This window comes from Helianthus annuus, chromosome 14 (genome assembly GCF_002127325.2).
Source record: "Helianthus annuus cultivar XRQ/B chromosome 14, HanXRQr2.0-SUNRISE, whole genome shotgun sequence".
NCBI lineage: Eukaryota > Viridiplantae > Streptophyta > Magnoliopsida > Asterales > Asteraceae > Helianthus > Helianthus annuus.
The window spans coordinates 114,477,897-114,609,625 of NC_035446.2; the positions used below are offsets into that span (position 1 = coordinate 114,477,897).

The window sequence follows — 131,729 nt, forward strand, 5'->3', positions numbered from 1 at the left end:
CCGTGCGGCAAATATTGGTGGCGGCGGTGTTTACCGAGCAGCAAAGGGGCTTGCCGCACCCTTTGCCGCGACCACCCCGTACACCCTAAATTGTGCACCTTAAGTTTGTGATAGGTGTCTTCTTTTTTTAATTTAATATTATTCCTATGTTGTTTGAAAGAGTTGATGTATTTTAATTTAATATAATTCCTATGTTGTCTGAAATAGTTGATGTACCTAAATAAATATTTATAAGTTTCACAACCGATAAGTGGCATGGTATGAACTTATTGAGATATGTCTTACTTTTCAACAAACATTTGAATATGACCCGTTTAAGATATGTAATGTTTCTTTATGTTAATTTTATAGAATTTTATTTAGATCAATTGCCATTCAGATTAAGTTGTATGTAATATTTGAGCCCGTTGCCTAAACATTGGCCTTGACAAAAAACAATGGAATATTAGTTTGCCATGCCTGTGAGCACATACATCACAGTCTGCATAAAAAATTAACATTTGAGGTCCAAATTTCTGTTATTCATCTGAGTTTAATTTCATTGAGGTTAGGTTATATTTCTTCAAGTTTTTAGTGGCAGGAAATTAAGCTCAAGAAAGATATAAGTTATAACTATGGTGTCTAGAATCATTACGATGCATTTACCTCGCGAGCCGGCTTAAGTTCGATTAACGAAGCTCGAAGTCAGGCTCGTTTACTAAACAAGCTTGTTTTTAGGCCTGAGCTCGTTTAAGTTTGGCTCGTTTTGAGTTTTTTTTAGCCGAGCTCAAGTGGCTTGGCTCCTTTGCCCCCTAATTTCATTAATGAGATTTCGGACTATTAATGTTTTTGAAAATTGGACTGCTAATCAGGTTTATCTTTTTTTTTCTTAATTTTTTTTAATCCTTTCACTTGTGGGACTTGAACCTGCAACTTCCATATAAACTTGAATCAACTCTACTCTTATAAATTGTTGAAAATTGTTTTGGAGTAGATTTTTTTTATGCTAAACTTCTTTTTTATTTTGCTTCAATCTCTTAGGAAGTTCCACCTTTGATTTTCAAGAACTTCTGGCATGTCCGGTTTATGCAGTCTGGTTTATTCTCAGATCAACTTGGTGTCCATAGAGGTAACTTATATTGTGTATATATGAATTGCATTAATATTTGTTACATGCAATCAATGTGATCATCCACCAGTGGTAAGCTATCCTAATGGAACAGATGGTATTCTAGTAGTTTCACTTTTTAAAGCTTTTCTGTTTCTGGTCTTCTTAAGCGGATGCGTAAAAGAACCACACTAATGAAGTTTATGAAGGAGATAGCTTATGATGGAGTTGAAATACTTGACAATGATAATGTAAGTTTAGGCATATTTTAGTCTGTATATTAGAGAAATATGTACTTATATATCCAGACAAATTCTTAAATTCATATATTAGGATTAAATTCTGACTTTTATGATTTATTTTATTTAATTGTTGTCTCATGTTGGGAAAGAAGTAGAGGAATACTCGGCTGCGGATATGGATGGCATTCGCGAAGATTGGTCGACTTATGCGGTTACCTCTATTTTTAAGTGACATTTTAGGTGTTGATAATGTATTGACAAACAATTCTTTTTTTGTTAACGTTAAAATATTTGTAGTATACTTGACAAATGATTATGTAATGGATTGTTTTGGTATATATATGTGTTTTTTGGTTTATGAAAAAGATTTATTGTTTTTGTTATTATACATGTATGCAGAGCAAATTAGTAATTTTATAAAAAAAAATATACAATTAAAAGCATGACACGCGTAAATGAATGTCATACGTATATGTCATAAATGCTTGTCATGAACGTGTGTCATTAAAAAGTGTCATAAAATAAGTGTCATGAATGTGTGTCATTAAAATGTGTCATGAGTGTCATAAAATAAGTGTCATGAATGTGTGTCATGAATGCGTGTCATTAAATGTGTGTCATAAAAACATGACACACAAATGCATGTCTTGTTAATTTTATGACTCCTCAATCAACGACTCGCATTTGCGTGTCATAAAGACCCTTTTATGACACGCAATGCATGTCAAGAAAGGTGTTTTTTCTAGTAGTGCCTAAGTGTGCAGAGTTCAAAAAAATTATGTTTTTTAATTCTATATATTCTTTTGTTAATTATTTAGGAGTTTATCATAAGAGTGAATGGTTTAAAGGTGGATCTCATGGACACACTAGATGCTCAATATGCTTTTCTAGCTGAAGTATTATCAAAACTTGTTGTAGAGGTCGCATTACCTAAGGTATAACTTTAAACCAATGTTATGTATGAGACCTATCAAATCAAAATGTCTATAGGTGGAGACTGAAAAATAACATGAGAATTAGATGACAGTTATTCTAGTTTACATAAATTGAATAGAACCGACTAAAAGTAATTCTTAGCTTATTATCAATAGAAATGGTTCAATTAGACGCTTTTGTAGCTAAAACTATATCAATTTTGTAGCTTGATGAATCGAAATTGTTCAATCTGGTTTAATTTGTTTAAATAGAGCTGGTCATTTTAATCGAATAGAGCTACTACAAGGTCATTTGTATGCTTAAAAAATATAGATCTTTCAAGAAATTGGTTTTAATTAATCATTAGAAAATCATGGTCAGGTGGCTACAATGCACATGAATTTAAAAGGTGAAAATTGCTCCGAAAGCTTAAAGGCCTAATTATATGTTTTATAAGTTCCATTTAAATTTGCTATCATAGAAAGAAATTAAGTTTTTATTGTGATTTATGGTTTTGTTTACATGCTCTAAGGGTGGTCCTAACTAAGCAATTTGTATTTTAAAGCGACCCCGAAATTTTATCTTTGCTTTGGACCACAATTTGTCGAGCCGCTTATGGAGTCATGTGGGTCCTTGAAAAAGCAAGTTGTAAAGGTCTATATGACCTTCCCACTACTTGCTCCAAAGAGATAATAACCTTGGCTTTCGACCTATAAGCATCGATCAAATATGGTACCTTTCCTAACCTTGAAAATCGAATTTTGGTATGTGAAACTGATAGAATGTTCTATTGCTAATTGTTTATACACATTAACTTATAATAATACTGTAGAGTCTGACATAGGCCTGATGTTTAAGGTTGGTGTATTACATATATGATTAAAATGTAACATTGGATTGTTTGCTAATAAATATCTAATGAAGAATTTATATTTCAATCTGTTTGATTAAAAATGGCGTGGATGCTTCATTTATATAAGATGCTTAATTCACTTTAAAGGCTACATGCTACGGTAAAGAGTATAGCTTAAAAATACTATTTTATGCTTAGAATATATGTCATGTAACCTCATCTATCTTGTAAAATCTATGAAATGTTTGCTACAATTTTAATTACGATGATTATTGATGCATATAACCTCATGTATATTGTAAATTTGTAATATTGATCTTTTATCTTGGATATATGTTATGCAAGTTCTCATCCAAGTTTTAAAAACTAGCAGCAGGACCACAACTCAATGTTCATGGATAATTTTCCACTAACATAACACTACATTATATCATGTAGACTTTTAGGCGAGTGCTATGATTTCCATTTTAATTATTAATCTTTATATGTGTGTTATGGTTACATATTTTTTTATGCTTATATGAGAATCATATAAGTAAAAGTATGAAATTCAATTATTGATGTAGATAAAACAAGTAGACCCTATTTGTCAACTCTTTAAGCCGTTGTATTCTTTTATTCTTGGGAAAATCAAGGAATGATATGGAAGATGACAAAATGTTTTTCTTTGTGATCGTGTTAGTTGGCATAAGATCTCTAAATAGTCTTTCTTTTTGCATATTATTATGATACTAATTTTTTTATATTGCTGCTCTAGATCTCTAAATGTTCCTCATGCAAGTGTCTACCTTTAAGAGAATGCACAACCTTTCTTTGTGAGTGTAAGGGTTAAATTCATCTGGATTAACGCTAGGGTAAGCACTTAATCCCTTATTTAAATTGTGGTTGTAATGATATTGTAAATATTGAAACCCTTTAGTTTAAACTTAAATCGCAATGGTTTCACATTTCTTGATATTTTTAATTGTGTAGTGTCCACGTCAGCCAGGAGGTACTGAATGCGGCTACTATGTGATGAAGTTCATGAAGGAGATAGTTAACGAAGGAGTTGAAATACTTGACAATGATAATGTAAGTTTAGACATATTTTAGTCTGTATATTAGAGAAATATGTACTTATATAACCAAACAAATGCTTAAATTCATATATTAGGATTAAATTCTTATTTTTAAGATTTATTTTATTTAATTGTTGTCTCAGGTTGGGAAAAGAGTAGAGGAATACTCGGACGCGAATATGGATGGCATTAACGAAGATTGGTCGACTTATGCGGTTACCTCTATTTTTAAGTGACAAATCATATTTTAGGGGTTGACGATGTATTGACAAACAACTCTTTTTTTTGTTAACGTTAAAATATTTGTAGTATACTTGACAAATGCTTATGTAATGGATTGTTTTGGTATATGTATACATGTGTGTATTTATTTTATGAAAAAGTTTTATTGTTTTTGTTATTATACATTTATTCAGGACAAATTAGTAATTCTATAAAAAAGTTTAAACAATGAAAACTATGACACGCGTAAATGAATGTCATAGGTATGTGTCATAAATGTTTGTTATGAACGTGTGTCATTAAAAAGTGTCATAAAATGAGTGTCATGAATGTGTGTCATAAAATGAGTGTCATGAATGTGTGTCATAAAAACATGACACACAAATGAATGTCATGTTAATTTTATGACTCCTCAATCAACGACACACTTTTGCGTGTCATAATTATCGTTTTATGACGCACAATGTGCGTCAAGAAATGTGTATTTTCTAGTATCTTTACAAAACTTGCTCAACTTGAATCTAACTCATCTCAAACCTATGTCCTTATGCTTATAACCACTTCTGTAGTTAGTTAGGCTTAAAAACAAGGTTGAGACATTCAAAATCAGAGGTTCAACCTCATATACATTCTTATTTGTTTAGGGTTTTTAACCCACAAATAATGTTTAAGTCCAAGACTGGATGTAGGTGTGATTAAGGACTAACTTAGGTTGTCCTACATAAAATCCCCACATTGCTTGATGATTTCTTAAAGATTAATTGTTTATATTCTTGTATTACTTGTATGTTTTTACATCAACTGTAGTGGTGAACACTTAGAGGTACCTAAATGGAAGACTTCTCTTCCTACCTCCTACATGATTTCCATGAAACTTAGAGGTACCTAAATGAATAGGTAATCTTCTACCTCATGCTTGACTATTGGACTTATTAATATATATATTACATAACCTATATAATACATAAACATATTATCCGAATAATCGAATCTTTGATGATGAACTAGTGTTCATATGTCAAGGTACTAGATTATATCATACTAGACTTTGGTAACTTGTCACAACTCTAATGGGACCTTGTTCCATGAAAACATTTAAACTCCTTAGAGTTTCCTAGTGTCAAGAACAAGTATCATATGTACTAGGTGATTATTTTCATATGTTATTTTCATGTTGTTTTAAATTTCGAATCTCGACCCAAAACATACTTGAACTTTAACCCTTATACATTCGATCTCCTAATCTCATTGCTCGTCAACAATTGGATAATCGGAAAGCATATGCAAATTTTGTGAGTATACTTGACCCATTTTACCATTTTCACACTTTGGGTGTAACATGTTTTTATATACAAAACACACTTAGTATACATATTCTTATGCAAATACATAAACAAACAATCCAATACATGCTTACTATTTGTTATGCTTGATTCGTGTTTTCTGGGTGATTCTTATGTGATGAACTTATCATTAGCTTCGTACAAGCCTCCACTTAACATGTATAGCGCTATAGAAGTAATGCACCACCCGTGAACGAGAGGTCATGTTAGGTTATTCATTCATACTTGCCTAAACAGAGGGTTGACTTGTTAATCGCATGCCAGTTTATACATTAATCTTGATAACTAGGTTTGCCATGTGGATTGTTCCTTATTATTTTTATACTTATATACTACACACCAAACTTGTATGCTCGCCAATACTTTTGTATTGAACTACACTTTTTAAAACATATTGCAGGTTTAACGATGATGTTGGTGATGCATGGAATCTAGTAGGATGCTTAGATACACACTTTAAATTTGTATTCTTTGTATTGTATTTCGTTATTCATGTTGTATATGTTTCAAATCCTTGTAATTGACTATTTGGAAATGGAATGAAAATTTATTATTTAAATACTCGTCACAAATAGTGTTATGAAGTCTCTTGCAATCTATTTTGTCTTACTCCGATGTTTCCGCCATCGGTTGGAGTCCAAGACTTTGGATATTCTACACCTTAACTTATTAAACCATGGTTTGGTTGATATCATAGTTGGGTTTTTGGAGTATGTATTTATAGGGGTGTGTGTGTATATATTATTAGTTATATTGTCAAGTATATCAAGCATTAGAGGTAGGATAAATCCTTTAACCTCAAGAATTCACCAATGCACAAATCACAAACATGGTTGATGATTTGGATGGTCATGAATATAAGAAATGAAATATACAACTAATCTATCTATTTATCACGTAACCAAGTGAGGTTTAACTAGACGAGTGCTTCCAACATTGTATTGTTGGAGACTTGGTGTAGTGTTGCTCACTTTGTGACTTGAAGATTACTTAGAGACTTGCAAGAACTTAAAAGAAGGCGTATGAACCTTAACGTTTTTGGAACAAAACCTTAACTCAAGCCATTCAACATGGAAGTTAGTTGGTGGCTTGGTTTAGCTTGCAAAAGTTTCAAGAAACATAGTAAAGATGAACATGTTTGAAAGTTTTAAATAAAGTCAAAAAAATCCTAACTTTGGACCTCAAAATGGTGGAGTACCATATTTGTTTACCTTGGTAAACATGTGGTAATACTCTTAAATGCTATCCGTGGAAGGAGAAGGAAGAAAAAAAGCATGAACAAGCTCAAAACTCACTATTTTGAACTTAAAACAATCAACCCAAACTTGGAATTCTTGATCATTTGCGAGTGTTAGAGAGAGTGTTTAGAGTGTGGAAAGTGTTTAGGAGGTGGTAAGGGGTTGTATTTATAGTTGGGATTAGGGTTTGGGTGTTAAATGAGATGCTTGGGGGGTTGAAATGAGGGAAATGGAGCCAAAATTTGCGAGATTGAAACATTTTGCTGCCAGTGACGCTCCATACGGACCGCAAGGGGTCCATACGGTCCACAAGGACCGTCAAAAATTCAAAATTTTCAATTTTGGCCCTTGAGTTGTTCGGTTGGTTATTAGGAGCTATAAACATATAGTTAAGCATGTTTTGGACATTTTAAGGTGTATATAAGCATGTGTAATGTATAAACACGTATGAATATCATTCTGAGAAAATATAATCTCGATGTATGGCTCGGTTTGTAATTAAAAACGCGTATTTGTGAATGTTTATGTATTATGCAAGTATGATTACATAAAATATGATATAAAATATAGTTTCCATTATGATCAAGTCTCGAACTAAAAGGAGTGAAATTGAAATACGAATTATAAATAAATGAAAAAGAAATGGAAAATACGGAACGCTACAAGACTCACCAATTTCATCATCTGCACACCATGGATTCGCCACCATCGGTGTCGCTGGTCACCTCTCCATATCTGCTTTATTTACTTACAACCATCATCGTCACTCTTGTTTTTCTAGTCTCCTTCTCGAGCACCATATCTGGCGACCATAACAACACATCTGAGCAAAAAGGACGAGGTTGACCATAGATCACAGTGGGGAGGTGTGTTTATAAGAGAGAAGAGTTGTGGTGCTATAAAGTGAGGGGATTTTGGTTCCATTTGAGAGAGACGGTCATTGGTTCGTTATGGCGGTGACTGGTTTGTTTTGGCCGGAGATCATGATCGTGGCAGTGGTCGAGGATGGTTGTGGTAGCGGTGGTCTGGGATGGTAATGGTGACAGTGGTCGGGTATGGTGATAGCGACGGTCGCTGGGTTTGGTAATTGCGACAGGTGATAATGATGGTGGCCGAAGATGGGGATGGTGATAATGGATAGATATGGGGGATGGTGACGATGTGTATGTAGATAACCGGAGATATGGTAATGGTGGTTGTGTGTATAGAGTGGGAGATGGTAAATTGGTAATGGTGGTTGTGTGTTGGCAGATAGAGATTGGCGGGGGGGGGGGGGGGGGGGGGGGGAAGGACAGAGAGAGAAGGTGGGGTTTATTTTTGTATTTCTTTTATATTTTTAAACAATAACTATTTTATATATAAAATTATATATAAATTGAATAAAATACTTTTGACTTAACGCGATTTTTTGGATAGAGTTAGTGGGTTGGATGAAAATGACAAAAAACAACAAACCTCAGGGACCCAGAGAAAAAAAAACTATTTGAAATAAAGTGGCATTTCAGACCAAACCTCAGGGACTAAAATGACAATTTACTCTTTATTTTTAAAAAGTTTTTAAAGAGGTTGTTCAATGACTATTATACCTACACATGAGTGTCACATGGGTTGATTTAACATAAAAACTAACTGGGTTTAGTCTAAAGGATACCGCCTGATAGAAAACAGTAACATAAAGGATGTCCAACGTAGTTTCGGTAGTTAAAGAACACCGCCTGCAATTTGGCTCAAACTTAAAGGACGTAAAATAGAAAAGTCTCAAAATTTATTTTGAAAAATTATTTTTTTACAAGTTAAATTAATTTTTATAATCCATTTAACATATTAATTAATGCTTGGTTCTCCGGTTCTCACTTTTTTAAGATTCTCCACTTAACTCACCTCATTTTAAATATTTCTATTATATACCTAGTATGCATGCATATACATGTGTGCTTTTTATATTCTTAAATCGTCTTATTTCTATGTCATGTTCCTATTAAGATTCTCCATTAAATCCACCTCATTTTAAATATTTATATTATATATACCTAGTACGCTTGCATATATATGTGTGTGTGCTTTTTATATTCTTAAATCTGTCATATTTCTATGTCATGTTCCTATAAAGTATAAGAGTTGCTCACTTACTTCAATCTATAATCTATAAATTATAATAAATCAAATCATATTAGGATATGGCTTTATCTTAAACCATTAATATTTAAATGTTATTATACTCCTTATTGTTTTGCTTTAAGAGCGAAAATACAAGACTTTTATTGTTTTTCTCTTCTCATAAATTTTAAAGTAATTAAACTTTTCTTTTTGTGCAGATTGTTTTCTTTTGAATGTGATTGCAAATCACAAATCTTAATAAATACGCTTAATAAATACAATGACATTTTAAAATACAATATATAATTGTAACCAATATAAACAGATTTGTAAAAATTGTAATATACATTTTACGCAATCAATATAGTTTAAAATGTCTTTTTAGTTTAAATAAATTAGTATAATAATTATTACCTTTTGTGTATTGTTATTATTATTTTTTAATGAAATCTTGAATTATAACTAAACATCATTTCCATATTAAAATTTTTGCATATCTTATAAATAAACAACACTTTGATGTTTAGCAAATGATTATTAATAAATGTCAAACATAATCACTATCAAAGAGGTTGGATTGTACTTAGAAGAATCGGTTTTTGCTCACGACAGTTGTATGTGACACTATCAAGAATAAAAAGAGGACACCAAGTCAAGTTACTAGTATTAGACAAAGATGAAAAATGTTACAAATAAGAAGACAATGTGGTGTACAACGAAATATTAGAGATTTATAGATTGCTTATATGTTTGTTACGTACCAATGTGGTTGGTGACCCATTAACAAAGGCAAAAGCCTTTAGGTATACTTAGATTTGAAGGTCTTAGATTCAAGACTTCAAGTGCCACATACAACAGAAATAATAAAGAATAAAAAAAATTATTTTGTAATTTAACTTTTTCCCATATTTAATGTATCATTTCGTGTTATTATAAAATGAATTATATTATATATTATATAAAGTAAACTATATTATATAAAGTGATTAAGGATCCTGTAAAAAGGGTTAATAGGTGTAGGACAACGCATGCGATCGCCAGAAAAGCTACGCAGATAAGCGTAGGAAGCCATTGGAATTTCAGGTCGGGGACCGGGTTTTACTCAAAGTTTCACCCTGGAAGGGTGTGGTTAGTTTTGGTAAAAGAGGCAAACTCAATCCACGGTATGTTGGACCGTTCGAAATCACTGAAGGAATAGGCCAAGTAGCCTACAGACTAAACCTACCAGCTGAACTCGGTGCAATTCACAACGTATTCCACGTGTCGAATCTGAAGAAGTGCCTGTCAGATGAGACCCTCATAATTCCTTTTAAGGAACTTACTATCGACGAGCGGTTGCAGTTCGTCGAGGAACCAGTTGAAATCACGGACCGGGATGTTAAGGTCCTCGAGCACAAGAGAATCCCTCTTGTCCGAGTTCGTTGGAACTCCAAACGTGGCCCAGAGTACACCTGGGAACGCGAAGACCAGATGACAGAAAAGTACCCCCAGTTATTCGAAACCAATGCAACTACTACTGAGGCTGAAGCTACTACTGCGGAATTTCGGGACGAAATTCCAAATCAACGGGGGGATGATGTAACACCCCAGGGAAATTAGTAAACGATACAACTCACCTAGCTTCCTCAGTAACTGCATGCTAAATTTTGGGACGAAATTTCTTTCAAGTTGGGGATAATGTGACAACTCGAATTTCCAAGATTTCATTTACGCATTTATTGCACGCTCATTGTTTGTTTAGTGGTTTACTTGCACAAATAATTTGCTATGGAAACTGTAACGTTTTGATATAATGAAGTGTATTGTGTGATTGTGCATGGTTATGTGCTAATTGTGAAAGACTTGTCAAATATTTGAACTTGGTGATGAAACTGTGAAATTGTTGTGAGATGGTGTACTTGTGTAAAAGTTAATACTTGAGGATGTAGAGAGTAATTAGTGAAATCCTAGAGATACTTAACCCTAATCCCTTTCACTAATCATTGACACACAAAACAAATCACGTACTTTCATTCTTTGATTCTCTGGCAATCATCATCTCCATCACAAGCACAAGTCTCCTGCATCAATCTTAATCTTGCAATCTAGTTAGAATCAATCCAAGGTAATTGTTAATGATTGTTTGTTGTTTTGATTCTTAATTGTGTGATTCTGGTAAACCCTAGTTCTTCACATGTTAGTTCTGTAATTGTGATTTGATCCTGATTGATTATTGTGATAATGTTATTGCTTAGTGTAGAATCGATGGCCTGATGATTTAGATTCGTGGTATATTAGAAATATTGATGGTTGTTTTTGATCAGTGCAATGCAAAGTATGAATTAGGGTTTCTGGTCGTGTGAATGCTAGAACGTAACTGTTACGATCGTGTAATGGAAATTGATCATCTATCTAATGAGTTATGTTTGTCAGAGTTTTGATAGCATGTTAGTCCGAATTTTATGAACATTATATCTTGTCCGAGTTTTATGCTTATAACCTAGTCAGACTTTGTGTCACATATGATGTCCGATGTTTACATAACATGTTTTCCGAGCTGGTTACAAGGACCCTAAGGTCCGACTTTTGTGAACAACAATCTGTCCGACCTTCATGTTAAGGGGCAATGCAGTCCGAGGTTCTTAAGGGAGTGTTATGTCCGAGTTTCAACCCTCACACTCCCATGTCCGATCTTTAACCAAAATAAAGGAGGAGTCCGAGTTTTAGTGTGGTCCGACTTTTAAATGGTGTGTGTTATGTCCGAGTTTTGGCAAGAGATCAAGGGTTGTCCGAGTTTTTAAACTCACACACATTGTCCGACTTTCACAAGGTGGAAAGGGGTCTGAATTCCTTGTTATGTTGTGGTCCGAGTTTCGGATCCTCATGTGGTCTGAGTTTCTTGAGCTCCACCCTAGTCCGACCTTGTGAAAGAGATTCCCTAGGTCCGAGTTTTTGCAATGGTGGAGGTCCAAAGTTCACATGTTGTCCTAGTTAGAATTCATTTAATACAAGTCACAAGTCCGAACTCTAGTATGAAATATGTCCGACTTTGAAACAGGGGAAGCCCCCCACACACTTGTCTGAGTTTTTGCAAAGGGCAAGGCCCTGTCTGATGTTGTGTAATGATCAATTTGAAACAACGAGCTGCATGTTAAATAATGTTAATTCTGTTAAGCTGTGTTTGACACTTGGCTAGGTCCCTGACTTCCTTAAACATGTGAAGTAATTAACACTGCTAACAGTGGCCACTAGATTAATATCCACGTAAGATTAAACCGTGAAATCAGGGACGCTACGCATGAACTATGTGAATAAGATTGACTGCTTACATGATGTATGATTCTATGTAAATGATTGTATGATACTGAATGCAACTGTATGATTCCACATGTGTGAACATTCTATGTGATATCATCATGAACACAATAAACACACAAGACACAGCTGCTTGAATGTCAATGATTGCAAACCCTAATTTGATGCAAACACTTACATCGTATCATGTGCAACATATCCTAGGTCGTGTGTAACGGACTTAGACATTTGATAAACCCTAGAAGCCATAACATACCGAGCAAACCAAGGTGAGTTCACACAGCCAAGGCATGGGGTTCCCAGGGTGGGAATGGGATTTGATTATTTACTGGTACTTATCTATACTGGAACGTAGTGATGTGATTTGATGAACTATTGTACATACCCCGCTGATTGAACTACGATTAGACTAGTAACACTTATTGAACTGATCTTCGCACACCTGCCAAGGGTTGGCCGCGATATTATGACTGACTTCGCACACCTGCCTTTGGAAGGCCGCGAACTGAAATCTGCTAATCTTCGCACACCTGCCTGGTAGGCCGCGATACAAACAAACCTAGTCTAGAATACTCGGGATGAACATCCCCTAATATCTTCGCATACCTGCCTGGGAGGCCGCGATGGAAAACTAATACGATGCGTGACATAACGAACGAACATACTACTACTCACACTATAGTGTTACTGAACTGTTAACTGTGAACTCGCTCAACTAGTTGTTGATCCTCTGTTACATGCCTTGCAGGTCGTTAGATACATGGAGCTTGCACAGGGAGGAGCAGGTCGTTGTGGAGCATGGATCGTGGATGCCATGTTAAAACATTTAAACATTTGAACTTATGTTACAAATTGGGTTTTCATACTTATGCTTCCGCTATACTTTGAAACTATGATTATGTTTTGAACACCTATCGTATTGAATGATTGGTTTACATTTATTATATTTGATATTAATTACATGTTCGATATGATTGGTGGCTTGATCCTGGTCATGTCACGCTCCCAAGCGGTGGTACTCCGCGTGTGGATTTTGGGGGTGTGACAGATTGGTATCAGAGCCATTGGTTATAGAGAACTTGGTTTTAATATGGGAAAATGTTTTTTTTATTAAAACCAGACTATAACCAGAACAGTGCTCTCAACGATCCACAACGACGCTTCGCTCCACGTGCAAGACTCGACATACCAGGTAATAAGGTTTATGTTTATTACCTGCTCGCTAGAACTGCATAGAACTTTGCTCGTAGTATGCTTACATTACTTTACTCACTACTTGTTATTGCTTGAGAACACCTATATGCCTACACTTTTTTGTCATCGCACTACTCGCGAACCATTCATACTTATGCTACCTTTACTGTTCGATCATGTCTGGACGTGTTGATATGACTCAAGCCCAGTTGACGGCTCTCATTAACGAACAAGTTGCTACGGCGCTTGCAACCGCACAAGCAGGAGGTATAACCTGCTACTCCAGACATATCCTAGGATGTTAGATCCTACTTTCGTGACCCAACTCTCGCGCTTAACCTTGACCTATCTTTCTCGCGCAACGGGTCAGAACGCACAGCAACCTAACTGCACATTCAAGAACTTCATGGACTGTCGTCCAAGCATATTCAGTGGCACAGAAGGAGCAGTGGGACTACTCCATTGGTTTGGGGAAGCTCGAGTCGGTATTCGAGATGTGTGAATGCCCTGAGGCTCGCAGGGTCAAGTACGCCACCGGTACTTTGGGAGGAATCACGCTAACCTGGTGGAACGCGCAAGTACAGATACTAGGGTTGGCAGCTGCTAACGCCACCCCCTGGAACGAATTCAAAGAACGCATTAAAAGGGAATACTGCACGCGTGATGACATCCACAAGTTGGAAGTGGAGCTTTACCATTAGAGAATGACGGGGTCAGAAATTGAAGCTTATACGAAACGGTCGAACGAACTGGCCATCTTGTGTCCAACCATGGTGGACCTTCCAAGCAAGCATATCGAATTGTACCTCAAGGGTCTAGCCTCAGAGATTCAGAGCCATGCTACATCGGCTAACCTCGACAATACCCAAGACATTCAGTGTCTTGCTCATCGCCTCACGGATCCGGCAGTGGAACAGAACAGGCTGCCTAGTTGTATTAGCGCTATTTCTACCGCTATCACTTCTGCTACTCCCGCTACTCCTAGTGACAACAAGCGGAAATGGGATGGGTATTCCAGCAAAGGTTCAGCTACCGTTCAGTCTCAAGCAGCAGCAGCAGCGCAAGAATAGTGATCACCAGAGCCGAGTCAGCCAACTTCTGGTGGTCAAGGGCAGGGTAGATATCGGGGAATTCACCCAATGTGTACTAATGCAACAGACACCACGGTGGTTAGTGCAACGAGGGACGTTGCCAGAGGTGTCTCAAGATGGGCCATGATGCTAAGGATTCAGGAGCCCACGGCCTGCAAATCGGAATCGCCAGCAGCAACAGCAAGCAGAAAATCCTATGCAAAGGAAAGGTTGTTCGCATTCCTCGTTCTGGTTAAGAACCTCTCGAAGTTCAAGGCGACAAGAGTGGTGCTGTGGTTGGCATCACCTCTTTCTTGAAGACTCAGAAATGTTTGCGGAAGGGCCACACCGCAATTTTGGCTCTCGCTACTGATGCATTAACGAAAGAAAAGAAGTTGGAAGACCATTCAGTTGTACGCGACTTTCCTCAGGTGTTTCCTAAAGATTTACCTGGTCTACCGCCTCATCGTCAGGCCGAATTTCAAATCGAGCTCGCTCCAGGAGCAGCACCCATAGCTCGAGCACCGTATCGCTTAGCCCCATCAGAATCGGAAGAACTATCGACGCAGCTACAAGAGATCTTGGATAAGGGATTTATCCGACCTATCTCTTCGCCTTGGGGAGCTACAAGAACTCTTGGATACCAAATATCTGTGAAAAAGAAGGATGGCACCTTCAGGATGTAAGATTGATTACCGTGAACTGAACAAGGTCACAGTGAAGAACCGTTATCCTCTTCCACGCATTGACGACTTATTCGACCAGTTGCAAGGGTCGAGTTACTACTCCAAGGTTGATCTAAGGTCTGGTTATCATCAGCTGAGAGTCCGGGACGAGGTGGTCTCCAAGACAGCATTCAGAACTCGCTACGGCCATTACGAGTTTCTTGTCGTGCCATTCGGGCTTACGAACGCGCCTGCAGTTTTCATGGATCTTATGAACAGGGTGTGCAAACCCTACCTTGACAAGTTCGTCATTGTCTTCATCGACGACATTCTGATCTACTCCAAGAGTCAGGAGGAGCACGAGCAGCACTTACGTCTTATCTTGGAACTTCTTCGAAAGGAGCAACTGTACGCCAAATTTTCAAAATGTGACTTCTGGCTTCGTGAAGTCCACTTCTTAGGCCATGTGGTGAACAGGGATGGGATTCATGTCGATCCATCCAAGGTAGAGTCGATCAGAAACTGGCCTGCACCGCGTACGCCGACGGAAATACGCCAATTCTTGGGTTTGGCGGGGTATTACAGACGATTCATCAAAGACTTTTTGAAGATCGCGCAGCCGCTTACTATGCTGACACAGAAAGGTGTCACCTACCGTTGGGGAGATTCCCAAGAGACCGCTTTTCAATATCTAAAGGATAGGCTTTGCAGTGCACCTATTCTCTCATTGCCGGAGGGCACAGATGACTTCGTGGTTTATTGTGACGCATCGATACAGGGTCTTGGGTGTGTATTGATGCAACGGGATAAAGTTATTGCCTACGCTTCGCGGCAACTCAAGATTCATGAACGGAACTACACGAAGCACGATTTAGAGCTGGGAGCTGTTGTTTTCGCGCTTAAGATATGGCGACACTACCTGTACGGTACCAGGTGCACGATTTACACCGATCATAGGAGTCTCGAGCATATCCTTAAGCAAAAGGATTTGAACATGCGTCAACGAAGATGGGTCGAACTTCTGAACGATTACGAATGCGCCATCAAGTACCATCCAGGCAAAGCCAATGTTGTGGCTGATGCTCCCAGTCGAAAAGACACTCTACCTAGGCGGGTACGAGCTTTGTAGCTCACTATTCAGTCTGATCTCCCTGCACAAATACGAGATGCTCAGGTGGAAGCATTGAAACCGGAAAACGTAAAGGATGAAGCTTTGCGTGGCTCAAGGCAACGATTAGAACAAAGGGAAGACGACGCCTACTATGTAACAGGACGTATTTGGGTCCCACTACACGGCGGTTTACGAGAACTTGTGATGGATGAAGCACACAAGTCTCGCTACTCGGTACATCCAGGGTCGGATAAAATGTACCACGACATTAGAACTACATATTGGTGGCCTAGCATGAAGGCCCACGTTGCAACTTTTGTCGGCAAATGTTTGACTTGTGTGAGAGTCAAGACAGAGTACCAGAAACCCTCAGGCCTACTTCAGCAACCCAGGATACCACAGTGAAAATGGGAAGAAATTTCCATGGATTTCGTTACAGGCCTACCTAGATCCCAGCGTGGGAATGATACTATATGGGTGATCGTGGACCGACTCACCAAGTCTGCACACTTCCTGGCCATAAAGGAAACGGATAAGTTCTCCACTCTCGCAGACATCTATCTTCAAGAAGTTGTTTCGAGGCACGTGGGTGCCCACCTCCATCGTTTCGGATCGGGATGCACGATTCACGTCAGAACTATGGCAAGCGATGCACAAATCTTTCGGCTCACGATTAGACATGAGCACAGCGTATCATCCTCAGACGGATGGGCAGTCTGAGCGCACGATTCAAACTCTAGAAGACATGCTTCGGGCGTGTGTTATCGATTTCGGCAACAACTGGGAAAAGCACCTCCCTTTAGTGGAGTTCTCGTACAATAACAGTTACCACACGAGCATTCAAGCCGCTCCATTCGAGGCATTGTACGGACGTAAATGCCGGTCACCTCTCGGTTGGGCAGAGGTGGGGGATAGTTAGATTACAGGCCAGAAATGGTAGTTGACGCTACTGATCGAATTGCACAGATACGACAACGCATGGCGGCAGCTCGCGATCGCCAGAAAAGCTACGCAGATAAGCGTAGGAAGCCATTGGAATTTCAGGTCGGGGACCGGGTTTTACTCAAAGTTTCACCCTGGAAGGGTGTGGTTAGTTTTGGTAAAAGAGGCAAACTCAATCCACGGTATGTTGGACCGTTCGAAATCACTGAAGGAATAGGCCAAGTAGCCTACAGACTAAACCTACCAGCTGAACTCGGTGCAATTCACAACGTATTCCACGTGTCGAATCTGAAGAAGTGCCTGTCAGATGAGACCCTCATAATTCCTTTTAAGGAACTTACTATCGACGAGCGGTTGCAGTTCGTCGAGGAACCAGTTGAAATCACGGACCGGGATGTTAAGGTCCTCGAGCACAAGAGAATCCCTCTTGTCCGAGTTCGTTGGAACTCCAAACGTGGCCCAGAGTACACCTGGGAACGCGAAGACCAGATGACAGAAAAGTACCCCCAGTTATTCGAAACCAATGCAACTACTACTGAGGCTGAAGCTACTACTGCGGAATTTCGGGACGAAATTCCAAATCAACGGGGGGATGATGTAACACCCCAGGGAAATTAGTAAACGATACAACTCACCTAGCTTCCTCAGTAACTGCATGCTAAATTTTGGGACGAAATTTCTTTCAAGTTGGGGATAATGTGACAACTCGAATTTCCAAGATTTCATTTACGCATTTATTGCACGCTCATTGTTTGTTTAGTGGTTTACTTGCACAAATAATTTGCTATGGAAACTATAACGTTTTGATATAATGAAGTGTATTGTGTAATTGTGCATGGTTATGTGCTAATTGTGAAAGACTTGTCAAATATTTGAACTTGGTGATGAAACTGTGAAATTGTTGTGAGATGGTGTACTTCTGTTAAGCTGTGTTTGACACTTGGCTAGGTCCCTGACTTCCTTAAACATATGAAGTAATTAACACTGCTAACAGTGGCCACTAGATTAATATCCACGTAAGATTAAACCGTGAAATCAGGGACGCTACGCATGAACTATGTGAATAAGATTGACTGCTTACATGATGTATGATTCTATGTAAATGATTGTATGATACTGAATGCAACTGTATGATTCCACATGTGTGAACATTCTATGTGATATCATCATGAACACAATAAACACACAAGACACAGCTGCTTGAATGTCAATGATTGCAAACCCCAATTTGATGCAAACACTTACATCGTATCATGTGCAACATATCCTAGGTCGTGTGTAACGGACTTAGACATTTGATAAACCCTAAAAGCCATAACATACCGAGCAAACCAAGGTGAGTTCACACAGCCAAGGCATGGGGTTCCCAGGGTGGGAATGGGATTTGATTATTTACTGGTACTTATCTATATTGGAACGTAGTGATGTGATTTGATGAACTATTGTACATACCCCGCTGATTGAACTACGACTAGACTAGTAACACTTATTGAACTGATCTTCGCACACCTGCCAAGGGTTGGCCGCGATATTATGACTGACTTCGCACACTTGCCTTTGGAAGGCCGCGAACTGAAATCTGCTAATCTTCGCACACCTGCCTGGTAGGCTGCGATACAAACAAACCTAGTCTAGAATACTCGGGATGAACATCCCCTAATATCTTCGCATACCTGCCTGGGAGGCCGCGATGGAAAACTAATACGATGCGTGACATAACGAACGAACATACTACTACTCACACTATACTGTTACTGAACTGTTAACTGTGAACTCGCTCAACTAGTTGTTGATCCTCTGTTACATGCCTTGCAGGTCGTTAGATACATGGAGCTTGCACAGGGAGGAGCAGGTCGTTGTGGAGCATGGATCGTGGATGCCATGTTAAAACATTTAAACATTTGAACTTATGTTACAAATTGGGTTTTCATACTTATGCTTTCGCTATACTTTGAAACTATGATTATGTTTTGAACACCTATCGTATTGAATGATTGGTTTACATTTATTATATTTGATATTAATTACATGTTCGATATGATTGGTGGCTTGATCCTGGTCATGTCACGCTCCCAAGCGGTGGTACTCCGCGTGTGGATTTTGGGGGTGTGACATTTACAACTAATGTCATCCAAAAACTCAGTTAAGTTACCTCACATGCTTTGCATGTGAGAGTACTATGGTCTTTTATAATATAAAGGTTGATTTGTGCAAAATTTTATTATATATATATATATATATATATATATATATATATATAGTAAATATTTTTTTTGCAAAAACATTACTATTTGTTAATATTTACATACATATATATATAGGGTGAGGTTCGGCTACAAAGTCCATTTTTCCTACAAAGTGTACAAAGTCATAAAACACCACAATTTCAGTCATAAAACACACTCAAAACCCACAAATAACATAGTGAAGATCATTAAAACACAATATCCAAACTCCTAACAGTGATTAAAAACTTCAAACACACCATCGTATAACTATGAATATAAAACACAACATGATAATCAATATAAAACACATTAATGTTAGTCATTCGATAATCAAAGCTTTATCATCCAAAACACAACACAAAATCCACAAATATAGTGTTTTAGTCATCTTCACTATGTTATTTGTGGGTTTCGAGTGTGTTTTATGGTTAACATTATAATGTTTTATGACTATTTACACTTTGTAGAAAAAATGGACTTTGTAGCCAACTCCCACTATATATATATATATATATATATATATATATATATATATATATATATATATATATATATATATATATATATATATATATATATATATATAGGGTAGGGTTCATGAGTGAACAATGATTTATTTGTGAACAAAATGAACTTATCCTGACCATTGATTTTGTAGATCTAGATTTTTTCTTTAATGGCAAGATTGTAATTATCTTTTGTAACTTACAAGTATTTTAATAGACATAAGGGTATAACTGTATATTTCTATCTTCATTTAATTAATTAATTTTTTCTCTCTCCTGATTTCTCTTTCCAATTAAAAGAATATTTAATTATATATATATATTTTTTTCTCTCACATATTACCTAACTTAATATTTCATAATTTAAAAAAAAATACAAACATTATCAAATATTGTTTCAGCTAGAACACAATTAAAAATATTTAATTACATTCTCTATACATATATGTATTAGATCAATGTTTAATGAAAAGATTTATAGTGGAAACAATATGTAGTAATACACAAGTGTATAAGTTTGATATATATTGACATGTATACACTATGTACTTGAATAATACACAGGTGTATATGTCTGGTGTATACGCCTGGTATATACCGACCCGTATACACATATGTACTTGAATAATACACAAGAGTATAAATTTGGTTTATACTAACCCGTGAAAACAAGATGTAATAATACACAAGTGTGTAAGTTTTGTATATACTGACCAGTATACACATATGTTAAAAATCATAATTTAATTAAGTTTAATATTTAATTTTAAAAGGAACATAACAATTTATTAAAAAAAACATTAGCCCTTCAATCTCTTATAATTAAAATAATAGAGAAATAATAAAAAATAAGAGAGAGAGAGAGAGAGAGAGAAAGAGTTAAGAGAGGAGAAAATTAAGGGATTTTAATTAAAAGTACTTGGCTAATGTCAATCTTACCCTTTTAATCTAAAAAATGATCAAGGGCCAAGATTAGTTCACTAAGTTCACTCTCAAGAAGTTGTTCACTCATGATCCTAATCCTATATATATATATATATATATATATATATATATATATATAAACATACATAAAAAATTAGTTTTAAATTTATTTTATAAAAATTCTGATTTTAATATTTTTATAAAGTAAATAATAATGCCAAGATAAATTACTTTTTATTTAAAGTATAACTAAAACACAAATTCTTTTAAAATAAAGTTATTGTAATATCTGAAATATTTTTATAATTATATATATATATATATATATATATATATTAAAACGGACGTTTTAAACTACTCAAACTAAAAGGTATTATGTATATGTAAGTATGTGTTTATAAAATCAAAATATTAGACAAATTTATATCGATAAAAGAAACTAATAAATTAATTTGACGTCTAAAAAAATCTTTAATAAACTTCAGTAAACAAATTTTAAATATATAATATGTAAATAATAGAATGTCTTAACCTACATATATATATATTTAATATTGTATTTGTATTATTTACATATTATATATTCATAATTCGTTTATTGGAGTTTATTAACGATTTTTTCTAAACGTCAAATTAATTTAGTAGTTTCCATTATTGATATAAATTTGTCTAGTATTTTGTTTTTATAAACACATACTTACATATACATAAAAAATACCTTTTAGTTTGAGTAGTTTTAAAATATCCGTTATAATTATAAAAATATTCCGGATATTATAATAACTTTATTTTAAAAGAATTTGTGTTTTATTTATACTTTATATAAAAAGTAATTTATCTTTTCATAGTAAAAATATTAAAATCAAAATTACAAAATATATTTAAAACTTATATATATATATATATATATATATATATATATATATATATATATATATAGGGTCAGGATCATTTCAGAACCATAAATATTTACAGAACTTGCAGAACTCCTAATAAACAATCTTTTTATTTATATATTTTTATGTTTAGGATAATTTTATCATTTATTATGTTTATTTTTACGATTACATACATGTTAAGAGTAATTTTATCATTTTTATATGTAATTTTATAATTACACATATGTAAACTAGTTTTTTTACATATATGTAATTAGTTATGACACATATATATAATTTTGGCAATTAAACATATGTAAACTACTTTTAACATGTATGTAATCAAAGAAATACATATAATAGATGATAAAAAGATCCTAAATACAAAAACTTATATATAAAATGATTGTTTATTAGGAGTTCTGAAAGTTCTGCAGTTATTTAGAGTTCTGAAATGAACTCAACTATATATATATATATATATATATATATATATAGGGCTGCTAGAATGAGAACCACCCCGAGTTGTAAGAACCGCGAGAACTACACCCCACGGAGCGCCGTTCGCCGCGATTTTTTTTACAAGTAGATGTGTGCATTATAAACACGGCCGTAAAAAATCACGGCGAACGGCGCTCCGTGGGGTGTACTTTTTTACACCTCAAGTTTGGTGTTTTTTAATTTTTTTTTCTTTTTTCTTTTTTTTTCACCAAACTTGAGGTGTAAAAAAGTACACCCCACAGAGCGCCGTTCGCCGTGATTTTTTACGGCCGTGTTTATAATGCACACATCTACTTGTAAAAAAAAATCGCGGCGAACGGCGCTCCGTGGGGTGTAGTTCTCGCGGTTCTTACAACTCGAGGTGGTTCTCATTCTAGCGGCTCCCTATATATATATATATATATATATATATATATATATGGTAGGGATATGGTAAAAAGTGTCTAAAATGTAAGAAGGGTAAGAAGTGTTTTAAACCATTGGATATTTGATCTAATGGTTGAGATCAATAGGGTATAAAAATGTAAATTGTGTTTTAATTAGAGGGACCTTATGTAAAATTGAAGGGAAATAGTGTCTTTTTCAATGTTTCAAATATGGTAACCGTATCCTACACAACCAAAAACACCTACATTCACTCCTTTTTCCTTAAAAATCGGAATTAATAATCAATATCTAAATCGGAAGCCTCTGTGTTTTATATAAGATTCAAGGCGTGGTGTTTTACGTTTAGAAGAACTGTAATCAGATTCATGGCGTGGTGTTTTAAAACATCTGGATAAATTGACTATGATTCAAGTCATGGTGTTTTATCTGGAATCCAGAAAACACCATGACTTGAATCATAGTGTTTTATCTGGAGACATTGTTCAATACAAAACATGACTATGATTCAATACAAAACATTCCCAGATTTTAAAACACCATGACTATGATTCAAATCATGGTGTTTTATCTGGACAATCAATACTAAACATTCCCAGATTTTAAAACACCATGACTATGATTCAAGTCATGGTGTTTTATCTGGAGACATTGTTCATGGCGTGGTGTTTTAAACATCTGGAGACATTAACTATGATTCAAGTCATGGTGTTTTATCTGGAATTCAAGTCAGATAAAACACCATGACTTGAATTATAGTCAATGTCTCCAGATGTTTAAAACACCACGCCATGAACAATGTCTCCAGATAAAACACCATTACTTGAATCATAGTCAATGTCTCCAGATTTTTAAAACACCACGCCATGAACAATGTATCCAGATGTTTAAAACACCACGCCATGAACAATGTATGATTAAAAGATGTTGCAATTAAAAGATGATGAAGAATATAAAACAATCAGATGTATAATGTTTCCTACAATTTCTCTTAATTCAAAATTCGATTCAAACCCTAAAAAAACTAATCGCCAGTTTTTTTTGGCAGTTATTCTTGGAAATCAAGTAAATGATAATAATGTCAAATTACTAATATACCCTTTTGAATTAATTAGGATAAATGACACTTGTCATTCCCAAATTATTTCTCACACTTCTTATAAAAGTCCCACTTTTTACAAGATCCTCTACCTATATATATATATATATATATATATATATATAATTATTAACAAATAATAATGTTTTTTGCGAAAAAAATATTTTACTATATATGTAATAATGTTTTTTTTTGCAAAAATCAACCTTTATGTTATAAATAATCTTTTTGCACAAATCAACCTTTTTTGTAATCAAAGACCATAGTACCCTCACATGCAAAGCATGTGAAGTAACTTAACTGAGTTTTTGGACGACGTTAGTTGTAAAGGTTATAAAACGTTATAAAACATGAACATAAAGGTTGGGTTTTGCCGTTTTCATAGTAAAAGGTATGAAGTGCAGTTTAGGTATAACATAAAGGTTGATTTATGCAATTTAGTCTAACCCTACCCTATATAAAGTAAAATATATTATATAAAACGACCTGTAATTTTTTCGTATTTATTTGTTAATGAGAAGCAACTTCGTGTTAAAAAGTAGGGAGTGTTAAAATTATATGTTAATAATCGTAACACTACTGAACCAATTGTGAGTATAGTAGCATCTACGTTTATATGTAATTTAATAAATTAATAGATTTATAAGAAATATTTTCTTTATACAACCCGTATAACACTCAGAATCTTAAACTAGTAGTATAAAAAATCTACAATATGATAAGGTTTAGTGTCTGGTATTAGAAAACGTTTTCAGTTTTCTCTCTTACATTGTTTTGTAACAATAACATGATGATAGTATACATAATTGAAATGATGAAAAAAGTCGTGTAATGTTAATTATTTTATGTTACAAATCTCAAAAAATTACTAGGTATCATAGTTTCAGTTTTTTTTTTTTTATATTTCAATCTTAGTTCTGATTAATTAAAGAAAAAAGGTGTTTGATTTTATATTAAAACTAGGGGGTTATCAATTACGTTTTGCAGCGGGTTTGAAATGTAGATAAAAAATAAGTAAATTGCAAACTTGACGATAAAAAACCACGTCGCGTCGGTTTATGCAAAAGTCGAAAAAAAAGTCAAGTTGTTGCATTCGAAAGCCAAGTTATTTGAACAAAATTTACACCAAAACGTATATAAAGATAAACACAAGAGCCGCACATTACAGGGGATCAATTTAAACGTAGATGAAAACACGTCGAACAATGGTGTATTTAGAGATGAGTGCTAGGCAGTTCAAAAACAGTACTGCTAAAAAAGTTTAAAAGCAACGTTAGGAAAACTCACATCGAAATATAGATAAAAATAAAATGTGTGAAGTGTTGATGTAAAAAACGAATCCCATAATAAAATCATGTAACTAGAAGATAATTTTTTATGGGTTTCGTTTTTTTTATCTCAAAGAAACGTGGATAAAATAGCTCCTCGCTTTGCAATGTGGCCATTAACTTAAAAGAGTTGTGAATCTACGTGACGGGATTTTACTCGGTATCGGTTCAGTTCGTTACGGTGCTGACACTCTCTATAACAACCAAAAGAAAAGAAAAAAAATTAAAGTCATGACCAAAAGGATATCGATACGTGTTTTATATTGATCGAAAACAAAATAACGAATACCAATACCAGTACCAACATTGTCCGATCAAAGTCAATCCAATTTGTTTCGTTACCTTTACAATACCGCAATCGGTATGATTAATGAAGGCAAATTAAAAGATTGCAGCTAAAAAAACTCACAGAAAGAAACACCAAAAATAAAAAAAAAAATATTGCTATATATATATATATATATATATATATATATATGATTTACAGTCATGAAATGACCAAAAGGATATAGAGACGTGTTTTATATCGATCAAAAACAATATAACGAATATCAATACCAGTACTGACATTGTTCGATCGATATATGGCCGGTTTGTTTCGTTACATGTACCATACTGGAATGGGTATGATTAAACGAATGCAAATTAAGCGGCTAAAACTAAGAAAAGCCAACAAAAAACCAAAGAGCAAAAAAAATTATATATATAATAGCAGGTATTTATAAATGCTAAAAAATGAAAAGAAAATTGTATATGTTAATAGGTGCTTGTAGATTATAGATATCCCAGTGATTTTCGTCTTACTAAACTATTTTAGTTAGTTGAATTTCTTTAAAAGAAAATTTTAACAAACATTGTTCATTGATATAAGTTAGGATGTGTGTAGTGCACGTTTGCTCAAGACTATTTTGATTTTCAGCACTAACGAACCCAGGGTTCTAGGAGGCAAAGCCTGTGGCCAAGGGTTCTAAGGAGGCATTATCTCCTTGGCAGGGTTGAAGCATAAGAGCCCATTGTAAGGGTCTCGCTAGTGACGACTAAGGCAAGCGAAAATGCCTTCCAAAATTGCTTTTGACCTTGTTTTGTTGTTTGGTTCATTAGTAGAGTAACTGATTGCCGATAGTAACTACTAACTAATCATTAGTAGGAATCATTAGTAATTGATCATTAGTAGAAACTCGTGTAAGTGGTTGTTTGTTTTGGCTGCGGCTTCCTGTTTCATCTTGTAACAGGTCGTCACTGGCGGGCTTGTTTGGTTAATAAAATTGATCTTTCAAAAAAAAGTAGAAACTCGTGTGTCAGTAGAAACATTAGAAACACTATGATCAGCAATTGTTATCAGAGATAACTAGGCGGTCAACACAAATTTTGCATGAGCAACAATTTGTCCGATCAACAATAACCGATACGCCATGCTAAGGTGGTTTGTGGTCACGTGTGTCACACCCAAAGCTAACATAACACAGTCAGTGATTTTTGTTAGCATTGGTGGTGGCCGGAGAGGATGGGGTGTCTGGACATCTACAGAAAATGGCTAGGTGCGATGGTGGTAAGGTAAGGGCCGGTTTAACGTTTTTGGAGGCCCTAAGCGAAGTACGGGACCCTTGTAAGACTTGAACCTAAAAAAATATCAAACGGCTATAGCAAATCGCAATATCAAGTCGTAAAAATCTCGAATATCAAATCGCAAAATTGTTTTTTATAGTTATTGATCAATCGCATATCGCACCATTGGCAGCAATTGATTACCCATGGTTTCTCCTCCATCGGTAGAGGATGCATAATTACGTTCAAGAAAAAAGGGACCTGATAACTTATTGATTCAAGAAAAAAAAGGAATTTGGCCAATAATCCTTCAAGTTTTGGGTGTAGACTATTTATTTGTTTGGGTCATTATGTGTCTATTTATTTGGGCAAAATACACATATACATGCAATATATGAAAAGGATAAAAAAAAATTGGAGGCTAGGGATGAGCAAATCCCGATCCCGTCTCAATACCGTCCCGATCCCGAAATTCCCGATTCTGAATTTAGCCAAAATTGGGTACCGATACCGATACCGAAATATGTCGGTACGGTACGGTATCGAAATGGTATCGGTACGATAGCGATATTTGAAGGTAAAATTTGGTATTTTACCGGTACCGTACCGAACCGGTACCGATCCTGAAAATACCGATACCAAAAATGCCAAAAATGGATACCGTTTCCAGTAGCGAAAAAATTCGGTATGGTATTTTTAGGATCGGGATCGGGATGGTATCGGGACGGGATCGGTATTTGATACCAAATGCTCATCCCTATTGGAGGCCCTTATTTTTGATGGCCCTAGGCCTTTGCCTAGAATGCTAAGCCTATCGGTTCGGCCCTGGGTAAGGTGATATGAACGGGGTGGATGCGTTATTGTTTTTCTTCTATTTTCTTTCTAATTTTAGTAAATTGCATAAGTAGTCTACTAAGTTTATGAGAAGTATTTATTTTATGTTGGAGTAGCCAGATTACTTATTGAGTCTCTGTGTTTTAATAGTTTTAATCATTTGAATCTAAAATTAAGAACTATAACGTTTTGAGTCTCTAACCGCTCATTTTATAACGTTTTGAGTCCAACTTTTAACACTTGTACTTTTTATTTTGGACTAAGTGGTTAGGGGGGTTAGGAGCGTCCATCATTCACCACTCACTCATCACTCACAACATCCAATCAATTTTCGCCATGTTATCGAGCTTTATTCCATCACTAGTGATGGTTTTTAGTGGAAATGCTCATAACTCACCACACACTATCAAAATCATTAAAAAAAAAAAACTAAACTAAATTGCATGTTCTTCACGCGTGAAAATCTCAATGCATTATAAAGTTGACGAGTGATAAAAAGGGGTGGCGGCGGTGGTCCTTACTCCCTTGCATTCCACGAGTGATGGAGGTGCCATGATGGGGCGCCCCGTCCCCCCTTAAAACAACTAAAACACATGGACTCAAAACGTTATACAATGAGCGGTTAGGGACTCTGAACATTAAACGTTTTAATTTTTGACTTAAGTGGTTAAAGCACTAAAACACAATAACTCAAAAATAATTTACTCTTTATATAAACATAACAAAATATTTAACAGATATATATAATCCCAACATCACATTTTAAACTTAACAAATGTCAACTATTCACAAGTGTATATATCTCTCTACTACACAAGAGATCAAGAGCTTAACCACACGGGCTGTTCCATTCAACTTATTTCGATCATGGCCGAATCAACTCGCTCACCACCAACCCCGTCTGCCACTCCAATCCAAACAACCCGACCATGGCGTTTAGGGCTGTTCCTCTCCGCCGTAGCCACCGTACTGGTAGCTTTACTTTTTGTCCAGCTCGATTCTTTCGATGCGGCTCCCTATCCACCAGATGAGTTGGCTAAGAAACCCAATTTCGTAGTACCTCGGGTCAACCCACCACTACTAGAAAACTTCATTTTTTCCTACAAAAGTTTCCTACAAATTTTCCACAACTGAATTTTTTTTACAATTTTCCTACAATTTTTTGACCAAAAAGAAAAACTAAAAAAAACCCAAAACGTTTCCACAAATGTTCTACAAAATTGCCACACAATAAGCATTTGTAGCAATTTCGTCACAAAATTTCTAACCTTTTCGACAAATTTCCGACAAAAATCAAAAAATTTAATATTACTTGTAACAACAACAAAATAAAAAATTTAAAAAATATAAAATATTAAATTTGTTGGAAATTTGTAGCAAATTTACACCAGTTGCTACATATTTCCTACAAAAAAAAGTTATTTTATTTGTTACTTATCAATTTTAGAAAAATACATAACTTTAGAAAATAAAATAACAAGTTTGTCGGAAATTTGTAGCAAATTGACAGCAGTTGCTACAAAGTTCCTACAAAACCTCTATTATTCAACAAATTAAGAAGAAAACATAATTTAAAAAAAATAAAATATTAGATTTGTGGGAAATTTGTAGCAAATTTAAAGTAGTTGCTACATATTTCCTACAAAAAAAAGTTATTTTATTTGTTACTTATCAATTTTAGAAAATAGATAATTTTAGAAAATAAAATGATAAGTCTGTAGGAAATTTGTAGCAAATTGACAACAATTGCTACAAATTTCCTACAAGACGGCTATTATACAACATATTAAGAAGAAAACATAATTTAAAAAAAAAATAAAATATTGGAATTGTCGGAAATTTGTAGCAAATTTACACCTTGCTACATATTTCCTACAAAAAAAAGTTTTGTTACTTATCAATTTTAGAAAAATAGATAATTTTTAAAAATAAAATGATAAGTTTGTAGGAAATTTGTAGCAAATTGAAAACAGTTGCTACAAATTTCTTACAAGATGGCTATCATATTAAGAAGAAAACATAATTTAAAAAAAAATAAAATATTGGAGTTGTCGGAAATTTGTAGCAAATTTACACCGACATATTTCCTATAAAAAAAGTTTTGTTACTTATCAATTTTAGAAAAATAGATAATTTTAGAAAATAAAATGATAAGTTTGTAGAAAATTTGTAGCAAATTGACAGTAGTTGCTACAAATTTCCTACAAGACGGCTATTATTCAACATATTAAGAAGAAAACATAATTTAAAAAAAATAAAATATTAGAGTTGTAGGAAATTTGTAGCAAATTTACACCTGTTGCTACATATTTCCTACAAAAAAAAGTTATGTTATTTGTTATTGATCAATTTTAGAAAAATAGATAATTTTAAAAAATAAAATAATAAATTAGGCGGAAATTTGTAGCAAATTGACAAAAGTTGCTACAAATTTCCTACAAAACAATTGTTTAAAGAAAAAAAAAACATAGTTTGTTAACTTTGTCGAAAATTTGTAGGAAATGAATATCAGTTGCTACTGATTTCCTACAAAAAGGTAATTTTAATTTATCAATTTAGAAAAAAACATATAATTTTAAATTATAAAATGTCAAATTTGTCGGAAATTTATGGCAACTGACCCTACGATTTTGTACTATACTATATCATACCTCATACCATACTATACCATATATTAACCATATATTATACGATACCATATTGTGTTGTACCATACGATACAATCTTATACACTACACAACACGACACGACACGACACGACACAACATGACACGACACTATACTATACGATATAGTGTACATATAGTGTACGATGATATCATATACTATACAATACTACACTGTAGTGTACGATGCTATCATATACTATACAATACTACTCTATAATATATTATATCATATAGTATACGATACTATACTATATTGTAAGATACGATATGATCATATACTATGCTACACTACACTATACTATATTGTAATATACTATACTATAATATACTATATTGTTCGATACGATACGATCCTGTACTATGCAAAACTACACTACAGTATAATGTATTGTACTGCACTATATTGTACAAACATATCATGATTTTAAACCGAGGGCAGGTCCTATAACGATTCCGAAGGTTACCACCCCGAATCCCTTGTGTAACGAATCGAACCGATACGAACGATTTCTTACCGCATAGCACGAGCAAGATGCATTTAATTTTATATAATTGTTATGATAAATAGCCTATGAAAAGAAAATATCAAACCCGCCAGAGACGTATCACGATTTTCTAAGACTATGTGTAGTCATAAAGCCCATTTGGGGACGTTATACGACACGTGGCAAAATACGTAAGAGAAGGGCTTTATGGGGCGTTATATCAAAATAGGGTGTAGTGCTAAGGGGGTTATATAACCCATTCAATTATACATACATATGTATGTATATATATGTGTGTGAGTGGGAGGAAACATGCCGGAGAATATTACGCCGCGAAGGTGATCACGCCGGAGAAGAAAAACCACCCCATAGCGCCCGCCGTAGTGGTGTTGGCGGCACTATGGGGGCGCTATGTTTGATTTGGGCTAAGAACATGAGTAGTGGCGAGACATGTTAAATGTTATTTTACGTTATTTGGCATTCACGTCATCAAAACCATTTGAGTAGGTAAAATGTTGTAGTAGTGAGACATGTGAAATTAATGAGTTATAAATGGAAAACAATATTAGGACTGGGTAACATTCACTAGCCAACGACTAGTTTTTATTTTTTATTTTTATTACAATCTTCATCTCGTGGCCTAAACCATCTGATTGCGGTTTTGACATTTGGATGCTTGGTTACGTTTTTCATGTTCATCTATTAAAATCTCTTACATTTCATCGAGCTCCTTAGATAACGACTTTAGCCATGCCCTAAGCATATTCATCAAGTAGAAAGGTTAAATTGGTCGTGGTTGTGAATTGGTGGGTAAATTTCCCCAAATATTGCATGAACCGAAAAACCATGTTACATACATGAACCCGAATACAATATGCTTATTCAAAGGTTGGCAATGATAGAGTCTGTATAAACCGAAATCTAAGTTGGTTTTCCCACATATAAGTACTTAAAATTTAAAAACATGCAACGATAAATATAAAAAAAGGTATAAGAATACTTATTTTAAACTTTAAAATGACCTTATGCTTATGCTTGATTCTTTCTAATCATCAATAAGCTTGTATAAAAAAACACAACCATTAGATTTATTCTTTTTTACATGTACAAAGTGTAATATTATGAGCTATATATTATTTGCATCCTCCTTAGTTATGCTAAACACTACTTTCACTTTAATATTATAGATAGTAAAAGGTGCAATATTTTAAATTATTGGTACGAATTTTTACAACTAGTGAGTTATAATACTTTGGATTATTAAAACTCTATTCACTATGTTTTAAACCGAGAGTTAAATTGGATAAAACTAGTATTAAATCTTAGTTATTTGGTTTTATTTATTTTTTTTTCATAAAATAGTGGAGTCTCACGTGCTTTATCTTTTATTTGTATCATGTCTCACATGTTGTATCCTCTATTCCTTTTTGATTAATATATGGTATCTACACAAAGTCAATGTTGTCTCACATGCCTCTATTATAATTTGATGGAAAATCACAAACTTACACCTTTGGATCGCCAACTGTGGCCCACTCTTTCAAGCCCTAATTGAAAATAAAAATAAACATTCCCGCTTCTATCTTGGCTCGCTGTCTCCCCTTTCCCGCTTCTCATTCCAGCCCTAATCTTCCCACCAAAGAAATCGACCAGCTGATGAGTAGGCGACGACCAGCTGACCCGCTGACCCATATGCTGAACCGGATGACCCGTAAACGAACCCGAATCATCCAACAAACATGACATAAAAACCTTATGAACCGTCGACGCCCAGGTTGCCAGATTTGATATGCGGTTACTGTAGATAAGAATCGATGTTCTTTCTTATTATAGAGTAATATACTTATATGGTTTTTTTCAATATTGTAGGTTTACAGACAAAACTGTAAAAAAACGTGTGAAGGATATATTTGACCAATGTTATAATGGAGATTGGGTCACATTTAAAAAGATCCCACAAAACGTTAGAATGCGTTTGTTTGATCGCTTTCGGGTATTTATTAGTTAATTATATGTCTATGTTCATGGTTTAAAAAACGTTCGAGGCGTACGTACTGAGGCGCGCCTCAGTTCGAAACGGAAGGGAAACGCATATGAGGCGGCGCCTCAGGTTCAGATATTAAACAGACGCCTCAGTTGACCGAGGCGGAAAAAAACGGCCGAGGCGGTACGGATATGGTGAGGCGTACGTATTTGTTTCAGGCGGTATAAATGATGGATTAGGGTTTATTTTAGGCGCCAAAACCATATTGGCGGCAAAAAATTATTAGCGCCATTATTTTTTTTATTTCTTTAAATAGCCTTAGGGTTTTTTTTCTTTAAATAGCACTTGTGAATGAATGATTATACATTAATACTTGCTGAAATTTGATGAGAAAAGTCTTTTTTTGATGTTAAATATTTATTATGTTATGATATATATAATTTTAATGTTTATTTATTAATACCGCCTCAGCCTTACGCCTCGTTCCGCCTCAATACTTACGCCTCGTGAGGCGAAGGGAAAACGCCTCGATACTCGTTTCCGTTTTTTAAAACCTTGTCTATGTTTTGATTAATTGTTTTAGTTATGACATTTTTACCTTGACTTTACAGACCAAGTATAAATGGAATCCCCGAGCTGAGCAGGCCATATATGACACATTTATCGACCTGATCAAAGACCGCTTTAGAGATAACATGAAAACTTTGAGAGAATTATCTAAACAGATGGCTAAGGAGGCACATCGTGAACTACCAGATGAAGGATACGATATTGGTATCCTACGTGAATTTCCACCTAAAGGGATTCCCCTTGAGAAATGGCACAGAATGTGTGCGGTATGGAATTGAATAATTTTTTTTTAAATTTAATTGTCTATCTATCTATCTTATATATATATATATATATATATATATATATATATATATATATATATATATATATATATATATATATATATATATATTCTGAATTAGCAAATAAAATGTGTCAAAGTGACACGTCTTATTGGTACGTTTTACATTTTATATTATGAATGCGTGAAACTTCACATGGCCTTAACATTTCCCCTTATTTATGGATGAAAACTAGGGGTGAGCAGAAAACCGCAATAACCGAAATAACCGAAAAAACCGAACCGAAATAACCGAACCGAAACAAAAACCGACGGTTCAGTTTTCGGATTTTTAATAATTGAAAATTCCGGTTCGGTTTTCGAATAACCATTTTCAATAACCGAAAAAAACCGAACCGAACCGAACTAAGATTTTACTATAGAAATTATTTATATTTAAGTTCTAGTTCTACCTCATATCCTTATTTTTCTCCTGTTTGTTTTATCCATTTCTAGTCTCATCTTCTTAGTATCATATTCCTGGTTTAATGTCTTATTATCATGGCTGTAGTTGAGGTTAGTTACAAGGTAGATTTGATAGCTCTAGTTGCCTTAGTGTTTTGCACATTATTCTAAAACCAAAATATACGTTATACATTGGTTAAAAACTTATGCTAGATGAGTATAGATAAACCTCTATCCTGTAGCATCATCTTCAGCAAGTTTTTGCAACCTCCATTAAGAATGGTATACCCTCTCCATACAGCCAATGTAATATGTGATGAGTGTGTCATTTCGTTAAATAGGTTATATATAATTACTTAAGAAATATTCTTAAATTTTAATTATACTTTATATTTTTTGAATCTTACATAATTTTTTTTTAAGAAACCGAAATAACCGAAAACCCGAACTGAACCGATGTAAAAACCGAAAAAACCAAAACCGAAACCGAACGGTTTTCAAAAACCAAAAACCGACATTTCGGTTTTGGTTTTGCTTTTGCCTAAAAACCGAACCGAACCGTGCACACCCCTAATGAAAACATTAGCGGGTTGGGTAGCGAGTCAAAACGAGTGATATGGTGCTCGATTTGATGCAAAATTATTTTTTTCCAGACTCACCCTAATTTTTATCATTACAGCATTGGAACACCGAAAAATGGCAAAAAAAGTCAATAGCCGGGAGAGCAAACCGCAAAAATGACTTGTGCCGTCATACAGGCGGGTCAATACGATTTGATCAACATCGTATCAACTTGGTAAGCTAAATATTATTAACCATCTCTATATTTAACACTTATAATTTACAATACTCCTTTTTGTGTAGGACAAAGAAGAGGGTAAAACAGTTGGATACAAGAAAGTATTGTTACAGACCCACGCCACTAAGAGGTGCAAAAAAATGTTACAAGATGGGGTGATAAGTGAAAATGATTTTGCGTCGTTGGAGTTTGTTACCGACCGTGCAAAGCGTTCATATGTAAGCTCTCTTCTGTCATTTATTTATAACTAAGTGGAATTCCTTCGAGAGCTTCGTGGCGGGCAAAGCGTTCATATGTCACTTTTACCGGCTGATAACTTTCATTTGATAAAATTATAGGTCGCATACTCGCAACAACTTAAAGATTTGTATGGGGACGTGGATTGCGATGATTTAGACTTGTGGAAAAGTTTGCATCCTAAGTGTAAGGGTCGCAAGATGTTCGGGATAGGATCTTCTGATCCTGATTTTCTGGTGACCGGAAAAAAATCATCTACAATTTGCGGTTCTAACGATGATGCCCGACACTCGCAAGAGGTATCATTATTTATTCTTGTTATTTAGATAGCATAAACATTTTTAAGATAGTCCCATTAGTGAAGGTCGTATTGAAGGTAGCTTGTTTATGATTGATTGAGTACATTGCTGGTTGAATAGGTTTGTTATAGGCGGGTTTGGGTCACGGGTCAGAATGGGCCGTGCGGGTCAAAATGGATTGGGTCAGAATAGGTTATTTTTAAACATGGTTAATTTGATTCGGGTTAGAACGGGTTCACGTCAATTTTGATTTGGGTCAAAAGGGTTCATTTTCAAGGTTTAATATGATACTTCATTTTTTTTAATATGTATGTGTGTTTGTATTTTGTTATAAGGGATTTTTACGTTGTTAGTTAGATTTTTGTAGGGTTGTGTTGATCGACCTGTTCGGGTTGATATGTGATGATTACGGTTTTATAATTTTCAGCTTCAAAAAGTTCAGGCGGAGCTAGAAAGAGAACGTGAGGCTCGACAAAACATAGAAGCCCGTTTCGAACTATTTCAACAAGAGCTTGAAAAAGAGCGGGCCGACCAAGACGAATGGCGAAAAAATATGGAAGAATTGGTGAAAAACATCGGAAAGAAGTAAACAAAGCTCTCGTTTTGTTAAGTATTAGAATATTGGATTAGTTTTGAATCAAAAAACTTGCTCTTAATTAGGATTTTTTTGTGTGTTTTGGAACTTTTGGAATGTTTTAGACTCTTGCTTGTTGCAAATGTTTTGGAATGTTCTATAATTTTCTTGCAATTTTTTTGGAATATTTTATATTTTGCTGCATTTTTTTATACAAAAAATGGTTTTTTTAAAATTCTCTGATATTGTTATTTTGTCACAAATCTGTCGCTGAAGAGTTTTATAATTTGTAGGAATTTTGTCGCAGAAGAGTTTTATAATTTGTAGGAATTTTGTCACAGAAGAGTTTTATAATTTGTAGGAATTTTGTCACAGAAGAGTTTTATAATTTGTAGGAATTTTGTCGCAAGAACGTTTTTAACTGTTTGTAGGAAATTTGTAGCTACATTAAAAATATATTTTTAGTTGTAGGAAATTTGTCGCAAACTGTTTTGATAACTTTGTAGGAAATTTGTTGGAAACCGTTAGTTTTGTAGATACTTTGTAGCAAATTGTTTAGAGAAAATTTATAAATTTGTAGGAAACTTGTGGAAAGTTTTATGATTTGTAGGAAATTTTGTCGCAAGAAAGTTTTATAATTTGTAGGAATTTTGTCGCAGAAAAGTTTTATAATTTGTAGGAATTTTGTCGCAAGAACGTTTTATAATTTGTAGGAATTTTGTCGGGAAAATAAAAAATTATGAATATTTTTTTTAATAATGTTATTAATTTTAAAAATAAAATATCATAAAATAATATACAAAAAAGTCAAAAACGTGGAAGAATTGTAGGAATTTTGCAAGAAGAGCGATTTGTGAGTATTTTGTAGCAAATTTTGCGACAAGAGATTTTGTAGGAATTTTGTAGCAGATTTTGTCGTATTTTTGTAGCTAACCCGGTTACCCACAAGTTTATTTCCTATGAATTTTTTTGTAGGAAATTTGTGGGTAAGGCCAATTTCAGACAAATTTGCTACAAATTTGGTTGTCACAAACTTGGCAATTTTCTAGTAGTGCACGGCTGCTGCATGGTTCTGAAAGGATCGGGGAGGGTCAGTTGTTGGGACCCGAAGACATCGTGTTTGACCCTATGTTAGGGGTTATTTACACGAGCTGTGGTGATGGGTGGATTAAACGAGTCACGTTGAATGACTCGGTGGTGGAGAACTGGGTTAACACCGGTGGTAGGCCTCTTGGACTCGCTCTTGGTTACTCCGGGGAAGTTTACGTCGCTGATGCTTTTAAGGTTAGTTTGTATAGTAAACTAGAAATATCACTTTTATTATTATTATTTTGCATTAACGTATATAATTAAGAATGGTAACCGTGAAAGGTATGATAGCTCAATCAATCAGTGGAATAGACACGAGAGAATTTTATACCTGGGAAAAGATTACACGAGACGAGAGAATTTTATATACAAGTTAAGTTTTGTCTCAAATTTGTTGAAATCTCAGAGTACTCCGTTTGGTCCAGTAGGTGCTTTAAGAGTGCTCAGGATTGATTCTGTTATTCGTTAAAAAAAAGCAATAACATACTAAAATTTGGCAATTACAAATATAATACCATTAAACTAGTTTAAACTATAAAGTTTGAAAATTAAGATTTATTCTGTTGGTCTTTAAAAAAATCAATAACATACTAAAAATTGGCAATTACAAAGATAATACCATTAAACTTGTTTAAACTATAAAGTTTGAAAATGAAAATAAAAAACTAAGAAGTTTATTTCCTCCGAGCAAACTCGATTTTGCAAGACCGAGAGTTTTGGCCAAACATTCATGTGCATGCATGCACCCCCTCCGCAATACCATTTCGACCAAATTCTTCACACCTTACGTGTTCATACACTACAAGAATAAAACATCCGTTGAACCAAATTTTTTTACCTTATAGGGACGACTCTTTTAACCCTATAGATATGATATGTGGTATCCATAACGTTTGTTTCTATAGGGCCGTCCCAACAAGTTGTTGATGAAGTGGTGGGAAAATTTTTGGAAAAGTAGTGGGAAATTTTGCCACTGAATGAAAAAAAATTGACTGGTCAAAATTAGTCGAAACCGTATGTCTTCTCCATAGCTTTGGTCTTTTTACAATTTTTTTTTATTTTCGTCATTACTAAATGAAAACTCCTATAAAATATTTAAAGTTGTAGAGACGACTTGTGGTCTCTAGTTGAAACATTTTTTTGGGTTTCTTATTTATTATATTAGTATTAAAACAATAACAAAAACAATTTATCTTCAAGCTATAGGTACAACATTTCATCTCTATAGAATAATCTTATTTGAAATGAAGGAAATCCTTATAAGAACGAAATGTCGTCCCAATAGGTTATTCTATAGGGACAACTTTTGTCCTCCCTATAATTTTGTCCCTACAAGTATTTTTTTTCTTGTAGTGATAGATGTTGAAGTTCATATAAGGAGTTTATTAAGCATATTGACCCTATACTTATAAACCACGTAAATGGTTGTTCAGCCTACTCCAATAACAAGTTGCTAACCAAATTGTTACAACACCTTCAATTTAAACACATAATATTAAGTATTGAGATCGTATACACCTTAACTTCATTCTAGACACCTTTTAGCTCAGTGTAAATCTCACACAAACAGGACACAAATTTATAAATAAATTTATACTATGTAATAAAAGAAACATTTGAGGACATATGACGCTCTATCAGATGATCTCAATTATTTTTCCCGTCTAAATAAATTAATATACATTCTATTATAGAGGGTTCCGAATTGTGAATGAAATAGTGGATAATTTGAACTTTTTTATACAATAATATTTTTCTAAAAACATTACACCGTATTAACGAAATTTAGTTCTCTTTAATTTTAGTAGGCTATTGCTATAGGTTTCTTAAAATTAAAAAAAAATTACAAGCCATAGAGATATAACTTTTTTATTATTTGGCATATAAAATTAGATTTATTCAACTCATGCAATAGACGAGATTTTTTAAAAATACAACTTTTTTTGTTATTTAGTATACAAAATGACATTTATTCAACCCATGTAATAAATAGGGTTTTAAAAAAAACAATTTTTTTATTATTTGGTATATAAAATTACATGTATTCAACCCGTACAATAAACGGGGTTCTTAAAGATATAATTTTTTATTATTTAATATATAAAATTATATTATTCAACTCGTGTAATAAACGAGGTTTATAAAGATATATTGTTTTATTATTTGGTATATAAAGTAATAATTATTTAACCCGTGTAATACACGGGGTTCTAACCTATAATTATATATATAATTGTAGTGTCGGTTTTGCAATTCAAAAGAGGGTTGTGGTGTACCTTATTGCCTGTTTACTTGTCATCTGCTTGTAATTTGTTGTTTTGTCATTTTATAAAATATAAAAGGACTTTAGGTGTAAAAAATATTATGGTGTATGTTAGTGAAACTCGTTACTTTACTAAATTTTCTAGCACTTCTACAGTTCTATATATTACTCTTTTTGCGTTTCACCAAACCGATCTTTGCACTATTGAACATCATTTAGTAAGATTTAGAAAGAAACTGATTAGAGCGAGGAAGAAGCATGTGAGATTGAGTCAATTAGAAAAAAATAGGAGATAAAAACTATTTTATTTCACAAAACATAACATTAGGTCATCATTTTTTTCGATGATTATTCCTTTTATTAATAAACGTGACGTTTTATTAATTTATCAATGAAATGCCTTTCTTTTATATACGTTTCATATAAAAACAAACTATAATTAAGAAACTCAACCAAAAAATTACATAGTCAATTTTTATTTATCTTTAATGTTTTGTGATGGCCCATATATAGTGAGATATGCAAGTATGTAACCATTGTTTTTTTTTTTCTTTTTTTGAACGACAAATTTCTTTTATTCATGTCGTCTGTGGGACTTGAACCCAAGACCTCCCTCTCTCAAGGTGTTTAAATGTTTTACGGTTTTACCTTTACCAATAGACCACCACTCCATTGGTATGTAACCGTTGTTTGTATGATATTTAAAGTAAAAGTTACACGTCTATTATAAGTTTTTTTCATTAATTAGCATGTAGAAGTTAACAAGTAAAGCAATTAATTAATTGTTAAATCAGCTATTTTAAGATTCATTTTATTCATGTTGGTCTAACGAAGAAGTCCTAGTCTAGCATTCTCCGAAGTATTAGTTACGTTCGATGTAAATATTTAGACCAACATGTCGCTTTTAGTTTTGTGGCAATTCACCTAACGTTGACTTGGAGTTTATGACAGATAAAAAATTGTTCTTTTAATTAATAAACTTATGCCCTTCAAAAAATTAATAAACTTCTATGTCATTATTTAGTTTCTTAAATAGATTATTGGCGGCTAAAAAGTCGTTGCGTTATTTGTATATTTTAATTGTATTTCACATTTTATACTGAAGTATTCATATTATATGGGTGGAGATATAATAGTAGGTTTATTTGGCTAGGAAGGATAGAAAGTGATATTGACCATCCATTAAGTTAATCAAGGGCTAAGATTAAATCAGAGAAATTGAAAAGAAGAAAATAGGCGCGTGGGTTTGTTCAAGGGCATTCTAGTCAATCCAAGCCAATAGTTTCTATCTCCTCCAATTCCCCCCCATTTTTTAAAAGTTAATAACTCTTTCATACAACATTATTTTTTTATAAAAATTGCACCAAAAAAACGAGCGTTTTTTTATCTTTAAAACGAGTATACTATTGCTATATTTTAAAAAAAAATTTTAAACCCAGTTGCGTAAAACGCAATAGAAAGACCACGTAAAACGCAATGAAAAAAAAACCTAAAAATGACATTTTTCTAAAACGCAATGCACCAAAACACAAAGAAATGACTTATTTGTAAAACGCAATGGCCAGAAAACACATAGTAATGTATTATTTGTAAATCGTAATGGCCAGAAAACACATAAAAAGGTGTTTTACCTAAAACGCAATGCACCAAAAACACAAAGAAATGACTTATTTGTAAAACGCAATGGCCAGAATACACTTAAAATGTTTGTTTTCTAAAACGCAATGGACTGAAAACACATAAAAAAAATGTTTTACCTAAAACGCAATGCACCAAAAACACAAATAAAATGTCTTATATGTAAAACGCAATGGCTAGAAAACACTTAAAAATGACTCATTCTAAAACGCAATGGACTGAAAACACCTAAAAAATGTGTTTTACCTAAAACGCAATGACTAAAAACACTTAAAAATGTGTTTTTTTTTTTCTAAAACGCAATAGCCAGAAACCACATAAAACTCTCTTATTTCTAAAACGCAATGGACACATAAAATTGTCTGTCACTGTGAACTGTCTGAATTGTCTACGAATTACTGTCTTCGAAATGAGCCAATTTCTGGAAAATTAATTTTTATGATGCGTTTTTAGTACAGCAATTCAACCCCAGCCAGGGGCTGCCGCCCCTGGGACCCCGCTACCGGGGGCTGCCGCCCCCGGACCCCCGCAAAGATCGTAAAACGTAATGAATAAATCAAAAACCCAGATCATGAAAATGAAATTAAAGAATTTCTTACATGGATTGAAGCCGATTTCTTCATCAATTGACGAAATTTGAATGATAGAAACACTTATCAACACTCGAATCGAACGAATCGAGTGATTATCTCCAAAATCACCGGAAAAACGAGATTTTTTTTTATGAAATTAAACTGGGTTTTCTTCAAAAAAAAACTGAAGAACACGTTGATCGGGTTCTGAATCATTGATTGGTGATGAAAATCGCACTATAATGTAGTGATTATTGAGATAGAAAGTGAAGAAATAGTTGAAGATGGTGGGTTTTGGAAATGGTGGGTTTTTGAATTTACTGGGTTTTGAAAAAGGAAGAAGAAGGAGTTGGATTGACTAAAATACCATTTCTCTTTATTTTAAAATTTGCCACATGTCATAATCCTATGGCTTCCTATCCTTCCTAATGAAAATTAACTTCCTATTTGATCTTTTCCCATTATTTTATTTCTTTGAACACGAATATCTTTTTTTTTAGGACTTGAACAAAAGACTTTACACTTAAATGTATAAAAAAAATTTGCCTTGTTAATGAACCACAAAACTCAGTGGTAACTATCTTATATTATTTATTGTTAGCAATTAAAAAAATCTTCTGTGGAACAACCACGGTAATTCCTTGGGGATCAATGACAGGATATAAGTGGCGGAACTAGTCCAAAATTTTAGGGGTATCTCAATTTTTATTTTTAGATCAGGGGTATCCTTTATATAATGAAGACGGAGTCGAAAGATATTTTTACACTACGGAGACGGAGTTGATTGGTATTTTTACACTACTAAGATGGGGTTGAGCCATAGCCCGTGCTATCCATGCTAACACATTAGGTCCGCCCCTGCAGGATATGTAAGATACCAAAAGAATAAAAATAAATATAATTTTATACATCCATGACTAATCCTTTAGTGGACCAACATATAAGCTAACGGTAGGTCAACTCCCGAAAAAAGGAAAAAAACAACAAATTTTAGAGTGGCGTCGATAATCCGTCGATGAGCTTCCATGTCAGCGAGCGCTCCCCAAAAAAAATATTATTTTTTAGAGTGGTGTCGATTATCTGTCGATAAGCTTCCGTGTCAGTGATCTCTCAATTAACTCTGTTAGTGATCCATCGATGAAGTCTTTACTCATATCCCTTTCCCTCATGAATCTTCAATCAACTTATATTACCTTCGCCAGGAGTCACCTATGATGAAGTCCCACTGCAAGAAATGGCCACCTTTAGCGGCGACAGCTGTCGCCGCTATTGCCCTCTTTTGTCACCACTATTAACTTTTACCGGCGACATGTCGCCGCTAAAGGGTCGTCGGTATTGATGGGTCGCTATTGCCCTTTTTGTCGCCGTTACTGATGCTGTCGTCGCTATTGCCCTATAGCCGGAGTTTTGCCTGAAAAAAGATTGTTTCAGTGCTCCAATGTACCAAAATGTTGGCAATATCAACTGCCTCTGTTCATCAAATATATGCAATCAATACAAAACAAAATACACTCAGCAAATCATATATATAACATATGTTACATAAAGATGTTTTTTACATAAAACTACAAATCTCATATATTTAATCAAACAAATCTCATATATTTAATCCATTCAATTCTCCGGTGACGATGAAGATGCTCCGGTGAAGATGAATGTGCTCCGGTGATGCTCCGGTGAAGATGAATGTGCTCCGGTGATGCTCCGGTGAAGATGCTGGTGCTCAGGTGATGCTCCGGTGAAGATGCAGGTGCTCCGGTGATGCTTCGTTGAAGATGAAGGTGCTCCGGTGTAGATGCAGGTGTCCGGTTACGAAGGAGAATGCTCCGGTGATGCTCCGGTTACGAAGGAGAATGCTCCGGGAAGAAGCATGACTTGTGTTTGTTTTGAAGAGAAGAATGAAATTTTATTTGAAGTTTGAGAAGATGGGGTTGTGCAGGTATTTAGGATTCAAAGAGAAATTAAAGGATATGTGTTTGTTTCAGGAGAAGAAGATGACCCTTAGATCATTGCTTAATCAACGGCCAGCAGCAGACCTTGGAGTAGCACACGGATCGGAATCAATAGCGGCGACACTCGGACGCCGGTATTGATCATTGTCGCCGGTAATGCTATGGGTCGCCGGTATTGATCATTGTCGCCGGTATTTCTAGCGCCGCTAATACTGTATGTTTCTTGTAGTGTCCGTCGCTTAATGTCCTTTAAGTTGTAGTGTTATGAGTAACACAAAACATTAACCCAAAACGCCAAGAGTAACATTCCATAACACTTTTAGTTTTTTATCGTTTTCATGAAGCGTAAAATCAAATTTCATTTATCCACTTGTAGTTGTTTCCTCTCAAGTTTGTAAGAATTAGGTTCACTTTTTATTAAAAAAAAATATTAATAAAATAAATAATAACGAGACTCTCGTTATTCGTGGGAAATTCATCAAGTACAATACCGGTTACATAAACCAAATGAACGAAAATAAAATACACAATAATTGTACCAATCTTGATTCAAGCCAACATCTTTGGAAGAACTTCAACCGCACCATCTTGAATAAACCTCCACTGCAAGACAAGCAAAATTGTTGACGGTTTTGGTTGAGGCACGTGTTCAACACGCTCCCCTTAAAACAGATTCCGCGCCTCCTCTCAGACGGTTCTGTCTCCCAGGGTACAACAACCGGAACAGTATGTGTACTGCCGGAGATAGCTCTCGCGCCCGAGATAACACCGGGTATGATGGTGTTCATATAATAGGAAAAATTTAAGTTGTTTAAAACAATCTAGAGAAAACTCTTCTCTAAATTTCCATGCAACAAAGATGAATTTTCTATATGTGTGTATGTCTCTCTACTACAAGAATATGAACTCCCATGTTCATATATACACACATCAAGATTAATGTCATTTAATCTTGTAATAAAGCAAGACATTCAATTTGTAATAAACAAGATATTAAATCTTGTAACTAAAAAGACATTTAATCAGGTTTTAATCTCTAATTAATGGACTTAAGTGGTTAGTCAAAAACGGTCATATTCATCATGACACGAATTAAATGGTTTGAAACAACTAGTTTGACTAGGTCCAACTAGATCTTTTACTATTGTTGCAAACCTGCGCGCGTGCTAGAACTGATCCGCCAGTCCGCGTGCCACGCTTCAAGGATCTTATGCCACGCCATATGGAGCCGCGCGCCATACGGATGCCACTACGCATACCAGGACGCCACCCGGTCATGCGCCGTCCATACTCGTGCGCCACCTGCACTCTCCGCCCTAGCCAATGACGTGCGCCATGCGCCTAAGGAGCTCACGCCGCATCGACATGCCATGGCATCCGCCTACGCCACCCAAGGGTGCGCCATAAGCGGACCCGCCATGTATCTGACCACGCGCTCATGGACAAAAATACGAAGGCGGTGTGCGAAGTTCAAAGTGCACTGCATAGGGCCTATAGCCCACGACACGCGCGCATATGTGCACGAGTAAGGGTGCTCTGCACCCTTTAGGATCCTCACTAGTGTTTGCCTTTAAGGAAACAATATACAAGGAGTGCTCCTCCTTATAAACCACTTTAAGTTTTGTCATCCCACCTATGTGGGACAAGTTGACAAAACTAATCCATTTTATTCATCTTTGTTTGTTCCAAACATACAACTTCAAGCTTCGATATCTCATTCATCTTAGCTCTATTTGGACATAGTTTGAACACAAACCATAAATAATTATTTATACAACACATATATAAATATTATTGATGTCCAAAATATTTAGTGAAAAACTCATTTTCACTAAAATTTCCAACAAAGTTTCCCCGAGAACCAAGTTTCATGTAGTGGCCATGCTTGATGTTTCCTTCTTTTATTTAAGTGGTTAACCGAACCGGATACATGTAACATACCGAATAACTAAAACCTACATTAATCGACCTAGTAGGCTTGAAAATCCCCATAAACAAACCATTTGGTTATTTTCGATTGAAAGGTAAATCCGACTGATCATACACATCCTAGTTGTATACATAGTTATGATCGGTTATTAGTTTGATCATTTAGAAAAATATATAGGGTTTGTCTAAATTGTCTAGAAGTAATTACGTTTTAGAGTTAAAGTTGTATAACATTTAAATTACAATTTCTATATAGTAGAGATTGGACATGAAGATAAAAATTAAAAATAAAGAAAGAAGCTAAACAAATATTAAGTTAAGCTTGTGGTTCAATTTTTTTCATAGGGATTACTTAAAATAACCAAAGATGGTGAAATAGAAACATTGACAGACGAGGCCGAAGGTGTAAAATTTGGAATAACAGATGCCGTTGCAGTTGCAAAAAATGGTGTATTGTACTTCACTGATGCTTCTTGGAAATATAACTTGCACAGTTCTACATTAGACTTCTTTGAAGGTCGGCCTTATGGTAGACTCATGAGCTATGATTCATCCACAAGGAAGACCAAAGTGATCGCTCGCAATCTCTACATTGCTAATGGTGTTGAAATGTCCCCGGGGCAAGATTTTGTTATTTTCTGTGAAACTCCAATGTAAGTTCCATCACTAATTTCAAAAGGTGTCAGTTTCAACTCATATTAGATAAATATGGGTTGATACAAGTAACATTTAATTTATAGAGTAAACTGCCATTTTGGTCCCTGTGGTTTGGCCAGTTTTGCCACTTTAGTCCAAATCTCAAACTTATTACATCTGGGGCCCTGTGGTTTGCATTTTGTTGCCATTTTAGTCCAAAACTCAAATCAGGTCAGATTTAAAAAAAAACCCTGGTTTTTGTCCTTTTCCTCAGGGGCATTTTGGTCTTTTGCTAACTAAATATTAATTAAATCTCTATCTATTTATAAGTTATTCTCTCTCTCTCTAAACAAAATCTGACTCTCTCTCTCTCTAAACTTGTTCTTGATAACCAAACATAATCATCAAAACCCATATCAAACAAGTTCAGCGTGCATTCTCTCTCTCTCTCTAAACAAAATCTGACTCTCTCTCATCTCTCTCTCAATAACTCGATCCAGATCCAGGATGAATCTCTCTCTCTACACAAAATTTGACTCTCTCTCTTCTCTCTCTCAATAACTCGATCCAGATCTAGGATGAACAACAACAAAACATCTGTCGCCGCTGAGGAACAACCGTCGCCGCCTGAGGAACAACCGTCGCTGCCTTTGTCTTCGCCGGAACTGAATGAGAGAGAGTCAGATTTTGTGGTGAGTGTGTTGATGGAGGTTGTACTGACGGTGGATTTACGGTGATGGATGGTGAAGGTGATCGGAGATGATGGTGGTAGATGGTGGTTCAGATCTGCCGGAACTGAATGAGAGAGAGTCAGGTTTTGATGATGTTCTTGATTTTCTAGGTTTTGTTTGTATACAGTGTTGAATTCGTTCTTGTTTTTCTGGGTTTTATTGCAAATATGATATTTGATATTTGATGATTTTGGGTTGAATTCGTTCTTGTTTTTCTGGGTTGAATTCGTTCTTGTTTTTTATCTGGGTTTTGATGATGATGTTTGGTTGATTTTGGGGAACGGTTATGGTGGCGGTGGTGGTGAGAAGGGGGAGGATGTGGCGGTGGTGATGGTCGAATGGCTCGGGCCGGGGGTGGATGTGTGGTGGTGGTGGTTGCGACGGTGTTGATGATGAAGATGAGATGATGTTGATGATGAAGATGAGATGATGAAGATGAGATGTTGCTGTTGTTGTTGTTGTTCTGGCAGTGGCATTATATTATTTATTAAATTTGAGATATAATATTACAAAATACCCAAAATACCCCTGAGGATAAGGACAAAACAGGGGGGTCAAAAGTGGGTAATCTGGTCAAATTTCACTTTTGGACTAAAATGGCAACAAAATGCAAACCACAGGGCCCTGGATGTAATAAGTTTGAGATTTGGACTAAAGTGGCAAAAATGGCCAAACCACAGGGACCAAAATGGCAGTTTACTCTAATTTATAATGATTAAATGGTCATACTTTTACAACTTACTTGAAAACAAAATTGGTTATCCTCAAAGGGATTGAAAGTTGTGTAAAGTGTTAATCACATGTTATTATCATTTATAATGAGTCAAAGTGAACTATTACAACTTAAAACTATAATGGCTATCCTCAAAGGAATTGAAAGTTATGTTATAACTATTTTTTATACATTAGATCATCCATAAAGTTGAAACGAAAATGTTTACTGGTCGGTCCAAACTCGGACCTAACCATTTTGACGACAAGAATTACTTGGCAAATTTCCACTAACGTGAGTTCATATTGATCGATTACTCAATCCGTCTAATTTGTCACCTCTACTCGTCTCTTTTTTGTCTTTAAAAACCTAGAGATTTGACATTTTGGTGACACCATATGCAGGATGAGATATAGTAGATACTACATACAAGGGGAAAAAGAGGGTTTAACAGATGTGTTTATAGATAGATTGCCAGGTATGCCCGACAACATACATTACGATGGTGAGGGGTACTACTGGATTGCCATTATCTCGGTAAATCTAACTTTTGTACAGATAGAAATTATAAGTTAATATATTCTATAGAGTTAAGTTCTTGTGAAAATAAAATTATCGTACGAAACGTACGAAGTGAAAGAAAGTCAAAAAAGTGGCGGTGGCATTTTGGTAATTATCAGCAACTTCAAAATTACTCTAGTAGAGTAATTTTGAACTTCTGTAGGGTAATTTTGTGTCACACCCCAACCAATGGCGGAAACATCGGGATGAGACGAAGTGTGAAGATTGCTAGAGACATCATAACGCTATTTGTGACAATATTTAGAAAATCCAAATTTCATTTCATTTCATAACTTCAAATAGTCAACATTACAAGATATTCAAATACGACAAGTTTAACAAAACAACATGATAACATAACAAAATTTTGATACAACATTTTAAACCCTAACGTCTATATGTGTATCTAGGCATCAACGCTACTTCATTTCATAGCATCATCGTCCTCAACCTGTAACATGTTTAAAATAAAGTTCAATGCAAAAGCAAAGGCGAGTATACAAGTTTGATACGTACATAGCAAAAGATAAGTTTGAACAATTCCTCATAGCAAGCATGTGATTCAAGATAAACATTTAAACATGGCATGTGTCTAACATATCAAACCAAGAAAACGCAATATGCTCAAGACATAACCTCAAGTTTACGGGCGGGTCGTTAATCCTATAGCGCTACATATGTCAAGGTTTGGCTCGTACGAAGTTAATGATAAGTTCAACACATAAGAATAACCCAAGTTTAAAGTATCAAGTCATCACGTATACAAGCATGTTATAGGAACGTTCATGTGTTTAATAAAGTGTTCATGTGTAAGTTAATAGGTAAACATGTTACACCCCAAAAGTGGTAAAAGTAAAAAGGGGGAAATACGAGTATACTCACAAAGTTTGCATATGTTTTCCGATTATCCAATTGTTGACGAGTAGAGATTTAGAGTCCGAATGTATAAGGGTTAAGGTTCAAGTATGTTTAGAGTCGAGATTCGGTGTTTAAAACAACATAAAAATAAGATATGAGAATAACATGGAAAATAATCATTTAGTACATATGATGCTTGTTCTTGACACTAGGAAACTCGAAGGAGTTTAGATGTTTTCATGGAACAAGGTTCCATTAGAATCGTGACAAGTTATCATAGTCTAGGATGATGTAATCTAGTACCCCGACATATGAACACTAGTTCATCATCAAAGATTCGATTATTCGAATAATATATTTAGGTTATATAATATATGTCCAATAGTTCAAGCATGAGGTAGAAGATTAAAATCTTCATTTTGGTACCTCTAAATGTCATAGAAGTCATGTAGGAGGTAGGAAGATCAAGTCTTCCATTTAGGCACCTCTATGTGTTCACCACTACACTTGATGTAAAAAAAACAACCAAGGAGGGTCATGAACATACAATAAAGAATAAGAAATATACACACTAACTAAGAGAAATCATCAAATCATGTGAGGATTGTATGTTTGGACAACCCAAGTTGTTCCATAATCACTCATGTATCAAAGACAAAGTTTGACATGACTTGTGGGTTAAAAACCCTAAACAAAACACCAAGTTTATGAGGTTTAATCCTCTGATTTTAAATGTCTCAACCTTGTTTTTAAGCTTAACCAACCATGGGATAAGTTGTAAGCATTAGGACATAGGTATGAGATGTGTTGGACACAAGTTGCATAGGTTTAAACAAGTTTTTGATGAACATAAAAACAAACAGAAAGTTTATGGACTATTTCGGGGCATTTCCAGGTCTGATTTCTCCAAGGAGAAGTCTAGGAATCGAACCCCATGATTATACAAGCAAGTAGGAAAAAGAATCGAGTGAATCGGATAAGAATTGAGTGAGTTATGCTCATTTTCGTGAAGGGGTGTCAATCTACTCGAACCCTTGCTTTCAGCTACGGTTTGGTGGATGTTTTGTGAGTTTTTAGGGTTGCAAAAGTGGTAGGGAGGCTGGTTATAAGTGGTATTTATAGGGGGAAGGATTAGGGTTTCAATGGGTTGGGCTTTGGAAGTGTTTAGAAGGGGTTACACCTTGAAACTAGCCCACAAAACCCAACTATATGGGCTGAATTTTGCTGAATTGGGGCTGCCATATTTCTTTATTTTTTTATTTTTTTAAAACATTATAATGAGTAATTTTGTTAGTTAAGTTGTGTAATAATGTGCAACAATGTTTCCCCTAACTTGTAACAAGGTGAAATATGAAATAAAACATGATTTAACTAGGTAAAAAGTGTAATGTACAAGTTTTATTTACGAAGCAAGTTCCGTATTTTACAACGATTACGATGAAAGAATGGTTATAAGAACACAAGATTTCCAAAGATATAATTTCACGTAAGGTTTCTAAATGTAGGATGTTTGAAAACGCAGGGCGTTACAGTCTCCCCTCCTTTAGGAAATTTCGTCCCGAAATTTATTCAAGAGGAAGGCTTGAAAGAGTTTTTGGCATAAAGGTGATCATTAAGAATTGAAACTTGGGAAGTTTGAAAGTTTTGAAAAGTACCAAATTTTGGAGAACGTCAAGGTAGATTTGCAAGGGGAAGTTTTTAAGGATAGTATAAAAAAATCATACTTTCGTAAAACCTGTTTATTGAGAGGAACGAAAAGGTTTGTTACTTTAAATAAAGCAATAGAGGTATACTAAGTATAGTTTCACAAGAATCAAGAATAGGGAGGCTATTTTATAGGTAACGAGGTAAGTTAGGACTCAAATGTTTAAACAAGCTGGATTGCGAACGAGTTTTGTATAAAATAATACGAGTATAGAATGAACGAATGACTCTTAAAGAGTACAAGTATGTGAATAGCATAAGTGTTGGATAGATGAACGTAGTGTGTTAAGGATGAAGTCTCGTCATGAATAATCGGATATAATGCGTTTGTGAGTTGCGTGAAGTTGTATTAGGTCCAAAAGGTCTGCAACACACTGAATTTCTCATGGCACGTTTTACGAAAGTTTGGTAACATGGTGAAAACACTTATATATAGGAAGTACCAGCGGCGTATCCACCATGTTTTAACCACATTACGTCCGTTTCGTTACTTGGGGTCATGTTACGTTCCGTGTCTTACCATACACAGTAGTACACTCTATGGTTCTCATACGCCTATCACTATAATCCCGTGTGCACCCGCGATTATACTGATCGTCGCATGATCCACATAGCTTGTACTAGTTATGTATGAATCAAGGTATACATGAATTTGAAAATAAGAATGTGTACGTAGAAGAATGTCGTATGTAAGCATGTTTATGTTTAAGCATGTATGGGACCCACGTAAGCGAATCCCTCGGATTACGCTCGCGTATAGGTACGAATGTACGAATCATGAGTAAGGATGAAAGTATGAGCATAAGTTTAAGTATGAATACGCATGTATGTATGAGCATAAACATAAAATGTGTAAGTAGTATGTGTACAAGTAGAAGCGCAAAACGTATAAGTAGTATGCGTATAAGTAGAAGCATAAAACGTATGAACATAGGTGTAGGTATGAAAAATAAATATTGCGTATATAGTGTTTGTTGGGACACCACGGATCTAAGTGTATAAAGCATTCAAAAGTTCGAGTATGTAATACGAATGATATAAATGATGTTATCGCGAGGTATCGACCAAAATGTGTACGATGATATGCATGTATAGTTGTTTAAACGAAACATTGAGTTTATTGAATCAAATTTAGATTGAGCTTGGTTTAAAAGGGTAGAATATAGTTTGCATATGTAAGAGTATATAAAGTACTTATTGGTCATGCATATCGCATTTCGTAATGAATGGAAATGCTACCTTTGTTTTAAAAGAGTTTACGAGATCCGAAGATGGTCGGTCCCTATGAAGTCTTCTTGCCCACGTGTTTTGAAAAATAGGTGTAGGAAAAATGTAAGTTCGTTTCATCTAACAAGAAATTTTGGAGTTTTTTTGTGAATACGTTGATCCTTGGAAAAGGGATTTATCAAAGGTCTTAGTGTTCATTTTAAAGGGTTTAGACAAATGGTTCGTTGATGTTGGAAATATTCTTTGGTAAAACGATCTCATAATATCTATAAGATCCTATAGGTAATTGAGAAAGGTTGGTTTGGTTTCAATTTAGAATGGAAGTCTCTAGTATGACGATATAATGTGAGCAAGTTTTAGTGATTAAGTCGAATACGAAGTTCATGGGCAAGAGTTTCATTGGGCCGATTAAATTGATAGGTAGCATTTCGTAAGGTTTTGAAGTTTGAGTAATAAAACGTTTTAAGACATGATTATGAATTTCGCGTATATGAGTTGAGTGAAAATAGATTGTAGAATAAAAGTACGTTTGATAAAACAATGTATTTCGAAATCTGTATGAGTGGGTATTTTTAAATAACATTAAACAATTTGGGTATAAAGTATGATCGAGTTTGCATAATAAGATGTTTCGAAAAAGAAGTTTTGGTAACGGTCACCTAAGTAAGGGAATCACCCCTAACTCGTTGGTGAGGTCGTTTTAAGGGAAGAGGGGTGGAGTCAATCGTCAAGGTAAGGGAGTCACTCCAATCTCGATGATACCTCTCCACTAGTTGTTACAAGGAATATGAATTTAAATTATATGAAAATCATGCATATATAAATGTATCGAAAAGGTTCGATATGTTGTGCGTGTGAAAAGAGAAATCAAAGGTAAACTCGAGGTTGAAAGATTGCATCGTATAAAATGAACAATAGAAACACATGTTTGACCAAAGTTTGGAGTTTTCCAAACGGAACTTTGACTAACCAAAGTGGTCGAAAAGTCTTTTGAATTTGAGGAGCATGCTTTGGCCTAATAGGTAAAATACTCTCGCCGACAGGTCGGTTAACGGTATTTACCCTTCCGGTTACTACATGTCTCAAATCAATCGAAATTTCGAGACTTGGCGGGATTTATGAAAAAATCAAGGAGTGGAACTAGTCGACAAGGTGCGGGTTTCACCCCTATCTTGACGATTTCGTATCCTAAGTGTGGTTGGTACTCGTCGGGTCAAAATTTAAATTTCGACATGTTGACGAGGGTCCACTAGAATTTGAAATTTGAGATTTGCCATTTAGATGTGGATTTCACTCCTAGCTCAATGGCGATATCTCGTGTAAAAAGAAGAATAGATAGATTGAGAGTCGTTCACTAAATTGTGGGTTTCACGCCTATTTTGGTGAATTCGTCTCATTTGTACAATATGAGTGTTGTCGGATTTAGAATAATCAAGTAAAATGCATGAGGGAAGTGTGTGTTGAAGGAAATACACAAGCAAGTATAAACACATAAGAAAGCATATCAAGAATGGTACTTAAATAATGAAATGATAAAACAAGTGTTAACACATAATAGAACAAGCTTTAATGCGTACGAATAACATGTCAAATATTACACATGAGTAACATACATGTTTAAAAGAGCATAAATAAGTAACAAATAAGGTATCATGTAGTAGTCCAAGCAAAGCATACGAATAAGGCTCTAAAACTATAGACTAAGTGAAAGCATTCCTACTTTTCCTAATTCCCTATAGTTATGGGTCTGATACCAATCTGTCACACCCCAACCAATGGCGGAAACATCGGGATGAGACGAAGTGTGAAGATTGCTAGAGACATCATAACGCTATTTGTGACAATATTTAGAAAATCCAAATTTCATTTCATTTCATAACTTCAAATAGTCAACATTACAAGATATTCAAATACGACAAGTTTAACAAAACAACATGATAACATAACAAAATTTTGATACAACATTTTAAACCCTAACGTCTATATGTGTATCTAGGCATCAACGCTACTTCATTTCATAGCATCATCGTCCTCAACCTGTAACATGTTTAAAATAAAGTTCAATGCAAAAGCAAAGGCGAGTATACAAGTTTGATACGTACATAGCAAAAGATAAGTTTGAACAATTCCTCATAGCAAGCATGTGATTCAAGATAAACATTTAAACATGGCATGTGTCTAACATATCAAACCAAGAAAACGCAATATGCTCAAGACATAACCTCAAGTTTACGGGCGGGTCGTTAATCCTATAGCGCTACATATGTCAAGGTTTGGCTCGTACGAAGTTAATGATAAGTTCAACACATAAGAATAACCCAAGTTTAAAGTATCAAGTCATCACGTATACAAGCATGTTATAGGAACGTTCATGTGTTTAATAAAGTGTTCATGTGTAAGTTAATAGGTAAACATGTTACACCCCAAAAGTGGTAAAAGTAAAAAGGGGGAAATACGAGTATACTCACAAAGTTTGCATATGTTTTCCGATTATCCAATTGTTGACGAGTAGAGATTTAGAGTCCGAATGTATAAGGGTTAAGGTTCAAGTATGTTTAGAGTCGAGATTCGGTGTTTAAAACAACATAAAAATAAGATATGAGAATAACATGGAAAATAATCATTTAGTACATATGATGCTTGTTCTTGACACTAGGAAACTCGAAGGAGTTTAGATGTTTTCATGGAACAAGGTTCCATTAGAATCGTGACAAGTTATCATAGTCTAGGATGATGTAATCTAGTACCCCGACATATGAACACTAGTTCATCATCAAAGATTCGATTATTCGAATAATATATTTAGGTTATATAATATATGTCCAATAGTTCAAGCATGAGGTAGAAGATTAAAATCTTCATTTTGGTACCTCTAAATGTCATAGAAGTCATGTAGGAGGTAGGAAGATCAAGTCTTCCATTTAGGCACCTCTATGTGTTCACCACTACACTTGATGTAAAAAAAACAACCAAGGAGGGTCATGAACATACAATAAAGAATAAGAAATATACACACTAACTAAGAGAAATCATCAAATCATGTGAGGATTGTATGTTTGGACAACCCAAGTTGTTCCATAATCACTCATGTATCAAAGACAAAGTTTGACATGACTTGTGGGTTAAAAACCCTAAACAAAACACCAAGTTTATGAGGTTTAATCCTCTGATTTTAAATGTCTCAACCTTGTTTTTAAGCTTAACCAACCATGGGATAAGTTGTAAGCATTAGGACATAGGTATGAGATGTGTTGGACACAAGTTGCATAGGTTTAAACAAGTTTTTGATGAACATAAAAACAAACAGAAAGTTTATGGACTATTTCGGGGCATTTCCAGGTCTGATTTCTCCAAGGAGAAGTCTAGGAATCGAACCCCATGATTATACAAGCAAGTAGGAAAAAGAATCGAGTGAATCGGATAAGAATTGAGTGAGTTATGCTCATTTTCGTGAAGGGGTGTCAATCTACTCGAACCCTTGCTTTCAGCTACGGTTTGGTGGATGTTTTGTGAGTTTTTAGGGTTGCAAAAGTGGTAGGGAGGCTGGTTATAAGTGGTATTTATAGGGGGAAGGATTAGGGTTTCAATGGGTTGGGCTTTGGAAGTGTTTAGAAGGGGTTACACCTTGAAACTAGCCCACAAAACCCAACTATATGGGCTGAATTTTGCTGAATTGGGCTGCCATATTTCTTTATTTTTTTATTTTTTTAAAACATTATAATGAGTAATTTTGTTAGTTAAGTTGTGTAATAATGTGCAACAATGTTTCCCCTAACTTGTAACAAGGTGAAATATGAAATAAAACATGATTTAACTAGGTAAAAAGTGTAATGTACAAGTTTTATTTACGAAGCAAGTTCCGTATTTTACAACGATTACGATGAAAGAATGGTTATAAGAACACAAGATTTCCAAAGATAGAATTTCACGTAAGGTTTCTAAATGTAGGATGTTTGAAAACGCAGGGCGTTACATTTTGTAAAAGCTCAAGTAGAGTAATTTTGGTCGTGTAGGGTAATTATCAAAATTACACTAACCCCCCCCCCACCCTCCCAAAAGCCTAAAAAAACCTAACCCCCCCCCACCCCCAAAAACCTAAAAAAACCTAACCCCCCACCCCCCCAAAAACCTAAAAAAACCTAACCCCCCCCCACCCCCAAAAACCTAAAAAAACCTAACCCCCCCCCCCCTCCCCCACCCCCAAAAACCTAAAAAAAACTAACCCCCCCTCCCCCCAACCCAAACTAAAAGCTAAAAACTAAACCATAAAGCTAAACCCCATAACTAAATGCTAACAAAATTACTCTACAAGACATTTCCCAAAATTACCCTACAGAAGTCAAAATTACTCTACTAGAGTAATTTGATAATTACCCTACATTTCTCAAAATTACTCTACAGATGCTCAAAATTGCCCTATTGATGCTCAAAATTACCCTACAGATGCTCAAAATTACCCTACTAGAGTAATTTTGAAGTTTTTGATAATTACCAGATTGCCACCGCCACTTTTTGCTTTTCCCCAGTACAGTACTTTTGAAATTGCTGATAATTACCATATTGCCACCGCCACTTTTTGACTTTTCTTTCAATTCGTACAGTTCGTACGTTTATTTTATTTTTATTTGATCTTTTACCATATTCTATATACTACAATTGTCTAATAGTTAAAACTAAACGCGTGTCAATATACATAGTTAATATGTTTACGCTTGGCTCATTTATTTGTTTTTGTTAGGAGCATACTTATGAATGGGATCTTGCACGCAAATACCCGTTCATACGAAAGTTTTTTACCTTTTTGGACAAGTATCTGAAAACACCTTCGATAGCGAAAAACTCGGGGGCAATTGTGGTGGATTTGGATGGGAATCTGATCAGAGACAAAGATCAAAGAACATTTATATCTTGGAAATCTCAAGGACTCCTTTATTGTTCGCCTCAACCTTACACAATATCCTGCTACTGTACAGTCTTTCACAAAATCATAAACGCTTGTAGGAGAGGATAGTGAATGGTCTAAATTACATGGCGCAATGGATTGACAGAAGTAGGTTTCATATTATCTCTATATGTTGTAACCCTTTATTCAATAATAATGATCAAGGCTTTTATAAGGAATCTTGAGTTGCACAACCTTGTTTATTCATATTTTTTGTTTCGATGAATCTTTTGATTCTGCTTCGGTTCGTATCGTATGTGTTCAAGGGCCACACCGATGATACTACGGCTCATCTTATTGACTCCGCCTCTTAGTCATGTCGCTCCTTGCCACCGCGCTGTCGCTACTTATTGGACTACGGTCTCCACTGCGCCGCTTACAGGACTACGGTCCGCCGCCGTGTTGCTACTCCTCGCTGCCTCCTCGCCGCATTAGATGCTTCTTGCGAGATTAGAGGATCATTTAAAATTGTGGATTCTTATTGAAGATTACAAGATTATGGAATTTTGGAAGAAGCTTTGAATGAATATAAAGACCACTTTTTATGTTTTTCCAGTCTTTGCTTTCATTTCCTTCCACATTGACTGCAGGGGAGTATTAGACTATATTATTGTTAGGGGGAGGGGGTGGTGATCACTCATCACTCACAACATCCAATCAAGTTCCGCCATGTCATCAACCATTATTCCATCACTCACAAACTTTTTAGTGGAAATGCCCATCACTCACAACACCCAACAGTAAACCCTCACACCCCCTCACATCCTTCCATTTATCACGCGTGAAATATATCACGGGAATTAAAATTCGCACGTTAAATTTGCTAGGTGGCGGTGGTTTGTTTGATTATTCCACGCGTGAAACTCATATATCACGCACAAAGTTTCCCCCACCCCAGGTCCCCTTATTATTTAGATATTTTAGGTTTCATATTATCTCTCTATATTGTAACTCTTAATTCAATAGTATGATTATGCTCAACCCTTTCATAATCTTACAGGAAGTTAGGATAGAGAGATTAAGTTGCCCCCCCCCCCCCCCCCGCCCCCCCGGGTTACCCTCTCATGCTCGTAAAGGAAGTAATGCCTCTCCTTTTTTTGAACGACAAATATCTTTTAATATTTGTCGTTTGTGTGACTTGAGCCCAACACCTCCCTCTTCCAAATCTAGGCGTTTAACGGCTTTGCCAACGTAACAAGTAGATTTTTTTGTAATTATGTAATGGTTTTATGGTTAGACCACCCGATTGTCAGATTGATATTGTGTTTTAATGAAGTTTTCCTTAAAAAAAAAAAGAATTTTATTTTACGGTTGAACGAAGTAGCATGTCACCTTATTTAATGCCATTGGTTGATTGGTGGGGTCGTCAGCCGTGGGCACTCCGCTTAAAGTGGTTTACTGTTGGATTTATTAATCTATTCTACACAAAAGTTCCAGACCTTAATCAACGAAGCAGCTGTTCCACTAAACTCCACCTATGGCCGAGTCAACTCGCTCCGTGCCACCTAACTCACCAGCACCTCCGTCTACCACCACATCATGGCGGGCGGGGCTGTTCCTCTCCGCTGTGATCACCGTCCTCATATCCTTACTCTTGGTCCACCTGGATACCTTTGATGCTGCTCCATATTCCTCCGATGAGTTGGCTAAGAGACCCATATCCGTGCTACCTCGGGTCAACCCGCGGGTGCTCCATGGGTCTGAAAAGATCGGGGAGGGTCAGTTGAAGGGACCCGAAGACATTGTGTTTGACCCCAAGTTAGGGGTTATGTACACGAGCTGTGGTGATGGGTGGATTAAACGAGTCACGTTGAATGACTCGGTGGTGGAGAACTGGGTTAACACCGGTGGTAGGCCTCTTGGACTCGCTCTTGGTTACTCCGGTGAAGTTTACGTTGCTGATGCTTTTAAGGTAAGTGTTTCTAGTGTACACGAGGATGAACACTTGTTGATTAATATATACTTTTTTTTCCTTAACTAAGTTAGAAACCTGTTAAGTAGAGATAAATAGAGATAAATATTATGTAGTTTTTTTTTTTTTTTTGAACGGCAAATGATTTTTTTTTTTAATTAACAAAACAAACGGAAAAAATAAATTTGGCTTATATTATTAGAGTTAAGTTCACGTAGTCTTATCGTACGAAAGTCATGAAAAAGTAAAAGAAGAACGCGGTGATATTTTCGTAATTGTTTACTCGTATGGTAATTATTAAAATTACTCTACAAATAATCTTGTAGAATAATTATCAAAATTACTCTATAAGTTTATTAAACAACATACAACTCAAAATTACCCTACTAGATCAAAATTACTCTACAAGATCATTTATAGAGTAATTATCATACTCTATAAAATTACCCTACAAGATCAAAATAACTTACAAGATCATTTGTAGAGTAATTATATGATACTCTACAACATCAAAATTATCCTACAAGATCATTTTACAAAAACCCTACAAGATCAAAATCACCCTATAAGATCATTTGTAGAGTAATTTTGATAATTACTCTATGAGTAAATAATTACGAAAATGTCACCGCGTTTTTTACCTTTTTCACCCTATTCATATTTTGTATGATAATTTGTATAAGGGTATTTGTATTCCATCTTTGTTCATAAAATTACGCAATGTGATGGAATCCGTTGCTGATTTATGGATTATTATGTATAGATTGGAGTATTATTTTTGAAAGTGACGTCAAATGCTTTTATTTTAGATTAACATGATCATATTCAACGTTTCAAAGTTCGTTCATTTATGGTGTTCTTTTAAGTAATTTATAAAACTCGTGAACATTGTTTTTGGACCAGCATTTCGGTTTTATTTAATGCTATGGTGGTTGACGCTCCGTCTAAAGCGGCAATCTTGACTTGGAAGATGTCATTTTAGGTGGAAAACCCCATGCCGTGAGAAAAGATAATGATATAAAAGAGTTTTAAAAAAAACTTCTTGATCTCTCAACTAGCGATGTGAGTAGAGGCATATATTCTCATAGAGAAGATCCATATTCAAATTAAGGGTGAATATTTTAAAATTATTAGTGTAATAAAATAGAAGTAAGCATTGTAATTAGATTTATTGGGGTAGTATAATAGAAGTAAGCATTGTAATTAAAAAAATGCAACATAAATAAATAAATATTTGTTTGTTAATAAACGATTTAGCAATATTTAAAATTTTTAATGTAGGTTGAAAAGTCTTTGTTTGTTAATATGATGCGTATGTTTTAAGTTTTTTTTATGGAAATTTAGCAATATTTAAAATTATTAATGTATGTTGAAAAGTTTTTGTTAATAGAGTTAAACGTCATTTTAGTATCTATGGTTTGGGTTATTTTGCAAATTTAGTTCAAAGGTTTCATTTTTAGTCTGTGGGTCCAAAAAGGTTTCACTGTTGCCATTTTAGTCCACTTGGTTAACTTCATCCTTTTTTACTGTTAACGAGAAGGGCAATTTGGTTATTTTATATGTAATTCTATTAACTAAAAGGGTAATTCAGCTATATAAAATGACCGAATTGCCCTTCTCGTTGATAGAAAAAATGGATAAACTTAACCCAGTGGACTAAAATGGCAACGCTGAAACTTTTTTGGTCCCACATGAGAAAAATAAAACATTTGGATTAAACTGGCAAAAATGAACCAAACCACAAGGACTAAAAGGGTGTTTGGGGTTGAGTTTTGGAAATAGATTATGTGTTTTGAATAATCATAATCAGATAATTAGCTGTAACAAAACGTGCTGCAGAAAGATAGTATTTGGATTTGATTATGTTGTTTGATATCACAATAATCAGATAATCAACTATTTAAGTGTTTGACAAATATATATATTTTAAAAAATAAATAAGTGAAATGACAAAAAAACGTAAAAAATCAGTTTTTTGGATTATCACGTTTTCCTGCAGTAAGGGGTGACCTACTTTTGCATTATCACGTTTTGATCTCTACAAAACGTAAAAAATCAGTTTTTATTAATTTTTTACCAAACACTCAAAATAGATTTTTTTACGATTTCAAAACACAATAATTAAAAAAATCAGGTTGAAAAAGCAATCTCAAACACACCCTAACATGGCACTTAAGTCTTGTTAATTTGATGTGTATGTTTTAAATTTGTTTATGGAATATAGTCTATTATTGTATAAAGATAATACCTATGCTTACATATACATACATATATATATATAATTAAAGAATAACTATTACCATGTATAGTCATAATCAATAAATTTAAAAATAATATCTATTTTGTTATAAAAAAATTAGAATTTAACTATTTTGTTATAAAAAAGTTTAGAATTTAAAACTATTTCGGTGAGCCAAACTCGAGCTCTTCTTGTTTAAACGAACCAAGTCTGAGCTTTGTCGATTTAAAAGTTTGAACTATGTAACGTTACGTTTTTTTGTTAAATCTTATAAGTTTACCCACTTGTCTAAAAAAACACAAAACTTAACCTAACTCATTTTTAGTTAAATACGTTGAAATTAATGCACTTAGCTATGTACATCCATGATTGTTCACCAATACATGTTAGAATTAGTGTTTTTTTTTTTTTTTTTTTTTTTTGCGTTTTAAAAAATACATGTTAGAATTAGTTTTTCTTTTCTTTTTTTTTTTTTTTTTGCGTTTAAAAAAATACATCTCATATGATGTACAATTAGTTTTTCTTGTTTTATTTTTTTTTTTTATTTTGCGTTTTAAAAAAATACATCTCATATGATGTACAAAGTGAAAAGGATTATCAAATTAAGTCAACTCAACTACATAAATTATAAGTTAAGCTTGTGGCCAAAAAAAATTCTTTAGGGAATCCTTAAATTAACCGAAGATGGTGAAATAGAAGCACTGACAGACGAGGCCGAGGGCATAAAATTTGGGACTACAGACGCCGTGACAGTTGCAAAAAATGGTGTACTATACTTCACTGATGCGTCCTGGAAATATGATTTGCATGATTTTGCATTAGACATACTTGAAGGCCGGCCTTATGGTAGGCTCATGACCTATGATCCATCCACAAAGCAGACCAAAGTGATTGCTCGCGATCTCTACTATGCTAATGGCGTTGAAATGTCCCCGGAACAAGATTTTGTTGTATTCTGCGAAACACCAATGTAATTTCAATAACTTATTCTTATGATAGTGACACCATTTTAGATGATCAAAGGTTGATTTGAGTTAAAAAAAATTCATTCAAATCATAACGGTTCAAATGGTAAAAAATTAACGGACCAGAAAGCGAAATGAGTCAAACATGTTGAAGGTTTCTAAAGTGTTTATTAAATGTTTTTAATCTTCTAAATTGATTTATTCAAAAATATTACTTATATACTATTTATTACTTGTTTAATATATATTAATATTAAAACAACTTAAAAATTAAAAAAGTAGTTTAAAGATGTTGAAGACTCAACCCAACTCTGATCAAACAGTTTTAACATGCATTACTTGAAAAACCATTTTGACCCGAACCTGCTTTGATCCATAACCCACTACTCAATCCGCCTAGTTTGTCACCTCTACTAATTTCTATTTATGTATGTAAACACCCAGAAATCCTTTGACATTTTGTTGATGGAAATTGCAGGATGAGATGTCGTAGATACTACATACATGGGGAAAAGGAGGGCTCGACGGATGTATTTATTGATAGATTGCCGGGTATGCCCGACAATATCCATTATGATGGTGAGGGCCACTACTGGATTGGGATTGCCGCGGTAAGTCAAAATTGTACAAATAAAAATAGGTTAATATATCCTGCATTAGAATCATGTGTCGCGTCATGTGAGTTGGGTTACGGGTTGAAATAGACTTTGTTGAAACCTTCCAATTTTAGTATATTTTGTGGTTGGATTGACCCACGAACACTTTTTGTCCTTTTTTTAATAGTATGTTAATTTTGGTTTTAAAACCTGTCTTACTGTTATAATCCAAATATTTCAAAAGCAACAGTTACATGTACGACCAATTTGGCCTGTTCACTTGTTAGCTATTTTTTTTTTCTATTTGATGCGCTATATTAACTCGCTTACACGTTTTATTTGTTTTTGGTAGGAGCATACACACGAATGGGATCTTGCACGCAAATATCCTTATATTCGGAAGCTTTTAGCGTTTTTAGAAAAGTACTTAAAAAGACCTTCAGTAGAGAAAAATGCAGGAGGGGTTGCCGTTGATTTGAACGGGAATCCAATTGCGCGATACTACGACCGTGACTTGAAATCTGTTACTTCAGTGATAAAGATCAGGGAACATTTATATCTTGGAAATCTGGTCAAGTCCTTCATTATCCGACTCAACCTTACGCAATATCCTGCTACCGCACCCTCTTCCACAATGATATAATGTTAGTTTTGAGCCGTCGATTTGTACAACCATCAATATCATTTACCAAATACAAAAAAGGATTAAATTTCCTTTACAGATTACGCTTGAAGATGTTCCAGTCAAAGCTTGGTCAACATTTAGTTTTACAGTTAGTCACTTGGTGAGTGTTACACTTTTGATTTGTACATGTAAACTTTATGAATAAGTGATGATGTATTGATGAAATAATAACAAGAAATGCAATAAATGGTCACCTAAAACATTGTTCACAAGTTTTCATGGTATCAAAGCACTGATCTCTCAATCTTGTTCTTGAGTTCGTTATGGTGTCAACATTGCTACCTCCGTTAAAGTTAATACACAGACGCAGGTCGAAGGGTATGTTTCACGAGTTACACACTTTGACTCTTTTTGTTCCACCTACTTTTCAGTGTGATAATATTGGCGTCACATTTCATCTATGAAGTATCAGGTCATTGATTTAAACTTTATTCAAGATATGGGTTCAACAATAATTTGTGGGTTTCTGTTGGACCACGTATGTAACCAAAACCTAGTTAAAATGTTTGGCAAAACAGTCGGTTGTAACAAAGAATAATTACAAGATCAGATTATGATTCTAGTCATGTAAGTGCAGATATGACTGCATCAGTAACCTCTTGTGTTGTGCTACTTCCACCAAGATCTTTTGTTCGGTATTTACCCTCGTAGATGACGCGTTTCACTGCAGTTTCTAAACGATCTGCATAATCAGGAAGCTGAAGATGTCTCAGCATCATGGCTGACGAAAGAAGCAGAGCCACTGGGTTTGCTCTCTTTTTCTCAACCACTGATGGTTTCCCAACATTGCCGGCTGATGCGCCTTGCTCAAAGATCGCGTACTCCGTGCCAACGTTACCTGTAAATATGATTGCAAAAACTTTATTACTACAAAATCATCGTTGCAAAAAGGTTTAAGGGATTCAAATATATGTTTTATGACTGTGTACCTCCTGGCATGACCCCCGTACCGCCAGCAATACCAGCAGCAGTGTTTGCAACTAGGTTTCCATACAGGTTAGGTGTCACCTGCAAGATTTAATCAGTTAACACCCAATGGGAAAAAGAATAATCTCCTGTGAGCGTTTTAAAACTAGAACTTATGTACAACTTGAGCATTTACAGAAATCATAAGTAGTGCCGTTATTAATGTAACAATGCATTGTTATAGGGGTGTGATAAATTATAAATTGGGTGGGTGTTTTATGTCAAAATTATAACTTAAAAAATGAAATTGACATAAGATTTTATAATTAAAACGTAATTGTATTATATACATTTAACATTTGTGTTTTTTGAAGTAAAATTTTAACATTAATATATTTTATTTTGCGAAAAAAAAATTACAAAATAAAAAAATTCGGATTGAACGGGTAGTGTCCGGGTCAACCTGCGAATATTCGGGCCGTGTTCGATTCATATGGTATGAGTCATACCGTATGACACGATTTTCAGGTTCGAGTCGTGTTCGGGATCGTCTAAAATTTCCGGGTTCGGGTCGGGTTGAACCCGCCAACCCCGAACGTGGCCCGTATAGCACCCCTATATTATTACGGGTGTATCATTGTATGACATGTGGTTGTAATTTGTAAATTACTATCCAAATTTCCAAGATTCCCGCGTTCAAAATTCTATTATACTGTGACTATTGTGGCCTATTTTGTCAATGACTAAATTATTCATCATAGATAGAGCCAAAAATATGAAAGTAAGAGCAGGAATAGTTAAACAATAGATTAGGGTATAATTCATTTATTCTATACTCCTTCATTCTCCAAATAAATTAACTCAATTATTCTCACACTTGTCTTTTCACACCCTACAAACAGAAGTAACAAAATAAAATGCCAATTGACCATAAGCCCATAAGGAATAAGACATAATCCTTTGTTTGATTCTTAAAAGACGTGTGCATATGAATACAAACACTATTTGTTTCTAATAGACCAATTGCAAAGACAGTGGTGAGCATCAAGTATAGTGCGGTGTAGCATATTATGAACCCAAAAACCGAATCTGAATAAGAATATTGTTAGACCCATGCATTATTGGACATGTTTTATCATTTATGGATAAATATTATTGGTTAGTTGTTACACATGTGTTATTATTTTGATAAGGATCATGATGAGCAATTTTAGTAGGATAGCAATTCATGTAAAGGAAATCCATAACAGAAGCTACAGATGTATGCAAGAGGTCATGTGACGGTATACACGATCAATGAAAATGACGCAAGAATTAATAGAAAAGAATTAAATAAAAAGGGAAAATCATAACAATAGCATACCATGACGTCGAATTGCTCAGGTTTTGAAACAAGTTGCATGCAGCAGTTGTCTACAATAATCTCATTGTATGTGATCTCGGGATACTTTTTGGCAATTTCCCTACAAGATTCCAAGAAAAGACCATCTGCAAGTTTCATGATGTTTGCTTTATGAACTGCCGTCACAGTTTTTCTGTCGTTCAGGTGAGCAAACTCAAACGCATACTTTGCGATACGCTCAGAGCAGAATTTCGTTATCACCTAACAGGACAGCATAATCAGACACAACAGAAGTCAACATGCTACAGATACGAACAGGCTATGCAACAAAGGTTAAATTACTGCACAAAGTGTTGACTAGTGCATGGTTATCTTAGAACACATTCATCTTCAATTCTGTACTTCATATTGGAGTAAAGCTTTTGAGCAAGTTAAGATCATCCTCATGAAAATAATTTGCAAGAATGAACAATTTCAAACAAACTGTAGCAACATACCTTAGTCTAGGTAAATTACTTTATTTAACCTCAAAATATGAACATTGCATTTTATTTTCTTTCGTATGGAAGAGCTATCAAGTTTGAGCTATATATGCTATAATTACGGAGTACCCAATTTCACATAGGCATTTCGTCAAACAACACGCATACAATTTCACATCAGCAGGCATAACATCCCACATAGGCATTTCATCAAACAACACGCATACAACCTCACACAACACAGGCATTTCATCGAACAACACTCACACAATCTCACACAGGCATTTCATCAAACTACCGTCACCCAATTCCACACAGGCATTTCATCGAACAACATGCATACAATCTCACTCTCACACAGGCATTTCATCAAACAACAAGCATACAGCCTCACAGAGGCATTTCATCGAACAACATTCACACAATCTCACACAGGCATTTCATCAAACTAGTGTCACCCAATTCCACACAGGCATTTCATCGAACAACATGCATACAATCTCACTCTCACACAGGCATTTCATCAAACAACTGGCAAACAATCCCACACAGGCATTTCATCAAACAACAGGCATGCAACTTCACATAGGCATTTCATCAAACACCAGGCATACAATCCCACACAGGCATTTCATCAAACAACATACCTACAACCAACTTACCTTAAGACTCTCAACCACACCAGGAACAACCTCATGCTCCAACCCAGAATACTCCCCTTCAGTATTCTCCCTAATCACCACAATATCCACCTTCTCATGCCGCGTAACCAACCCCGGCAAAGTAAAACAATTCACAACCGAAACAAACAGATCCAACTCTTTCCTCAATAAAACATTCAACGAATTCACCCCACCCCCTACAGGAGTAACCAGTCCACCCTTCAAACAAACCTTATTCTTCCTGATCGAATCCATAACCTCATCAGGTATCTTGTTCATGTCACCATGAACTTCAAATTTCTCGAAGATTACCGGCGCTTGTATTGCGTTGATGACCTGTTCAACGGCGCCGGTGACCAAGGGCCCGATCCCGTCACCCGGGATTAGAGTGACAGGTGTTGGTGTACCGTTGTTGGTGATTGGGGAAACGGGTCGGGTGGTGTCGGATCCGGGTCGGGGCATGTGGGTGATGGGGCGGAACCATGATCGGAGATGAGGTGGGGTGCCGGAAAGGAGTCGTTTTAGTATCGGAGCAGTTGATTGAGTCATTTTAGGGGTTTAGAGAGGATACATAACAAGTGTTTTATGTTACGTGTGCTTTGCTTAAGTTGGTTACAAATTGTTGATTAACTAGAATTTAGCACCTCCGTGTTCCGATGGGGGCGTTAAAGCATGTCGAATAGCACCAATCCGACACAACCGTCAGGGATCACCAACGTTTAAGTTGTAGCATGTTAAAGCGAAGAAATAGACCGAAACGTAGAACATTTAAGAAAAATAACTAAGTCGATCTAGGATTCATGCGTTACGAGAAACCGGTAAAATGAGAAAAAATAGACATAAAAACATTGAACAACACATGGACGTTGCGCCGTGTTAACTTGGAAAATTACAAACGAAACGTAGAAAAAGTTGAATCACACACGCACATTGCGCTGTGTTAACTCGAAAAAATTAGTACGAAACGTAAAATGAAAATTTGGGAATGATGATAAGTATAGGGGACCAAAGTCGAAAGTAAAAAAATTGTGAAGTTTAATTACAAAAGATAAAAAACTTTGGGTTAAAAGTAAAAAAAAAAAGAAATCATTTTTGTGAGGTTAAAATTGTAAGAAACCGAAATATATAACATATAAAAAAATAACAAAGTCAATCAATAACTCACGCGTTGCGACGAACCTATGAAATGAAAAACAATAGACGTAAAATCTTGAACTACACATGTACATTGCGCCGTATTACCTTGAAAAATTATGAACGAAACGTAATAACATTGAATCACATACACGTTGATTCATGGTAACTGACAAAATTAAGTACGAAACATAATATGAAAATCTGCAAAAGATGAAAGTATATGGGGACCAAAGTTAAATATAAAAAAGTTGAGGTTAAATTGTAAAAAAAAAAAAAAAAAAAAATCCAATTTTGTAAAGTTAAAATTGTAAGAAATTCAAAGATTTAGGTTAAAACTAAAATTTCAATTTCTATTTTTGAAAATCACCCAAAACATAAAGTAAAACATCTTATGCATACAAAACTTGCTAATTTATAGTATATAAATAAATAGTAGAGTAAACTGCCATTTTAGTCCCTAAGGTTTGGTCACTTTTGCTATGTTAGTCCAAAACTCAAACCTTTTACATCTGGGTCTCCGTGGTTTCAGTTTTATTGCCATTTTGGTCCAAAAATGAAATCAGACCATATTTGTCATATAAAATCCTGCTATTTTGTCCTTTTCCTCAGGGGCAAAATGGTCACTTTTAATTAAAATAATAAAATAAATCAATCATCACTGTAACTATATTTGAAGGTGAGAGAACTACTTGCTAGATCATGATTGATTAATTGGTCGCTCTCCCATTGCCACCACTCACCTCAGCCCACCACCACCACTCCATCACTGAAGCCACCACCACTAGTCACAACAACCACCTCCACAAACCCTCTTTCTCTCTCTCTCACACATAACTCCGAAATCGTATTTCTTATGTACACACCAAAAATTACAAACAACAAATATATTTTAGGAATCCAAGGGATGATTACGGCGACGAAAATCGTACGGCTACCATAGATAATCCAAAGGACAAGGTCTCCATTCATCCAGTCTCACCCGGTGGTCAATCGGCTCAATGTTTCCGACGAACACCAGCAGAAACGACGGCAACGAACCCAGCTCGTAAATCCTCTTTTTCCTCTGCAGTTCCATCCAGTTCTTAATCCTCCGCCGATACTTTCCGCCTTTCCATTTCACCATATCCATTACCATTACACTGGTGTTGAAAATAACACGGGGTTCTCGATGAGAATACCCGAGATAATACCGGGGTTTTCGATGAGATTACACCGGTGTTGAAATAACACGGGGTTTTCGGGCGTAGTTAAACGGGTTCTCGAGAGCGACCCGCATTGACGATGAAATGAGATTGATGATGGAGTCTCCTCTGAAAATGTAGAGTTTGAAGGTTAGAGAGTGGATTTCGTGGCCCGGAAACAGGAGAGAGAGGAATAGGATGACGGCGATAACGTCTTCGTTTGAAAACCGGTTGCCACCCATCATCTTCATCTTTCACCGCTATTGATTAAATATATATTATATATGTATATATCATTTACAATTTCGATGGAGGGTAGTTGTGCCTCCTCTCTCTCTTTTATTTAATTAAAAGTGACCATTTTGTCTATGGGGAAAAGGACAAAATAGCAGAATTTTATAAGACTCCAATGACCTGATTTCATTTTTTGACCAAAATGGCAATAAAATTGAAACCACAGGGACCCAAATGCAAAAAGTTTGAGTTTTTGACTAAAGTGGCAAAAGTGACCAAACCTTAAGGACAAAAACGGCAGTTTACTCAAAAGTTTGTTTCTTATTTTTATACTTTTGTCATAAAAAGTTAAACAAACCTAACTTTTTTATTAGTTTTAGTTTTTTGTCATTAAAAAAAAACCTTAACTTTTTTATTAGTTTTTGTTTAACGTTTTTTTCCTAGATTTGGTCAGCGTTCAGTTGCCACTTAGCATAGTGTTTGGTGATCACATTTGGTCCCTTAGTTTCCTTATTAAAAAGAATCCAACGGTAGATTAACAAAAAAATGTAGTCTTGGTTATGTTATATAGGGTCAGGATTTAGAGAAAACGGTGAAAAGTGTGAGAACGGTGAGAATGATTTTGGTGGTGACATGTGGCATTGATGTTAAATTACACTAAGGGGTAATATTGTCAAAAAACTCACTCACATGAACTAGGTGTTCAAATAAAACGCCATAAAAGTGTTCAAATAAAACGTCATAAAAACACCCAATTCAGAAAAACGCCAAACACTCAAAAGCTATTTTTAAGTCATTTTTTTTAGCCAGCTCCTAGTTAAAACGCCATAACAAAAAAAGCTATATTTTCAGGGTCCAAAATGTAACTTATAGTGTGAACAAGTGTAAACAAGTGTGAACACAAGTATTTAATTAGTTTCATCATACACGCAACTTTTTTTAGGTAAAACGCCATAAAAAAGCTATATTTTCAGGGTCCAAAGTGTAACTTATAGTGTGAACAAGTGTAAACAAGTATGAACACAAATATTTAATTAGTTTCATCATACACGCAGCTTTTTTTTTTGAGCCACCTTCTAGTTAAAACGCCATAACAAAAAAAAAACTATATTTTCAGGGTCCAAAGTGTAACTTATAGTGTGAAAAAGTGTGAACACAAGTATTTAATTAGTTATCCAGCTTTAGGGGAAGGTGATTGAAAATAAAAGAATTCATACTCCAATGAAGACACACAGAGCTCCCAGTTAAAACGCCATAACAAAAAATACTATTTTTTTGAGTTATAATTTACAACAGCTCAAAAAACCCATTTTTTTAGCCATCCGCCTAAATTAATATTTTTTTGAGCTCAGAAAAATCATAATTTGTACTGTAAAAACACCGTAAAACACGCAGTTCAGAAAAACACCATGAAAAACTCAGTTGAAAACGCCATAAAACATTCAGTTCAGAAAAACGCCATGAAAATACCTAGTTAAAACGCCATAAAAACACCTAGTTCAGAAAAACGCCATGAAAATACCTAGTCTAAAACGCCATAAAACACCCAGTTCAGAAAAACGCCATAAAACCCAGTTATTTTTTTTTTTTTTTTGAAAATTATAACAATAGTATACTCATTGGAAAGACAAAAAAAAACGCTGAGTTTTATGGTGTTATTTTTTCAAAAAATAATCACGTATAAAAAAGTTATTGTCGTTTAAATATGATAGGGGAAAATGGCATGTGATTAGTATGTGCACCTTTGTTTGGATCTTCCTATTTTACCCCTCCTGGTAGTTCCAAGACCCATGTTATTTACAAAAATGCCACTGCATCAATCTCAGCCACAAACCACTAAGATCGTGTGGCTGATAATCGTTCTCACACTTTGAGACGTTCTATCCTGATCCTATTCCTATAAAAATGCCCAAGCTAAGTCTAAATCCTGCACGCTCCTAATCATATCCCTATTTATTTCTGACCTTGCTTGGTTAATTAACAGAAATTAACCATAATCGAACCACAACCGATTAACCGTAATCAAAGTTTGGTTATGGTTATGGTTATAGTTAAGGAATTCCATAACCGAAGCTAGCGGTTATGGTTATAATAAAAACCAAACCAATCCGACCCATGTACACCCCTAACTACTACTAATATTTACATTCTGTCTTTTTACCACTTTGAGAAAGAGACAACAATTCAACACATTGATATCATTAAACTACAAACTCTTTAATTATTAAAGTGTTTCATTTACCAACTCCTCTTTATACTCTTAACAACTCCTCTTAATATACTCTAAAATGGCTACCATCATTAACTCTTATCATTACTACAAATCTACAATTCAACATATTATCACATGCAAAATGGCTATTTCAACAAGAAAACATTAAATTAAACTAAAAACAGTATGAAAAAGAATGATATTTGAACAAGAAAACATAAAATTAAAGTAAAAGCAGTATGAAAAAAAATGAGAGGCTTACAATGAAAAACCAGCAAAATTTTATTAAAAAAGTAGTAACAAATAGAAACTAATAATTGAGTTTAAACGTCTATATTATTATACAATTATTCAAAATTTTAAAATGTTCATAATTTGAGTTGGTATGAAACTTATATATTTAGTTATTTACTTATGTTGGCAATATAATACAATGCATAGTGATAAGTTAATATTTTAGAATAAAAAGACAATTACATAAAGTAATATTTATATTATGGCAAGTGTCATTAATTTATCATTCAAATACAAGGTAAAAAGTATTTAAAAAATAAATAATGTTTTATAAATAGTTTACTATTAACTTATTATACGTGTCAAAAAAGTTATAATATGTGTTTTATTAAGGTGGTGTTTGTTTTTCTAAAAAAAATCAGCGCAGGTTCTTCGCGTGACCTGCGCAGACATTATCATCTGCAGAATGTTTGTTTTTACGAAGATGTTTCATTAAAAAAAATCTGCGTAAGCTTTTCTTGGTGCCGACATGGCCAAGCCACTTCTAAGATCTTCTAAAGTATGCCGAGGGTTAAACACCATTGTCCACCACCCACCACCGTCCATCACCACCACCATCGTCCACGTCCACCACCCACAACCACCGTCCAGCACCACCACCACCACCGTTCATACACCACAACCAGTTATTTTAGAAGTCTACGTATGTTAAAAAAACAAATTGTCGTCTTCTTGCAAACTACAAAGGTTTAATTAACCTCTTCTTCTACATATATCTGCAGATGTGATCCACATACTCCAAACATTTTACCTCTTAAAAAACAAACAACACCTAAGTAAATTGCACACGATAATAACACACTTCATATAACTCTTTTATTGAAAACAGGTTAATACATTGGAGTAATTAAAAAGAACTTATCATCAATAATTGGTTTAGTTATGTAAAAAGTATGGCCCGGAGACTGCAACGCACCTGTTTTGCTCATGCTATGTGGCTGTTGCGATTTGGAACTTGTTTAGTCGTTGGTGTTGGGTCAGTCCCATTTATGTTCACTCGATAAAGGATTTGGTTGAAGTGCATGAGTTTTTAGGTATGAGCAGCAAGGCGAAGTCTATTCTCAAAGGCATTATTATGGTTGGGTGTTGGTGTTTATGGAAGGCTAGATACAAAAGAAAAATCTCAAACAAAAACTCGATGATTACGAAAAATTTTCAAGACATTAAGACCTTAGGCTTTTGTGTTATTCGAATAGATCGAAACATAAGAATATCACTTGGGATAAGTGGATTTCTTTTGATGTTTTGTAAATAGTTTCGTGTTTGTTGGCTACCCTTGTTGTGTGGGTAGGGCTGTGAATAATATGCATCTTTCAAAAGAAAATGTAAAAAGTATGGCACGACTCGTAGTTTAGCACATCGAGATATGTAAGAAGGTTTGTTTTTTTTCCCTATGTGATTAACGGCCCAAGTTTGATCGTTGTATTATTACTACGTAGATTAAAAGTAGGTTTAGAAGGTGTGTAAATTAATCCGTGTAAAAAATAATCATTATCTCTATATAAAAATTATAAGAATTTCTATAGTAAAAATAAATATTTTATTATTATTTTCTTTTCTTTACTTTAATACATGATATATTATTATTTGTTTTCTTTACTTTAATACATACTAAACTAATTAATTTTTTTTCTTTTTTTTTGCTTTTGATTTTTCTTTATAATGTAATTATATTATAAATAATTTTATTTGTTATTTTGGTAATATAACATTTTATTGCTATAATTATTTTGTTTTTCGTTTGTAATTTTATTAGAACATATTAAATATATTTTAATTTTTTACTGGGAGGAACGAAACCGATACCCTTTGAACATCGGTAACGGTACCATATTCGTTTTTATGTTTTCTTAACATGTAGACAAAAAGTTCGTTGAAAATTAAGGTGTGTATATTCGCAATATAGTAGTGTTTTGGTACTCGGTACAATAACTTTTTCTTTACCGTGAGGAACGAAACTGATACCCTTTGAACATTGGTAGGGGTACGACATTCGTTTTTTATGCTTTCTTATCATGGAGGCAAAAGTTCTCGAATACTTAAGCTTACCTTGCATATACAATACCGTTAGCTTCTTTATATAAATACTTAAGTACAAACTTACATTCATCTTCTACCTTTGGGTCTTGATCGAGCCTTGGATTGTACGGATTCCTTATCACAAGAGCACACGGGTTTGAGTTCAAGTACTTACCTCCTCATACTTGATTCTCTCAAACCAGGGCTCTGATACCAACTTGTAAGACCCTAACACGTTTTAACCAAAAAGACGCAGCAGAAATACGAACCATAAAATTTCTTTCACAATAATGCTCTAACATTCTTGAACATCATTTAAAATGACTCTTATCAAAGAGGGACATCATTCGTTATTGATTGACATATCGAAAACATCATACAAATACAAGCTATGTGACTACTCCTCCCGTACAATCCGCGCTCTTTGACTCGATCTTCAACCTCTTAGACTTCATAATGATGTTAAAACCGTGCAACCTGCAATCACCACATACATGCGCATCATTAATATTTGGCGACGTCATTCATAATCTAAACATATGTAATTAGATGACCACATCGGATTCATTCTATTCATACTAATCCTTTCGAATTAACTTCCTAAGTAAAATCTTGCATCCCAACGTCAAATCTTCGTAAGGTCAACATTAGCGTACCTGCACTTTCATTTCATTCTCAAGACACATGATTAGTAACGTTAACTTTCAAGCATATTAAAACTAAGTATATATATACATGTTCTATTCTTTCGTATACATTCAATCCCACTTCATATATATACATACACACATACATACATACATATTTTTATACACATACACACATATATATCCAAACTCTCATATACCTTTCATATCCCATATAAACATACTACAAAATCTAAAAAACAAGCATCCATAAATATATATGTATAGGTCTTATACATACAACCTACGTTCATAGTCATACCATTTATTCTTATCTATGGATTTCATCATTTGCAACTTCTTTTGACCCGTTTCACATATTTTTCGATTAAACCGGCCCTGATACGTCCCAACATGAATTTAACTAATATCTTAGTTGATTTTCCTTCTTTCCAAACCTTCCCTTAACATTACCACATCCCTATACTCACCGTCATAAAATCTTTCGATTAAAAGTTTTGACCCATTAACCCCTATAATGAGGTTTTACCGGTTTTACATCATACCGACCATTTGAACGAATCTTACCTTAGCATTTCTCATTTATTTGTATGTTCCACCTTGATCTCAATTATTCAAATATATCTATATTCATGTAACTAAATACGAAGTGATTCCAGAAATCACTTACCTTAGACGTCCGCATTCGTATCCGTTTCATTAGTTCCTTTTTACCCTTTTAGCCTTCCATGCGTCCATCCATCTTGACATGAGCCCTATACTTTCATGTCATCGCATTCACATTCTTGTTAGTATACATGATTGTATATATTAACGATCATATAAAATTCATATTCCACATTTGACTTTCATTAGTCAATTCATTCACTAACATGCATAGCTCAATTCACTGAAATTAGGCTGTTTTGGGATGTTTGTTTACTGTACTTACGAGCTTGCAAAAATTACGATCTTTTTATGTGGCGTGCCCCTCATGGGGTTTATCCTTGTGTTAAATTTTTAGAGTCTAACTCGCTACCAAAAAATTATAAAAAATCATTTACTAAGCAGCAATCAGATTCGTCACTTTCTGACTGCAGCCCACAAAAAAAATTCATTTAAAAATCCTCGATTATCCGATTGATATAATTCCAGCTAGAGATTTTTTAACCTCCTGAAGCTACCTACAATAAAAATTTGAGATCATAACTCAATTCCTAAATTGAATTATGACATTCGTAATGGGCTGCAAATTATGCCAGAAAACGCAGCCTGAACCTTCGATACGGAAAAATTCATAAAACGTTCATTCTTCGTTGAAAAAATGCAATTCCGGTTGGGTTTGAAAGGTTTTTCCTGGAAGTTCATCATACACTTAATAAACATCAGTTTCTTACAAGATTTGACCCGGTTACAGCCAATTAATGTCGGCTGTAACTTTCTGGACAGATTTAGTTTCATCAAATATTTTCTAATAATCTCACATTCTAACTTCACCTAGACATTTCATCAAACACTTGGTGTGCATACAACATACTAAGCACATAGTACAAGTATCCTATGCGTATTCCTACTAGTTCATGTCATGGATCATAAAAATTCAACTAAACTCACATGTCTTTCATTCTACATCTAATTCATTCAACAAATACTCAATACATATAACTACATACATCAAATTTTGCCTTCATGATCATCATGTTTCAATATAGTTGTAACACCTCGGAAATTCCTGTCCAATAAAATAAAGACATGTGTCATGTGAGACAAACGTGTCAGGAACCCAGATCAAATAAAGATGTATGGTAGGATTTAAAGAGGGGCGTCATGTTATTGAAAATACCTCTGAACGACCCAATGGCGACATCTTATTAAAACACCTCTGAGCGACCCAAATTATAAATCCCAAGATTCTTAAATCGTTTGATAAGCATCTGATATATTAACCGGTTGTTTCTAAATAAATAAAATTCCATCTTTTATATAGAAATTGGATTATTAGGAATGTTACTACTAAAATCCTGATTTATATCCTTGTAAAGGGAATGGGAAGTAGTTAATTAAACTTGTTCAACTATTATGAGAATCCAAGACTTGTTCTTGGTACTTCCGTCAACTTTAAACTCTCACATGGATCCAAAAGCATGTAAAGGCATGCAAGCATGCAAGGTCTGAGATAATGGTCCCTACACTGCAGTAAAAGCATGAGGAATCCGACACTACACAATTGCATGGTCAATACTTGGAAATTTGTAAATTTTTGGCTTCTGGCCATCGGTTACGGACCGTATGGCTTTAAGCTTACGGTTCGTAAGATGCATGTTTGGGCGATTTCAGCAAAGGTCGGTTACGGACCGCAACCATTTCAGGATACGGTCCGCAAGAGGAGCATACGGACCGCAAGGACTTAGGCTTACGGTCCGTAAGCCTGTCGCTGGCAGCAGAAAATGGACAGCTGCCTGTTCAGCCAGTTCCACCGCCTTATTTGGGTGGTATTCGAATTCAGGGACTTGTAACTGGTATTTTAGCATTATAGGGACACATGGAAACATCTGGTTTCAGTCCTAGACTTATGTGTATGAAGATCATGCATTGGAGCTCACTATATAAGAGGAGCAAAGTTGTGAACTTTCACTTGCTCATTCTACTCTCTTGAAGCATTGCTCTGGAGCTTTTCTGGACTTCCACAAGTTTCCCTAAGCATCCCTAATCCTAATTAGGACCTTTGTAAGTGATCCTAATCATTCATAATTAATTTTAGCTTAGTTAATTAGCTAAAAGTCAAACCATCGTAATTAGGGTTTGACTTCGAGATTAGTCAATAATTACTCAGTCAAATCTCAAATTAAAAATATCTATAAGTAGGTAATTATGTGGGTAACAAACCCTTAAAAGGGTATTTCCAGATTCCCACTCTAACCATGATAATTGTCGAGTCAAAGCTTACTTTAAAAAGTCAACATAATGCTTACTTTCAAATTAACTCATAATTAGCAATGTAGGATACATGCAACCTGTTTGATCATTAAAATAACTTGGTAACTAATGTAAGAACATGTTCCAACATGTTCAACTCGACAATTTTCTGTTTAGACCCTGTTTGGAACCGAAAGTCGCATAGTTTGACTTTCGCTTTGACTTTTAGTTCTGACCCGTTTTAGCCAAGGTTAGGATTGCCTTAGAACTTCTTTTGGATCTAGAGACATGTTAGTATAACCCTCTGTGATTATACGGCTTGGTTCACTAGTTGTCTAATTATTATGCAAATTTCCGTTAAATGCCCATATGTTGACCATTATGCCCAAATGTCCATAAAATATGATTTTCGAAAATATGAAAGGGTAGACATCTTAGTTACTAAATTATAAACTTGTGCCTAAAATTTGACATCAATTTGAGGTCCAGATTAGGAGTTATGCTCATTAGCGTAAATAGAAGCTTTCTTAGTAATTAATTAGCGTAATTAGCATATAACCTATCAAAATCCAAATTTTTATATCAAACTTTATGCCCACTAATATATAATAATATTTTGGGATTTTTAGAAATTTTTATTTATTTTTAGGCTGAGCATAACTTAGAGTTTTAAGCTTAATTCGGTTATTGCCGGTTATGCCCTTTAAGGCTATAAAATGAGTTTTATAAATCCTTTTGACCTCAAACCTTTTTCTACTAATTTATTATGTTAAATATATTATTTTGAGCCTTCTGGAATTATAAAAATATCAGCTTTTCTTTTAAAACCCGGAGTTAGCTCCAAATCGCCTTTTTAGGCATTTTTACGACATAGTATATGTCAAAACTAGCTTATATATATAAGAGTCAATACCTACTGATATATTCAGTAAATTTTTATATAATAACAGTAAACTAAAGTTTGAAACTCAGATTTCCAGTTTTGACCTTTAGGGCTTATGTGAAATTACCAAAATGCCCTTTCGGTGCATAAGATGGTTATAAACAATAAAATTCACATATATTTGATACTATACTGTTATAACATAGTAAATTAAGTATATTTACTGATTTATTCAGATATGTAACTCAGGTTACTAGTTTAACTCTTTTATACCCTTTAAAATGACCAAAATGCCCTTATGAGGCATAATGTGAGTTTAAAAATTACTTTGGGCATAGTAGGAGATACCTTGCTGATATCCCAACATATTTAGTGCATATAATCTCAGGAAACTTGTATATGATTTATATGGTTACCCGTTACGCACTTTCGCGTTCGCATCGGCTTATTTAACTAGTTTACGCATATTAGCCGAAACGGGTCAAACCATATCATCTTTGTCTCAAAATCCAGAATGTGTTTAGTTTACCCATATTATACAAGTCTCCAAACTTGTTGGGTCTAAAATCACATTCCTTCCTGGTTTTCGCCTCTCATGCGATTAAACCGTAATTATCCTTGAAACTAACCGGTCTAAGCTTAGGCTAAATAAAAGACCCGTTAGGATTCTAATAGGTTATTATAAACCTTCGTTCCAGAATAGGAGATCCAGTAAAAGATACTTGCACTTGCTTGTTGTGGTTTATACTTGCTCAGGTAAATACTTTTAACTTATTTTCCCTTATACGGGCTTGGGGTACGGTATATAAAATACCGCTTGGTCGGGCAATTGACCCTAACTCATTAGTAGTTGGGTATTATCAATGTGACCCGTTTAAAAATTGGTTTTGTTTGTTTTACGCCTTTAGGAGTTTAATGACCATGTCCGGGATATCCTTGGCATCATTCATGAAATGGCCACGACCTTGACACGCGGGTGTAGGCGTACACCCGACAATGTGTCCATATTATTAAGGTATAACCGTTGGTTTCCCGCCGCGGATTTATACTATGTGGTGTGTCTGTTAATCTTAAACCCGGCACGAACCGGGTGACTAAACGCATAACAAACATGTAATTCTTTTACAAGTTTAAATTTGATTAATTATCCCAAGTTATAAAAAGTTTTGTTCCATGTGCATTCAAATAAATTTTTAAAAAATATTTCAAAATGAGTCAGTTAAATTGTATTTACCAGTGTAAACTGACGTATTTTCCCCAAAAAGATTAAGTGCAGGTTCTACACGTAATAGGCTGGCCACTCCTTAGCATCTTTAGAGTCTCGCAAGCTTGGATGCCATTATCTGTTGAACAGTTTCTCCTTTTTATTTTGATCCGCCTGTGGATCTATTTCAGCTACATTGTGATACTTGGATATTACGGTTTGTTTGGTTGAAATAAATCTATCTTTTTGCTTCCGCTGTGCATTATAATTTGTGTTGTTTGACTATGATGATATCAACTACGTCACGATACTCCCCCACCGGGCCCACCGGTGACACGTGGAAATTAGGGGTGTGACAGGTTGGTATCAGAGCAAACACTGAGTGAATTAAACACTAGCCTTTTGTGTTTAATCTCAGTGCACAAATTGCACATTCCTCGAGTTCCGAGTATAGACATAGAACATAGGACAAATTCTGTTTTTGTTTTATTTGCGTTGTCTTTTATTTTATATTTTTTTTGTTATCATAACCATGTGTGCAGGTCGACAATGCCACCAAGGTTTTTGAGAGGACGAGGCAAGGGCCCAGTTACGGGCAACGATCATGAAGCTGGGCCTTCGCACCGGCGAACGCCATCGATCACCATGAGTACAAGCCCTCAGGTGCCGTAGAGGCTCTACGTCGAACCCGGGAGGCGGTCGGTCTCCCTCAGTTCCTCACCTTCGTATTTGCATTCTTTTGGGCCCCACTCGGAGAACGAGCCCAACAACCAACCACCTTCTTTTATACTTTTGCAAAGATCGAACTCACACCATTCCTTTGGCGACCCTTCACCTGTCTTCCAGAGCCGGTTCAACCCGGCTAATATCTTTCAAGAACCCGTGGGTTTTAACCCACTAGGACCTGAGGATCACTTCTCAGGGGATCACGCGGACGACATGGACGAAGACACGGATCCCGTGGAGCCTGCGTCCGGAACACCGAACCACCCCATCGAAATCTCCGATGGGTCATATTTCCATGGATCACCTTATCGTGGTCCTGACAGCTACGAGGCGAGGTTCAGGCAGATTGACTGGTATTTCACTCCCTCTCACCACTCGTCCCCTTACCAGCAGCAGCAGCAGCAACAGCAGTAGGATCCTACCGAGGATTCTCGATTTGTGGCAGTCACTCCGCCACCACCACCACCACCAGTGGAACAGAAACCGCCTCCGGAGCCACCGAGGCGGAGAAGGTCAAACGCACGGATGTCCATGCGAGGAGGAGTCCGCATCAGCACTCCTCAGCCCTCGAGTGGCAGTCATTATCCGCCACTTCAGGAAGAAGAAGAACCACCGATGGGAGGTCCATCAAACCCCATCCCAGAGGTCAACTCTGCGCCTATGGCGCCACCAGTGGGTTTTGACAACCCAATCCCTGCCTACGCCGGTTCAGCGGCGTATAACCCTTTTGAGCAGCCGGCTCATACCCATTATGACTATGCCAATGTGGACCCATACCAGGAGGCATGGGACTACAATGCCCGTCATCCAGAGGGACCCTATGGTGGTCTTTGGACCGCTGGTTACCCAACTTATGGGTACTAGCGTCCGCCACCTCCTCAACCTCTGTATCAGCCGCCGCAGCCGCAGCTGATCCCGCCGGAGCGCCAGCAAGAGGTCCTCGATAGATTGGACCACTGTGAAGAGGAAATTCGAACGGTACGGGAGAGCAACCGAGGCTTCTTCAAGGGTCTGTCGGACCTACTCAAAGGGAAGTCCAAGAGAAGGGGTCATTGAAGACCTTTGTTGCTTATTTTATTTATTTGTAATCAAGTCCCTGCGTGGACTTTTTGCTTCAGTACTCAGCCCCTGCGTGGGCTTGTCATTTTGTATTCTGCCCTTGCGTGGGCATGTCTTTTAGTTGACCCCTGCGTGGGTTGTTTTGGTTTTCCGCCCCTGCGTGGGCATTTATTTTCATAGAAGTCCCGTTTAGGGCAAAAGATGTATTTGTTAAAACAATTTATGAGATGTTTAGTTAAATTTTCATTTTTACTCATTGTTATTAATTATGTGCATAAAACATGAAAATAAATGAAAATAATAAAAAGATCTGCCATTATATTAAAATGGTAAAATCTAAAAAGGACAAAGACCTAGCCATATGTTATCATAAAAATAAGGCCAAGATGGTAGATCCATAATTAGATTAAGATCCATATTAACATCTCAATTTAGGACTATTCTACGTTAATTATTAAGGAATCTTAGAGGTAAAACCTAGCCTATATGTTGTTACAAACATGGCCAAGATGGTAGAACCCACATAATAAGATCCCAGTTATTGTTAACATCTGTTAGTATGTTAACATTCTTGGAAAACTGTGAATCATTGAAGTCACATAAGTATCTATCGTGAGTTTACTTCGGTATTCTATTATTAGCATTCATTCCGAGTACTATCATTGGCGCAAGGTAATTTAAACCATGAATATACGCATATTACCAACATTCGTTCGGGGTTGCCACTATCTCTAGGTAGTTATTCTTTCATTTTCGTTCATCCTGAGCGAACTACAGCATTCCGTTACTAATGTTCCTTCTAATTACTTTTGTATTCTCATGCGAGGTGTTGGGATTGAACCCTACCAGAGGAACATATAATGTAAAGCCAAAACCGGATCACATCAGTGGACTAACAATAAGCAGCAGCCTACACTTTGCTTTCCCCTTGACAGTGGTATCCTAACAGCTGATGGATCTTAAGTACTGCTCACTACAACAACTGATGAACCCAACACTGATGAAACTCTAAAGAACTGCTGAAGACAAACACTGTTGCTCTATCTACTGCTGTTTCCTAAGTACTGCTGAAGACACAAGCACTGCCCACTCAAAGACTGATCACCTTTGAAGAAAGCACTGAAGTTCAACATCAGTGCTCAGGCTACAACAGTGGAACGTGAAGCTGTAGTTATCTCTTGTTTTGTATTGTACTAATAATCAGATGTTGGATATCCGTAGTTTGTGTAGAACAGTGTTTATAGGTTGTTAGGTCGTTAGATGTCACTATCATGGTGACGTCAGCTGAGATGCTTCAGTGGTTTGGACTGCCTATAAATGTAAGAGTACTCTGTACTGTTACATTTGATTGACTGAGTGGATTCTTCTTCTTCAGTCCAATCCTTTCATCTTGTGCAACCAACCTTGGGGTATCAGGCTGAGGGGGAGCTTAGTATTGTAAGCATGCTTGTAATCATTTGCTTTGTAATTCAATCATTCGACTTAATGTGAATCAAGTGTTTATCATACTATTCTCTTCTTTGGATTGTGTTTACAAAGTTTGTATTCATTTCCGCTGCACTTTTTACTGTTTTATATTCTCTGAATGTTCAATTTATACAAACAAACACAATCATGAGAGCCTCCGATTCTAACAAGAGGTGAGCATAGGATTTTACGCATACCGTAAACATTCAATTGTTTATTAATACTACAACATAACTACCCTCTTTCTATTCTTAGTTATTCATACTTGACATGAGGATAAAGCATCATTCTACGGTTACTCTCGTTACTTATGCCATGCATACCTTTACGTTGGCCTCAAATCATCTCATTCATATCACATTACTATTTTCTCTCTCTTCATGCACTACTTATTCTACATAAGTAAATGTGTCATGCAAGTTCATCGTACGAGAGTTTAACCAATACCCGAAACTTTCACTCAAGACTTTTAAGATTTCCTTTTTAATAACATAATTTTCTTCTTGTGTTGACTGTTAAAAGTCAAACATTCCATACCATACCATACCATACCTATCCTATCATTCATTTTGTAGGTCGTATTCAATCTACCAATTCATACCTATCAGTCATAAGTTAAACATTTTACTAACCTCGATTTTTGTTGCATAAATTGACGATCTACGACACAGATCGGCCCGTTCCTTCATAAGTCAACTCCATAATTGGGTTGACCTTTTCTTCATATGATGAGCTTCCGCTCGTGAGCATCCTTCCGCCAACTATACTAGTTTCATCACTTCAAGTTTTTCTACCATTCTCATCTATAACATCAATGGTTAGCATATATCATTTCATATTTGCATTCTACATGGTGTTTACTCACCCATGATTCTTTCATGAATTCCCCGTTCATTTGCTATACCGTACCTTATATTTCATTCGCTAGTTGCATAATTTCTGTAGTTTGACTTTTCAAGGTCAAATTGAAATTTTCTTATTTATTAAATATTGAAATACGCGTTTGTACTTTTCTTCGGTTCGGGCATACTTACAGATCATTGTTTTATCTTTCATTGGAAAAAAAACTTTTCCTTCATGTAGTTACTTAAGTCTTTCGCCCGGGTCTTAGCGCGTTATTCATCCCGACTCTCATGAGTCGATTACTATCATGCTAACCATTTCTAGATTCTTTTAAAATATTAGTTCGTTTGACCCATTCTCAACGGGTCAATACATGACCATTCTTTATCATATTATTTACCTTTATTCGACTTGTTCATAACGGGTCAACACTTAACCATTCTTTAACATATCATTTCCCTTCGGTTTTTCATTGTATTCGGTGTTAATTCGCCTATGTATTTTCGCAAATTCCTTACTAATGAGTATCCTACATTACACATTGCATTCCTTACGTATTACTTTCAAAATTTGTAACTAATTATTTACCGACTTCTGCAGTTTGACCTTTTCTAGGTCAAACTACCATTTATTACTTATTTTTTACATATTTTGGGGTTTGTGTTGGACTTACCTCTGAACCAAACATGCTTACAAAAACATTATCCCATTGTTTTAGCATTTCTTGCAAGACCTTACTTTCTCATCCATACTTAAGCCATGCATCTGGGCCATAGCTTGTTGTTCACCCTAACTCTCATGAGTTGATTTCTAATATTCTTTCTTTCGATAAAAATTTATGTTTGCGTACCAATTACGATCATTGTCTTGTTATACTATCGTTATTTACTTTATACCTACTCATATGACTCGTTTGACTCCATCATGGTCAAACTATCAACACATTCTTATGCAGGTTAATTTCATCTTTTTTTTTGTTTGTTTTAAATCCGTCTCGCGGATTCAAACGTATCATTCATACTTTTCACTGTTTTTATGTTTTGAATCCGTCTCGCGGATTCAAACGTTTCATTCATACTTGGTTGATCCGTTCTTACTTACGGACTCATACCCTTTTCATTCTTACCATTCACTCTTACATGTTTGATCCGTACCACTTACGGATTCAAACATTTTTCATTCTTATCATTCATGCTTTTCTTTCATGCCTTTCATTCTTACAAGTTTTACCCGCACATCAACTACGGGTTCAAACTTTTCAGTCATGCTTTTCTTTCATGCCTTTCATTCTTACAAGTTTGACCCGTACATCAACTACGAGTTCAAACTTTTCATTCATGCTTTTCTTTCTGTCACACCCCGACCACGTAAAACATCAAATCGTGGCGGAAACGTCGGGAAGTGTTGTAACAGGATTATTGTTTCACAACCATGTCATTCAAAGTTATGTTTTATTTATCAAACAAAGGTGTTACATTGTCTTAAACGAAAGGAAATAGGATTACATAACAAAATAAAACTAGTTCTAGCTTCATTTTTAAGTCTCTAAGGCACAGGTCCGCCCTATGGTGTCACGAACATCCTAAGCAACAACTCCTAAAAACACATGTGAAAATAGGTACGTCAGCATAAAAATGCCTGTGAGTTACATAGGTTTTATGAAAATAGGATTCATGACTTAAGTTTAAAGAAATGTTTGATAAAAATTAGTCATGAATCTTGTTTAAAGTGTTTCCTTTCGTAAAACGTTTGAAAAGCGATAATAAAGTCAAATGATATGTATATATAAAAGAATACTGTATGGTTAAATGAATAACCAAGTAAAAATGAGTTTGTACAAATTAAGTTATTTGTAAAACGATGTTTAAGTGTAAATATGTTGTAAATGAAATATGTCTAAACTGAAATGATTTAAATAACGCTACGATATGTAATACCATAAAAGCACTTATATATAGGAAGTACCAGTGGCGTATCCATTATGCTTTTTATCATATTACATGTCGCCTCGTTATGTAAATCACTTACCCAAACAAACCACCAAAATGTAATGTTCAAACCAACAGTCAAATGTTTATGTGTAAGCCAAGTCTAAAATGTAAATTATGTAATGTGTAAACAAATGTCATGTATGGTAAGTAAAAAGTAACTACTTAAACCACATGTAAAAAATGCATAAAACAAAGTATTTGAATAAATCAAAGTTATGTTTTGTAAAATAAATGCATGCTTTACTGATACAAACACATATGCGGTAAGTTAAACGGATACATTCAAGCCTTGAGACTGTAGGATAACCTTAGAGTAAAGGTTATCAAAATGTTTTCGGATTCAGTCATTCCTTTCATCCAAACAAAACTAAACTCACATGTCTTTCATTCTACATCTAATTCATTCAACAAATACTCAATACATATAACTACATACATCAATATTACATCAAATTTGGCCTTCATGATCATCATGTTTCAATATAGTTCTACACCAAGTGGGTCTTACTTCAAATCATTCAAATGACCAGAATTAAACATAATGCATCTTCTATATGGCAATTCTAACCAATACTCATACCTAATTTCACATAATTTCACGGATTAAATATAACCCACTTCACCAAAGATCATCAAATCATACAATTCGACTTACCACTTCGATAAACAAGCTTAGAAAATCAAGAATTGGAGTTCATGCAGTTGATTAGCCTTGTAATTCCTTTCCAATTGATTGTATTTTAGACAACTAGGGTTCTTCCCTGGTTCTTCTGTTCTGGTCGATCCCAGACACACACATATGTGTGTGTGTTTTGGGTTTCATTCACTTTAATACCTTAACTTTAATTTCTATCATATTTAACCCTTTTAGTATTTGATTTGTTTTATTTTAGACATTCTCCATCATTAAGCTAGTATTTCAACATATTTACTAACTTAGTCATTTTTTTATTTAATTTAACTTATATACATAATAAATCTTTTTAGGGTGTTACAAGCTACAACGAGTGTCAGTCCCATCGTTACAAACTAAACCAATATTATCCAAACATCGGTACCCGTATCATTATTATCGTAACCAATACCAATATTTATCTTTTTGGTTTTCAATCGATATAAAACATGTACAAGTCAACTTTTTGGTTTTCTCTTTGAATTGTTATACACAGAATATAGATGTTATACCCATACCCAGGGGCGGAGCTTGTGTGTTAGGAGGAATAGCACGTGCTACCCCTCTACCCCATCTCCGTATCGTTTTCGTAGTGTAAATCTTTTTCCCGGTTTTACACAAATGGTACCTCTGATTCCTCAAAAAAAATAAATTAGGATGCTTCTTAATTTTTGAGCTAAATCCGCCACTACCCATACCAACCGAATCTAGGGGAGTTTGAGCCGATCCGATCCGAGCGAGGGTCTGTTCGTGCTCGTATTGAATTACAACCGATCCGTTCGGATCGAATTTGCAAAACCGAGCTGTAACACTCGACTTATTTATTTATTATTTTATTATAAAATACGCACTTTTCAGAAACAAAATGCATAATTAACAAAAACTTAGTTAATAAACTAAGATGTACATCGTTATGGTGTTTTAACATAACCAACTATCTTGTTTAAAACATCTGACATTTAGTGGTGATTACAAAACAACATTGTCTAAACATGATTAGATTAGTGCGGAAGCTTCAAAACTTGTGTTCGGTTCTTGATTTCTTGCTTGATCGGCATCCGAAATAAAATGAGCATTACCTAAGGTCAAAACCACACCAATAATTAGTTTTGACAACGTTATAATAAGCATAGACAAGCCCCAATAACATACGCATAACAAAAAAAAAAAAATCTTGATTTTTGGTCTGTCGCGCCACGCGACAGACTGAAGTGTATCCTTCGTGTGCCGCGGGCGGCCCCGCGTGTCGCGCCAGCATCTTGTTACCCCGTCGCGTGGTGCGGGGGAGCACGTTTTCCAGCGGGTCCGGTTCCTGGACCTGCATATTTGCCCAACTCCAAAATTTGTAAAAATTCTAACTTTAAACTAGCATAACTTTTTACCTGCTTGTCCGTTTTAGTCGATTCTTTTTCCTATGCGTCCGTAATAAAATTACAGATCTAATCATGTACATTTCACATAATGAAACCCATTTTACGAATAACGGTTCACAAAATCCTTGTTTCGATTATTCGACCCATTAGCTATATGTGCGTAATTTCTTTATTCAGTTCTTGGGCATTCTAGACTTAATCACCCAATCCCCAGGCTTACTAATCTTGGTGTATCCGCGCCATTACATTGGTTTACGCTCACATTAGAGTTTCATGCTTGTTTTCTTAAAATTCAAGCATGCCGCTTCATGCAACACTTACAATTGATTTCTACCATTCGACCCGATATCTCAGATTCGTAAACTTAACTTAGCATAGCCAGTTCATTGGCGTATTGCTATCTAACGCTAGCACAATATGAGACCTTCAAGTCTCTACGCACATGATCGTTTTAAAGACATAGTTTTAACCCGTTTGGGTGTCGAGTGAAGGCCATCACTTTAATGACAAGCCAAACTATTTCCAGCCATTATTTTGACCCGTTTGATTGTCGAGTGAGCTTCGCCACTTCAATGACACACCAAACGCACATACTACACTATGACCATTAACAAACTAAATCCAAACTTTTATGCATAATGTAACGGAACTAAAGTCGCGTACCTTTAGAGCACCCCTTTCAAGCGCGTATCCCCTCCGGCTTGTCCACTCGACGATCCGGATTCTTTGCCTAAAGAGTTCAGTTCACAATCAATTTAGAACCCTTTTTATAAACTTTAACGCATAATTTTCCATAAAATCAAACATGCGTTTTCATTGGATTTTTTTAACATTTCATTCCTCACTTAGGCATTTTAACGAACACCTAGCGGGTCTAATTTTTACATAACTAGAATCAAGTTCATAACTTGTTATTTTCACCAATTTCAATCACATATTTTGATTCCATCATGTCAAACATGCATACTAACATCAAATCATCATATAAAAAATCAAGTAATACTACTTTTGATAGTTATAATTATTGTGTTCATCCTATCTTGTAAAACCCACTTAACCTATGAATGGGTTATCATAAATTTCTTAAATTTAAACCTATTCCCTGCAATTTATCAACTAGGATTTACTTCTAAACTTGTTTTCATTACAAGTTTCGTCTAGACATCACATAATCAAGCTCCAATTTCGATTTTATCATATACTAAGAATTTGAGTTGAATCAAAACAACATAATTTAGCATACCTTATGATCCCTTCAACGAGGTGATCACGAATTTGTGCTTGAAAATCGATTTGGAACTGATTAGGGCCTTCAATTTGAGGGAAAATTGCATGAACTAGGGTTTGTGGGGAACCCTTGTGTCGCCCCTGTGTTTTGATCGACCAGACACACACTTTTGTGTGTGTTTGGTGTAATTTAATTTTGTTTTATTAATTTAAGTTTCAAGTTTAACGATTTTAGTCCCTCAACAATTGTTTAGTTCATACTTTAGGTGTTTTAACCCACTTACATGTTACTACAAGACTCATGACTAACCGGGTTATTTATTCCAACTTAGTTTATTCTTGTTTATTTTATACTTTATAATTCTAATATATAGTTTTATATTTTCGGGGTGTTACAAGTCCACCCCCCTTAAAAGGTTTTCGTCCCCGAAACTAGAGTACGTACCAAACAATATAGGGTAGAGTCGTTGCATCTCTTCTTCGGACTCCCATGTGGTATCCGAACCCTTTCTGTATTCCCATTTGACCTTTACTTGATTAATCACTTTGTTCCTCAAGCTTTTCACTTTACGATCTAGAATCGCAATCGGCTTCACCGCATAGTTAAGACTATTATCCACTTCAATGTCATCGTATGGATATAAGTTGTTTCGTCGGCTAGACATTTCCGGAGATGTGATACGTGGAATGTGCTATGAATTCCACTCAGTTCCTCAGGTAATTCGAGACCGTGTGCGACCTTACCAACTCGTTCATTGATTCTAAATGGCCCAATGAAGTGCGTTAAGTGTAATATATTTTTGATGTATATTTTAAGCCCTTTTTACACTTTTAGCCAAGTTTTAAATTTATAAAACACGATATTTACTAACACTAAACAAACATATGGGCAAGTGCACCCATCGTGGACGTAGTATAGTGTTGGTAAGATACCGAGGTCGTCCAAGGACACAAGAGCTTTTAGTACCGATTTATCCTCAACGTCTAATCAAATAAAAAAAAAAGTTAGAAAAGATTTTTAAACTAAGAAAATAAAAACTAACTAAATGCTGAAAAATAAAAATAAAAATAAAAACAGATAGACAAGATGAATCACTTGGATCCGACTCGTGTATTAGTATAACCTTTGATTATTTTCGCACTTTTGCACTTGTTTAAGAGATTATCTTAGTTATTGTAGTAGGCCCCTCTTTTGAAGGCGACGTTACCCCCAACCCAGTAGTTTGAGTCAGCAAGGATACAATCCTAAAGGGTCGGATTATTGGAAGATAATGAATTAAGTTATTAATGCAAATTATGGTAGGCCCCTCTTTTGGCGGTGACGTTACCCTCGACAAAGTAGTCTGAGTCAGCAGGGATACAGTCCTAAATAGCCGGGTTATAGTATTAATAGTAGTTAACTTATGAGGGGGTCAAAGAGTTTGGATCCCCGCCATCCAATACCTATGGGCATTGAAGGAGATCCTACTAAATTTGACCCAGGTCCCTTGCACGACCTCTAAACGCTGAACAAGGGCAAGACCCTTACCAAACCGTTCCCTTAACCCCCGACCAGGTAGCCAACATACCTCCATATAGACCGTGGAGGTATGAATGGTGAAAATCTTTTATTTTATATAGACAGTAAAATAATGCCAAGACACCACGGACAAACGATAAGGAAAGATCACCTTCAACATAAGCAACTAGTTATTAAAGTCATTAATACAAAACCAAATAAAAAGTGCAAAAGATTAAAAATAAAAAGTATTATACTAAACACTTGTCTTCACCAAGTGATGTAAGAGACTTAGGCAAACTTGGCCTTGATTGTCAAGAACTCTTACGATCAATCTTGGATCCCGAGACGACTCACACACTCTATGATGGACAATGGATGATGGTGGTGGATGATGGTGTTGTGATGGTGGTGGGTGGTGGATGAAGTGTGAGAGAGGTGGTGTGCCAAGGGATGAGTTGAAATGAAACCAAGCACTCCTATTTATAGGCTGAACAGAAGGCTGGGCACGGCCCCGTGTCCGCTGGACACGCCCCCGTGCCCGTCTGACACTCTCTCTCTTCATTAATTGTAATTCGCAATTACAATTAATGCGCCTGCTGTACTTTCGCTACGCCCCCGTGTTCCTGGACACGGCCCCGTGATGGGCAATAGAAGCTTCTATAGGTTTGTCTTTTCTGCTGCTTCTTGGGCACGGCCCCGTGCTGGCTGAGCACGGGGCGTGTTCAGTCTTCTGCCTTCTCTATTTTGCTTGGGAAGATGCCGTTGAGGGGTCGGGCAATCCACTTTTGTTCCTTTTCTTGTATTTATGTTAGATTTAGCTGTCTTTTTGCTTCTTTTGTGAATTTGAGCTCATTTAATCCTGAAAATACAAAAGGAAGACAAAAACACTCTTTTTCCAACATTAGTACTTAAAAAGGGTTAGTTTTATGCCTCATTTGATGTAATTTATATGTTGCATTTTACACACATCAATACCCCCACACTTGAACTTTTGCTTGTCCTCAAGCAAAACTCTTTAATATGTGGCTTACACTCCCAAATGGAATGGGTAGAAGAGAAGGTTTTTGGCTTGTCATAGAGTGTTGAGAATCCAAGATTTTTTTGGGTTTTATTTTTATTTATTTACAATCCTATTCGTTATGATTTATTTAGAACGTTTCATAGGATAAATTACTTATTTGGGCATAACATGCCTTTTTTTAAAATTCCATTTATATACAAGTTCACATACCTCACGGGAGAAATCACTCACACTCGGCCGAAGGTGTATTTTTAGTGAATCACTCGAGAGCGGCATGGAACTTATTCCTATCATAAGCTTGCCACGCAATCAATCCTCCTCCTTTTTAACTTGTTACCTTTGTAAATATCAAGAGAACTTTTTGAGTATAGGCTTGGGCTAAAGGTGGGTGAATGGGTTAGTAGAAAAGGGCGAAAAGTGTAAAAAGCGTCAGTTTTCGTAAAACACTTTGTTTTAGTGACTTTTTATTTTGAAGTATTTTTCCAAACAAGCTTTTTGTTTTAAGAGCTTTGTTTGTTTATTTCTAACTTCATCATTTTTTTTTTGTCACACGAAAAACCGAGCTTGTTACTAAAATAAAGGGTGAAAAATAAAAAGGGTTTTTCTTTTTTGGTGGGTAAAAAGGTTTTAGGGTAAAGAAATGAAAGGTTTAGGCTCAAAGGAGTTAACTAGGGGGATTTTGGGTAGGTAAGAAAAATGAAAATAATGGTGTAGAAAGAAAAATGGTTAGTCCTAATGCCTCCATCATTTACTTACTTGGGTTTAAGTTGGTAAGGACCGGGAATGAATCGTCGTGGCAAGTTCTAGAGTCGTAAGAACCAAGCGGCTATTCACACAAGAAACGAAAAATGAGCATTTAGTCTAAAGATGTAAATTTGTATGCTCAATAAAGGCTCAAAACTCACTTTTTGTGGGAATGGGTTTTTCTATGTGATCAAGTATATATAATCAAATTTTAACTAAGCTTGTCATGCCTTTTCATAATTTTCTTATGTTGGTTCTTGTTATCACGACGCTCTCGGTTGTAAATTTGTAAAAATATAACCTTATTAATCTTAGGATTCCTAACTTAAACTTTAGACAAGTAAAAAAATGAAAATTTTTGAAAAAATTTGGGGTGTTTAGCGGTTCCAATAGAGTTTTGTGTAAGGCTTGTTATTAGGACTTGCAAAATTTCAAAATTTTAGCACCCCCCCCCCCCACACTTAAATTATACATTGTCCTCAATGTGTCCCAAAAATAAATTTTTAGGTTGATTAAATGTGTAATATGGTGTTAAAAGCAAAGATTTATGTTACTGGCAGTCTGGACACGGCCCCGTGTTCAGGTGCCAGTAATGAAAATTAAAGAAAAGAAACAGAAGCCTGGACACGGGGGCGTGTCTGGTGAACACGGCCCGTGTCCAGTTACCTGAACTGGGCATTTTTCTGCAGGGGGTTCAGCACGGGGTCGTGTTGGTTGGACACGGCCCGTGTTGAACCTTCTGTAATGGAGAAATTGATGTCGGTTGCCTTGTTCTTGTGCATGGGGTCATTTTTCTCGTTCCCCTTTTCATCCTTTACCACCACGAGTGTGTTTTATTCCTGCAAATTAAAACTAAAAGATTAAACTAAACTAAGGATAGTTCCGCGGAATGCCTCCGTGGTGCGCCACGTTTATAAGGGTCCTTGGCTAGACCCAATGTGAGGTTATATATTTTCCGAGTGGGATGTTTGGCATCCCATGTTGCACCGTCGGAGAGCAGCATCCAAACTCGAATCAATAACCTTCATGTAGTTGACCGGGTCGTCGTCCTCTATTCTCTTCCCAACCCCGAATTTTACTTCATCATCCGCGTACCTTAGGGTGAGCGTTCCGTCATTCATGTCTACCACTGCTTGTGCGGTGGCAAGAAATGGTCTCCCTAGTATGAGGGGGACCTCGGTGTCTTCCTCCATATCGAGTATGACAAAATCGGTCGGATAGACGAAGTTGTTTACCTTTACTAGGACATTTTCGATGACACCTTGTGGGAATTTGACGGATCGATCAGCAAGTTGTATGCTCATTTTTGTAGGACTCGTTGTTCCTAGGCCGAGTCTTTTAAACATTGATGAGGGCATGAGGTTAATGCTAGCCCCAAGGTCGGCTAGTGCATTACCAACGGGGGAGTCCCCGATTGAGCAGGGAATCGTGAAGCTTCCAGGATCGATTTTCTTTTGGGGAAGTTTGTTGAGTACGAGGGCAGAGCATTCTTCGCCTAAGTTAACTAATTGCAAAGTTTCAATTTTCTTTTTATGAGTAAGGAAGTCCCTCATGAACTTAGAGTATTTGGGCATTTGGGTTAGGACATCAATAAAAGGAATATTGACATGTAATTGTTTTAATAGACTTTCGAATTTTGCGAATTGCTCATTGGTCTTTTGATGAATTAACCTACCGGGGTACGGAACTCGAGGAGCCTTGGTAGGCTCTGATGATGGAGGGGAGTTCTTCTCCTGCAGAGGCGGGGGTATAGTCTCTTCTGTCGGTGGTGGCGCTTCCGCAGGCCCCACGGTGCGGTTTCGTAACGTGATGAGATGAACTTGCGCTTTTGGGTTTCTTTCGGTATTGCTTGGTAATGCACCTTGTGGTCTCTCGGAAAAATTTTGAGCTAGTTGATTTAATTGTTTTTCTATGTTTTGAATACTAGCTTGTTGATTTCTAAAATTTGATTCTAATTGTAGAAACCTTTCCGAGTTTTTCTTTTCAGTGTCGGAGATGAGGCGAGATACAGTATCTTCAAGCCTTTCTCGTCCACCTTGTTGTTGAGTGAAATTTTGTGACTCATTTCTTGGTTGTTGAAAGTTTGTTCGTTGGGTTTGTTGGTTACTACTATTGTCGGGTTCTCTCCAACCAAGGTTTGGGTGGTTTCGCCATCCTTGGTTGTAAGTGCCCGTTGGAGGACCCGACGGCCTAGGTCTATTATCAATGTAGCTTACCGACTCTTGTTGATCGTCTGTCTCTTTCATATAACTCCAATTTTCATGTGGCCCACCACACCCTTCACAAGCCATAACCGAGACTGTTTTTGTCATTTCTATTTTTTTTTTATTTTTGAAGAAAGGGCCTCGATTTGGGCTTGTAAAGAAGTGCTTTCATCAACCTTATGGGCGCCCGGGGCAATAGATTTATTGCCTCGGGGTGTGTGCCACTGAAAATTGGTTTGAGCAATTTCCTCAATTTGATTATATATTTCATGCGGGGGGCGATTACCTAAAAGTCCCCCGGAGCTAGAGTCGAGTGTCTGCCTTGTGAGTGGCAACAACCCATTATAGAAAGTGGATACTTGTTGCCATATCGCAAGGCGATGATGTGGACACTTTCGCAATAGTTCCTTGAACCTTTCCCAAGTTTCATATAAGGATTCCCCGTCCTCTTGTGAATATGTATTAATTTTAGTCATTAATTTAGCTGTTTTAGCGGGAGGGAAATACTTATATAGAAATTTTTGGGCTAGTTCATCCCAGGTGTTTACCGATCCAGCTGGAAGGGCGTTGAGCCAAGCTTTTGCTCGGTCTTTTAGTGAAAAAGGAAACATTTGAAGGCGGATGGCGTCATTTGATGCTCCATTGATCCGAAAGGTATCACATATTTCTAAGAAATTAGTAATATGTAGATGTGGATCCTCATCCGCAAGCCCATGGAAGGTTGCGGAGTTTTGGAGCATTTGTATCAAATGCGGCCGAAGTTCGAAGTTATTGGCTTCAACATTCGGTGCATTGATAGCGGCGCCTAGGTTACCTACGGTGGGTCGTAGATAATCCATGAGGGTACGTTGGTCCGCCATTGGAGGTGGATTCCCCAAAACTTTCTCTTGGTTTTTAGCTTTTAGTCTTTTTCTGAGAAAGCGTTCGGGTTCTTCTAGAGGTTCTTTTATGTCCTTATTAGAACTGGAGCTCATACACTATGTAGAATGGCGTCTGGTTCCAAGTCCTGCAATAAAAACAGAAAAGAATGCTGGTCAGAAGGTTCACCACGGCCCCGTGCTCAGTGAACACGGCCCGTGGTCGGAATTACAGTGTTTGTTTTCCAGATCCCAGTTACTGGAGAGTTGGACACGGCCCCGTGTTGCACCTACACGGCCCCGTGGTCAGCCTTCTGTAACTTGGAAAACTAAAAACTGCCAGTGACTATGATGGGCACGGCCCGTGTCCGACCAGGCACGTCCCGTGCTGAGCTCTGCAGAAGCTGAAAAACAAATAAAATCCTAAAAAAAATTAAAAAGAAAAATAAAAGTATGATTAGGCCGTTGATTCCTAATTTTCTTAAAATCCTTGTGTCCCCGGCAGCGGCGCCAAAAACTTGATGTGCGTTAAGTGTAATATATTTTTGATGTATATTTTAAGCCCTTTTTACACTTTTAGCCAAGTTTTAAATTTATAAAACACGATATTTACTAACACTAAACACACATATGGGCAAGTGCACCCATCGTGGACGTAGTTTAGTGTTGGTAAGATACCGAGGTCGTCCAAGGACACAAGAGCTTTTAGTACCGGTTTATCCTCAACGTCTAATCAAATAAAAAAAAGTTAGAAAAGATTTTTAAACTAAGAAAATAAAAACTAACTAAATGCTGAAAAATAAAAATAAAAACAGATAGACAAGATGAATCACTTGGATCCGACTCGTGTATTAGTATAAACTTTGATTATTTTCGCACTTTTGCACTTGTTTAAGAGATTATCTTAGTTATTGTAGTAGGCCCCTCTTTTGAAGGCGACGTTACCCTCAACCCAGTAGTTTGAGTCAGCAAGGATACAATCCTAAAGGGTCGGATTATTGGAAGATAATGAATTAAGTTATTAATGCAAATTATGGTAGGCCCCGCTTTTAGCGGTGACGTTACCCTCGACTAAGTAGTCTGAGTCAGCAGGGATACAATCCTAAATAGCCGGGTTATAGTATTAATAGTAGTTAACTTATGAGGGGGTCAAAGAGTTTGGATCCCCGCCATCCAATACCTATGGGCATTGAAGGAGATCCTACTAAATTTGACCCAGGTCCCTTGCAGGACCTCTAAACGCTGAACAAGGGCAAGACCCTTACCAAACCATTCCCTTAACCCCTGACCAGGTAGCCAACATACCTCCATATAGACCGTGGAGATATGAATGGTGAAAATCTTTTATTCTGTATAGACAGTAAAATAATGCCAAGACACCACGGACAAACGATAAAGAAAGATCACCTTCAACATAAGCAACTAGTTATTAAAGTCATTAATACAAAACCAAATAAAAAGTGCAAAAGATTAAAAATAAAAAGTATTATACTAAACACTTGTCTTCACCAAGTGATGTAAGAGACTTAGGCAAACATGGCCTTGATTGTCAAGAACTCTTACGATCAATCTTGGATCCCGAGACGACTCACACACTCTATGATGGACAATGGATGATGGTGGTGGATGATGGTGTTGTGATGGTGGTGGGTGGTGGATGAAGTGTGAGAGAGGTGGTGTGCCAAGGGATGAGTTGAAATGAAACCAAGCACTCCTATTTATAGGCTGAACAGAAGGCTGGGCAGGGCCCCGTGTCCGCTGGACACGCCCCCGTGCCCGTCTGACACTCTCTCTCTCTCTTCATTAATTGTAATTCGCAATTACAATTAATGCGCCTGCTGTACTTTCGCCATGCCCCCGTGTTCACTGGACACGGCCCCGTGATGGGCAATAGAAGCTTCTATAGGTTTGTCTTTTCTGCTGCTTCTTGGGCACGGCCCCGTGCTGGCTGAGCACGGGGCGTGTTCAGTCTTCTGCCTTCTCTATTTTGCTTGGGAAGATGCCGTTGAGGGATCGGGCAATCCACTTTTGTTCCTTTTCTTGTATTTATGTTAGATTTAGCAGTCTTTTTGCTTCTTTTGTGAATTTGAGCTCATTTAATCCTGAAAATACAAAAGGAAGACAAAAACACTCTTTTTCCAACATTAGTACTTAAAAAGGGTTAGTTTTATGCCTCATTTGATGTAATTTATATGTTGCATTTTACACACATCACCCAATAAACCTTGGGCTTAATTTCCCCCTTTTTCTGAAACGAATAATCCCTTTCCACGGTGATACTTTCAGCATCACTTTATCACCAACTTGAGACTCAATCGGTCTCCTTCTTTTGTCCGAGTACGACTTTTATCGATCTTGAGCCGCTTTCAAGTAAGCTCGGACCAAGTCAATTTTCTCATTCGTGATTCGGACTACATCCTTATGTGTAAGCTCACGTGGACCTACCTCATCCCAACACACCGGGTTCGGCATTTTCTACCGTAAAGCATCTCGTACGAAGCCATTCCGATGCTTGCGTGGTAATTATTTTTGTATGAAAATTCGACCAACGGTTAGTACGTACCAAACAATATAGGGTAGAGTCGTTGCATCTCTTCTTCGGACTCCCATGTGGTATCCGAACCCTTTTCTGTGCTCCCATTTGACCTTTACTTGATTAATCACTTTCTTCCTCAAGCTTTTCACTTTACGATCTAGAATCGCAATCGGCTTCACCGCGTAGTTAAGATTATTATCCACTTCAATGTCATCGTAGTGGATATAAGCTGTTTCGTCGGCTAGACATTTCCGGAGATGTGATACGTGGAATGTGCTATGAATTCCACTCAGTTCCTCGGGTAATTCGAGACGGTATGCGATCTTACCAACTCGTTCAATGATTCTAAATGGCCCAATAAACCTTGGGCTTAATTTCCCCCTTTTTCTGAAACGAATAATCCCTTTCCACGGTGATACTTTCAACATCACTTTATCACCAACTTGAGACTTAATCGGTTTCCTTCTTTTGTCCGAGTACGACTTTTGTCGATCTTGAGCCTATTTCAAGTGAGCTCGGACCAAGTCAATTTTCTCATTCGTGATTTGGACTACATCCTTATGTGCAAGCTCACGTGGACCTACCTCATCCCAACACACCAGGGTTCGGCATTTTCTACCGTAAAGCATCTCGTACGAAGCCATACCGATGCTTGCGTGGCAACTATTATTATATGAAAATTCGACCAACGGTTGTTAAACATCCCAACTTCCCCCGAAGTCGATAATACATGCTCGTAACATATCTTCCAACGTTTGTATTGTTCTTTCACTCTGTCCATCCGTTTGTGGATGGTATGTTGTGCTAATGAACAGTTTAGTCCCCATTCGCTCTTGGAATTCACGCCAAAAGTTCGAAGTAAACCGAGTATCTCTATCGGACACGATGGATATCGGTACTCCGTGGCATGCCACTATTTCATTGGTATAAACTTCTGACATCTTTTCGGACGTATAAGTCTCACGAATCGGAATGAAGTGAGCACATTTTGTCAATCTATCCACAACTACCCATATAGCATCGTATCCGCGGTTGGTTTTGGGTAGTTTGGTCAATAAATCCATTGTGATTTGCTCCCATTTCCACACTAGGATGTCCAACGGTTACAGTTTACCATATGGCTTTTGGTGCTCTGCTTTAACTTGCAAACAGGTCAAGCACTTCTCCACATACTTTACAACATCTCTATTCATTCCGGGCCACCAATAATTTTGCTTTAAATCATTATACATCTTGGTTGCCCCCGGATGGATAGAATAACGAGATTTATGGGCTTCGTCAAGTATAAGCATCTTGACTCCACACGAATTTGGGACCCATATTCTCCGAAAACGAGTCTTTAACCCGTTGTTACCATCCACCAATTCTTTCAATTGGCCAACTATCCTTCCTTTCTTCAAATTTTCCTCTTTCATAGCTTCAACTTGAGATTTTTGAATTTGTTCAAGTATACCCGATGTCACAATTAGTTGCATCGATCGTACTCGAATTGGTGTATAGTCTACCTTTTGGCTCAACACGTCCGCTACCACATTAGCCTTCCCGGGATGGTAATGTATATCACAATCGAAATCCTTGACTGTTTCTAACCACCGCCTCTATCTCATGTTCAATTCCTTCTGATCGAAGAAATATTTCAAACTTTTATGGTCGGTAAAGATAGTGCATTTTACCCCATACAAATAATGCCTCCATATCTTCAAGGCGAATACCACCGCTGCCAACTCGAGATCGTGTGTAGGGTATTTCTTTTCATGAGTCTTCAGTTGTCTCGAAGCATAGGCTATAACCTTGCCTCGTTGCATCAAAACGCACCCGAGCCCCGAATGTGACGCATCCGAGTAAACTACCATATCTTCAACTCCGTCCGGTAATGTCAATACCGGAGCGTGGGTCAATTTTTCTTTAAGCGTTTGGAATGCTTTTTCTTGATCATCGCCCCATATAAACTTTTCATCTTTTCGAGTTAATTTGGTCAACGACGCAACAATCTTGGAGAAATCTTGTATGAACCTCCTATAATATCCCGCAAGCCCCAAAAAATTTCTGATTTCCGAAGGATTCTTCGGAGGATTCCATCTCGCCACTGCTTCTATTTTTTACAGGTCCACTAACACCCCGTTCGCACTAATAATGTGCCCGAGAAATTGCACTTCTCGTAACCAGAAAGCGTATTTCGAGAATTTGGCATTTAATTTCTCTCTTCTGAGTGTCTCCAACACTTCACGTAAATGGCTTGCGTGTTCCGCTTCATTCTTTGAATATATCAAGATGTCGTCGATGAATACTATCACCGACTTGTCCAGCATCGGCTTGCAAACCCGGTTCATGAGGTCCATGAAAGCCGCGGGCGCATTGGTCAATCCGAAGGACATTACTAGGAATTCATAATGTCCGTACCGTGTACGAAAGGCCATCTTCGGTACATCCTCCTCCTTGACCTTCAACTTGTAATACCCTGATCTAAGATCAATCTTGAAGAACCAAGTCGCACCTTGTAGTTGGTCAAATAGATCATCAATTCTTGGGAGTGGGTATCGATTTTTCACCGTGAGTTTATTTAACTCCCGGTAATCGATACACATTTGCATGCTCCCATCCTTCTTCTTCACAAATAGCACCGGGGCGCCCCACGGAGACACACTCGGCCTAATAAACCCCTTGTCGAGCAGGTTTTGGATCTGAGACATCAATTCTTGTAGCTCCGATGGCGCGAGCCGATACGGCGCCTTGGCCACAGGTTTCGCACCCGAAATTAATTCGATTCCGAACTCTACCTCCCATTTAGGCGGTATTCCCGGTAAATCTTCCGGAAATACATCAGCATACTCACGTACCACCGGTACGTCTTCAATCTTTGGCGATCCCTTGTCTGGTTCGTTTACGTATATCATGAACGCTCTACATCCGCGCCTCATAAGTTTGTGAGCTTTTAACATTGGGCATATTACGGGATTACCCCCTTTCTCGCCATAAATGGTAAAGTGTTTTCCAATTGGAGACGTTAATTTTATCTCCTTGCGGAAACACACGACCTTCGCGTGATGTCGGGATAGCCAATCCATTCCGACCACCACTTGGAATTCTCCCATTGACATCGGAATCCGGTCTATTGAGTATTCTTCACCGTTGATACTCATCTTACAATCCTGACATACGTCACAAACAATAAAACTTTTGTTGTCGCCTATTTCTACTTCTAGAGGCATAGGTAATTTTGTCAATACAAATGAAGGATGTCGAATAAATCCATGTGAGATAAAGGATTTATTCGCACCCATATCAAATAACACATGTGCGGGAATTGAATTTATGGAGAATATACCTGAGACCACATCGGGCTCCATCTTTGCCTCGGCCGCGGTTAACTGGAAGGATCTGGCCTTTCCTTTTGGAGTTTCAGCTTGCGAATCCTTGCCATCCTTCCTTCCGACTAACTCTGGGCATTCTGATTTCTATGACCCGGCTGGTAGCATTTATAGCAAACCGACACTTTTCCCGGGCATAACGCAGCTGTATGCCTTGTCTTCCCGCATATGGGGCACGACTTGTCTTTGAACCGACACTCGCCCTTGTGCCCTTTACCACAAACCTTACAACTCGGTGACCCGCCTTTCCCATCTTGTTTCTTAGATGACTTATTAGTACGCGCCTTCTTTGTAGGGCTTGGATTAACAACTTATGCCCTTCGTTCACCTCTCTCAATTTGCTTTTTCATCTCTATCTCCCTTTCTCGAGCAGTGTTAATGATTTCAGTGAGAGTCTCGTATTTCGAGGGAGTCATAAACTCCCGATACTCTTCACTTAGCATATTATAGTAATAATATACTTTATGTTCTTCGGACGTCACCAACTCGTCACAAAATCTCAGTTTGTCGAGAAAGATCCCCGTGATCTTATCAATAGATTCACCTTTCTGCCTTAGCTGAATAAATTCCTCCTTGATTCGGTTGATAACTGCCTTGGGACTGTGGTGTTTAAGGAATGGTACCTTAAACTCGTCCCATGTCACTGCCCTTGCCGCTTCGCTTCCGATCTCCCTTTTCTTGTTATCCCACCAATCTTTTGCTTGACCTCTCAGCTGACCCGTACCATAAGCTACGAAGTCGTTTGTGTCGCAGTGGGTTCTCTCAAACACCCCCTCAATATCACTTAACCATCGTTGGCATATTATCGGATCCACCTCTCCATTATAAAGTGGTGGTTTACATGCCATGAATTCCTTGTATGAGCAGCCCTTGCGCTCTCCAGATTTTTCCTTTGCTGTGTTGGTACTATCTTCCAACTACTTTATCCTCTCTTCGACTACCGAAAGTACCGTGTTTTGGATCTTATCTATAAAACCGGATAGGCTATTTTCAATTGCCTTTCCTACCTCTCGGCAATCACTTCTTTCATTTGCTCGGTGACTATCGGCACCGCATCATTGTTACCTTTTTTCCGTCATCTTTGAAACTGAAATGTGTACACCAATCGTTAAACATTTCATCTATAACATATATTTTATTTGCTTCGGTTTACCCAAGTTCGTAACTTGCTTTAACCAATCTCATTTAGTGCACTTTCCGGGTTTGAGTGTGTTAACACGCTCTTCCCATGCACGTCAATTCATATTTCTCTTCTACATTTAATAAGTTTACTAAAATAATTAACTCTTACCGGATGTTTAATCAAGCTTGAACCGAACACACTTTGTTAACAACCTTGAGCTCTGATTACCAACTTGTAAGACTCGTCTTATTTATTTATTATTTTATTATAAAATACACATTTTTCAAAAACAAAATGCATAATTAACAAAAACTTAGTTAATAAACTAAGATGTACATCGTTATGATGTTTTAACATAACCAACTATCTAGTTTAAAACATCTGACATTTAGTGGTGGTTACAAAACAACATTGTCTAAACATGATTAGATTAGTGCGGAAGCTTCAAAACTTGTGTTTGGTTCTTGCTTTCTTGCTTGATCGGCATCCGAAAAGAAATGAGCATTACCTAAGGTCAAAACCACACCAATTATTAGTTTTGACAACGTTATAATAAGCATAGACAAGCCCCAATAGCATACGCATAACAAAAAAAAAAAAAAATCTTGATTTTTGGTCTGTCGCGCCACGCGACAGACTCAAGTGTATCCTTCGCGTGCCGCGGGCGGCCCCGCGTGTCGCGCCAGCATCTTGTTACCACGTCGCGTGGCGCGGGGGAGCACGTTTTCCAGCAGGTCCGGTTCCTGGACCTGTATATTTGCCCAACTCCGAAATTTGTAAAAATTCTAACTTTAAACTAGCATAACTTTTTACCTGCTTGTCTATTTTAGTCGATTCTTTTTTCCTATGTGTCCGTAATAAAATTATGGATCTAATCATGTACATTTCACATAATGAAACCCGTTTTATGAACAATGGTTCCCAAAATCCTTGTTTCGATTATTCGACCCATTAGCTATGTGTGCATAATTTCTTTATTCAGTTCTTGGGCATTCTAGACTTAATCACCCAATCCCCGGGCTTGCTAATCTTGGCGTATCCGCGCCATTACATGGCTTTACGCTCACATTAGAATTTCATGCTTGTTTTCTTAAAATTCAAGCATGCCGCTTCATGCAACACTTACAGTTGATTTCTATCGTTCGACTCGATATCTCGGATTCGTAAACTTAACTTAGCATAGCCACTTCATTGGCGTATGGCTATCTAACGCTAGCACAATATGAGACCTTTAAGTCTCTACACACATGATCGTTTTAAAGACATAGTTTTAACCCGTTTGGTTGTCGAGTGAAGGCCATCACTTTAATGACAAGCCAAACTATTTCCAACCATTATTTTGACCCGTTTGATTGTCGAGTGAGCTTTGCCACTTCAATGACACACCAAACGCACATACTACACTATGACACCATTAACAAACTAAATCCAAACTTTTATGCATAATGTAACGGAACTAAAGTCGCGTACCTTTAGAGCACCCCTTTCAAGCGCGTATCCCCTTCGGCTTGTCCACTCGACGATCCGGATACTTTGCCTAAGGAGTTCAGTTCACAATCAATTTAGAACCCTTTTTATAAACTTTAACGCATAATTTGCCATAAAATCAAACATGCGTTTTCATTGGATTTTTTTAACATTTCATTCCTCACTTAGGCATTTTAACGAACACCTGGCGGGTCTAATTTTTACATAACTAGAATCAAGTTCATAACTTGTTATTTTCACCAATTTCAATCACATATTTTGATTCTATCATGTCAAGCATGCATACTAACATCAAATCATCATATAAAAAAAAAGTAATACTACTTTTGATAGTTATAATTCTTGTGTTCATCCTATCTTGTAAAACCCACTTAACCTATGAATGGGTTATCATAAATTTCAGAAATTTGAACCTATTCCCTGCAATTTATCAACTAGGATTTACTTCTAAACTTGTTTTCATTACAAGTTTCATCTAGACATCACATAATCAAGCTCCAATTTCGATTTCATCATATACTAGGAATTTGAGTTGAATCAAAACAACATAATTTAGCATACCTTATGATCCCTTCAACGAGATGATCACGAATTTGTGCTTAAAAATCGATTTGGAACTGATTAGGGCCTTCAATTTGAGGGAAAATTGCATGAACTTGGGTTTGTGGGGAACCCTTGTGTAGCCCCTGTGTTTTGATCGACCAGACACACACTTTTGTGTGTGTTTGGTGTTATTTCATTTTGTTTTATTAATTTAAGTTTCAAGTTTAACGATTTTAGTCCCTCATCAATTGTTTAGTTCATACTTTAGATGTTTTAACCCAGTTACATGTTACTACAAGACTCATGACCAACCGGGTTATTTATTCCTAGTTAGTTTATTCTTGTTTATTTTATACTTTATAATTCTGATATAAAGTTTTATATTTTCGGGGTGTTACACGAGCACAAAAGTGATGCTCATGCTCGGATTGAATTTGAATTGAGCGGCTCGTTTTTCGCTCGGTTTTTCTCAGCACTGAAATTAAAACATGTGTAACAACACAAAAAACAACTGAAATCAAGACTATTACAAGGCTGCATTCAACAAAAACAAATCCAAACTAAATGAAACATGTCCAACACCTTACTAACAATCGAACATGAGCAAAGATTGGATCCTCAACAATCAAACATGAGCAGCAGTGAGGTATGTGGTAGGAGGTATGTGCCAAGAGGTAGGAGATTGTACCTCTGCCGATTTGAAGTAGCCGGCGAGGTAGGTGTCACACCCCAACCGATGGCGGAATCATCGGGGCGCGACACTAAGCGAAACTGTAACATTCGTCAAAATGGATTCCCGAAATCCGACCCGTTTTGAAATGCAAATCCTAAACTTGAACCAACGTAGATTTTTCGCGAATTAAATAACCGTCGAAAAGTTTTATATGGTTAATTATATGTGTTATTAATTATTTATTTTTGTTAAAAAAATCAACATATTAATTAATTAATTAATTTAAATTATTTTTAGGTTATTTAGATAACCTAGTTAGTTCTAGGAAACCAAACTTAAACCAAGCTAATTTAACTATTTAATTAACTCATTAAAGTTGAGGGGCTAATTGTGTATTTACTTGAAAGTGTAAAATGGTACCCAAAACCCTAACACCCACTTCTTATTACAGCTGACACCTCTTGGCTCTCATCTCCTTCACATCTCAACACACCTACATAGTTTAATAACCCTTCCCCTCCTAACTCTTGTCTGCAGCTATAACACCAACACAACCCCCAACCTCTCGATCTCACCCTCTCCCTCTGTTATTAAACATCCACAGCCAAACATCTACCCCCTCCTTCTCCCTCGTGAGTCTGACAGCGGCGCCGCCGTGAGTGGCGGCGGAGGCGGCCATTCCGACGTGATTTCCAGCGCCGGCTCAGCTGACAACACACCCAAACACCCCACCTCACCACCACTGTTCGTATTCTGTCGTGACACTTTCGTGCGCCGAAGTTTTCTATTACGCCTCTGCCCACCACTGCAAGGAGTTCCAGCCAAGTGACCGGTGTCAAAACAAAACATAACCAAACCAAACCTAGTCGCTTCGTTCTCGGATTTTACCTGCCACCGCTGCAAGGAACTCCGACGAACTCCACTAGTGACATTCGCGAGCATCGATTTGAGGTAGTAATGCTATCATCCTATTCGTCTTCTTGTACCGAATAAAAGCCGTAATGTTTTGAGCACTTTAGTAACCAAAAAAATTGATGAACTTTTCTAATGAAAGAAAGGCATGTGTTATAACCTCTGTTTTTAAACCCGAAAGGAACTCTCTGTTTCTTCTTTTTTTTTTTAAGCTTGGATGAAAATGGAAGTTTAGCCAAATCTTTTATTTAATAGATTTTTCCTTATTGGTCTAATCTTAAACCTACATCGATCCCTTTATGTTGACTCTTGATACATATGTTTTTTGACACAAATTGAGTTATTTGTATTTTCCTTAAGTCACCTTGTTCCAAATAAATCCTGTACGAATTTTTAATATTATGTGCTACTATATTTTTTACTACAAGATATTATATTGTTTATTTAATCAACTATTGATTCCATAGGTTATAACAGTAAACAAGACAAAGATATATATATATATATATATATATATATATATATATATATATATATATATATATATATACTAGACTTGTTCGAGACAAATAGTCGGCACTTTAAAATTTCAATAGGATTGTACATATGATTTCTTCATATTGCTAGTTGAAATATTGTTGCGTTTTGACAAATTTATCGACAACTAGTATTATCAGGATCGTCCAAAAAAGAGGAAACTCTGCCCGTTTTTCGTAAAAATCCGTGAAACTATACGTGTTTAATTGTAAAACGAAACGTATCGGGTCCAAATAGCTTTTATAACAATAATTATTGTATATTTATTTTTTACAATACTTCTAGAATATTTTCGATAGACTTAAATTAAAATTTTTGCTTAAACTATATAAAATATATATATACTTATCCATCGATCCATCGACTAGTTATGCTTTGATTTCAACTTCAAATCCTCCGTCATAAATTCGTTACTCATGCACCATCGCTTGCCCATATAGGGTGACCTTGGTGTTCCATCCTTCTAATCTCATACGCTCGTCAACACTTGGATAATCGGAAGAATTAGCAATTTTATGAGTATACTTGACCCATTTTACCGTTTTCACACTTTTGGGTGTAACATGTTATTATATACAAAACACACTTACTATACATATTCTTATGCAAATGTACAAACAAACAATCCAATACATGCTTACTACTTGTTATGCTTGATTCGTGTTTTCTGGACCATACTTATGTGATGAACTTGTCATTAGCTTCGTACGAGCCTCCATTTAACACGTATAGCGATATAGGAATAACGCACCGCCCGTAGACTAGTGGTCATGTTAAATTTTCATTCATACTTGCGTAAACAGAGGGTTGACTTGTAAATCGCATGCCAGTTTATACGTTTATCTTGATAACTAGGTTTGCCATGTGGATTGTTCCTTATCATTTTTATACTTATATACTACGCACCAAACTTGTATGCTCGCCAATACTTTTGTATTGAACTACACTTTTAAAACATGTTGCAGGTCTAGCAATGACGTTGGTGATGCATGGAATCTAGTAGGATGCTTAGATACACACTTTAAATTTGTATTCTTATTGTATTGTATTTCATCATTTATGTTGTAATTGTTTCAAATCCTTGTAATTGACTTTTTAGAAATGAAATGAAAATTTATTATTTAAATACTTGTCACAAATAGCGTTATGAAGTCTCTTGCAATCTATTTCGTCTCACTCCGATGTTTCCGCCATCAGTTGGGGTGTGATAGAAACAGATTGTCCAAGAGAAATTCCATAACATATACTTTACCGAATAGTTAATATTATGTCCCATACCATAACCTATTAAGCAAGTAAATTATTACAGATAGCAATATCTCAAAGATGAATAACATGTTCCGACAACTCAGATTTAAATAAAGTAAATTGTCTTTGTTTCTAGACTCTCAATCCTACTTGATTCCATGAAGAGCAAGCAAAGCATCCTAAGCATTCAAACACCTGTCACATACGTTAAAATAGAGGTCAATACACATAGTGTAAAGGTGAGCATACAAGCTTGATATAGTATAGTAGAGTTCGAAATCGTTTACGCATAACCAGCATGTAACATGTACAAAGTGAAGGCAAGTAGGTTATCGACAGAGAAATATACACAGACGTGACTGCGAGTTGTAGAATGCGCAACACATATCCCCACTGGGACACGTGAAGTAAAGCCCTTAACAACCCCTGCCCACGACGGGTGCTGAGTCCAAACTATAGTACTATCGTTGCTAAGGTGTCAGGCAACAATCACTGTGTTAACATAACATACAAGCATTCATCGAATAACACGTAGCATGCAATAACGGTCAGCGTATAAATAGTGTTTGCGTTGTGTGTCGATTGTGATTTAGAATAAGTAACGTATGTAACACCCAAAAGTGCGTAAAGCAAAAAGGGTTCGAGTATGCTCACAGATAACGTTTAACAAGTTAAACACTGTCTTGGATTGAAGGGAGCACTGAGAGATTAGCCTGAACAGTTAACGATAACATAAGAGAAGAACGACGCGTAAAATGGTGCAAAGTGACCAAGTGTCGAGTGGCAACCCGATCAGATGGTTATCCGATCGGTTGGCCATTTGATCGGATGTCAATCCGTTCGGGTGGTCATCTGATCGGATGGCCATTCGATTGGATTGACATGCGTTTGGTAAGGATGTGTTTGTGTATGATGGCTTTGAAGTTTTCGTTGTAGCATTTTGAAAACAGAGAAGTATCTCTACCTTTCAGGTCTATCGATCGAATGGTCGTTTGATCAGTTGGCGATCCGATGGCAGGACACTTAGTGAGAACAGGTTCACAGCAGGATGGTCACTCGATCGGATAGCTATCCGATCGATTGGCAATCCGTTAGCTACTGATGATATTTGAAAATTATGAAAATGGTTAAGTGTCGAAGTTCCAAAGGTCACATGGTCAGATGGTCGTTCGATCGGATGGCTATCCCATCGAGCGGCATTCCGTTCGACGTTCAGAGCCTTGAGAATTTGAATAAAAAGGTTAAGTGTGGAACCAAGTGCAAGCCGATCGGATGGCTATCCGATCGGATGGCTATCCGATCGGGCGGTAATCCGTCCCAACGAACCCAAATCGTCTTGAACTTGATTATCTTGAAAGTTTTGGTAGTTTGATCGAGACGGTGTGACAACGTGCTAAACAACAGAAACCCCATCATGACCCAAGTGACCCGATCGAACAGGAATCACCCTAGTCCGAGCAGTTAACTTGTTCAAGACGGTTGTTCATGTTTAACCCGAAATCGGGAGTCTCTTGGATAGAAACTTGATCTCGAACCAACCCATCACTAAGAAGGAGTAGAAGATCAGAACGAGCTCCGATTCTATCAGCTTTGAGTGCATTGAGTGTAAAAGAGTTGAAAGAAAGTTGGAAAACCATCTTTCAATCCTTTTGACCATGAATATGTGTGGATTTATGCGAAAACATTGATTAATCTTATGGAAATCCTTCAGATCTGAGTTGTTCTTGGTGGAATGAAGTCAAGACTTGAAGTTCATAAGAACTCCATGATGACATCACCCTAGAACACCTCAAATCTGCTGATTTCACGGTTAAAAGTTAGGATTCAAAGGTAAAAATGATGAAGAAGTGTGTGTAGATCATAGAAGTACAAGATTTAGGTTGAAAACTTACAAGAATCGCGACAAATCGAGAGAAAGAAGGTCCTGAGTGCGCTGGTCGAGTGGGAGAGCTGTCACATCACAAATGATGTGACATGATGGTATTTATAGGGTTTCCAAAAGAGGAAAGTGCACAAGTGTCGAACAGCCACTCGATCGGTTGGCTACCCGATCGGATGGCTATCCGATCGGTTGGCCATTCGATCGAGTGGGTTTTGCGTGTTGAGTTTCGGCGTTTCGATTCGTGTGTTGAGCGTTGAGATGCGATAGAATTACCCATTATTTACACAAATAACCTAACTACTATATCTAACATATAATCAGTGTGAATAACTTGTGTTTAGCGTTTGCGATGCGATAGAGTTGCGATTGCGTTTCGATTAATCACCACAAACATAGAGTAAACATGCACAAGTAACACATAAGTAACACACACACGTAAAACAATATACAGAATCTACCAATCAAGGCGCGAATGCAATTGCGATGCAATTAGCGATAAAGCGATAAAACATGCGACAAACAGCGATTAATCCTCGATTATTAATAGGTACTCCAGATAATACAACTAAAGAGATAAAATAAATAGATTATTTACAAGTCAAAGAAGTCAAATTAGTAGTTGAGCAAGGAGTGACAGATCGCAATTAGCAATCTTTTCTTCCTTTGACTTCAATCTTGAATTTGACTTTGACTTTGACTTTCGTAACACGGGGTGTTACAGCCTCCCCTACTTAAGGGAATTTCGTCCCGAAATTAAGCTTTGGCCGTAACAAACAACTGTGGGTACTTCGCCTTCATGTCACTTTCGAGTTCCCAGGTGAACTCCGCGCCTCGTTTGCCTTCCCAGCGAACCTTCACAATGGGAATGCGTGAGTGCCTAAGCTTCTTGGTTTCTCGATCCATGATCTCGACAGGCTTCTCCACGAAGTGTAATGTTTCGTGTACTTGGAGCTCCTCTAGCGGAACTTGTAAATCATGCTCGGCTAGGCACTTTCTGAGGTTCGATACATGGAAAGTCGGGTGAACGTTGCTAAGTTCCTCCGGTAGTTCGAGTCTGTAGGCCACTTTTCCGATCCTTTCTAGAATCTTAAAGGGTCCAACATATCGAGGCGCGAGCTTTCCTTTCTTGCCGAATCTGACCACACCCTTCTAAGGTGATACCTTTAGGAGTACGTGGTCGCCAACGTCAAATTCAAGGGGCTTGCGTCGTCTATCGGCGTAACTTTCCTAACGACTCCGAGCTTTCAGCAGATTGTCTCGAATTTGGAGGATTTTGTCAGTCGTTTCTTGCAGTAGCTCGGGACCGGTTAGTTGCGCATCTCCGATCGCATGCCACACAATCGGCGATCGACATTTTCTTCCGTACAATGCCTCAAATGGTGCCATTTGTATACTAGAATGATAATTGTTATTGTACGAGAATTCAACTAAAGGTAAGTGAGCGTCCCAATTAGCACCGAAATCTATGACACACGAGCAAAGCATGTCTTCAAGAGTACGAATCGTTCTTTCAGTCTGACCATCGGTTTGGGGATGGAAAGCGGTACTTAGATTAAGCGTAGTTCTGAGAGTAGATTGAAACGTTTCCCAAAGACGCGAGGTAAACTGACCATCGCGATCAGAGATGATGTCACGAGGTGTACCATGTCGACAGATACCTTCATCGGTGTAGATTCGGGCTAATTTTTCCACCTTAAAGTCTTCTAATATCGGCAGGAAATGAGCAGATTTAGTCAAACGGTCAACGATAACCCAGATGCTATCGTGACCTGAGGTCGTACGCGAGAGTTTCGTAATAAAATCCATGGCTATGTTTTCCCATTTCCACATCGGGATCTCGGGTTGCACAAGCAAGCCAGATGGTCTTTGTTGTTCGGCCTTGACTTTCGAGCAAGTCAGGCACTTCGAAACATAGATAGCGATATCCTTCTTCATACCAGGTATCCAGTATCGTTGACGAAGGTCATGATACATCTTGTCGGCGCCAGGATGAATAGAATATCGAGACTTGTGGGCTTCATCCAACAGGATTTGTCGCAAGTTAGGGCGTTTGGGAATCCAAATTCAGTCCAAAAAATGGAATATCCCATTCGATATATTCACTAACTGCTCGTCATTATGATAAATCCTTTCCTTCTTCAAAGTGCGTTCGGTAAAACAGGCATGCTGAGCGTCACGGATGAGGGTTTTGAGATGATGCTGGGCGTGAACATTACGAACACTATGCAAATAGCTTCGTCTGCTGAGGGTGTCGGCAACGACATTTGCTTTGCCAGGATGACAACGAATCTCACAGTCGTAATCATTGAGAAATTCTACCCATCGGCATTGACGCATATTTAGTTCTTTTTGGCTGAAGATATGTTGAAGGCTCCTATGGTCGGTGAAGACCATACACTTAGTACCGTAAAGGTAGTGTCGCTAAATCTTCAACGCAAAGACAACTGCGCCTAGCTCGAGGTCGTGGGTTGTATAGTTCTTCTCGTGGATCTTGAGCTGACGAGATGCGTAAGCGATAACCTTGTCTCGTTGCATGAGAACACAACCAAGACCAAGGTTCGAGGCATCACAGTAGACAATAAAGTCGTCGTTTCCGTAGGGTAAAGCAAGGACGGGAGCATTGCAGAGCATATGCTTGAGAGTTTGAAAGGCAGTCTCTTGTTCGGTTCCCCAAACAAAAGGCTTGTCTTTATGCGTTAAGGAAGTAAGCGGGACAGCAATTTTCGAGAAGTCAACTATGAATCGACGGTAGTAGCCCGCCAATCCGAGCAACGAACGTACATCGGATGGTGATTTTGGAGTAACCCAACTCCTAACAGTTTCGATCTTCGCGGGGTCGACATGAATACCTTGACTATTGATGATGTGACCGAGGAATTGAACCTCCTCTAGCCAGAATTCACACTTGGAGAACTTGGCATAGAGTTGATTCCCCTGGAGTAACTCGAGAACCAAACGTAGATGTTACGCGTGTTCGGTTTTCGACTTCGAATAGATAAGGATATCATCGATTAACACGATGACGAAGCGGTTAAGAAATGGTTTGCACACACGATGTAGGTCCCCTTGATGTGTATGGATCTTCACAGAATTGTCTATCCGATCAAGAGTGCGGAATCCTCTTGATCAGAATAAGCAGAAAACGTGTAGGAACAGAAATCAGCAATCACTTTCAAACCGGATCTTTATTGATTATCTATCAAACTGATTACAATCAATCAAGATCCCTCACAAACCCTAATTTCGTCCAAGACTTAGCTCTCACGAAATTCTATCTCTCACAAATATTGTTTTGGCTGATTAACTGATTAACCTAAACCCTAAAGCCTAACCTTGTTTATATAACACAAGGTTTACAAGTTGGACTAGGGTTTACTACTTGGGCAAGCCCAATTCGCCCCCCATCACCCAATCTGGGTTTAGTTTAGCCCAAACTCAATTATCTCACTAATACAAAGCTAAACCCGCTAACTGTTTATCGTATAACTATTTACAAGATATCCAAAGACCAAATCTAAGCTGTTGTCACAAATATGCACCAACAAACTCCCCCTTGACAATAGCTTCATAGAAACTTTGTCTTCGGTCAAAACTTTGTCTTCGGTCTTCTTGCAATCTTCAAGTAATCTTGCACTGTCTTTGGTCTTTGGATAGCTTCAGCTTCAATAGCTTCTGTCAGCAACAGACTCCCCCTAAGCTGATGCATCCAATCACCAAATCTTTAACACGTTAGCGTTTGAGTAAACTCCAGTTTAACATCTGCAAAGCAATCTTCAATCTCTTCAATCTTGTCTGCAATATAGAAAGGAGGTTCTACCATACATCCGATCAAACTCTCGTCTTCTCAGCAACTTCTCAGCAACAAACTGCTTCAATCTGTATACTATAAAACAAACATCTCGAGAAACCATAAGAATTTTTCAACAAAGTTAAATAAATTATTATTTTTCAAGAGATAATTAAACTGTATCACAGATTAAGCATTTTCAACTTATCACCAACACGCAAAACTTTTTTTTCAACACACAAGAACCTGTCTGATTTAAAAATTTTGAACTCACTTTCTAACACTGTCTCCCCCTATCAGTAACAATTCCTCCAAGAATAACAATTTTCCGTATGTTAAGAATTTTAAACAGAAAAAGACACTATTTTTGGATTTTTATATTTTCTGAAAGCAAGTAAATAACAAAAACAATAAACACTCTATTTTTGTGAGAATCACTGGTAAGAAGATCATATCAGCACAATCAAACTGTTTCACACAATTAGATAATTCTTTATTTAATTTTTCATGAAAAGCAGTTCCAGACGATTACCAGTATTTTTGTCCACTTAAACAAAATGCATGAACATTTCAAGTACCATTACCATATGATACGTTAAGGTAATTTTATTTCTGATATATTAGCGTGTCCCACTTCAGGATATACCCCCGCGATCAAGGTATGCACAAAGATTCATTGTAGTAGGTGAGTATACTGATGTCATCCTTTAAGATATCCTTACTGTGTCTAGGTCTGCATATAATATGTTTTATCATGTTTTGATTGCTTAACAATGAACACCCAAATAAATACTAATCAAATCCTGGAAATATAAACAACACACTCTATCATGCAAGTATCTTCCCTACCACATATTTCACAAGTCCAATCCAGATTTCTGAAATCTTAACTGGGAATAGGTTGAGAAGAGAACAGAATAGATCTTTAGCAGAGATGGTATAATATACAAATCAAATGAGATTTTCTCAGTTTGATATAGGTTCCTTGGGTTTCTTTTGGGCACTTGAGGGCCTCTTTCGGGTGTATTAGATCTATAGCGCGACAACGTACAGCTAGGTCAGCATGTATCTGGATGCAGCAGAAGCTGTCATTGCCTAGCACCTCCAGGTCAGCATATATCTGGATGCAGCAGAGGAGGTACACGATTTTTTCAAAGAAGATTTCAGAATCAGATCAAAATTGTGTGTATCGGGACAACATACAGACATTCAAATAGAAATGAGCTAATTCCAAGTGACTTTCTTTCCTGGGGTCATGTACAATTTTAGTTCTGAACAGACAGACAGCCAAGATATCCCAGATGAAATAACAGTATAAAGACCCAAAACTTCAGATTTTGGCAATCTATCAACGCAAGAATTAAGGTCATTAAACCATACACCACTAATGTGTTCCCCACTCATATTCAGTTAATTTATGTTTATATCACATTGGTAAGTTGATTATTTCATGCTTTTTGCCTACTGGTACATCATATAATGAAGCTGCTATCACACTTAAGCAATTTTGGTTCAATTTCAGTGTGACAGTCTAACTTGCTGATGTACTATCTTTTCTTCTTTTTCACACAGTGATAACTCATTTTTTATTTTTCTATATTTTTTTTTGTTTTTGATTTTTCAATTGTTTTTTTATTTTTGATTTTTAAGAAAAGCAGTAAACTATTTACAAAAAATCTTATGAAAAACCAGTTATTCAGGATTCCTCATCCCGTTGAGTTCGACTAAATGTTCAAAGCGAGCCCTGTCAAATGCTTTAGTATAAAGATCTGCCAGGTTATCTTCTGTGTCGACTCAGCACTTTAAACTTCAAATTAACTCATTTAAAAAAATATATATATCATCAATCTCACAGCCCCTTCATGTGCCTAGAGCAGCCACTATCAACATAAGTTGATAATCCTCCTTAGCAGCTCCTGCACTCACCAACTAAGAAATTAGTTAGATTGGGGGACCCAAGCCTTAATGGTCTTGGGTCGTCCAAATTCACCAACTATTTGAACATCCATCCAATATCCATTACTCCTAACTGGAGTCTTGGATCTTAGACCTGTTGATGGAATTTGATTTTGATTTCCACTAGGTCTTTGGTCCTGAGGGTTCCTATATACATTTGGACTATTTGACCTTTGGAAATTTTGGTTTTGAAACCTTGAATTTTGATTCCAAGAAGCATTATTGTTGTAATTTCTAAAGCCATTGTTATAAAAAGTTCGACCACCATTATTCTGGTATCGATTTTGATATTGACCTTGACTTCTGAAATTACTTGTATTTCCATTAAAATTGTTCATTCTAGGTGAACTGCTTCTAGGTCTCTGATATCTGTCTAGTGGAGATCTAGGCTGAAATCTAGGTTGATTTCTTTGAAAACGTGGAACTTGTGGAGTTCCTGTTCCAGCCCTATCTACACCAACAGCAACATTCTCTGGTTGCTTAGGAGCAGATTGCTTTGGAGAATTTGACTCCTTCTCCTGTTTGTCACCACAATTCTCTGGTGACTTCTCTCTCTTTCTCTCACTAACTTGTGCTTCACTCTTTTTGTTAGGACAGCAGCTAGCTACATGTCCCTTTATGTGACACCTGAAGCACGATCTCCTTTTCAAAGACTTCTTAGCTGGAGTCTCTGAGGTAGATCCCTTATCTGATGGTGATGATGCCCTGGAAGAATTTTGTTCAGTTTGCTTTGATTCAGATATTTCTTTGTTTTTATTTTTAGCAAACTCTACATTTGATTCTTTTTCAATAACAGTGGTTTCATTTTTCATATCACTACCTTGAACAAAATTAATCTTTTTAACAAAAGTTTGATTTTTGCCCTTTGGAGGTGAATTTTGCTTTTTCAAATGTTCCCTGTTATTGTTCTTCTTAGCATCACCACTACCAGACCCCTCACCTTGACTTGATGTAGATACGAAACTACTTGGTGCAGTTGACATATAGGCTGCTAGCTTATCTTCATCAGGGAGGAAAGAATAGTCATGACTAAGAGGAGGTGGGACTTCATTAAAGCCCTGGAAGCCCATAGTGGTCTTGTCATTACTCTTCTTTAACCTACCCATCATGTGTTTCATAACAAAAGACGAATCTCTGAATTGACTTAATTTCTGTTCAAGTTCAACAATTTTGAGTTGAGCATCTGACAACTCTTTGTTTTTATCAGAAATCTCTTTTGTTTTTTCAGCCATCATTTCGTGAGCTAAGTCTATTACTTGAAGTTTTTCGTTTAATTTGCACGTTAAGGCTTCGATTTCACTTTCATAACCTTTTATCTTCTTCAAGTATAGAGATTCATTTCTTTTAGCAAAAAAGTTTGACTCTTTTATGCTAGACATCTCGCTCACCAGACTTTGATTTTGAGTTGACAACCTGTCAACCTCACCCTGTAGTTCACGACACCTCAAACACACAGAATTAGTTTGTACCTCTTTCTCATGAACTTCTATGGTTTCATCAGCAACAACCTTTTCAGCTTCACTCTCCTTCTCTACTTCAGCATCCACTTTTGCTTCAGCATTCTCCACTTGAGATTCAGTATCACTCATACTAGTTTCAGCCTCATCAACTGGCACTATCTCTGCCATAAATGCCTGAGTGACACTCTCATTTCCCTGATATCGCTTTTGTAATGCATCCCACATATCCTTTGAATTTGTGTACTTCTTGAAGGTATGCTTGATGCTATCAGGTAACGACATCTTTATTGCAGCCAAGACTCTCTTTTCAGCTTCATACATTTTCTTATCAGCCTCTTGCATGTTCGCATAATCTGTTCTACGTGGTCTGCCCTCAAAATCATGTACTGGGTTTATGTACCCATCTTCAATACAGATCCACATGCGTGCATCCTGAGATTCAATGAAGGATTTGAAACTGTCCTTCCATGTAAGATAATTCTCCACCTTCATCATCTTAGGAGCATTCAAACTAGACATGTTCGACATTTTTAACGTAACAGACTGATAAAACCGTACAAAATTTTTCCGAAAACAGTGGTTACCAAATTACACCGTTAGAATCGTCTCGAAAAGACGAATCCAATGATATATAATGTTAAAAACCGATTTCGGGATTTTCCAGAGGTTTTTTTTTTTTTTTTACCTTTTAATTCCTCTAGCTAATTTTGCTGGCAAACCAAGTTAATTTCGCCGGGTTACGCTAATTATGCTGGCAAGCCAAGTTAAATATATGCTGATAGAGAAATTATAAATTTGCTGGTAGAGTAGATATAATTATGCTGACTTTTTAAATTCGCTGGAACAAATTCGCTGATTAATTCCTCTGATCACTTAAATTCGCTGGGTAATTCCTCTGATCACTTAAATTCATTGGGTAATTCCTCTGATCAATTAAATTCGCTGGGTAATTATGCTAGCTGATCAAATTCGCTGGTAAATAATTTCGCTAGCATGACGTCTAGTAACGTCGCCGATCACCGTAATAATGTCGCTGAGAACAATTTAAAAACGGTCACCAAAGTCGCCTTTGGATTTAATTTCGCCGGTCACCGAGATTTAATTTCGCCGGTCACCGAGTTACTAGATCACAATTTCGCTGGTCTGTCAGAGTATTTATCCGATTTCAGCAAATTTGCTAGAAAATTTTGGAAACTCAATCTGTTCGAAATTTCTAAAGATTTTCCAGATTCTTCTAACAGTTTCCTGCAAAATCAAACACCAAATCAGCCAAATTTTTTGAAGAAAATACGAAGAACACAAAGAACAATCTCCGAATCTTCAAGACTTTCTTGCCAAAATCCTTCAAAAGTCAACCAAACCTGCAACCAAAAACACTTAAACAGCAAAATTAAATACGCCAATAGATCAAACAGACCAAAAATTTTCGAAAATCCCAAGAACACAACAAAAATTTCGAATTTTTTTTTTCAAAAACCCTAGTTTTCTGTAGCAGCAATTCTGAACCGAGCTTCTTCAAGAGCCTAATGCTTTGATACCAATTGTAAGTCCCCTTGATGTGTATGGATCTTCACAGAATTGTCTATCCGATCAAGAGTGCGGAATCCTCTTGATCAGAATAAGCAGAAAACGTGTAGGAACAGAAATTACCAATCACTTTCAAACCGGATCTTTATTGATTATCTATCAAACTGATTACAATCAATCAAGATCCCTCACAAACCCTAATTTTGTCCAAGACTTAGCTCTCACGAAATTCTATATCTCACAAATACTGTTTTGGCTGATTAACTGATTAACCTAAACCCTAAAGCCTAACCTTGTTTATATAACACAAGGTTTACAAGTTGGACTAGGGTTTACTACTTGGGCAAGCCCAATTCGCCCCCCATCACCCAATCTGGGTTTAGTTTAGCCCAAAGTCAATTATCTCACTAATACAAAGCTAAACCCGCTAACTGTTTATCGTATAACTAATTACAAGATATCCAAAGACCAAATCTAAGTTGTTGTCACAAATATGCACCAACACACGGTTCATCAAATCCATGAAAACCGCAGGTGCATTGGTTAAACCAAAGGGCATCACGACGAATTCATAATGACCATAGCGAGTTCGAAAGGCGGTTTTCAGAATATCTTCCTCCTGAATACGTAACTGGTGATAACCTGAGCGTAAATCGATCTTCGAAAAACATGTAGCACCTTGCATTTGATCAAACAAATCATCTATTCGGGGTAGGGGATAGCGATTCTTGATTGTCAGCTTATTCAACTCCCTATAGTCGATGCACATCCGGAACGACCCATCCTTCTTTTTGAAGAAAAGGACTGGTGCGCCCCAAGGAGAGGTGCTAGGGCGAATGAAGCCTTTTTTAAGTAATTCCTAGAGTTGACTCGAGAGTTCGCGCATTTCAGACGGAGCGAGGCGATAAGGAGATTTAGCAACAGGGTTGGCTCCAGGAATGAGGTCAATACGAAAATCAATATCACGACTCGGCGGTAAACCAGGTAGATCATCAGGAAATACATTAGGAAATTCACGAACTATGGGAACATCGTTTATGCCTGTAGTTCTTTTCTTTTCCTTCTCCGCTACTAAAATGTGTGCCAAGAAAGCTTGGTATTCCTTGCGGAGATACTTGCTAGCTTGGACACACGACATGAGTTCCAGTTTCTTCGACGCGACTTCACCGTAAACACACAATAGATCACCATTAGCGAGCGAGAAGTGAATCATCTTATCGAAACAAACAACTTCAGCACGATTCTCACGAAGAAAATCCATGCCTACTATGACGTCAAAACTACCGAGCTGCATCGGAATAAGGTCAATAGGAAAGATGTGATTGTTGAGTTCGAGAGTACAATCACGAAGAACAGAATTAACAGCGACGGTTCTTCGGGTGGCAACTTTAACATCGAATGACAAGGGGAGATGGGCGCGCTTACGATTAAGGAGCTTTTTGAATTCAAACGTGTTGGTGCATATGTCTGTTGATTTCGTCTTGTATCGAGTCTTGTATCTAGATAGGATAGACTGGAGCTCAGTAGTCAAAGAAATAGGATTTTAGTGTTGTTGGACCAGTTCACACGAACTGGCAGAGCCAGTTCGTACGAAGTGACCACTTCGCACGAAGTGGGTTTTGCCTATTTCATGCGAACTGGAACATCTATATATAGGAGCTCTTGTTATTTCATTTGTAACGTTGCTGATTCCGGAGCAGAGGTGCTGCCGAAGTGTCAAGTGGTCTGTAAAGCTTTCAAATCAATATACAATACAATTAAAGTGAATCTATGTGTTAGACAAGCTGTAATCAAGTCCAAATCATTGAATTCCGCCTTTGGTTTGGATTAGAACTCTTCTGATCGACTCATTTGGTCTTTACAACGATCCTACAGGTGGTATCAGAGCTCAGGAGGAAGAGTTCTTACCATTTCAGCTTGATTGCTTCATAAAATCTGATTTCTACTCATTCTTCTTCACAATTTCATCAAATTTACTAAGATTTCACGGATAAAATGGGCTGATTTTCACATATAACACGCGAAACACTATTTTAAACAATCCTTGAACAAATCAAGACCCAATTCAACCTAAAACGTGATCAATTTTGTCAAAAATCAACCGAAAACATGTCAGTTCGTTCGAGATTCATCCAAGTCGTCTGAAAGTATCACCAGTCCGCACGGTTTGAAAGGTCCAGATCGCACGGAGTGGTCCAAGTCGTGCGAAGTGGGTTCAAATCGTTTGAGATTGTTAATCCAGTTGGTACGAAGTGATTGATAGTGTTCCAGGTCATTTGAAATCAATTCAGGTCGCACGAACTAATTCCAACGCGCACGGTTTGGACACATCAGAATGTACGGTTTGAAGTTGAGTGTCGGCCATTAAATAATCTTGCATGAGAATTGAGATTAGGCAGCTCATGTGATTTCGTTGAAAGGATCAATAAAGCTTCAATCAAGAATTAAAGTTGTCGGTGTTAATTGTCAGTTTGCATGTGACTTTGATTTCATCGAGAAGTGTCAGATACACTAAGTATAGAATGGTCCAATTACATTCGTCTGTCCAACTTTTGATGGTCCAATCAAAGTTGTAAGCCCATGTGAATGAGACATGTTGTGCGGCCCAATCATACCTTAATGTGATTCAGATTTATGGAGCGGCCCAATGAGAATTGAGTTGTGAATTAAGCTTGTCGGACATTGTTTACAAATATAAATAGTTTGCATGTGATTATCGGCCCAATCAGAAAACAAGTCTAGATCGAGAAACTCACGTGATATTTCTTGGTCCAATACAAACGGTCCAATAACGTGTTAGTCTTGATTAGCGGCCCAATCAGATTAAATACTAGTCAGAATCATTCACGTGATAAAGTGGTATTGTTCAGTTCAATTAAAAGACCGCACCAGATCAGGTCGTGTGAAAAGGGTCAAGATTGTTTTGAAATAGTTCCCAGGTCGTTTGAGTTCAAATCATTTGAACCAGGTCGTTTAAAACCCAGCTCGTTTAAAGCATGCCGTACGGATTGATTTTAGATCGTTTGGACTTAACCAGTTCGCACGAGGTGCATCTTAGCAGGTCGTTTAGTATTGGGTCAGATTGTTTGGAATTGGATCAGATTGCTTGTATCATCCAGATCGTTTGAACATTGTGATTTAGTAAAAATGTTCACTGAAACATGGAAAACGAGTTTTACAACGCCTTTGGTTTTGATTTCAATGCCTTTGCTACTGCACCAGCTGCTCCAGTTACCGTTGCTGAAACTATCGGTATCGAGAATGAAAAGGGAAGAGAATCAGTCAAATCCGATAACAATCCTAGAAGATAATCGATCTTTAAGTCTTTAGGAAGTGATGAAGATACTGATGATGAGGAAGAGTATATTAATACAGCTAGAAAAAATTTGGATTCTTATAGTTTTAATTTGTTTTTTGCAGATAAAATCGAGATGTTGAAAGAGAAAAGGGCTGCTAGACTGAAGAAAGAATTGGAAGCAAGGAGGATTCTGGAAGAGGAAATTGAAGCAAGAAGGATTGCTGAAGAAAAGACAAAAGCTGAAGAAGAACCGACACAAAAGGTCGAGATTGAAGAAAATGAAGTGAAAATAGAATTTGAGAAAGAATCGATTATGATTGAGAAGGTGGTGGAAAAAATAATTGAAGTGGAGAAAATAGTCGAAGTTGAAAAAATCGTTGAAGTGGAAAAAATAGTCGAAGTTGAAAAAATAATTGAAATGGAAAAAATAGTCGAAGTTGAAAAAAATAATTGAAGTGGAGAAAATAGTTGAAGTTGAAAAGATTGTAGAGGTTGAAAAATCTTGTCTAAAATGTTTGGAATCATGCAAACATTGTGAAGAGAAAGATAAGAAGTATATTGAGCTAGACAATATGAAAGAAAAATTGGTGTTTGATGTTAAGTACGTAAAAGAATCTTATGATGTGCTGAACAGAACAGTTAACCAATTGGAAAAGACAAACTTAGAAAGAGAAGATGCTTTGACAATGATGAATTCAACGATGATGACTAAGAAGAAGGCTATCAATCACTATATTGATGAGTGTGCAAAGTTGAAGCAGGAACTGGATACTGAAAAGATTGAGAATGAAAGAATCAGAAGACTGCTGCAGAGTTACTTAAGTTCTGATTACTTGATTGATAGAATTTATCCGACTGTAGCAGGTTTTGAAGCCTTTCAAGATAAGAGTCAGAAGATACAGATACTGGTAAGAAATAAAGTACAAATTATAGAAGGTGTCCGCCTCCGATTTGGGAAGGTTATTATCCCAGAAAGTCTATTACGGATGAAGTCAAAAGGGCAGTTAATATAAAGTTAAAGTCTGAAACAACTAATGAGTTACCAGACAACATTGACGTTACATTCACATCGTCTGACACTGATCATGAGTCCGAGATAATTAAGAAAGTGGTCGATCAGGTGTTGGATAAAGATGAAGAGTCAAAGTCAGAGTCTAATTCTGAAAAGTCGAGTTCGTCAGAAAAAATCTCGAGTTCACCGGTCAAAAGGGTTTACAATAAAGATTTTCTGATGTCGAAAAATAATTTGAATGACGAAACATTCAAAGTAGCATATACTTTGAATGATTCTGACAAATTATTTTCTGATGAGGAATTTCCAATAAGAAGTGTTAAAACTGACATGATCAATAAGGTTTTCAAGTTAACAGAAATTAATATTTTTGAAATAAAAGATGTAAATCTTACTAAAAAACCTAAAAAGTACACTTCAAGAGTTCAACAAAGATTGAACAAGAAAAAAGGTTACAGTTCTGGTTCTGGTTTTCAAAAGAAACCAAACCATAACAGTAATTTCAAAAAGAAAGGTTTAGGTTTTATTCCACCAGAAAATCATAAAAATGAGAAAAATTATAAACCAAAAACTAAATTTGTTTCAGGAGGAAGTTCAGAAGAAGAGAATGAGAAACCGTTCTGGAGACAGTCAAACAAAGAGTTTCTCGTTGAGAAGGAAAAGAATGTGATGAAGGAATCTGAATAGAGAGTTGAAAGACGAACCTATTTCAGATGCCAAGAGGTTGGACATGTTGCTTGGAATTGCCCAAAGCAAACCAACACAAAACAAGGAGTTTCTTCTAACTCAAAATTGAAAGAAAAATGTGTGGAGGAAAAGGAACAACAAATAGAAAAGTTTAAAGAGTTCAAAAATTCGACTTTCGAAGTTGGAGAAAGTTCGAAACATTTTTACAAAAGAAGAGCAAAGTTAAATAAACAAAAGTGGGTTGTTAAAAGTTCAGATGAAAGTTCTGGCGATGAATCTGACTCGTCAAAGTCAGAGGAGCCACCTGTTGTGCGAAAAGATGAGAATTCCGTTCCGACGATGGATGATGAAAACTTTCCACCATTGTCAAACGGAAAGTTGAAATCAAAAGTTGGTAAGAGTGAGATTTCAGATCAATTCTTTGCTGATGAGAAAGAATTTGATGCTGAAAAGGCTTTTAATGGGAAAGTGCTACATATTTTTGGGAAGATGACTGATGGGAAGGTGAAAGGAGTAAAAGAATTTTATAAATCAAAATGGAATGTTCAAAAACCGAGTGAAGATGACTTGGAATCACCCAAGGACCGTCAGGCTTGGGTGAATCTCTTTAACTGAAAAAACTTGACTTGCCGGAGCTCCCAAGTTGGTAATCGTGGAGCAGGAACCGGCATCATTCTTGAAAATTGTTTTTTGTGAAAAACCTAAAAGTGTTAGATTTTACAAGTGGTGAAAGAAAAGGAAAAGTGAACCTACAAATAGTAATGAGAAAACAATGTAATGAAACCCCACAAACTAATTTTCCGGAAAAACCATTTTGATTAAAACAAACTTAAGTGTTTTGAAATCATAATGGGAAAATAGTTTGTTGTCAGGGGGGGTTCTGATTGTTTATGCCAAGTGGATGGCGAATTGAAGCAAGTCACATCAGTTTGTCATGTTATTTGTACAGTTTATTGCTTTCATTTTCAAATTTTCCCAGAAAATCAAAAATTGAAACATATTTTTTATTTTAGGGGGGAGTAAAAAATTAGAAATTTTGAAAATTTGAAAAAGCCAAAAACATGGTAAAATCTAAAAAGCCAAAAACATTGAAAAATCAAAAATGAGTTTTGTTGCGAAAAAGAGGAAATGATAGTACATCAGTGAACAATCACAGCATGCTAAAGAATTGGAAAGTCAAATGTGATAAACGGTCTCACTGATGATATGCCCGTAGGTTTTTATACATTCAGTAGATTGTTTTCGAGATATAAACCTAAATATCATTTACTTACTTATCGTGGGGAACATCTCTCGGATATATAGGTAACCCCTGAAATCTTCTTTGAAGGCCTTTCTATTTCTGACATACTAGGTCTTTGTGCGTGATGATATCTGGGGTATTATACTAGGACTTCTGATTTTGCGGAAGCAATAGCCTAGTGCTCGTATAATATTCTGCACTGCTTTAATCATAAAGCTCACCCTCAGCATAAAAAATGATGAAATATTGAAAAATGCTAATCATGTGTTGTTGAAGAAAAGATCCCCAAACGGGACACACCGAAAGATGAGCCATCATCTCTCTGATTGAACGAAAGTTCTAACCTGAGCTCTCATGGTCTCGCATTACCCGTTTATAGATATCATTAGTGTACATTCACCTGTAAGACTGAATATAGGAGTCTGGATACGGGAGTATATTCTGAGGTGGTACACGCGAATAAGTTAAGTGTTTAAAACACTAATCTCGTATCTCGAAACAGTTGAACTTTGTGTGAAAATTTAAGTGGATCGGTATACTGACAATCTAAGTGAATCGTTTAGAACTTAAAGTGTTTAAAGCTCAACGGTGTTAGTGATTTGTCTCATAAATTGATATGATCCTCTTACACAAACTCACAAAAATATTGTTTGTAAATATTTCTTTACTGCTTTTCATTAAAACAAAAATCCAAAAAGATTTTCAGTGTGTTTTAGCATAAAATTTTGAAAAATCAAAAAGATTTTAATTCATTTTATTTTCGACAACTGATGTTGGAGAGCTGATTTTCAAAATTTCGAGTGCTAAACATGATGAACGACAAGAGTTTGTTGAAAAGAGAATTGATTTTGAAACGATTAAATGGTTCATTAATTTGAAACCAGATTTGAATGTTTCGAATACAAGTGAAAAATTAAGGTCATTAATTTGAACTTGATATATCTATTGTTGAATGACAAACAAGTGGTTAATCAGAGATTAAAATTGTTATATAAAAAAATCTTATGTTTTGGGTAGAGTTGTGCAGGCCCCCTGTCTAAGGCTGAGCAGAGTTTGAGCCAGGATACGATCTTAGAACAAAAGCCATGTCAGATTGCGATCCCGGAACAACTTAAGGGGGAGTCTGCTAGCAAAGGGGAGTCTGAAGACAGTAGAGCCAGTTTCGAATCCTACCATACACGCCAGTTGATAATGCTGAGGAGAGTAAGAGGGAGATAGAAGAGAAGATAGAGATTAAAGGATGCTTACAGTGTCAGATACTTTGGAAAGAGCATGAAGACTGATCAAGACAGAAGACTTGTCATACTGAAGACTCGACACCGAAGACTTCGTCAACATCCAAGGGGGAGTCTGTTGGTGCATATGTCTGTCGACTTCCTCTTGTATCGAGTCTTGTATCTAGATAGGATAGACTGGAGCTCGGTAGTCAAAGAAATAGGATTTTAGGGTTGTTGGACCAGTTCACACGAACTGGCAGAGCCAGTTCGTACGAAGTGACCACTTCGCACGAAGTGGGTTTTGCCTGTTTCATGCGAACTGGAACATCTATATATAGGAGCTCTTGTCATTTCATTTGTAACGTTGCTGATTCCAAAGAAGAGGTGCTGCCAAAGTGTCAAGTGGTCTGTAAAGCTTTCAAATCAATATACAAGACAATTAAAGTGAATCTATGTGTTAGACAAGCTGTAATCAAGTCCGAATCATTGAATTCCGCCTTTGGTTTGGATTAGAACTCTTCTGATCGACTCGTTTAGGTCGAACAACGATCCTACAAAATGACACAAAACAGTTATCGGCTCCAGTATCAAATAAACACGAAGCATATATACCATTCACAAGGAACGTACCATTAACCACATTGTTGTCGGCTTGCGCTTGGCGAACGTTGATGTTGAAAGTACGTCCGCGAGCTGCTTGCTGTTGCTGCTGTTATGGCTCTTGCTTCACCACTCGATTCGGGCACATGTTTGCGAAGTGGTTGGGATCACCACACGCAAAGCAAGCTCTGGCATGGATCGCGGGTGCAGGAGTCGCTTGTTGGCCTTAAGGAGCGGGAAGTAGAGCTTGATGAGCAGGAGCTTGGCCTTGAGCTGGAGCTGGAGCTGGAGCTTGACGTGGACCTGTACGGCAGTTGGCGGTGAAATGGTCGTACATGTTGCAATGCACGCAGTATCTGCAGGCGATTCCCACTGGATGATGATAGGTACCAGTGTAAGTACTCTTGGCCAGCGGTGCTTGGGTAACCGGTGTCGCTACTTGGCGGTGTTGAGGCTGCTGTTGAGCAGGAACGACTTGAAGCGGGGCAGCAGTGGTGACAGCGCAACCTTTGCTACTGTTATGTTGTTCTTCCTCTTACGATGAGAGGCTTGTTTGTCCTTTCATCTTCTGCTTTTCCAGTTCCGCTTTTCCCAATGTTGTTGGTTTTTAAGATTTTTGGCGTTAACGAAATTCAATTTTTAATGGCGTTTAATGGTTTCATTGTATTAACATTTTGGCGTTTATGACATTTATTCAAATCGTATGCCATTATCTATTTGAATGGCGTTTTCTAAGGCGTTTTAAACAAGATGGCCCATTGTTCTATTATTTTTTATAAAAATTTTGGCGTTTGTGTTATCTTGGCGTTTTACTATTGTTATATTATATTTCAACCACAGGAAAAAAAACACAAGCGAAGAAAATAAATTAAAAATCCTAATCGGATCTCTCTTCCCAATCTTCACTGTCATCAGTCTCTCTCTTCTTTAATAGTACTAGAACTGTCACCAAATATATGGCGTCTTATATAAAACTTAACAAACCCATTGGTTTGATTTTTTTGCCTGCTCGTCTGTTGATATGGCTTTTTTGTGAATGTTTGGCGTCACAGATCTATGTCGTGTGAGTGGGTTTTTTGCTTTTTCTTTATCTTGATCTTCATCTTTATAATCAACCCACTCTTCATTGTCATTGATCTCTTCTCGTCATCCAAACTTTCTTCAAGAACAAAAAATACAAAATGTCATATGACTGGCATCAGTATCTTTTTCTTTAATTTTTGTCCATCTCATGCAGCAAAAGCTTTCTGAGTTACTCCCTTCTGATAATAATTCATTCAGTGAAACTTCACGAAGAACAATTATGAATATCCAAGAAAGCGTATTAGCCATCTTTGATTTTTTTTTTTTTTTTTTTGCGTTTTTCAGTGAGTGGTATTTAGTAGTATTGGCGTTTGTTTTTTTTTTTTTGATCAAATGGAAGTTGCTGAGACGTATCATTTTATAGGATGTCTTTTTGACGCCTAAGTTAGGCGGTGCATTATTATAATAAAATATTCGTCTTTTCAGTTACTGTTTGTAATTATTGTTTTTGATAAGCTTTATCTCTGAAGTCTGTAACATGTCCCATCTTTTAAGTTTGGCGTTTTAGATTTCAATATAATAAATTTTCCCTATCTTCAGTATTACTGATTTGTATTTTTTGTTTCTAGTTAGATTTTCAAGTTTGCTTTTTATTTTTTATTTTTATTTTTTTGGGTTTTTTATAATACTTTTTCAAAGTAATTTTATTATAGTTTGGGAGTTTTTGGTGGCGTTTAACGGGATGATATCGTTTAAACAAGCATTTTGGCTGTTTTGGCATTTTTATTATATATGGCGTTTTTATTATATAACAATCAACTGAAAAGGAAAATAAAAAAAAGAATTCATAAACAATTGATCTTCCAAATCTTCACTGTCAGCAGTCTCTTTCTTCTTTTTTGAATCATGTTAACTGGCTGGTTCGACTTTCGTATGATTCATTTTGTTTTTTTGTTTTTCAAGTAGTTTTATATGTCGCTGTTTGGAAGCACACAGTCTGACATCAGCATCTTTTTCTTGAAGATTTGTCTATCTCATGCAGCAAAATGTTATTAAGTTTAGACCTTTCAGCCAACAATCTTGAATTTCACAATATACGATGTTTGATTTTTTAACTTTTTTGGCGTTTTACCGATAAAAAGAACGCCACGAAATAAGAGCACCTTAAACCTCAAAATTTGATCATGCTAAAATCAATAATGTTTTGCTGTATGAGATGGACAACATTGTTAATCCTCTGTTAAGAAAGACAACTGACAATAATGCCCACCCCATACAACTAAACTTTATTGACAACAAAACTCAATAATGTTTTTGTATGTTTTGGCGTTATAAATAGGATGGAAGTTGAGGATTAGTCAATAAGATTTTACTAAATGAAATGGACAACATCCTCACTTAAGGATTTTGTCCATTTCATTGAGCGAAATCTTACAGACAACCAAACTGAATTTCAAAAAAACGCTTTGGGTTAGAAGGTATTTGATGTTTGGGTTTTTTGGCGTTTCTAAGGCGAATGGGATATATGACATATGGCGTTTGGGTTTTTGTGTGTGTTTCTAATTGAAGGTCTGAGATGTTGTATATATAGGATTTTTTGGCCCTTGTTTTAGGCGGGATTTTACGCTAATTAAGTTTGGCGTTTTATATATAAGGGCGTTTTTACTGGGAATGGTCTGTTTTTTTTTTTTTGCGTTTTATTTCATGAGATGGCGTTTTGTGTGGAGAAGTCAAAAGACCCTTTTACCCTTAATGAAGCGCGTCCACTAATAAAATTGATATTATTTACGAAAACGCCACCGCGCCAATCTAGTCCATAGATTGTTTTGATCGGACGATCGATAAGCGTTCTCACCGTTCTCACACTTTCTACCGTTTTCTCTAAATCCCGACCCTATATATATATATATATATATATATATATATATATATATATATATATATATATATATATATAGGGGAAGGTTTAAATGTGAACGCTAAATATTGTGAGAACCGTGAGAACAAATAAAAAACCCGAGAGAACTTAGTCAAAAACAATTCAAATTCAAAAATTTTTTCTACGCTTATCATTATTATTCGAATACACTGTTAGAAATTTAATTTACACGTTTAAATTTACAGGAATTCGTAAATAAAGAAAATTATACATGTGTAAGTTTGCCATTTACACATGTGTAAATCTGTTATATTTACACATGTGTAAAAAATCTAAAAAGAGTGATTTTGAAAGGAGAAATGAATTATTTGATGTTGTAAATTCTTTTTTTGATGTTGTATCTTAATTACAATGAGGTTTGTATTAAAAAAAATTAGTTTTGATTGGTTTTTTCATTCGTTCTCACGGTTCTCGCAATATTTAGCGTTCTCAAGATAACCCTCCCCTATATATATATATATATAAAGGATGAGGTTCATGAGTGAACAACATTCTTGTTTGTGAACTGAGTGAACCAATCTCAACCATTCATTTGATTAGATGATGCAAAGGTTAGGATTGTAATTCTACATTTAATCTTTTTTTTATTAATTTTCTTTAATGAGTACTCACTCCTTTATTTTTGGAATGTTTTAGAAGATTTTTTATGATTCTTTAATGATTTGCAGTTACTCTCTCCTTTATTTTCGGAATTAGAAGACTTTTTATGATCCTCTATCAATCCAGTATATTCGTAATTTTTGTTATCATCCCCCCCCCTTTTTTTGCTAACTTACGATGATGAATTAGATGATCTCCATTGATTATTTCAAAGATTATATTATATCTTCATCTAGTATATTCGAAGTTATTATTAATCGTCCTATTTTTTTTCTAGTTACGAGGTTATTCATTTACAATACCATTATACATATGTGTATTCACATACAGCCCTGCTATACATATGTGTACACACAGTGTATTTATAACTATTGTGACTGATATACACAAGTGTATACACATACAGCCCTGCTATACATATGCGGATACACATACAGCCCTACTATACGAATGTGTACACAAAGTTTATTTATAACTATTGTGACCGATATACACAAGCGTACAGCATAAAGATTACATACAACCATTATTCATTTACATAAACATTACATATAAATTTTAAGCGAAATATTAAACAAAATCTTTGAAATACTAAACAAACCCTCTTCATTTTCCCCTGGTTCCCAAAATTAGATTTAGTACACATTTATGTTAATGCCCTTATAAACCTGATTTCTTTATTATATTTTATAAAATATTTACAAGTTTGCCATTACCATTAATTCTCATCATCTAACAAATGAAGGGCCAAGATCTGTTCACTTTGTTCACAAGTTAACCATTGTTCACTCAAGAACCCTACCCTATATATATAGGATTATGATCAAGAGTGAACTAAGTAAACTAATCTTGGCCCATGATCATTTTTTAGATTAAAAGGGTAAGATTGACATTACCCAAGTATGTTTAATTAAAATCTCTTAATTTCCTCATCTCTTAACTCTCTTTCTCCCTCTCTCTCTCTCTCTCTCTCTTATTTTTAATTATTTCTCTATTATTTCTTTATCCTTAGATTTTGTTTTAGTTTTAACTTGAATATTGTTTTTCTTTTATTATTCATATATATAGATATCATAATACATTGTTTTTAACTTTTTATAACTTTCAATAAACATTAAAAAATTTCTCTGAGATTGAAATTGTAATTATTTTTGGGCATGACGGGTGGTCCTTGGGACAACCCTTAAGCATGTTAAAATATGAAATAATCCTCCATTTAGCCGTGTAATTATCTTGAATTAGATAACTACGATGCTTATGTTTCAGGTATGAATTAGGAGCTAAAAGACGGATCAAAGGCAGCTTTTGGAGGCTCTGGTGGAAAACGGGTCAAGAGGAGAACAAGAGAATAACAAAGAAGTGAAGGCAGCCGAGTACCGTAAATTACGGTACTACCGTAATTTACGGTAGACTATTTTCTCACTTCAGTTTCCACCGTAACACAGGAGAGTTGAGCCGTAACAAAAAGTTGACCACCGTAAATTACGGTGGAGCCGTAATTTACGGTGGAGCCTGCACGGAAAATATGTAACTGCCATATTATAATCGGTTTTTGGGTGTCTTTTGGTATTATCTCATCATTGACAGTTCTTGGACACTTTGGGGGCGAATTTGGAGCACTAGCTTGCTTTGTGAACATTTCCAATCATTCGGTTTGTGTTTTTAATTTGTATGAACATTAGATTGATGTTGATGATGATTCACCGAGCCATGTCCGGCTAAACTCTTCGGTGATCGTCCTAGGTGAATGTTTCTAAGATTTTTGTGTGTTTAATTTCTGCATTTCTAGAATGATATCTTGCGTTGCTTGAATGTCATGGTGTATGTTTGATTGTTTGTAGTGTGTTAATCCATATTACAATTTCTAGTCTCGATCGTACGTTCTTGGTGCCGTTGGCAACCGAGATATCACGGGAAGGGTTAGGGTTGGTTATTGGTTAATAGGTCATCGGGAAACAACCTCGCGTTATCTAATCCGAGTACTTTGTTCCCTTTTATCACTTCAATCACATATACACGAGTTATGTCTATGTAACTCTTTCTAGTGAAATTGCACACAACTGTTTAAAGAAACTGAAACCTAGGGTGATCATTGTTCTCTCCTAATTGTTTACAACCAACTTTGATTTGACTTAGTTCTTAATTTAGTTTTCTAAAACAACAATCCACAATC

At 36.2% G+C, this 131,729-nt stretch overlaps 3 protein-coding genes, 2 long non-coding RNA genes, 1 other non-coding gene and 1 pseudogene across 7 annotated transcripts in view; 5 read left to right on the forward strand and 2 right to left on the reverse strand.

The window, feature by feature from the left end:
• LOC110909075 overlaps positions 1 to 1,669 on the forward strand; it is a 2,850-nt gene extending 1,181 nt beyond the window's left edge. Inside the window, exons 3-5 of one of the 2 annotated variants that reach the window (XR_002575113.2) lie at positions 1,021 to 1,108; positions 1,258 to 1,338; positions 1,479 to 1,669. This is a non-coding gene — a long non-coding RNA (uncharacterized LOC110909075). The remainder of the gene's footprint in view (positions 1 to 1,020; positions 1,109 to 1,257; positions 1,339 to 1,478) is intronic. The other variant, XR_002575112.2, reaches the window with a different exon arrangement.
• Positions 1,670 to 32,595: 30,926 nt separating this feature from the next.
• Positions 32,596 to 36,137, forward strand: LOC110909076. Its single transcript, XM_022154082.2, has 6 exons — positions 32,596 to 32,705; positions 33,308 to 33,532; positions 34,673 to 34,789; positions 34,858 to 35,010; positions 35,131 to 35,328; positions 35,756 to 36,137. The coding sequence occupies exons 1-6, from the start codon at positions 32,682 to 32,684 to the stop codon at positions 35,915 to 35,917; spliced, it is 879 nt and encodes a 292-aa protein (XP_022009774.1). The 5' UTR covers positions 32,596 to 32,681; the 3' UTR covers positions 35,918 to 36,137.
• A 724-nt stretch (positions 36,138 to 36,861) lies between these two features.
• On the forward strand, positions 36,862 to 56,976 carry LOC110907189 (annotated as a pseudogene).
• Positions 56,977 to 58,122: 1,146 nt separating this feature from the next.
• Positions 58,123 to 63,325, forward strand: LOC110909077 (protein STRICTOSIDINE SYNTHASE-LIKE 5). Its single transcript, XM_022154083.2, has 4 exons — positions 58,123 to 58,628; positions 61,530 to 61,837; positions 62,311 to 62,443; positions 62,781 to 63,325. Exons 1-4 carry the CDS (start codon positions 58,194 to 58,196, stop codon positions 63,069 to 63,071), a joined length of 1,167 nt encoding a protein of 388 aa, XP_022009775.1. The 5' UTR covers positions 58,123 to 58,193; the 3' UTR covers positions 63,072 to 63,325.
• Positions 63,326 to 63,510: 185 nt separating this feature from the next.
• On the reverse strand, positions 63,511 to 67,106 carry LOC110909078 (isocitrate dehydrogenase [NAD] regulatory subunit 1, mitochondrial). Its single transcript, XM_022154084.2, has 4 exons — positions 66,506 to 67,106; positions 65,383 to 65,622; positions 64,043 to 64,121; positions 63,511 to 63,951 (listed from the first exon to the last, which is right to left on the reverse strand). Exons 1-4 carry the CDS (start codon positions 67,052 to 67,054, stop codon positions 63,677 to 63,679), a joined length of 1,143 nt encoding a protein of 380 aa, XP_022009776.1. The 5' UTR covers positions 67,055 to 67,106; the 3' UTR covers positions 63,511 to 63,676.
• A 27,309-nt stretch (positions 67,107 to 94,415) lies between these two features.
• LOC118486900 lies at positions 94,416 to 94,522 on the forward strand. The gene has a single exon (XR_004880066.1). It is a non-coding gene; the product is annotated as a small nucleolar RNA R71 (small nucleolar RNA).
• Positions 94,523 to 102,270: 7,748 nt separating this feature from the next.
• On the reverse strand, positions 102,271 to 104,108 carry LOC110905777. The gene is made up of 3 exons (XR_002573406.1): positions 103,974 to 104,108; positions 103,395 to 103,461; positions 102,271 to 102,432 (listed from the first exon to the last, which is right to left on the reverse strand). It is a non-coding gene; the product is annotated as an uncharacterized LOC110905777 (long non-coding RNA).
• Between the last annotated feature and the right edge of the window lie 27,621 nt (positions 104,109 to 131,729).

What these genes read in the sequence shown, in the direction of transcription:
- LOC110909076 (XM_022154082.2), top strand. Translation starts at nt 32,682, where the DNA reads ATGCGTTTGTTTGATCGCTTTCGG. An exon ending in GTTTGTTTGATCGCTTTCGG is followed by an intron (nt 32,706 to 33,307) that starts GTATTTATTAGT and finishes TTGACTTTACAG; the next exon opens with ACCAAGTATAAATGGAATCC. An exon ending in ATCAACATCGTATCAACTTG is followed by an intron (nt 34,790 to 34,857) that starts GTAAGCTAAATA and finishes CTTTTTGTGTAG; the next exon opens with GACAAAGAAGAGGGTAAAAC.
- LOC110909077 (XM_022154083.2), top strand. Translation starts at nt 58,194, where the DNA reads ATGGCCGAGTCAACTCGCTCCGTGCCACCTAACTCACCAGCACCTCCG. An exon ending in ACGTTGCTGATGCTTTTAAG is followed by an intron (nt 58,629 to 61,529) that starts GTAAGTGTTTCT and finishes AAAATTCTTTAG; the next exon opens with GGAATCCTTAAATTAACCGA. An exon ending in GTATTCTGCGAAACACCAAT is followed by an intron (nt 61,838 to 62,310) that starts GTAATTTCAATA and finishes TGGAAATTGCAG; the next exon opens with GATGAGATGTCGTAGATACT.
- LOC110909078 (XM_022154084.2), bottom strand. Translation starts at nt 67,054, where the DNA reads ATGACTCAATCAACTGCTCCGATACTAAAACGACTCCTTTCCGGCACC. An exon ending in GTGTGGTTGAGAGTCTTAAG is followed by an intron (nt 65,623 to 66,505) that starts GTAAGTTGGTTG and finishes CTGTCCTGTTAG; the next exon opens with GTGATAACGAAATTCTGCTC. An exon ending in TACGGGGGTCATGCCAGGAG is followed by an intron (nt 63,952 to 64,042) that starts GTACACAGTCAT and finishes TCATATTTACAG; the next exon opens with GTAACGTTGGCACGGAGTAC.